Source organism: Artemia sp. Qi Xiang Cuo, chromosome 10 (assembly GCF_049724085.1).
Source record: "Artemia sp. Qi Xiang Cuo chromosome 10, ASM4972408v1, whole genome shotgun sequence".
NCBI classification, from domain to species: Eukaryota; Metazoa; Arthropoda; class Branchiopoda; order Anostraca; family Artemiidae; genus Artemia; species Artemia sp. Qi Xiang Cuo.
In genome coordinates this window covers 51,385,001-51,516,279 of record NC_142803.1, presented here as the reverse complement: position 1 = coordinate 51,516,279, position 131,279 = coordinate 51,385,001, and the positions used below count along the sequence as shown (strand labels likewise).

The following is a 131,279-nucleotide window of genomic DNA, read 5'->3' as shown; positions in this document are numbered from 1 at the left end:
AGAATCCATACGACATTGTGAGAGGCTATTCACTCTCTTTGAAAAGGTATAGAGGTCTCGTAGAATAGCACTGTAAGGAACATAAGCCAAGCAAATAGCAGGGGAAGGAACAAGGTACTTTAGAATAGCATGGGAAGGAACATAGCGCTATAGAAATGAGAAGGAACATAGCGCTATAGAAGTATAAGGTAACATACTACTTACCTCAAAACAAAAGACAGTAAGAACCCCAAAAGTAGAGAGCAAGCTCAAACGTGTATAGACCCGCTGCATAGTAATACCGACATTTTGTATATATATATATGTTTAAGTATAATCTAATATCTCTAAAACTCATGCTTCTCCAATACTCCAATCCTTTAGGAAAAACCAATTACCCGGACAGTCCTCTAACTCACAAAAACAAAATTTAGGTAAAAATTCCAAAAGTTTCCATATTAAAAGGACAGGTTCGCCACCGTTCAGGATAACTCATCTTTTTATCATATATAATTAAAAATTAACGATATATTTTTTAATTATGCCTAATCTTATTATTATTTCCTCGTTTATCAATAAACAATTATTGAGTGTTTCAATGAAATTTTTAAAGTTTATTACCCTTTAACAAACTCACTCTAGTTGATCAAATTACCCCTTAAAGTAAGATTTTGCCCACACTTTGGGAGTCTATCCTGACAAATCGTGTACTTTCACCTAGGATGTCTGCTGAAATTTCGTGATTAACATCCTTAGCACTGTCAGAATGCTAGGCGTGATGTGGCTGTGACTGTGAAGCACTAAAACAAGAGGTACCACTGAAGACAAACTCTAAGCTTTCTGTTAACTTAAATTGCACTAAGCTATCTTGCTGTTCGAGATTAAGTTCGCTCGTGACACGGCCTTCTACAATTCTCTTTGAGCTTCCTGGCCGTAAACATTTTGGAATATCAAATAGAGTGGTCTTTAGCACAATCTTTGGCCTAATTTTCGCTTTGGTACAGTTTTTCAATTCCTCATTATGATGCTTTAGAATGCGAATAGCTCGATAATCAGATTCAAATTCATAGACCTTTCATCTTTCTTTCTTTGAAACAAACTTCACACAGAAGCTTTATTCTAGTTCTGATCCTTTGTACTGCAAATATTTTCATGTACCGATGATCTAAACAAATAAAATATTTATCCGGGCGTCCTTTTAGGGTCAAATACAGAATCACACTAATTCAAATTATTCAAATTCCAATTCCTGTAACTTTCCTCACTCTTGACAAACCGGTTTGCTTTGAATTTATTTTGACGCGTGGCCTACAGGGTTGCCAACTGGACACATTTTATGTCCAAACGACATATTCCTCTGTGCCTGGACATAATGACATAATAGGTAAGAGAATGGACACATCTTAGAAATTTGGAACATGGAGTGGACACAATTTCCAAGTTCATGCCGTAAAAACAAATGACTTTCATAAAAAAAAAATTTCACTCATTACCAAATGAGTGCTGAGACTTATCTTTACTTATTTTTTAAGCTCTGTGTATATTTTCCAAGGTTGCTTGCTCTTCCCTGAAGCAAACTTTCTGAAAATGCCTTCAAAAATCTTTCACCTATAAATGGTATTATTAGCCCTGATTTTTACTCGCCACGGTCAAGATAAAAGACAAGCTGTCGCCATTATCATACAAAATTGCTTCCGGCTTCTGAAGGTCACACAAAGACCTCTAGGAAAAGTTAACAAAGTGAAACCTTTCGATCATTGATGGTCTGAAATCCAAACTAAAGCCAAGTTCTCAAGGACCCTGGGTAAATTCCTTCAGTTTGAAAATTTTCATCACGGGAAAGGAGGTGAGAAAAATTTAAGTAAGTAAAATTTTAATTTTAGGTGATATAGCTCAATTATATAAATATATATATATATATATATATATATATATATATATATATATATATATATATATATATAGTGTGTGTGTGTGTGTGTGTGTGTGTGTGTGTGTGTGTGTGTGTGTGTTTGTGTGTCTATGTGTGTGTGTGTGTGAGTGCCTGTTTGATTTTGCATATGAGTGTGATTGAGTGACTGAGTGTGTGTCTGAGTTTGAGTTAGAGAGAGAGAGAGAGAGAGAGACAGAGAGATAGAGTGAGTTATTGAGAGAGATTGAGAGAGAGAGTGTGTGAGTGTGTGTGTGTCTCTTTGTGTATGTGTGTGGGAGGGTGTGTGTATATATATATGAAAACTGCAACACATCCAGTACATATATATAATATATAAACACAAAAATCATAAAAGTATACCTATATAGCATATATATATAGCTATATATATATATATATATATATATATATATATATATATATATATATATATATATATATATATATATATATATATATATATATATATATATATATATGTGTATGTATGTGTGTATAAGATGTATGATGTGATGTATGTATGTGGATATGTTGTATGTGTGTATGTGTATATATATATATATATGTATATGTAATGTGTGTATATATAGCATATATAGATATGTGTGTATATACAAGATATAGAGAGAGAGAGAGAGAGAGAGAAGGATTTATTGAAAAAAAAAACATATAAACAAAAACTATTGCTACTTCCCCTAAAAAGCAAAGGTTGTCCATGGGGAAGGTAGAGAAAACAAAATACATAAAACAAAAAATACTTGGCCACAGACAACACTAAGACCATCACACTAAACAATAAATAAAAAATAATATCATATATCATACTTCCTCTGGAAACATCATATCAGCAGAAACCCCACAATAAATAAATCAATTAATCAGTCAAAACTCATATTCAGCAAAAAGCAGTTCCTTAATGATTTTTCTAAAAATATTGGGGTCACCAATAGTCTTAATATCACTATTCAAACTATTCCATTTCCGCGTACCTCTATAAAAAACAGAAAAACATGAACGGGAAGATATACCTCTAGGTACACAGAGGTCCGCGCTACCCCTTGTATCATGAGAATGAACAGTAGAACTAATGGACAATCAATCACCAAAACAACGAGACTGAACATCCTGCTACCGTCCAAAAATAAACCACAATATATAGAACTCACGAAGGCCTGCAGCCGGCAAAATTTTCAAAGTTGGGTAAATTTCTCTAACAGACATACGCGGAGATATACCGGCTAAAATTCTTACTGCATGATTTTGTAGAACTCTTATGGGTTTTAAGGTAGAAGAAAAAGTAGAGAGCCAAATACTTGAACAATAAAGTATTTACGGTTGTATTAAAGAAAAATACAGATGGCGAAGGACAGACTTGGGAAAACAATGTTGGAGTTTCTTCATTATACCAAGATTTCTTCCCAGAATTTTCCTAGTTAAAGTAACATGTTCCTTAAAAGATAGAGTTTCATCTATTACAATCCCAAGGTATTTAAAAGACGAAGTCCGTTTTATAACGCCATTGGGCATATCTAATTCCTTGATCCATGGGTAAAAGTTTGATGATCGCGAGAAAATAATAAAGTTGGACTTAGCCATGTTAATCCTTAATTTATTTACCCTCAGCCATGCTGTTATTCTATTAACTGATTCCTTCATGGAAATCTGCAGCAGCTCCGCTGTCTTAGCTGTGCTAATGGCTGTTGTGTCATCAGCAAAAAGTGAAACTGTTTCATTAGTAGGGTTTACCGTTACTTCATTTATTCTATAGCAAAAATTATTTAGACAATTTGGTAAATCCTTAATAAATATCAAGAATAATATAGGACCGAGAACTGATCCTTGCGGAACACCTATTTCATTACGCTTATTTTCGGAAGAAGTATCATTTAGTTGGACATACTGATAACGATTACTTAAAAAACTTCTTAAAAAATTTAATGATTTACCTCTCAAACCATACACCTCACACTTCTTAAGTTGAAGTTCATGATCCACAGTATCTAAAGCTTTCATCAGATCTAAAAATATAGCACCTATTTTGAAACCTTTGTCTAATACATCATTAATAATAGTTGTCAAATAAATCATCGCCTGTTCCGTTGTCCTTTTTCTGCGGAACCCAAACTGTGTCTCTACCAGTAACTTATGATCCTCCAAAAAACTCATCATTCTAATACTAAAACCTTTCTCTAAAACACGGGAAATAATGGGTAAAACAGATATCGGTATATAGTTTCCTGGGTCATTTTGAATACCACCCTTATGAATTGGGGTTATACGGGCAACTTTAAAACAATCTGGGAATTTTCCTTGACGAAAACACTCATTAATTAACCCACATAAAACTTCAGTTGCAACAGGAAAAATACATTTAAGTGTTTTTGGAGTAATATGATCGCTACCAGATGAATTACTACGCAACCAATAAATAATTTTTTTAATTTCATCAACTGTTAGAAGTCTAAGGTGAAGAGACACATCAATGGGGTCCCTCAGTGAGGACTCGGGCGTTGGGTCCCCACTATCAGGCACAACTGACATAGCTAAATTCAGACCAATATTCGAAAAATAACTCTGAAATTCATTGCATATGTCCTTTTCAGAATTCAAAGTCTTTCCCATTACACTAACTAATTCATCAGGTACACTATTTATTTTTAATCCAATCACTTCTTTTATTAGTCCCCAGGTTTCCTTAGGGCATCCTTCGACCTCCTTAAACTTTTTCTCAAAATATTTCTTTTTTTCATTTCTTAAAATTGTATTCAACCTATTTCGATAAATTTTATTTAATTGCTTATTTTCTTGTTTCGGGTTAATTATTTGAGCTCTAAACAATTTATCTCTTACATTTATTTGCTTCAAAATCACAGGACCAATCCAAGGTTTTTTACTTGAGTGCTTTCTATTAAACGGTTTCAATATGACTTCTTGACTTATCAAGCTCTGCAACTTTTCATAAAATAAAACAAACTTTGAATTTGCGTCCTGAACTTCGCCTAGAACATCGTACCAATCCACTTTTTCTATATCATTATTAAGTTTTACAATCGCACTTTTACTGATCACTGGAATCCTTGATTTTTTGCCTTTAACCACCTTCGTGACAGTTTTAAAGCTAGCTGAAACTCCAAAGTGGTCAGATACATCGTTGATAAGGACCCTGGGAAGACTCAAGGGTACATTAGAAAGGATGTTATCCCGAAGCTTAGCTGATTCCCGTAATTCTTGTGGGGATATTTATACAAGGATGAAACCCATTGGATAAACTTCTATTAATAAATTCAGTGCTAGCAGATGACTGATCTATAAGGTCAATATTAAAATCCCCCACAATAAAACATGGCATAGAGTTAATCGGAAGTTTCATTAATTGTATATATATATATATATATATATATATAGGTAAATTTTTCGCAAATCATATTATTGACTTACGAATAAAGTAAATATACCACTCGATGCCTTTTTTTATGTTCTTTCCAAATATAATAATCATTTTTGTCAGAAATGAATTTTACCCCCGCCCCTATAAATACCAATTCAGGGCATATATTTGCACATTAGGGGGGGGGGGGTGTTGGTAAAGCTTAAACTTACCTCCCATTTACATCAGAAATAAAATTTACACCCCCCTAATGTGCAAATATATACCCTGAATCGGTATATATAGGGGTGGGGGTGAAATTCATATCCGACAAAAATGATTTTTCTATTTGGAAAGAGCATAAAAAAAGGCATCGAGTGGTATGTTTACTTTATCGTATGTCAATAATATGAACTGCGAAAAAATTACCGAAGGGTCTCCATGTCTTGTTTCCTTATACAGTATATAGTGGTGGGTACTGTATAATGCATAAGTACCTATATATACATATAGTAGTAAATATATATAGTATACATAAATACTGTATATATTTATTTAGTTTATAATACTATAAAGTAATATATAGTATAAGCCTAACATTGAGGCTATTGAAGAGGAGATATGTTAATAAGACAGTTCCTATTTTTATAATATGCAAAAATTGTAGTTATCAAACTTTGAAATCGATTTCGCTATACTTACCTCCCAGCCCCTCTAATATGCAGACGTATAGATAGACGAATTGTATTATTCCCATATGTTTCCCCGTTTCTTTTTCTCGTCAGCTTTTATTTGATTTACAGTTATACTAGTTGAAAAAAGAGTGATACATGGCAAATTGCATAGAAAATAATTAATTTTTACTATATTTTTGCACATTAAGGGGGGAAAGCATAGTGGAATCACTTTAAAAATTATATATATATATATATATATATATATATATATATATATATATATATATATATATATATATATATATATATATATATATATATATATATATATATATATATATATATATATATATATATATATATATATATATATATATATATATATATATATATATATATAGAGTATTCATTTAGCTCTTGCCAAGACAAGACGTGATGTGAATTGCCTGCTTAGATAAACCGGTTTAAATCGGACTATGAGTGTTGCAAGCGATAATGACAGGTATGTTTATTCGCCTGTTTTGAACTTTATCCAAGTGAATTTCGAAGCGGGAATTGACGACGATATTATTGTGAGTCATGCGGTTGATTTTTTCGGGAATTTGGCCGTTTCAAATGCAAAGATTGAACTTTATTCAGCTACAGTTCCAGATGACTGTTGTCCTAAGCGCGTTGGCAATAAAACAATTACAAACAATATAAGAGATATGATTGATTTAATCCGGAAATGTGATTCTGAGAACATAACTATTCCTATTTATGTGATCCGACTTCCAACCGAAGTTCCTACCATACCGGCTGTAGCATATTCACGCTTAGCTACCAAGATTAATAAAATTGGCCGAACTCTAGAAGTTATTGATTCTAAGCTCACAAATTATGATATGAATTTCCCGGCATTACCTACTGTCCCCGCGAATGATAATCTAGCCACAGTTGTTATCTCGAATGTGCCTAAGGTTTTAAATAACCCAGCAAAACGTAGAGAGGTAATTGACAAGATCTCCGGTCATGAGGCAATTAGCAGCATACGGTCGTCTAACGATAAACTTGTTGTAAGAATTGATAATGTGGCCGTGAATGATTTTTGCAAGGCTGTGCCCTCAGTTTTAGCGAACTCTAAAGCCAAACTTATCGAAAAGAAATATGTTGGTCTATTAAAGGGTATAGGCACTGATTACGATATCTCTTGCCTTACTAAATACCCTGGAGTCTCTGACGTAACAAGGCTTGGAACTTCCCATGCACTCAGAATTTTGTTTGTAGATGTTGCAACTAAGATCAATGCCATTAAAAATGGATTGAAAGTTGATTACGAATTTTTGCGCGTTTTTGAGTATTTTCAGATCCCGCGTTGTTGCCATAGATGCCGTTCTCCTGACCATGTAGTTGCCAATTGCAGAAGCCCAGTCGTGAAATGCTCCTGATGCTCCGATCCCCACGAATCATCAAAGGACTCTCCCTGTCAGTTGTCCCCTAAATGCGCTAACTGTGGTGGAGACCATGTGTCATATAGTTTGCGATGTCCCAAGTTGCGTGCTATTGCTACCAAAGGTATTGCCAAATGATATCTTTGCCTATCTCTATTTGTTCTTTTAATATTAATGGGATCGAAGATAAGGACATTTGTATTGATAATCTTCTTGATACATTTGATGTAGTCCTTTTTCAAGAACATTTATTGCCGGCTGTGAGCGTAAATTTCCTTCGACGTAGCCCCGGCCACATTGTTTTTTCTACAAATACCCGAAGAACTCGTGGTCGTCCCTCCGGTGGGTTGGCTTGCGTGCTGAATCGGAAACTCTCTTCCCTTTCCCCTCAGTGTTACAGATCTGATGATATTTATTTAGCCGTCAGGATTGGTGATCTTGTACTAGTCAATGTTTATTTGCCGCATAATAAGAATAATCTTGTGTCATTCACCCATTTTCTTAAAGCGTGCAAAAAACTGAAAAATTTGGTATCGGGTATTGAGAAACTTGGTTATGATTGGCTACTAATGGGTGACATGAACTGTGATATGACAATGTCCTCCCCCGATCCGATTCACTGCTAGAGTGCCTCCCCCTTGGTTTCCGGATTCTGACAAAAGATCTTCCATTTACTTACATACATGCCAGCGGCTCCCGGTCTAACCTTGACCACTGTGTATGCTCTGCTGGTGTTACAACTTCAACTGTCCATGTTGATGAAGATGAAAGAGATTTTGATCACATACCCATATCTCTGTGTGTGTCAGTCACATCTAAACTAGTAATAAATGCTCCCCAATCCGTAGAAAAAAAGTGGTTTCAACGGCGAAATTGGAATCGTTGTGATTGGCCTTTATATGTGGCCACGCTTGCAAGCCTGCTGAGTACCATTAATGTGCCTTATAACCTCCTCTGATGTGGAGTTAGCTCACCTAGGGCTCGTTTGCAATTGAATACGTATTATCATCAAATCATTTTATGTTTTAAAAAAACTGAACAAGTAGCTGTCCCAATTGAACGTATTCTGTCCAACACGCGAAAGTTTGTTTGGAATTATGACCCTCTTTTTAAAAAAGTTAAAAATCAGGCCAAGCTATGGTTACGTATTTCTATTGCTTGTGGGCGTCCCTCTCGTGGTACTGTTTTTTATATTAAACGTAAAACGAAAACGGCTTATAAAAGACAACTGCGGTCCGTTCGTGAAGCTGGAGTTAATTTTCCAAATAGTTCGAAAGAGTGGAAGTTTGTGACGAATTCTTCTAAGTTTACTGATTATAAGAGTGATAATTTTCCGCAATCAGCTTGGATCCAACATTATTCTAATATTTTTTCCCGTGTTAATTTCGCTGTTCATAGCCGATATTCCCAACTCCTTGCTAAGTGCCTTCCTGGAAAAATGCAACAAAAGCACGTCCTTCCTGTGTCAGCTGATATAATTACTGAATCGATCAGGTGGCTGAAGTCTCAGTCTATTGATATTGATGGTATAAGCGTTTTTCATTTACGGGAAGATTCTCGGGAACTAGTAAAACATTTGCAGCTACTTTTTCAAATGTGTCTTTGTTGTTCTTTAGTGCCTGATAGTTTCCTATGTGGTACTGTTACCTCAATTGTAAAGAGAGGAAAAGATGTAAATAAATGTGATTCTTATAGGCCTATTACTGTCGCCTGCAATATTAGCAAACTTTTTGAATATGTGCTTCTTCCTTATATTATTGATTTTGTGAATTATGATGCTAATCAGTTTGGATTTAGAAAGGGGATTTCTTGTCATTATGCACATCGGGTGCTTGCTCTCCTTTTTAAGGATGCACAAACGAAAGGTAAATCATTACATATATGTGCTTTAGACATATCTAAAGCTTTCGACAGTGTTGTGCACCCTCAGGCTTTTTATTCTTTACATCAGCTTGGTATAAACCCATCGATTATTTCTCTGCTACGTTTTTGGTATTCGAATTCATATGTTAGATTGAAATCGAATGGATGTGTTTTTGGAAATATTCCTGTTAAAAGCGGGGTTAGGCAAGGAGGAGTTCTTTCACCTTATATTTTTAATGCTTGTATTTCGAGTGTGATTAATAAGATTCCTTCCAGTTGTTTTTTTTTTTTTTTAGGAAGTGTGTTATTTAGCATATGCTGATGACCTCCTCCTGATTAGTCGTTCCAAAAGGAGGCTTGAATGGAATGTTAGCATGGTGGGATCTATGCTTAGTGAAATAGGCCTATCATTAAATACTTTGAAATGTGAATATTTACTTTTTAACGCTGTTAATCCCCCTGCTACTCACCTTGCATGCAATACCTTTACGGTACCTAGGGTCCCTGTTATTAAATGGCTTGGTATTTCCATTTGTGAATCCGTAGGAAGTATCCGACGTAAATTTATTTGTGATTCGAAGGATAAGCTTAAAGCTGGTTATGGGAAAATTGTTGCAAACCGTGGACGTTTTAATAAGCATGGTCTTGCTAAACTCTACTGTAGTTTCTTTGACCATGCGATTTTATCCGCTTCTGGGCTGTATCCGCTTTTTACTAAGCATGATCTGAAACAAATGAAGGTTAATTATTTTAGATATTGTAAGTTCCTATTATATTTGCCGCTTGCTGTGCGAAATAGGCGCCTTGTTGGTCGTTATGGTGCAACAGAAATTCTGTCCTCGCTTGAAATGGTGCAAGCGAAGATCAGTCAGGATGCTAGTTTTCGGTTGGGCCCACATCACAGTCTTATCCGTTTTTTTTTTATTAGTGTTTATATTTGTGGTTAGATTGTCGCTGTTCTTTTTCTTTTTTGTGTTTGTATTACTCCACTATTTTACATTTATTGTACAGTGGGTTATAAATAAAATAAATAAATAAATAATAAAATAATATATATATATATATATATATATATATATATATATATATATATATATATATATATATATATATATATATATATATATATATATATATATATATATATATTTGATGAGGGGACAGCCCTTTTCATATACGGAATAATTTCTGTTCGTTTTAAGTTTTAATATCGCTCCTTACTTTCTGTTAAAAAAACGTGTTTTTTTTTATTTAATTTCTGAACATTTTTGAATTAATGCAGCTTTGATGTTGGCTCACCGTACATGAATAATTAGAACGAAATTCGCAAATTAATTTTACTTTTTTTGCTAAATGGCTTTCGCGTACTTTTGATCTGACGTAACTTGCGAATTAACTTACGTAACCCCTAATCAATACCTCGCTCTTTACGCCAAAGTTCAAATTTTCTTCCAGTTCTCTAAGAATGGCCCCTTAATCACAAATGCCGTTAATTAGAATAAATAGCTCTGATCAAAATAAAAAAAAGTTAGTGTAAAGAGCGAGGTAATCATTAGGGGGCGAACCCAATCATGTACGTATTAAGTTCTGTTTGTTTTAAGTTTTGGTGTTACTCCTTACTTTCAGTTGAAAATTGTTTTTTATTTAAATTCTTATTGTTTTTTAAATAATGCTGGGAAATCCGACGCCCCCTTCATAGCAATGTCCCTTCCTCCACGGAAAGCTCCTCCCACGTAAAAACCGACCCCCCCCCCCCCAACTAACAGAAAAAATTTAACCTGAAAACTTCTGTATACTTCCCAATAACCAATATTATATGTAAACATTGGACATAGTTCATAACTTGCAGACCGTCCCCCGGAGACTGTGGGGGTCATTCTCAAAGACATAGTTATTGTATTTTTCGAGCATGCTGAACAAAATGGCTATCTAAAAATTATGATCCGGTGACTTTGGGAAAAATGTGAGCGTGGGAGGGGGCTTAGTTGCCCTCCATTATTTTTGGTCACTGAAAAAGGGCACTAGAACTTTTAATTTCCATTCTGAATAAGCAAATCCACCAGTTTTCTGGTCTGCCATAAGAAAATGTAAGGATGCCAAGGATAAAGAAAAATACAAGGATCTTTGTTATTTTACCCTAACGTTACGTGGCCTGCCACACTCTTCAGCAGCTGCGGAAAGACAGTTTACGCTACTTGGTAACATCAAAACCGAATTATAGAATCGTCTTCTAATGAAAACGACTAGATGTATAATCCATGTCAAGCAACTAATTTGGCGTTCTGGAACGTTGCTGGAATCCCGGATTATACATTTTGAAATGCGCAAGAAATATTCCGATTGGCAAATAGCTAGCAAAGGAAGAAATAAGGCTGACTCTCATGCTGAACAAAATTTTCGAGATAAATTCTCGCTAGAAGACTAATCTTAAGCTCCCACAAATTATTTTTAGTGTTTACTTGTTTTTATGAGTTTTGTGCTTGTATTAAATGGTTTTTTCCGTTTTCAATATATTTAATATTGACTAGCCGCATTTAAAGATGTTTCTAAAGTGCTTTTTGGTCAATATCACGATTGATAAGAAAAATAGCCTCCGGTTTCTGAGATTTCAAGATGGACATAATTAGGACATATTTAAGACGACATATGGACATATTTTGGCTAAAAATGATATAATTTTGGATACTCAGGGGACATATTTATGGACAGAAAAGTTGGCAACCCTGGTGGCCTATATATACATTACGGAATTTTACTTTGGAGTAGCAGTACAACCCCGGCTACTGGACTTTCTGCCTTATTCTTTTTTTTGTTAAATAAAGTCTTAAAATAAGTATAATGTCGCAAAGCAACAAAATTTTTGAATTTAGAATTAGAAATTATTTCTTTCCCTTGCAGTTTGAAGTCTTCAAATCCTCGGTTATATGATTTGTTATAGGGCTTTTGAGAATAAGCAAAAGAGGTCTAGTTCTAAATAAGTTTCCCATACCTTGCATTTATATGGGCTCATGCATTAGCAAAATATGTCAGCTGTTTCCGATATTTTGGAAAGAAACAACAATATTTCCCAACAAGTTGAAAAACAAGTTGAACAAGTTGAAACATTTCCCAACCTGTTGAAAAATGTCAAGTTTGGCAAGGCTCCACCCAACAAGTCACTTTCTATTTGGCAAATTGGTTTCTTTAAACATTTACGCAGATGGAGCAGTCAATTTCGTTGTCTTTGAAAGTCTTTTATGACATAGCAATGAACCGAAAAAATAATAAGTTTTGTTTACTTCGCGCAGATGAAGCAGTAAATTTTGTAGTCCTTCGTCCGACGGAAGTCTTTAATGAAATTAGATTGCACCAACTATGTATAAAGGTTTGTAGGGCTTGGCTCAACAAGTGGTTTTCTAGAGGGGCAATTGATTTCTGTTGACTTTGCGTAGATGAAGCAGTAAATTTTGTTGTTCTTAACCTGACGAAAGTCTTTTGTCACATTGGACCAACAAAATAACAAGTTTTGTAGGGTTCTGCTCTACTAGTCATTTTTTAGGGGGCCAATAGGTTCTGTCAACTTTGCGCATATGAATTAATAAGTATCATCGGGCTTCGCCCGACAAAATCAGTTCCAGAAGCTTCACTTTGCACCGAATGATAGCGACTTTTGTCGGGCTTAGCCCAACAAAAGTTTTTGTCAGGTCCTTTAGGGAGGAGTCCCCCCATCACCCCCTTAATGACGCCCCTGACTTCTACTATAAATAAATCACTGCAGCACTGCAGCCATCAGAGAGCCACACATCTGCTCACATTTCTCCTAGACCACAATTCATTCAAAATTGTATATTTTAACTAAAAATAGCGACGAAGACCACACTGCCTTTCCATCACAAACAACAAAAGTACGAAGAACAAAAGGGAAATCTTTTTGTAAGACAGTGGAGATAATTTGAATGAATATTTCAGCCCTATGTCCAAGGGCCGTCCTCAGCAAGACAAAAATATATAAAATAAAAAAGACTAACAAAAAAATTCTACAAATAAAACCAAAAAAGTGTAAATTCTTTCAAAACAATCCTAGCATCATTACTTCAGCGAAGTTCAACCAGGACTGATAAAAAGTAAGGTAAAACAAGACGATTCAATGAAATGAAAGAAAATATGGAACTATGGGGAAAATGAGCTTAAGGGTTTTTTAGATCACCTTAATACATATGATAGAAATTTACAGTTTACCTTAGAAATTGAAATCGCAAATAAAATCCCATTCCTGGATGTGTTAGTTATTCGTAGCTTTGATAAACTCAATTTTACTATTTATAGAAAACCAACACAAAATAATAGATATTTGCATTTTACATCAAACCACCCCCTCAAGTTAAAAGAGCAGTCGTAATATCCCTCGTCGATCGCGCCCTAAATATTTGTTCTGATTCCCACATCACAGCAGAATTAAACTTTATCAAGGACATACTTTTTGGAAATGGGTATCCTATGATATTTATTAATAATGTAATTAACTGTAGACTGAAAAGACATTCCCGTAAAATTAATGATAGCTTACCAAGTGAGATGTCTGACAAGCCCTTAAATATAATTTACCTCCCCTATATCCCAAAAATCACTACAAATCTTAAAAAAGTTTGCACAAAAAATAATCTGCATGTAGTATTCACAAATAATTTTAGAATCATAAATTTTCTAAATTCTGGTAAAGATAAAACCCCAGTTACTCGCCAAAGAGGGGTCTATCAAATACCATGCGATTGTGGCAAATATTATATAGGTAGAACACACCAGAATTTAGAAAAGCGCATACAACAGCATAAAGATGATATTGTCAAAGCTTTAAATTCTAATATTTCCACTGTTTCATCTGATTCTGCATTAGGCAGCCATATTTTTGAAAATCCTAACCACAATATACTTTTTGATGAATCTGCCCTTATTAGCAATGACCTAGGCATAAAGCAGGTAGTACGAGAATCAATTGAAATCAGACTTAAGATTAATAATAATATTTCCTTAAATAGGGACTTGGGGGAATATACACTAAATGCTCTATACACAAATTTAATTAAAAACGATCTTACAAAATATTTTAAAAAACCGATAGACATTAACACAGAACCGGTTACAAACAGACCTTTGAGGTTAGCTGCCAAAAAGGCTGGATTAGCAATAAGAACATGTTTTTAATTTATTTTCTTTCATTTCATTAAATCGTCTTGTTTTACCTTACTTTTTATCAGTCCTGGTTGAACTTCGCTGAAGTAATGATGCTAGGATTGTTTTGAAAGAATTTCCACTTTTTTGGTTTTATTGGTCGCATGTTGTTGTGAGTCTTTTTTCTTTTATATATTTTTGTCTTGCTGAGGACGGCCCTTGGACATAGGGCCGAAATATTCATTCAAATTATCTCCACTGTCTTACAAAAAGATTTCCCTTTTGTTCTTCGTACTTTTGTTGTTTGTATATTTTAACTCCTCTCACGAAGTTTTAATTTCCTTTAAAGTCCTCCTTATGACTTCTTCCCACGCTGTTGCTGAAAATTTAGCTTTGTTTGGCCCCAAAAGGATGGCTTAATATAAAATCTTAGGCTTATTGTCAAACTCCAGCCGTAAAACGCGTCCTGTCATTCTCAGAATTTCTTTCATGATACCCCTTAAGAGAGGAATCAAACACAATTCATTACTACGGGTCATTTTTTGACTCATAGTCAGTCGAAAAAATACTAATTAACATCCTCAGCCAATTCCTTCCACTTCCCATAACATTAATAGATTAGAATTATCTTCCCATTCTTCCAAATATTATTCAACAGCGAAAAAAACCCTGGGCATTAGCTCTTCCATTTTTACATCTGCATTTAATATGAAGGAAATTAATACTAATCTTGCTAGTAAGGCTATTTACGTGATTGATCTACTCGTTACTCGACATCACCAATTCAATTCCACTTATTATTAGTCAAATTGACATAGTCTTCCAAATATTAATTTTCAAGCTTATTCTTGCATCGTGGAAATAATCCATTTTGCTGTGCAAAATATGAATGCATGATGCATTCATATCGAGGAAACTCGAATCATGTGCACGATCAAAATTCAAAAATGTTTCAATCCCAGCTGTTTTTATTCTCCTACCATAGCCTTTACCAAGCTTCCCAGGACAAGTCATTCAAGACAATCCATATCAACGGGAATAGGACACAACCTTCCTTAATTCTTGATTCATAACCAAACTAGCTACTAGCCCAACTTTCTACCTTACCCGCAATAAAAATATTTCCATACAATCACTTTGTGTACTTATCTTGTAAACCCTAAGTGTATAAGTCCCTTGCTATGCCTTTTCTTTCGGCTGAATAAAATGCATATTCACAACTAATAAGACTGAAGACTGAACGGATCTGATGGTTCAGAAACTTCTCAGCTATTGATCTGAAAGCGGAAATTTGGTCAACCCATCATCGACCTTTAGTAATACGAGATGTTCTTTTCTTAAGACTTAATATAATGCATTTCCTAGTCTACTAGGCATCATCACACTAATTAATTTGTTTCATACAGTAATCAAGAAAAATAATTAACTCACTCATTCTTATAACCTTGATCCTAAAGGAGTTTAAATAAAATTTTCTTAAAATAACTAGTTGCATCCCTTTTTTCAAAAAATTATATTCATACTCTTCCGTAATTCATCTCTAAATTTGCAGCCACCATATTTCAGAACTCATTTACCACAATATTTGCACCTAAGTTCTTATTAGTTTTTGATCATTTTAAAATTGACTTTAATTTTTCCTTGTAAGATTAATTTTCCTTCACTTTCATATTGCCCATTTTTTATTTTTTCTATACCATTTCTCACATTTGTACCACGGTTCAAAACATTTTTAAAGCATTCCACCTATATTTCTTTGAAACATTCTCAATCACTAACTGAATTATTCGCATCTTTAACGGGGAAAAGTCCAGAGTTAATGTTCAATCTCAACATGCCGTTACCTTAACTCAATATTAAACCGCCTGGCTAAAATTTTTAGATCCTGAGCAGTTGAATTCCTGGTCTCCATTCACACCTACTTACCTCATAATTTAATCTTTTCTGTACTTTTCTCACTTTCACCTCATTGTTATATAGCGTATCATTTGAAACTTCTTCTACAAACCCTGTCTCTTTTCTACAAGGCTTACAGAGTTTTAGCTAATATCACTAGTGGTATTTTCACCCCCCCTTCCTTCCTATAGATTAAAAAAATAGTTTTCTTGTATTTTGATGAAAAACACATTTTCTGCATTTTCATAGAAAAAAAAATCTTTAAAAAATATTTAAAAAGCCCCTCTTATATTTGAAAAAATATATTTTGCTTCTGGAAAATGGGTAATATTTCAGCTAAGATAATAAACTGAAAAAAAACAAAAATTTTTCCAGAGATCCTGGTATTTCCCAAAACAGTCTACCATAATTCTAAATGGGTCATATTCGTATTTCAGTGTCATAACCTCAGAGCAAGGACAAGCAAAAAGCAAACATGACAAAATCGGTTAGAAACACATGATAGATGCGTAAGTTACCAGCATGCGAAAACAAACTAAACGAAGGTAGCAGAATATATTGCAAGAAGGGAGTGACTATTTGGATCGTTCATTGTTATTATAATTTTTTGTAATATAGGAGAAAGCAGTTTCTAAGGAATTAGCTTTAAAAAGGAATTGTCTAAATAAAGTTCTATATTAGTAAAATAAACTTTGAACCGTAATTGGTGAAAAGAGTTTGATGAAAGAGGGTGAGAGATGTATTTATTTAACCGTGGGAATTTTGATTGAGGTAAAAGCCAGAATTTCATTTTGGAGCAGAGCTAAAAAGCAAAGTCTAAAGAGCCAAGTTGTTCAGATTGAAAGAAGGCAAGAAGGCATTTGCTCAATGGCTATGAAAGTCAGCACTGACCAAACGCACATAATTTTTTTCCTTTAGGACAGTCAAATTAGCTTCCCAAAGAAGAAAGCTGTGAAGGACTTTATTCTCTCCGACTATTCTTTGGCAACTCGTTTCAAGTATAGAAATAAAAAAGAGTTGAGGCCAGACTTCAGAACAAAAATGGTTAACGCGTCAATTTTGTTTTTTCAAAAGCTTCGAAAAATCGCTACTAAATTGTTCTTATCACTTTTTTCTCGACAGTACATGAAAAATGAAAGAGGTAAGTTCTTGAAGTTACTATGATGAACAGTTTAAACACAGACCAAGACAACAGGGTAACAGCGGAATCAGACCAAAAAATCTTACAAAATCAGCCTCATACAGACAAAAATAGACATGTGTTTCTAAGGGGTTTTCAATCCATTTTTGTCGTTATCCTTGAGTCACTTTAATTTCATAATGGAGTAAGGGAATACAAATCAACAAACGGGGAAAAGATCGCCATAATTTTTTTTTTCTGTGATCCGGCAGTTTTTGGGTCATTTTTTAAAAGGAATAATTCTAATGCTAATGTGCATGGTGTCAACAAAGTCAATAAAGTTTTTCATGAAAATGCAACCAAAAAGTTTGCACAGTCACACAAGCATTTCTTTTTTACTTTGCAGCAATTTTTCAATGAAAGTAACTGAAACAATCTTACTTAGAGCTGAGAAACCATTTTTTTAAACGTTTTTTCCTTTTAATAATAAATGATTTTTTTTGTGTAGCCCTTATTCTTTTACCAAGAAAAATATTTAAAGTAGTTTACACAATTATATATGTAGACACTAATTTATGTGTGGTTTATTTGAAATTTTCCTCAAGTTTTCTGCTATTGGTTGAACATTGCGGAATTTATTTAAAAAGTTAAGTAAAATTCAATTGTTTTTTGATAGCAATAAAGTCAACGAAGTTAACCGAGGAAAACGGTGTATTAACGTTGTGGACAGCTTTATTAACTTTATTGACGCCGTGAGAGTCCCGCATTATAGTTCACGGGTCGTGTATTATAGACAGCGCAATAGCGCTGCTTAAGTAAAGAACGATGTGGGCACAATGTATTTTTTTTTTTTTTTGGTCTTAGACCAGGGCACTTCGTATCGAATGAGTTCGAAAAGGGCTCATTCGATTGGAAATTGGAGTGGCTAGTGCCCTTTTTTATAGCCGAAAGTGATTGAAGGGCAACTAGCCCCCCAACTCCCATCATTACCCCAAACCCCCAAACACATCTAATAAAAATTTTGAGATAGGCATTTTGTTCAGCGTAGTTGATTTCCAGATAGAAAATATGGTTTTGAGGAGGACACTCCCCCACAACCCTCAGGACGAGGATTTTAAGTTGTGCCCTGGGGGAATATAAGAACGATGTTGGCACAATGTGTTATTTATTATTTGTTTCCATTAGAGCAGGGCACTTCGTATCGACGAAGTTGTAGAAACTTAGAAAAGGACTCATTCAATTGGAAATTGGAGTGGCTTTTGCCCTTTATAATAGTCGAAAATGATAGGAAGACAACTAACACCCCTTCCACGCCCACCATTTCCCGAAACACATCCAATTAAAATTTTGAGACAGCTATTTTGTTCAGCGTAGTTGATTTTCAGATAGAAATTATGTTATAGAGGAGGACACTCTCCCAAAGCCTTCAGGGCAAGGGCTGTAAGTTATGCCCTGGGGGCATATAAGGTTGTTATAGAAGGTGTTGTCGTAGAAACTCCAAAAAACGGCTCATTCGATTGGAAATTCGAAGGGCTAGTGCCCTTTTTAATAGTCGGAAGTGATTGGAGGGCAACTTACCCCCCTCTCACGCTCATTCTTTCCCCAAACACATCCAATAAAAATTATGAGATAGTCATTCTATTCAGCGTAGTTTTAAGTTGTGGAAATTAGGTCTTTGAGGATGAAAACCCCCCGCCCCCACCAGCCCTCAGGGCAAGGGCTCTACGTTATGTCCTGGGGGCATATAATGTTTTTATAGAACGAGTTGTCGTAGAAATTTCAAAAGGGCTCATTCGATTGGAAATTGAAATGGCTAGTGCCCTTTTTAGTTGTAGAAAGTGATTGGAAGGCAGCTAACACACCTTCCACGCCCACCATTTCGCCAAACACATCCAATCAAATTTTGAGATATATATTTTTTCCACGCAGTTTAAAGTTCAGGAAATTATACCTTAGAGCAGGACACTCCCCCCACAGTCTTCAGGGCAAGGGTTATAAGTTATGCCCTGGGGCCATATAAGGTTTTTATTGAAATCCTTGTCGTAGAAACTTAAAAAAGGGCTCATTCGATTGGAAAATCAAGGGGCTAGTGCCCTTTTCAATAGTTGAAAGTGATTTGAGGGCAACTAACCCCCTCTCACGCCCACATTTTCCCCAAACACATCCAATCAAAATTTTTAGACAGCCATTTTATTCAATGTAGTTGAGAGATTTGGAAATTAGGTCTTTGAGGATGATAACCCCCCCCCACAGCCCTCGGGGCACGGGTTGTAAGTTATGCCCTGGGGGCATATATGGTTTTTATAGAACGCGTTGTCATAGAAACTTCAAAAAGGGCTCATTTGATTGGAAATTGAAATGGCTAGTGCCCATATTAATAGTCGAAAGTAATTGGAAGGCAACTAACACCCCTTCCACGTTCACCATTTCCCCAAACACATCCAATCAAAATTTTGAGATATATGTTTTTTCCACGCAGTTTAACGTTCAGGAAATTATACCTTTGAGCAGGACTCTCCCACCACAGTCTTCAGGACAAGGGTAATAAGTTATGCCCTGGGGGCATATAAGGTTTTTATTGAAATCCTTGTCGTAGAAACTTAAAAAAGGGCTCAGTCGATTGAAAAATCAAAGGGCTAGTGCCCTTTTTAACAGTTGAAAGTGATTTGAGGGCAAAATAACCCCCCTCTCACGCCCACCTTTTCTCCAAATACATCCAATCAAAATTTTTAGATAGCCATTCTATTAAACATAGTTTTAAGTTCTGGAAATTAGGTCTTTGAGGATGACAACCTCTCCCCCCCACAGCTTTGAGGGCAAGGGTTGTAAGTTATGCCCTGGGGGCATATAAGGTTTTTATTCAAAGCATTGTCGTAGAAACTTCAAAAGGGTTGATTCAATTTGAAATTGAAAGCTCTAGTGCCTTTTTTACTAATTGAAAGTGATTGGAGAACGACTAACGTCCCTCTCACGCCTACCATTTTCAAAAACATATCCAATCAAAATTTTGAGATATCCATTTTGTTCAACGTAGTTGAAAGTTCTGGAAATTAGGTCTTTTAGGATGATAACCCCCTCAGAGCCCTCAGTGCAAGGGGTTGTAAGTTATACCCTGGGGGCATATAAGGTTTATATATAAAGTTGTTGTAGAAATTTAAAAAAGGACTCATTAGATTGGAAATTGAAATTGTCCTTTTTAATAGTCAGAAGTGAGCGGAGAGTAATTAACCCCACTCTCACGCCCACCATTTCCCAAGAACATTCAATCAAAGTTTATAAATAGCCAAGTTGTTCAACGTAGTTGAAAATTCTGGGAAGTATGTATTTAAGGACGACAAACCCCCCAGAGCCCCCAGGGCAAAGGTTGTAAGTTATGGCCTGGTGGCATATAAGGTTTTTATAGATAGAGTAGTCGTAAAAACTTCAAAAGAGGTCATTCAATTGTAAATTGAGAGGGCTAGTGCCCTATTTAATAGTCGAACGTGATTGGAGGGTAACTCACCCCCTCTCACGTCCACCATTCCCCCAAACACACCCAATCAAAATTTTCAGATAGCCATTTTGTTTAACGTAGTAGAAAGTTCTGGAAATTAGCTCTTGGAGGATGACAATCCCCCAGTCCTCAATGCAAGGGTTGTAAGGTATGCCCTGGAGGCTTATAAGGTTTTATTGAAAGCGTTGTTGTAGAAACTTGAAAAGGGCTCATTTGGTTGGAAACTGAAAGGGCAAGTGCCTTTTTTAATAGTTGAAAGTGATTGAAGAGCGACTAACGCCCCTCTCTCGCCCACCATTTCCCCGAACACAAATCCAATCAAATTTTGAGATAGCCATTTGTTTAACGGAGTTGAAAGTTTTGTAAATTAGGTCTTAGAGGATGACAACCACCCTAACAGCCCTTAAGGTAAGGGTTATAATTTATGACCTGGGGGTATATGAGTTGTTTTTAGAAGGCGTTGTCGTATAAGCTCAAAAAGGGCTCATTCGATTGGAAATTGAAAGGCCTAGTGCCCTTTTTAATAATCGAAAGTGATTGGAAGACTTGATATTTTTATAGTAAAGATCGATGCGGGTATACTGTATTTTTTTTATTTTTTTTGTTGATGTTTAGACCAGGGCACTTCGTTTCGAAGGAGTTTTCGTAGGAACTTTGGTAAGGGCTCATTTGTTTGGAAATTCAATGGGCTAGTGCCCTTTTTAATAGTCCAAAGTGATTGGAGGGCAACTAACCCCCTTCTCACGCCCACCTTTTCCCCAAACACATCCAATCAAAATTTTGAGATAGCCATTTTATTCAACGTAGTTTTAAGTTCTCGAAATTAGGTCATTGAGGAAGACAACCCCTCCTCCCAACAGCCCTCAGGGCAAGGGTTGTAACTTATGCCCTGGGGGCGTATATGGTTTTATAGAACGCGTTGTTGTAGAAACTTCAAAAATGGCTCATTTGATTCGAAATTGAAATGGCTAGTGCCCATATTAACACATGCAATAAAATTTTTTAGGTAACCATTTTGTTCAATGTAGTTGAAAGTTTTGCAAATTAGGTCTTTGAGGATGACAACTCCTCCCCCCACAGCCCTCAGGGTAAGGGTTTTAAGTTATGCCCTGGGGGCATATAAGGTTTTTATTGAAAGCGTTGTCGTAGAAACTACAAAAGGGCTCATTCGATTGAACATTGAAAGGGCTAGTGCCTCTATTAAAAGTTGAAAGTGATTGGAGAGTGACTAGCGCCCCTCTCACGCCCACCAATTTCCCAAACACATCCAATCAAAATTTTGAGATATCGATTTTGTACAACGTAGTTGAAAGCCCTGGAAACTGGGTCTTTTAGGATGGTAACCCCCTCAGAACCCTCAGTGCAAGGGTTATAAGTTATGCCCTGGGGGCATATAAGGTTTATATAGAAAGTTGTTGTAGACATTTCAAAAAGAGCACATTTGACTGGGAATTAAATTTGCCCTATTTAATAGTCGAAAGTGAGTGGAGGGTAATTAACCCCCTTCTCACATCCATCATTTCTCGAAGAACATTCAGTCAAAGTTTATAGACAGCCATTTTGTTGAACGTAGTTGAAAGTTCTGGAAATTATGTATTTAAGGATGACAAACCCCCTAGAGCTCCCAGGGCAAAGGTTATAAATTATGCCCTGGGGGCATATAAGGTTTTTGTAGATAGAGTTGTCGTAAAAACTTCAAAAGGGGCTAATTCAATTGGAAATTGAGAGGGCTAGTGCCCTTTTTAATAGTTAAAAGTTATTGGAGGGTAACTAACCCCCCCTCTCACGCCCACCATTTCCACAAACACATCCAATGAAAATTTTCAGATAGCCATTTTGTTCAACGTAAAAGCCAACGTCAACGCCCCTCTCACGCCCACTATTTCCCCAAACATATATCCAATCAAACTTTTGAGATAGCTATTTTGTTTAACGTAGCTTAAATTTCTGGAAATTAGGATGACAACCACCTTAGCATCCCTTAGGATAAGGGTTATAATTTATGCCTTGGGGGCTTATAAGGTGTTTTTAGAAAGCGTTGTCGTAGAAACTCAAAAAGGGCTCATTCGATTGGATATCGAAAGGCCTAGTGCCCGTTTTAGTAGTCTAAAGTGATTGGAAGGCTTGACATTTATATAGTAAAGTTCGATGTGGGTATAATGTATTATTTTTTTTTAGACCAGGGCACTTCGTATCGAAGGAGTTGTCGTAGGAACTTCGAAAAATGCTTATTAAATTGAAAATACAAAGGGCTGATGTCCTTTTTAATAGTCGAGAGTGATTGGAGAGCAACTAATCGCCCTCCCACGCCTATCCTTCCATTTTCCCATTATGTTTAAAAACTAAATGTTGCCTTAAGATTAAGTCAAAATGCACTGTGTTAAGGCTAATTCCCAATAAGGCATCTCAGCATTATCCCAAGAACGACTGAGGGTATTATATTCAAACTTTTAGGACTACTTCTGCTCTTAAAATTTAACAAAATCAAAATAGCGGGTGTGTATCCAAGCTATCAAAGAGAGTAAACATATTTTTTTGCGAATGGTATCAAGTTTCCACTTCAGGTCAACTAGAGGAGATATGAAACTAAATTAAACACTACTATTTGTGTCCAGATTTTAAAAGGGTATTTTTTGTTAAAAATTGCTGAAAATGTTTCTCAATCATACAAATAGCAGGCCAAACCATAAAGTCTTGAAAAAAAACAAAAGATTTAAAGTATTATTTTCTTTTTCCCTGAAAAGACTAGTCAATACAAAACGAACAGAAATTAATTAAAAAAACTTTCCACAAAATAAGTTTTTCAAAGAAAAGTAAGAACTCCATTAAACAAAAAATGAGCAAAAATAAAGTCAAATAGTCTACCAACCGTGTTTCTACCACAAATCGGCATCGATAAATAAATGACCCAAAACGACCAGAAATTACAATAAATAACCGAGTAAAATTCGAAACGAGCAGAAATTAACATAAGTTGGGCTCAAAACCCCTATGCCTTCTTTAGGCCAGAACATAATTTGCACTTTACTGAAAAAAATATAAATGTTCTTACTTTTATAACTTTAATAAATGAAATAACATTAACATTTTGATTACTAAATATCAGTATATGCATATTAAACTGTCAATGAACATTCATTTTTATTTTTTTCTGTAGAGAGAAAATTTTGCCTATTTAAATTTATGTCTTAACAGGTTTATCCAATCACGACTGAAGAATAATTAATTAATTGGTGTTGAATCAACAAAATAAGCATTTTTTTTTAATTTCAAATAGAATTTTTGTTTATCTCTGTGCCTATACCTAGTCCCCGAAGCCGCGCCACGCCGAAATGACGGCGGCGAATGTGTGATTCAGTATCGCCCGGCGCGCCGAATTTTTTTTGGCGGCGCGCCGATTTTTCTGATTAAATATAATAATAAAAATTCCGCTTATTCCACTTCACCAAGCACGTTCAACCTCGATTTTAGTCAGGATTTTTAAATGGTTGGCTAAAAACATACAAGAACAATATGACAAAACAGGAATTTGTTGGGCCGTGCGGAAAGTGTTTATGTTCACCGTCGATCAGACCAAGTAAAATTCTCATTTTTAGCCACTGGACCCAGGGAAACCTATGTTGTGTTTATGTTTAACATCACATTGTCCCTATAAAATCCCGTGTTTAGTCATTTCCTTCTTGTTAATGATTTGCGCTAATGTGTGTATAAATTTCAAAGTTTGAAGTTCAAACATCTCCTGTTCATAAAATACATACGAAAAGGAAGTTAAAAAAAAACAAAACAAATAGCCACATCGAAAAAACACTGTATACAAATCAGATAACCGTGGCTTAACAGCACCAACAATTTTAAATCAGCGGTTACATCACTTCAGTTACAATTGATGTAACAAAAGTGAGTTTGTTCACTCTGCCTGGAGCCATTGATCTTTTTGCAGTTACTATCAGTCCTGTCGTGCTAAAAAGCCGTTTAGCTAGGTCACATGTGGCCGGTACAGCCAGAACTTGACGAGCGTAAACTGCCACTCGCGGGATCTGATGCTAGTATTGGACCTTGGGGTCCCACAGAATGCCGCAAATGGGCTTCTTCTTTGTATCTGTTGAATTAAGTTGTTTTATAAGGGAGAACAAACCTGCACCTTCACCATAGGGCTCCTGCGCCCTACACTACAGGAGGAACTAAACTGCAGCTTTACCATCTTTTCTCATCAACACGAAATAACCCTCCAAAATTCTTTTCTGAAAGAAGTGGTCAAGTTATAACGTTTCATGTCAAAGTTTAAGGCTGCTTCAACTTCAGTGTGCTCTGCTGACTGTGCAAAAAAAATTTAATTCATTCCTATAGATATATTTTTATACTAGCTCTAGATAATCTACCAAGCGGGAAACCACCGCAAATCAGCATCGATAAATAAATGAAACCCAAAAAGAACAGAAATTACAATAAATAACTGAGTCAAACTCAAAATGAGCAGAAATTAACATATGTTGGGCACAGAACCCCTATGCCTTCCCAAGGCCAGAGCATAATTTTCACTTTACCAAAAAAATATAAATGTTTTTACTTTTATAACTTTAATAAATCAAATAATATTAACAGTTTGATTACTAAATATCACTATATGTATATTAAACTGACAATGCATATTCATTTGTATTTTTGTCAGTAAAGTACAAATTATGTTCTGGCCTTGGGAAAACATAGGGATTTTGAGCCCTACTTATGTTATTTTCTGCTCGTTTTGAGTTTCTCGGTTATTTATTGTATTGTTTTAATTTCTCGATGCTGATTTATGGTAGTTTCACGTTTGATAGATTATTTGATTTTAATTTTGCTCATTTTTGGTTTAATGGAGTTCTTTACTTTTCTTTGAAAAAACTTATTTTTTGGAAACAGTTTTTTTAATTAATTTCTGTTCGTTTCATATTGACATAGTCTTTTCAGGGAAAAAGCAAATCATACTTTAAATCTTTTTGTTTTAAAGAATTTATAGTTTGGCCTGCTATTTGTATGCTGGAAAACAATTTTCAGCAAAATTTAACAACATAGACCCTTATAAAAATCTGGACACAAATAGTAATGTTTAATTTAGTTTCATACCTCCTCTAGTTGACCTGAAATAGAAAACTTGATAACATTCGCTAATAATTCTTTTTACTGTCTTTGATAGCTTGGATACACTTACGCTATTTTGATTTGGTCAAATTTTAAGAGCAGAAGTAGCCCTGAAAGTTTGAACATAATACCCTAAGTCATTCTTGGGATACTGCTGAGATGCCTTATTGGGAATTAGCATAAACACAGTGCATTTTGATTTAATATTAATCTAGTTGACCTGAAATAGAAAACTTTATAACATTCGCAAAAAAAAAATTTTTTACTTTCTTTGATAACTTGGATAACCCTACGCTATTTTAATTTAGTCAAATTTTGAGAGTAAAAGAAGCTCTGACTGATTGAACAAAATTTCCTCAGTTATTCTTAGGATGATGCTGATTTGCCTTGTAAAGATTCATCATTCGTGTGGGACCCTCTGAATTAACCTTTAGACAATATTAACTTTTTTATCATAAAGACGGATGGGAGGATCGGCATAGTAGAGGGTTTAGTTTCCCTCCAATCACTTTCGACTATTAAAAAAAGCATGAGCCCTTTCAATTTTCAATTGAATGAGCCCTTTTCGAAGTTCCAATGACAACTCCTTCGATACGAAGTGCCCTGGTCTAAACAACAACAAAGACAAAAAATTATACATTATACCCACATCGATCTCAACTATAAAAATGTCAAGCCTTCCAATCACTTTCGATTAGGAAAAAGGGCACTAGGCTTTTCAATTTCCAAACTAATGATGCCTTTTTGAGTTTCTACGACAACGCTTTCTATAACACCGTATATGTCTCCAGGGCATAAATTACAACCCTTACCCTAAGGGCTGTGAGGGTGGTTGTCATCCTTTAAGACCTAATTTCCAGAACTTTCAACTACATTAAACAAAGTGGCTATCTCAAAATTTTGATTGTATGTGTTTCAGGAAATGGTGGGCGTGGAAGAGGTGTTAGGTGCCTTCCAATAATTTTCGACTATTAAAAAGGGCACAAGCCACTCCAATCTCTAATTGAATGAGCCCTTTTCGAAGTTTCTACGACAGCTTCTTCGATATGAAGTGCCCTGGTCTAAAGGAAAAAATAATAAATAATACATTGCGCCAACATCGTTCTTATATACCTCCAGGGTATAACTACAAAACCCTTGCCCTAAGGGTTGTGGGGGAGTAACCTCCTCAAAAAACATATATTCTCTCTGGAAATCAGTTACTCTGAACAAAATGGCTGTCTTAAAATTTTGATTGGATGTGTTGGGGGAAACGGTGGGCGTGGAAGGGGTGTTAGCTGCTTTCCAATCACTTTCGACTATTAAAAAAGGCACTAGATTATCCAATTTCCAATCAAATGAGCCCTTTTTGAAGTTTCTGCGACAACTCCTTTGATACGAATTGCCGTAGTATGGAAAAAAAATAATAATAATACATTGTGCCAACATTGGTCGTTACTTAGACAGCTCGATTGCGCTGCCTATGACAACATCCTGAATTGCCTAATGCTCTTTTACCTACCTCTTTCATCCGAAAAATCAGAAAGAAAAATGAACAGAATTTTAAAGTGGAAGGTAGAATTTTTGTTTCAAGAAAAATTTCTTCTTCTCCTTCCTATGAACCAATATATATGGCGAGCCCAAGATGACAGTATTTATTTTAAATAAACAGATTAGCCGGGATGACGGTTGAAGCCCGGAGGTCGATATCGATAACCAAAAAAGAGAGAAAAAAACAAAAAAAAAACAGCGGAGTATTAGTGACGCCGCCGCCGATAGAATCAGCGGCGGTGTCAGCGCACTGATGCAAGCTCGGTGGCGTGCCACTTTATTTTTTTCGGCGGGACGCCGTCGACTTTTCGGCGCGGCTTCGGGGTCTACCTATACCTCTCTTTTTTTCTTTTTCTATTTTTACGGTTTTGGGCAATAAGAAACCATAATATGCAACTGGTCGAAATGCTTTTCGTTTTTGCTGCTTGCAACATTACAAGCCGTTAACGAAAACGGATAGAAATGATATTTTAACTCAGTATTTTATATAATAGATTGATTACATATGGCTTTCAGATTATCACAAGCAGCAAGATGTCTAGAATCTGCAATATCAACCAAACGCTTCTCTACAGGGACTGCTAAAAAGGTCGTTCCTCTCTCTAAGACCTAGAAAGTTTATAGTTTAGGTGTAAGACATCTACAATTGTTGTAGCCCAGGACTAAACTATGCTCTTGTTACTATTATGTTGCAGAAAAACCCCAATCATTATGACAAATTAAGGTAAATTTCTAGTGGGCCACATAATTTAGCTAAGATGAAAGCGAAAATGTCATTTCATGCCTTTTTTATGCTCTTTCATAATTCAATAATTGTTTCTGGGGTTAGTTGCATCTTTAGTCCTTAAAGGGGCCCCAAAGGTATTTCATTTTTGTTACCACACAAAGAAGTTACCAACATTAGTTAAGTTATTGAAAAGTGGTTAAAAACAGGCTATCACTAGTTTATTAATAAGTTGTTCAAGAGTAATGTATTCCAAAAATACTTATTTATAAAATTAAAACCTAATTTATTAGGCAACTCAAATATAAACTTTTCCTACTGTTTAAAGTTTTTTTTAATCCTATTAACAAAAATAGCACTGAATTTTGCAATTTGAAACTTAGCTGTAAAAAATTCAGGGTCTATATTCCAATTCAGGGAATATATTTGCACATTAGGGGGTGGGGTGGGTAAATTTCATAGTAAATTTGCAGTTGTCCACATAATTTAGCTAGGATGAAAGTGAAAACATCATTTGATGCTTTTTTATGCTCTTTCATTATTCATATAAAATACCTTTGTAGCCCCTTTAAGGGCTCAAGATGCAATTAGCCCCAGAAGCAATTACTGAATTATGAAAGAGCATAAAAAAATACATCAAATGAAGTCTTCACTTGCATCTTAGCTAAATTTTGTGGCCCACTAGAAATTTACCCAAATTTAACTACATAACATGAATAGAACCATCAGTTAAAAGGCAAATTCATAGAGTACTAAGTTTAAATAGGCTAGCCTAGATAGAAGTCTGGTAGAAAATAAAGGCTAAAATTCTAGTTTAGCTACTTTTTTCTATCTTGGATAGGGGTTAGGTTAGGAAAATAGAACTTTCAGTAATGAATCAAGGGTCAAAAGCATACTCTGGGAAGATATTGGCAAGCTTTTATTTTGAATTCTGATTTCTAAGTCTTAGCAATTTGCTTAAGCAGTGTCACAAGCATGTCTAGCTAGAATCCCATGTCTAGACATGTGTCTAGCCAGAATCCAATGTCTGGGCAACAACCGTTCACAAGTAAAATTTAGCGCTTAGTTAGACATGCTAGACAAAGTGCTTGGCTAGACATTGAGTTCTAGCCTTTAGAATCCAACATCTAGAGTTTTTGATTTCAGCCAATCAGAATGTATTAAGTTCCTTTATTTTTATCATTTTTGTTTACATTTATAAACTGAAATTTAATTTTTTTGTTCTCATTAATTGTTTTTTTTTATTTTAGACAAATGTACAACACCAGATATAATAATGAAGCACACTAAGGCAATTGTTTTGCTTATCTCATCCTTTAGCTAGTGACAGTAAAAATAGGGATTATAATATATGAAAGTTTTGCCCACATAAGCTCTGTTGATTGGCTAGAAATGACAATTTGAAACTAAATTTGTAGTTTTAGCTAAGCACCAAATTTTACATGTGAACGGTCATTGCCTAGACATTGAATTCTGGCTAGACATGGGATTCTAGATAGACATGCTTGTGAATGCTGCTTTAGGCTACTTGACAGGTTGGTAAATATTTTGTAGTTCATATTACTAACTTTTACAAAATGGATTTATAATGAAATAGTATGTTTGAAACAAATGTTAAAACCAATTTTTATATCCAAAAAATATAGAATAAATTATTGTTTTCAAGGGTCCTGAAAGGGCTTAAAATTGAATTTGCATGAAAAGGAATTATTACATGTAAAAAGAGCATAAAAATGATATCTAATGGTATATTTACTTTATTTGTAGGTCAATAATATAAACTGCAAATCTATTGAAATTTTGACAAAACACTATGTTACCTAAATTTTCAGTTATCAGTTCCTTTTTCTCTACTTTTTCTCTCTTTGCACAATTTAATTCCTTTGGCAAAATTCTAGACAAGCTTCTTTTTGCTACCTTTGAAAGTAGTTAGATTAGGAAAATGAAACTTTCAGGGGTGTTTCTACAGATTAGGCTAAAGTATGTCCTGGGAAGGTATTTTGACCTTTAAAAATCATTTCTTTTTATATAAGTAAAAACTAGAAAAATAGATCTTCTGCTTGAATGAAGTACAAGAAAACTATTTCAGCCTCACAACTTTGCTTAATCCAAGTTTATGAGGTTTTTAAGATTTGCAAATACATTTCCTAAATTCAGAAAAAACCCATTGATATAAATAGCAACAAAGACCACACTACCTTTCTATCATAAACAACAACTGGTTGAACTTCCTTGAAGTAATGATGCTAGGGCTGTTTTGAAAATATTTTAGTTTTAAAGATTTTATTTTAATGTGAGTTCTTTTATATTCATTTTTTCTACATTTGTTTTGCCAAGGATGGCCCTTGGATATAGGATCAAAATATTCATTAAAGTTGTGTTCCACTGCTTTATATAAAAATTTTCCTATTGTTCTACTTGTTGTTTACCCATTGATATGGCTTGAAATTTTACTCAAATAATAGGAATTGCATTTTCAGAGAAAAGGAAACTGAAAATTGAGCTATAATGTTATTTTATCAAAATTCCAATAGGTCTGTCTACTTGACAGACCTGTCAAGTAAACAAATTTATAAAACATATAAATCAGAAGATGGTTAACATATCAGCTTATCAATACCTTCCCAGAATATGTTTTTGGCCCTGAATTTATTACTGGATCCTTTTGTCTTTATCAAAGACAATTCCCCAAAAAAATTTTAAAATGAAAATACAAAAAAGTGTATTTGTCAAAATCTGTTGCAACTGTGATAACATTTTTTCCTGTTTGAACTGTGTCTTATACTACTCACTTACCACCAATAACCAATGATGAGTATATACTTTCTTTGTTTAGTTTAACCACTAATGCATTGTCTTCTTTTTGTGTTAATTCTCTTTGTCTGCTGTTCGACTCATTTTTAAACTATGTCTTGTAACTTGTCTGAATTAATGCCCAAAGTTTCCAAATGAATTATTATTGTCGATTATCTATTAACCCAAGATGGGTTCAGGGGGCCTATTGTTTATTTTGATGTCCTTGGTACTTTGAAAATAATGTACTTTTGTTGCTGTTTGCCCTATTTCTGCTAGTTAATTTTTTTTTTAAATAAAAGGGAATCAGGATGTAAGATAGGGATTTTTTTTCATATACTATTATTAAGTTATTTCCAAGGGTTTTCAAACTAGTCTCAGGGTGAAGGAAGGGCATTTCACCTACCCCCTCTTCTATGCTGCTATGAAGCCTACAACCATAAACTATTTGTACAACAAAAGGCTGTGGGATTGGCTCATTCCCAGTGCCATTAGTATTATCTACCACTTGTATTTGCATTGGTATTGCTATAGAAAAAGGAAGAAGAAAGTGATGTGTGTTGAGGGGTTGAAGCTGTTGGCTTGTTAGCCTTGGCTCTCAGAAGCACATCAAAGGAATAGCAATTACTCTTGTACTGCCTTAAGGAAGTATACTTAGAAGATTTGTTTTATTTTTACTTGTTAGTAATCCACTGTAGGTAGCAATTTTCCTTGCAACATTATATTCTACAGATAATGCACAGTCTTACCAATACAAATTTGTACTTAAGTGTTGACATGACCTACAATTTCTTCTTATTTAATTTTATGCTTATGTATATGGTAACAATCAAATTTTTAGGAAATTTTTCAATGCAAATTATCTTCTCTAGCCCCTCTTCACACTTCAGAGCAAACTAAGGTCCAAAAGGACCTATCTAGCTTCAATGTTGATGATCTGCATTGAATGGGTAGCACAATCAAAATTGATTATCAGTGCATCACAGCTCAGTGAACTGTAAGCATAATCAACACAATAAATGGCAAAATTGTAAATAAAAACTGTTTTTGCTGATATTTTGAAAGCCTTTGACAAACTGGACCATTTAGTTGTAATTAATAAAGCTAGAAAACTTGTGCATAAAGCTTAATTGTAATTATCTAAATGTAATTATGTAATTATCTAATGTAAAAATGTAATTATCATAAACAATAATTTATCTATTATCTCAAAGTGAATGTCATTTATTTGATCTATACTAACTTTTGAACCACCCTGCATACAAAATATATGCTATGTCTAATAATGGTTAAAAACCATTTTCAGTTACATAATTTACATATTACATAACTATGTAAGCATTTTCAATTGCATAATTTTGAGCATCAAGTCTTTTATTGCTTGAATGAAGCTAAATATCAAAGGACCAACATAGCTCACTGACTTGTTTATATTATGTGCCAGTCTGCAATTTACATGGTGCAAGGGGCAAAGGATTTGCACTCAACAAGCAGAGGATTTGCCTTTTGTATGCCATTCAAACCCTCTAACCCTCCCTGGATACAGCCTTGTTCATAATATCTACAAATATTATAAGTATTAGTAATATTCATGTGTACAGATACTGACAATATTCATAAATATAAATATTGATAATAATTATAGATATTATAAATTATTATTGATGTTTTATGATTAGATTAGATATTTATTTAAAAAAATCGCTATCACAAGCCCACAAAGGGCCAAATTCGGACTTTGGAGTAGACAATATAAATGGTTATACTAAAAATGCAAAGAACAACAACGAAATAGAGAAAACCATAATGAACAATCATTTAAAAGTAAATAATTAAAACTTGAAAAAGTTAATTAAAAAATTAAAAAGATAAAAATTGGTCAAACTAAACTTGGAGCAAGACATAAATGCATTCAAATTAAAAGGGATACTAAGAAAATGTCAATAGTTCAACTACAGTAAATCAATAAAAGAGTTAAAAACAATAAAAACTGGTCAAGAAAGGGGGAGGGGCAAGAAAAAGAGTGCAAGAACCGGGGCAATACCATCAACTAATAAAGAAAAAAGAGGGGAAAAAAAAAGAAACTATTGAGATATTTTATTCATTTTTTTCTGTAATGAAGGGGATAAAAGTTCTTTCATATCTGGAAGTAATGCAGCGAATGGGGGACAAAGCAGGGATGGGCTCAGAAACAGCTCAAGGTGGCCGTAATCTGGATGGGGAGTGACGTTTGGGGAAAATACTTGCTGTCCGAGGGTTTTGTTATGGTATTTTTTGCAAAATGGAGGCACAACAAAACCCTCCTTTGCTCCAGGGTTTTCAGACTAGCTTTTTTTAGGAGCAGAGAGTGTGGCACCTTGCCTTCTTTGGAAATTATTAGCAAGGCCCTTTTTTGAATTGATTTGATTTTTTCCGATTCTTTGCAAGAGATACCAGGGTGCCAAACTGGACAAGCATATTCTAGATGTGGGCAGACAAAAGATGTATAAATTCTTAAGGAGTGGGCAGGAGGGGACGCTGAATTTATTCAGGAGCTTAAATTTCAGGAGGGATAGGACTAAGAAAACAGGGCGTGGATTTGAGGAAACAAATCGATATTATCATAGACTTAGAGGCGTTTACTGTCATGTACATGTCCAAGGCGTCGTCTCCAATTTGACTGAGGAAGCTCATAGGGTCACGTATTACATTTCTAATGCAAGTCTCAACAACCGCTAGGTCATTAAAAAAATTCCATCAGTCAGGAAATTCCTTTGCGAGGCTGTTGATCATTACTGAAAAAAGGATGGGACCTAGGAGAGTACCTTGGGGTATGCCGTTGTGGACAGGGAGAAGATTTAAATAATGATTTTGGTATTTGACAATTTGCAATGTATTTGTTAAGAAGGAGGCAACTAATTTCACCAGTAAGGGATCAATATTGAACTCGTTGACAAGTTTCTCAATTACAATATTGTGGTTAACAAGATTGAATGCTTTCTGAAGGTTGATGGAAATTACATTTAGCCAGGAATTAGGCTTTTCAAGGGTTTTCCCGATGTGATCAATAAGAGAAACGAGGTAATGGGAAGTAGAGGTGGATTTTAGGTTCCCAAATTGTTTCAAGTCAGTAAGAGGTAGGATTTTTTCCTTTAGCCAATCTGCAAGTAATCCTTCATAAAGTTGCGATAAAATAGGAGTAAGAGTAATAGGCTGGACACCTTGAAAACCAGGCTTTCCGTTTTTCTTTTTCAAAAGGGTTATGAAACCCCTGTTTCCAAATTGTAGGAATTTGCTCAGACTCAGTAATCTTGTTAAACAGGAAAGACAAGGGCTTAGACAAGAAATCACCAAAGACACTAATAAGAGGAAAGGGGATATCCAAAGGACAAATACTTGTCTTTCTTAGTTTTGAATTCTTCTTTCTATCTCAGATGGGGAAACAGTGGGTAAAGAAGGGGAAAGGGCTCCTGATGGTAATTGGTCGGATAGTGGTGGAAGACTCTGGACAATGAAAGCAAGGAATTTATTGAGATTATTGGCAGTAATATCAGGGGACTCGGGTTGATTGAAGTTAAGCTGTTCAAGCCTCCTGCCACACAGCTTTTTAACCTCAGAATACCAGTTTTTTGGTTTATTAGTAAACAATATTTTGACCTTATTCTTGTAGTACAATTGTGCCAATTTCTCTTTTAATTGATTTTCTTAGTTTATTGGCTTCATCTGGTTTATCATTTTTGAAAAGCTTCAATTTGAAAAGCTTAAATTTTTTCCCAGGAAGCAAATTTGATATTTGTCAATTAGCATTTTGTGGAACAAAGCCATTTTCTCATCAATATTTTTTTAACTATAAACATCAGACCAATCTTCAGTATTCAGCCACATACCAAAAGAAAGAAGACCAGAATTTTGAAGAGGGTGATAACTGCCATAAGTATTGAGAAAGAATGATTAAAATTTGAGGAGGGGGATAAAAGAATCAAAAGATGATAACTCCCACCTAAGGGAGGCAGAGCTGAGGGAGAGTTGTAAAAATTATACATATTAGTTAAGATAACATCAAGAGAGGTATTTCCCTGAGTCATTGGTATTTTAAGAATCTGCTTAGCTTTAAGTGAGGAGCAAAAAGAATCCATTTTAAGGTTGTTTGCATCGCCAACTAAAAAAAGACCAGCATTGGGATATTTAGAAATAACAAAATCAGCACTGGTCTGCAATTGCTGGATGAATTTACATTTTGACTCGATATTTTGATTTTGGGAGTAATAGAAAACAGCTAGGCTATTGCAATAATATTAAATGGACAAGGGAGAACTTTTGGTCTAATACTTAGCCAGAGGATTTCATCGTACTCGGATAAACTAGGGACTCAAATAACCTTTGGGTAAAGGTTACTCTTAGTAAAGAACAAAACACTGCCACCTTTTTTTCCAAGTGGGTGGTCTAAAGGATGGAGTTTAATAAACTCTGAATAATTTGTCAGGCGCAGAGACCCTGGGTTGTGGGACTGTACTTCTGTAATAGCTATAATATCGATTAGATTTGATTCTGAAAGCACCTCAAGTTCAGTAAGCTCTTCAAAATTAAGACTTTCGGCATTAGTAACTAACAGTTTGGGAACAACAAACCGATTGGGGAATTTTGACAGGGATACTTGGTGTGTTTGAGAATTTCCTGGGTGGGGTTTCAATTTAATATTATGATGCTGTGGAGAAGTAGGGTAAGAGAAGGATTTACCTTGGGGATTTGGAGGTGGAGGGAAGGGTGAGGATGCAGCCGAAGCATGATGAGGAAGGTGCGACTTGTTTTCAGTTGTCGGGAAGTGCGAACAATTAGGATTTAATACAAGACAATTATTAAATGTAAAAGGTCTCAGACCTGAGTCACCCTGGTAGGGTGGGCACAAGGGATTAAACACATGGGTCGGAGGCAGGAATATATGGGAGGGAAATAAGACGGTGGTATTTTCAGGGGGTTCAACTTGGGAGGGGTTGACTGGAGTGTTAAGAGGGAAGGTATTTTGCTGGGAATATGGAGTTTTTTTCTGGGTGGTAAAGGTGGAAGTTTTTTGAGTGAGCAGGGTGGATTTGGGATAAAAAAGGAAGAGTATGCGCTGGTGAGCCAATTTTACTAATTGAATGAAGGGGGCTCTGCTTTTGGGTTGATTGAGTACTTGTAACTATTTTACTATTAAAAATTTTACTGAGCATAGCTATAGCACGATAATCCCTGTTTTTCAAATGTAATAACATGCACTTATTTTCAAAACAAAGGCCACTTTGAAATTTATGGCAGGGTTTGGAATGGGAAAGGGAGCAATAATTGTCGTTACAGTGACCAGTATTTAAAAAAAACATACAAGGGTGAGCAAAGGTACAATCACTCTTTTTTATACACTTGTTGGCCAAGTGAAAACAGCAGGCAATAGAATTCTTCCCTGATTTGGCTTCGGGAACCGATTTACTAATAATACTCAAGTTGTCACTGACCCCTGGATCTGGAATATTGATTGAGTTCTCATTTAAGTTGCCACTGACCTCTGGAAATAGGTGACGAATTAAATTCATATTTGAGTTGACACTTGCTTCATTAATATTCATGTGTTGGGAGTTGTTGCTTGTGGATTGAATTGCAGTTGGTTTCAAATTGGGCGTTTTTTTATTTGTATTCACAGACTTAAGTGTGTTCTTAATTATATTCACCCTAAGATCAATGAAAGTAGAAATTGCGTTGGTAATGAACTCGAGTTTTTTTTTCAGCACTAAAAGGGAGGGGAGGGAAGGGTCACATAGGGGACTGGAATCACAATTGCCATAAGGAAAATTTTCGGTCTGGCAGGAGGCATCATTAGAAGGCTCACAATTAGATTCAAAATCCGCCTGGGTACTGGCATCTTTAGTTTCTAGCAGAAAATCAGTCTGGCAACTAGCAACACTGGTTAAAACTGGTAGGGGAATAGTCTGACACTCGCTTTGGGCAGCAATGAAAGCTTTACCATCCCTTTGGCAAGTCGGGGCAAGGGGGGACGACCTGATATCATTTAAAATTTCTTTTAAGGAAGAATTTATTTCTGACAATCGGCGTCGTGGGGTATCACTAGTTTCTGAAGAATTTAGTCCTGACATTCGTCGTCATGGGGTATCATTAGCTTTCGAAGAATTAGGAGTGGTATATTCTTGGTTTTTGGTGACGTTTTGTTTCGAGAATTAATCCAAACATAACCAGTTCTTATTCCACTGGGAACGTTCTATCCCCGCACATTGCTCATGAATGGAAGAATTGCAAGTACTACATACCAGGCAATTGATTGTTGCCCTTAATCTGAACTCAGGACACAGTCTCTAGTCCTTTGGTTGTCCTTTAATCACTTGGTTGTATAATATAAAGGGTTAAAAAAATCAATTCACCTGATGACTGGTGACAAAATCCGGAAGTTAGGTCACAGTTAATCAACTTTGTCACTGAATTGGTTAATATAAAGGGTTAAAAAGTTCAATTCACCTGATGGCAAGATCCGGAAGTAAGGTTACAGTTAATCAACTATGTCACTGAATTAACTGAGTTTAATGCAGAAAGGCATAAATCAAATAGGTGTTAACAGGTTGAACTCTGGTTGAAGACTGAAAATGTCTTATAATTGTGGACAACTGAAGCATATGAATATAACAGCACCACTGATGACTTTCTCATAAAAACTAATTATAAACACAAAGAGATAGTTCAGACTTCAGAATCCTTTTAAAATAAAGCTTTGTTTGGTCAAATCCTAAATAAGAGTATTACCAGCAATGTTTACTAGAGTTTCAAGTTGATCCACCATGAACTGATTGCTTGTTTTTTGTCAACTAACACTTAAGTTCATTTAATATATCTAAGTTTATTTTGAGAAATCTTCTTGAAATAGTATACCTGTCTGGTTACCAATCATCATCCAGTAGTCCTTATTAAACTGTTCAAATTCCTTGTTAGAACTAAGCTTAAAAAGTGTTCAGTATAAGCCACATCTCAATTCAAGATGAATAAGGAAGCCTTAGAAGATACACAATGTTTTCCTCTAATTTCTTGCAGACTTTCAGAGAAGAACTCATGTCTAAAGAGAATGCCAGTAATTATTAAAGTCCAAAGCCTAGTGTTTAGGCACATGAGAGGTGAGGCGAATGATGCATATAAGTTGATAAATAGACTATGTAATACATCTTGCCATGTCCAGTATGACAATAAAATAAAACAGAAAGTGTGCTAAGTTTCAACAAGCCACATGCCAGAATAGGGGCCTACAGTAACTTTGTTAGAGCCAGGTGTGTTAATTTAATGAAACTGTCAGAAATTTTCATGATTTATCTTTGAGCTGATTGCTGGAAGTCTTATTCAGATAAGCCAACTATATTCTTTAAAATATCAAAGAAATTATGTGTAAAAAATGATTAGTTACCATAAGGACAATATACTGTAGGCCCATAAGGTCAGGCTTTGGGAATGTAATTTTAAAGAATGTAGTTGGCTTATCTGAATAAGAATTCCAGCAATCAACTCAAAGATAAATCATGAATATCTCTGACAGTTTCATTCACCTAGCTTAACTACTTATCTTTAAAATATTGAAGGTAGTTGGTCCGGGAAGCAAGTGCATACACTAGTTCTGTGTTGTACATTTGTGTTTACAATCACAAGTAAATCTAATCTCTTGGAGCAGACATGCTCCTCATGTATTAAATTATTACTTTGATGGAATTTATCAGCTTCAAATTAATTAGCCAACTTGGAAAAGGCAATAAATTTTGTCTCAAATATATTGTTTATTTTAGATCGAAAAACAACTTGAAAAACTTGTTTTTGGTGGCTCAACTCCTGGCTCAACACATTTTCTTGAAGTTTTGAAAGATCTTAGGCTATTAAGTGAACGACCACCAAAAGGATTTGAGAAGTTTTTCCAACCCAAACCACGAAGGAGCAATGAAGAACATGCTAAGAATGGAAAGGGAGAAGAAGGAGCAAAGCCTTCTAAAAGTGCAGAGCCAAACAAGGCACCGGAATCACAGAAATCATCTTCAGGCAAACCTCCTGAATGGAATTTTAACTTGAACTTTGGTAGTGGGAAAGGGTAAGCTTGTTTATGTTGATTTCTGTATTCTAATAAATTTCAATAGTAGATTAAAAAAAGAAGATTAGCATCAAGATCATATCTAGGGGGCTACCAGCTTCAAACCCCCCCCCCCCCCTCCCAAATTTTTGTCCAACTTGTAAAAACATACCAAAATGCATAGAAAAAATTGATGATGTGCTTCTGAAATTTGTTTACGTACCCCTCCTCCCCCGAACATCCTTCTCGCCGAAAAATTAATAAAAAACCGCGTACTTTTATGTGATCTTTCATTTTGCAGAGGGTAGAGCTATGCCCCAAAATCCCGTGAGTAAGGTCTTGTGTAAGACAAATAAGCACGGTAGTTAAAGTGATATAACTTTGGAAGGATATTATTTACAGCTTAACACCAATTAATTTGTGCTTCCAGCAATCAAGGACGTACGAATAAGAGGGTGGGGGGCTTTTGAAATATTCCTCCCCCAAAATCCTGCAATGTTTACAGTTTCTGTAATATATGCCCTTGGATAGCATTCTGATTCTTCATGAAACTTCAGTAAAAAGTAACCATTAAGATAGTAAAAAAGTTTTTGTCAACAGATCCTTTATTTTTAAGGCTTAGAAAAAGATAAATTTTGAAGCCACTATTTTTCTTAAATTCTCAGAGTTATAACAGTTGAGTGGCCAATTACCAAATTTCGAATCTAAAGTATGGTAGTCAAAAAAGGTAAGCTTGTAGCCAAGACCATATCTAGGGGGGTAGTTTCCTGGTTTGAACCCCCCCCCCTCTCCCTGCCCCGCCCTCTAAATGATTGTGTTTTCTGTGAAGAATCCACAAATAATTGTGGACAATAAGAGTGAAAGTATTTATGCAATCTGTAATCTTTTTGAGTTATGGTAATCCATTTGTTGTTACTATGACTACTAACAACTCATAACAGCACCAAGGCTCCTGAGATCAACACATCCACACACGCTGTCGTCCATCGCAATCTATTCAAAGTTTACTTCCTTCCACCTTCCCAAGAAGTTTCAATTTCCTTTAAATATTTCCTTGCGGCATCCTCCCACCCTATTTGGCGACGATATCCTTCTCGCTTAGCCCTAGATGGTTAGCTGATAAGCACGATCTTTGGCAATCCTTCATCAACTGAGTGTGTCCTAGCCATCTCAACCTTTCTGCCATTATGACCCTATAAAGCTAGAAACCACACTTTTCGTACAGCTTACTGTACGAAATTTCATTTTGTAATTATATCACAAAGAATATTAAATAAGAGGTATGTGAAATATAGAGAAGAACATGAAGAAAATAAATTTTACCCTTTTTGGGTAAGAATGCGAATAAGAAGAATGAATAATAATAGAAATGAAATAAGAAAAAGAAGAATGTGGAGAAAATGGAAAAGAAAAACATGAAGAATATGAAAAATAGAGAACAGTGACTCTATGAAATCTTAGCTGGCTATTATTTTGTTTTGCTCTCTAAAGACGGAAAACGGCCGAATTCCAGACATATTTGAAAATAAGAGTAAACAAAATTATAAAAAAAAACAATGTACAAAACTGTAAAGAATGATCCCAAGGTAAAGGGGTAAAGAGTGAGCCTCTGAATAAAGTGGGGTGCAGTCAAAGGAAAAAAAAATTGGGTTAAAGGGTTAAATTCTATTTTGTTACTTTTTTTGTTCTGGATCCATTGGAAATTATCTCAACTATCTCTTTTCCTCAGTAGCGGCAGCTGAACGATGAAACGGCTAAGTAAAATAAAAAATTATATTGTTTTAATAATTGGGAAAGTACCAAGATAATGCACAATTATTTACTGAATATGGATACAAAATATCAAAACACTATAAGTGTAACGATTATACAATAGAACGAGAAATCACACACTTCTACAATTTCTGAGTTTTAAATTGCCAACGAAATATTGAGCTTTAACAAATAACTAATTAAAGGGTTATCAATTGATTACTTGGTGTTGAGGCTGATAATTGTAAGCTCAAAAATTGCAAAAACGTAACCATACTTTCTTACTGTTATTGGTCCACGGGCAGGACTAATTAGCCCACTAATTAAAGGTTTTTGTTTGACCACCCTGTGTTGAGGCAGATAATTTCAAGCCCAAAACCGTAAAAATGCAGCTTTAGTTTGTTATTGTAGTTCCCTTTGTTCTGTTTATAGTTTAGAAAAGAATTGTTTTTTTTTGCTATTTTAAATGTAATTACACTAATCACAAATGAATCCAGCCTGCGAGTGAGAAGGGTTCTTATTTTAGATTTTCTTATTTACCTTATTTAAATTTTTAATTTTTCCTTTTTCTCTTTATTTTGTTGTCAGCTTCAAAAAATGAATTTTACTGTTCAAAACCTAGCAAAATCATGTCTAAGATCCAACTATTAATTTCAATTCATTGAGAAATATTGGTTACGAAAATAGATGCATGGTCAATTTTCAAAAAACTTTGTTTTTTTCAGTCAATATTCCTGACAATTTTCGCTTTCTGGTTATAAACAAGCCTTGCTTCTAATTGGGCATTTGTGACTGACAATTTCCTTTGTCACTAGCACACGGCTACCCGGCATAATCCAGTTGAGTTTTCTATCTGCTAAAATGCTGGAAATAATGCTTGAATCCCTCTGAAACATTCAGAAGTAAGGAAATTAGAGTAAACCAAATCCACTTGGCTTTGTTTTTCTTTTTACTGTATTTTAAACCTTGCTATAATGTAATCTTGCTATATATATATATATATATATATATATATATATATATATATATATATATATATATATATATATATATATATATATAATATCGATTATCCTTTTCTAGGAAAGCACCAGAAGGACGTGACAAGATTCTTTTCTATTCAGCTGTAGGTGTTGCGGGTGTCTTGCTAGCAATTAGTTATTTTGAACTTGGATATCAAGAAATCACCTGGAAGGACTTTGTGAACACTTACATGGGGAGAGGGATTGTAGAAAAGCTTGAAGTTGTTAATAAGCGGTGGGTGAAAGTCAGGTTACAACCCGGTAGCAATGTTGAAGGAAATGTAAGTTAATAGTTTTGTAAATTGTTGCTGATAGTTCTAACTGACAACACTGATTTCATAATAATTACTGAAACCTTGACCTTCAAAAATCCTAGATACTTTATTTACCAAAAAAGAAAAAGCCATAAACGTTACGCTTAACAGAAAACTTAACAGAACATTTAAACTTACACTTAACAGAAACACTTGCACTTAACGCTTAACAGAAAACTTAACAGAACACTTAAACTTATACTTAACAGAAACGCTTACACTTAACAGAAACAGAAAACTAAACCACCACATAAAGGGCAAAAGTCCTGGGGTTGGCTATATCTTCTATTCATGCTTGAACTTTAAAATGTACAAAAAAACTAAATTGTTATCTCTTCAAATAAAAAAAAAGGTTAATATTATTTGAAAATAAAACATACAAAATAAAAAAGAGACCACCATCAGAAAAAAGAAAAAATATATATTCTTTGAAACAAATTTTTTATTCCTTGAAAGAATATCCCCCCCTCTTTCATCCCCTCGTCACAAACTACCAACTTCCCTAGATACTCTCCAAAAAACCCTCAAGGTTTATTTACCTTTTTGCATAATTTTTTTTTTTAACTTTCTTATAAACAAAATAGATGTATCGGCCGCTCTAGTGCTATCCGGGAAACCACTCAACACTAGAACAGCGCTGTTTCTACTAGCGAGACCCGACTTCGCTGAGTGTATGATTTTATGATCCAGATGGTCAACTTTTCTAGTAACATATCTATGGTCTGAGCCATTTCTAGGGTTGGGGGTGCCCGGGGAAAAATTAATTACAGAGCCCCCCTCCCGACTCAAATATAAGCAAAAAAAGCCTAATCAAAGTGAAAAATTGGATCAAACGGGGCGATTCCCCAGCCACGGAACCCCGAAGCCACGGCATTCGGAGCAACTGCCCCGGTTGCCCCCCCCCCCCCTACGAACGCCTTTTTTCTTTACGGTAAATGGTATTCTGGAAAAATTAACAGAAGTTAGTCGAAAAAAAGATGGGGATTTTGCTGATTGATTTTGCCCTGTTATGGACTGGGTTTATAAACTTTGTTGTTTCAAAAGTTGTAATTTGACAATCCAGTTTTATAAACTTGTTTGCTCAATTGATAGTTTTTAACTTATTTTATAAATTGTGTTTGTCAGTGGGAAATGCGTGAAATTGTATCTACAATATGATCATAAGGAAAATGATACAATTATGAGAGGAAATATGCGGCTTAACCTGGAACCACATTATGGATACTAAAATTGATTAGTTCGTGTCAGCCTTCACTTATCTGCGAAATAGGTCTCTAGAAGAAGGAAAAAAAAAATTTGGGTGTATTATAAATTCGTCAAAAGATCTAAACAAGAAAATTTGGAAAGTTTGAAAAATTTACAGTAAAAAATGTATTTGTGAAAAAAATGATATTTCTTCTAAGTAATCTTTCACAGATTTTTAGATTCTAATAAAAAAAAAACTAAAAAAAAAGAAATGCTTGGAAGTGAGAGATGACCAAGGAAGGTGACATGGGGAGGGGTTCTCTTCATGATCAAATGAATTTATGCAAATGGATGAAATGCAAAACTTGTATTTTTAGTGGGTTTGGAAAGACTTCTTACTCTTTCCAAGCCCATGGAAAGTCTGAAAACTAAAAATAAAAACCTAAAACCTCTAGAACTAAAACTAAAAACTCTCCAGAACTAAAAACCTAAAACCTCTAGAACTAAAAACCCTAAAATATTTTACTAAGAACAACTGCTGCATCTTTTCTGTCTTCTGAGTATTTGAATTAGCTTAAAAAAAAAAAAAAAAAAACATAAAACTCTAATATGCCTATTTACTTACTACGCTTTGCTGATATTTCTTTTTTCAGAAAACTTTGTGGTTCAATATCGGATCTGTGGATTCCTTTGAAAGGAATCTCGAAGCTGCTCATCACGATTTGAATATGGAGCCATCTAATTATATACCAGTTATTTATAAGTCAGAATTAGATGCCTCTCACCTCGGAAACGCAATACCCACCCTACTGACTATCGGTGAGTTGAACTTCATGTTAACTTTTAATTTTTTGTTTTTACCATTTTTCTTTCTTTTTTTTTACATGTTTTGTGTTTGTTTTTTGTCTCTTTTTTTTAAGATCTGCAGTACCAACAAGTAGGCTATCAGTCTTCGTTATTGCGGGAGAGTCCGCAAAGGATTTAAGATCATTGAAAGTGAATTTATCAATGTATCTTGGCTATTTGAATTAGAAGTCTTCTAGAATTCCACTGCTATAAGATTGAGCCAAGACACTGTGTCTATTAGCTTAACAAGTCCGTGAGTGGTCCACGTAGCATGCATGATTCTGAATGGTTAAACTTAGGTACAATATAAGTTTAAGTTTATTAGCCATAGGCCATACACAAATTAACAAGGAAAGAGACACAATAAATACACATATAATATAAACACTATTTACATTCTTTCCATAACTGGAGAGCTTTTCCAAGAAACCGTGACGTGTCCACAATATTTTCTTTCCGTTTGCTCTTCAATATATCAGGTTTTTCGCATATTTCTTCTCAGAACGTTGTGTTTCTTATAAAACAAAATCAGCTGATGGTCTCCTCTGTATTTTTTCAACTACCACATAGGCTGCTCACCTTGATTGGACTCTCCTTTGCCATATAGCTGGGAGCAATTCTTTGCTCCAAATGTCTTCTTCTATCAAGCACAATCTTATCTCCTTATAAATACAAAAACAAGACTAATTAAAGAATATCGGTGCTTGTTTTTTCGCTGAGGCTCCTGAAACTTACCTGACTCCACTCCTAGAATCCAGAATAGGACTATGTGGACAGGTTTGAGTTTTCAAAGAATAACCGAGATCTTTGAACAAAGGCTTTGCTCTGGCGTCAACGACTACCATTTGCAAGTATATCCACTCGTCTCATAGACGCTTTCTCACATCAGTGGCGGATCCAGGGGAGGAGGGGGGGGGTGCCCCCACCTCTAACGTAGTCTAAAGTAGCGTAATTTACTTAATTAAGGCAAGTTTGCGTTAAATAAACTTGCTCCTAAGGCAAGTTTATCGGATCAACCTATCCCCCCCCCCTGAAAGAAATCTTGGATCCGCCCCTGTCTCTCGTTGCGCCTTCATAAAAGTGTCTCAACTGCTGGGTGGAGTTGAATTGAGGGTGATTCAGCCAGATTCAGGGCGTATTTTGATCGGCCTAATGCCGCGAAATATACTATGAAAAAATAAATATAGAAAATATTTTAGTATATCAAAATTAAAACATATAGATGCATTTGAATTTATTTTGGTGCTTGTGTGATATACTCACTACCGCTAAAGTTTTTCATGCATTGATGCACTGTAAACCGGTTTCTTTTTCTAGTTTCTTTCTACTTAGCGTGAGACAAGACCAAGAGAAGTGACAGAATAGATGGGAAATATTTAGTTTGGGCCATATATTTGTATATTAGGGGGGTGGAGGTGGGGGTAGAGTATTTGGACACTGTGAAGTCAGAAAGCAATTCTTGCTTCATAATATGCAGAATAAGTATAGCTAACACATTTTGCATGCAGATCCGCTGCACTTTACCCCTACCTCCGCCTTAATGCGCAAATATATAGCCCAAATTTGTTTCTAAAGTATTATATTTGTATCATACTTAGGTATATTTTTTTAGGATTAACCTAATGTCACTTCTTAAGTGGTAGTGGGTATATCATACAAGTACCTTTTTTTCAATTTATTAAAATATGGGGGGGGGAAGTATTTTTCCCTTTTTTGTAATGTATATGTATAAAAAATATTTTCAAACATAGGGGTTGGTTCAATCTCTTTTTTGATTTGTCTATGTGAAAATACCCCCAAAAAGGTGTCTTTAAAAATCTGGGAAACAACTGCCGACCCCCCCTGAATTAGTAAAATTTTAATGAAATCATTAATTACGATTACTTTGGAGCTGAGGTATTGTAGATATAAGTAATAAAGTTAACTTATTTCTTTCGATAATAATGATAAGCAGACTAAACATTAAGCTCAATAATCGGTAAAGAGGACAAACGTAACAGTAAATAATAATATAAGACAAACAATAAGAAAGTAAAAAATAAAACTGTTATCGAAAGGAATAAAAAAGAAAAAAACAACACATAAACAATAACCAACTCTTTTTTAACACTGTCCAAAAAAAGACCCAAATTATAATTTGGGAAGTAGTTGCCTTTTCTCAATACTAATATTCATATTCAATAACAATATACTATTGTTAGAAGTAAATAATAATATTAATAATAATTAATGAAATTTACTACTATTATTAATAATTATCAGGAATAACAATATATTCAATAAATAATAGTAATATATTCTCAACTAAAAGGAAAGAATAATTTATGATTAACGAGAAAATGAGGATTTTCTCTATTGACAAAGCTTCCTATAGTCTTTTGGCTATGCTATAACTGCTGTGGAATTTGGTGCTAAATTCGATTGAACAAGTGCTGGGTTAGGCTGAATGTTTTCCATGAAGGTTACAGGTCAGGTTGAGTACAGGTCTCAGAGGGTGCAGTTTTACAATTAATCTTCTTCTTTCATTATCTTGGTGGTCTGGAAAGGGGAAGGGAAATTATAATTCTACCTGTGAGTGGGGTCAACGGCGTGATTTGGTAGGGGGCTTAAGTCCCTCCCAAAGGGATTTGTATCAAAATGTGTTTCAAATAAAAAAAAATGCGAGATTTTGCTTAATGGTTTTTTAAACTAGGAGATTACAAGTTTTTTGCTGTAAATAACAGGTTGAATTATTAGTCGCAGTGAACAGTATAATTAAATTCAAACATAGTAAAGTTTGTCTATTTTTAACGATTTTTTAAAGTTTTAAAAGCGTAAAATTTTAAGTCTGTTTTTACTTTGCATTTTAATCTCACAAATCATGGTGCTTCAGATAGGCTCGGGCCTACCGCTCCGCTCGCCTTGTGTATAATAATCAAATACAATTGTGCACCGCTTGTACCTCACCTTGTGTACCGCTCCCCTCATCTCACCTCGTCTCCAATTTGTCAGTTCCCCTTCCCCTGTGGCGTCTTCCTTATTTATTCTGTTAATTTTTTCCTCATTTTTTTGTGTTTGCCTGGACTCAATAGCAGCCAGCATTGCAGCTAAGCCTTAGTGGCAACGTTGTGGTGAATGTAAGGACTCATTTTTCTGGAGTTGCTTGCAAATTCCACCAACATTTATGCAACTGAATAAGTTACAAAAATTCCCATAGCAAAATTTTGCAAAAATATTTTGCGGATGGATTTTCTTGGCAAAAATTAAAGACAGAATTCTCGTATTATTTAGTGCAATGCTAGGTTGGTTTACAATGCCACTAGTTGGACTTAATTCAGATGTATTCTGTAGTAAATATGACTCTAAACATTAGAAAGAGCGAAGTAACGAGACACTAGAAATTTTCTCTAGAAGAGATAAGAAAAAAACAACAAAGTTTTAATTATTAAATTATTTTTTTTTAGTTATAAAATTATTGAAACTTATAATAAATAACAATTTGTCTGTTTAGAAAATTTTCTGAAAGAAGTTAGTAAAGGCTGACATAGGACGCTTGTTAGTATTAGCTGGTGGCGCTGACGGTCCTTTGTTTCCACTATATTGTGCTGGATTGCGTTGAGGACGTGCTGAATTTCCTTGACCGAATTGGGCTGGTCCATTATACTTCCCCGGTTGATTTCCTGGTATCCCTTGTGTGACATCTCTAAATGTGTTTGGCTTCTGTTGGAAATTTTGTCCTTGTGAGAATTGTCCAGGGTTGCCAAAGTTGTTCTGTGGTTCTCTGAATTCATTTAAGGGTCCTGACTGAAAGTCACTTTGAGGTTTTCTGAAATCGTTTTGGGGTCCTCTAAAACCGTTTTGGCCCCCTGGAAAATCTTGGAGGCTATTTTGATTGCTTCCTTCAGGGTGGTGCTGCGGCCCTCTAAAGGAATTTTGTTGTCCATTGAATGATTCAGGTCCATTTTGAGGTCCTTGAAAAGATTCTGGACCATTTTGTGGTCCTCTGAAAGATTCTGGACCATTTTGTGGGCCTCTAAAACCGTTAGGGCCATTTTGTGGCCCTCTAAAAGTTTCAAATCCATTTTGGGGCCCTCCAAATGAGTCATATCCATTCTGTGGCCCTCTAAAAGAGTCTGGCCCACTTTCTGGTCCTCTAAAAGAATCTGGCCCATTTTGGGACCCTCCGAAAGAATCTTGTCCTCCCTGTGGTCCTCTAAAGCTGTTTGGTCTGTTTTGATCACTAAAGAAATTTGGCCCGTTTTGTGGCCCTCGGAATGAATCTTGTCCGTCTAATTGGCCAAAGCCATTTGGTCCGTTTTGAAAATCACCATTTTGTTGGTTTCTAAAATCTTCTGGGTTTCTTGGTGGCCTATTTTTAAAATCTTCTAAAGCAAGTTCATTAACTCCCCCAAATAAGCCTTGTTGATTAAAGTTGTTGCTTCCTCTAACACCGTTAGGCCGTCGAAAGTCATCTCTTGGTGAGTCGAAACTAGGTCTCTGACTAAAAAAGTCTTCATTTTGTGGTCTTCCTGAGAAACTATGGTCCCCATTATCAAAACCGCCTTGACCACGAAAATCTTGATTGGAATCTTTTTCTGGCCCAAAAGCTATACTTTGGCCTACTTTAAACTCTTCAATTTCTGGTTTCGGTGTTTGTCTTTGTGGACGTTGAACTCTGTCGTTATTTTTACAATTACCAAAGAGTTTACAATCTTGAAGTCCAAACGGTCCTTCGTTGTTTGAGTAGAAGTTGAATGGGCCGCCTTCTACCTTATATCCTGCATCTTCCGCTACTCTCTCTTGGGCTTTATGTCCTGTATTCTTTTGTCTACGTGGATGCTCTCGCCTTAGTCGGATTGGACGTTCTTCGACTATTATTGGTTTGGTCTCGTCTACTGAATTTTTCCAGTTAAAGTGCGAGGCAATGGAGTTGGCAACACAGAAACATGCAATCTGAAAAAAAATAAAAAAATAGATAGTATATCTAAATATATTTAAAGGTTTGAGAGTGTGAAAAATATTTAAGGTTCGGAAACGTTCACATGGTTCACAATGTTCGTCAACATTCGTAAGGTTCGAAAATGTTCACGAAAACGTTATATTTGAAGTTTTGAAAACGTTCACTTGCTTATATTTTTGATGGTAACACCCACGAGTATTTGTGGAGCGTTTTTGCGTCCATATTGTCTTGTCCTCCTTATTCGTTCTTATTTACGTTTTTTTTCTCTCCCCCTTAATTAGATAAGTACACTAGCCTAGACTGCATAAGGCTAGGTATTGTAGACAAGATAAGCTGGTTTGAAAAAAAAAAAAAAATCAAAATAAAAGAAAACTCGTTAATATTACATCTTAGCTAGAGCAGAAGACAGAAGGATGATCGGGGTTATTTAAATTTCGGCTGTGATTATTAAAAGGGTGACATACGCCCTTTTTATAACTTTTTAGGAGAGCCAAAAAACGGATAAAAGTTTGTCGCCTGTGGTTGCTCTGAAGAATGAGGCTAATGGGGATAAAGGGAACATATTCTAAACCACGTTTTATGCTCTTTTCAGTGGTTAGAAATTAAATTCAAATATTCTAAGCGAATTCAAAATTATTCCAATTTATGGTGTATGTTTCCTTTTATCTTGACAAAAAGGAGACAGATGTCAGGTCTCCATGTTATAGCTCCATAAGATAATCCTCTTTTGTTAATTGAAATCAACTTGGTGGAAGTGAATAAAAACTTCAGGCCCATGGCTAAATAGAGTAGTCAAGACAATCTCTCTGATAACTGATTCAGAATTGTATAAAAATATTCATTTCACTTGTTGATATATAATCTATCATCCATTCTAGGGCAGAACAAAGGTAGATAGGTATACAGTAAAGAAAATTCAAATAGTCTATCAGTTCTTTGAGCTATTTGAAGGCAATTGGAGACTAAAAAATGATTCAAAGATTTGTGCCTGACCTTGTCCACAGGACTTGCACGCAATTGGGTATCTTAGGTTGTTCACATTGTTACATGAGCTTTGCCTACTGGGAAAGCCCACCTGAATTGCTATGGGGATGACCAAGATTTTGGGTTGACTCATTAGGAGACTGAAGTCGACTGAACTCACAGGCGAACAAAGGACCTAAAGGGCCTAATGGGCTCTTATCTGTCAAAACATTTTTCAAAAGCACAAATGGATGCATGGAAATTAAAATTTTTGAACTTAGGAATTTAAAGTCCCGCTGATGTCATTTGGATCTTTTGTGTCTAAAAATGTAAAATGCTATTTGATGCTCTGAAAACTTTAGATAAATAAAAAAAAATATACTAAGTTTGAAGCTTTTTACAGGAAATCAATCTCTGTGGGCAGCATCGTTCTCAAAGTGACCATAATCACCAATATAACATGACAATACAAAAGCGACAAAAAATCGCATGATTCCAAAGACTAAACCGTTTCAGGTAATAAACATATTATTCCAAAAACTTAAACCACATTTCCAACTTCTGAATATAATTTTATCCCCAAATAATTCACTTTAATGTTTCCAGCGGACGAAAATGTATGCATTAAAGTAAACAGTATATGATACAATAATTCATGTTGTCTCTTGGGCTGTGTGGCGAGAGGAGAATCATCATCACGTCATTAGTGCATTTTAATGAGACGTAACATGCAGTAGTTTGAAAGAATAAGAGGTCTTATTCTTATTCTGCAGTAATGAGCTATTAACATGCACTGGTACCATCTTTCCATAAAAACACATATTAACCCCCCCTTAGAAAAATAGAAAATTTTCTTATCTTTCCTAGAAACTTATCTGCAGGTATCTTGATTGGAGGATGGAAATTTGGTATTGGTATCATGACGTAACTAGTTTTCATTTAGTATATCAGTATATAGCCAAGCTCTTCTAAGTGGATCTACAGGTTTGTTAGAAATGTGGAAAAAAGAAAATCCTTCTGTCGTGTGTAAGTCACGTATTTCTAATGAACCTTCTGAACGACCTGGTGGAGCTTGCTAAGCGTTGATACTACTACTACTAACAACTCATCGCAGCACCAAGCTGCCTGAGGCCAACAAAGATACGCATGGTCCTCCTCCATCCCAATCAATTCAAAGCTTCTCTCTTTACACCCTCCCAGGAAGTTTCCATTTCCGTTAAATCTTTCTTTATGACATCCTCCCACCCCAACCGCGGACTACCTGCTTGCCGTTTAGCCCTACACAGTTGGCCGAAAAGAACAATCTTCGGCAATATGTCATCCGTCATTCGCAAAACGAGCCTATATGGTGAATGAAATCCCCCCGCCCCCCGGGTGATACATGCACGGTCACTGCAAGCTCTGTAATTACTTGGCAAATAGGGAAAAAAATTACTATGAAGGCATTTAAAAGCAGAAGCCAAGAACATTTTTAACAAAGGTGTTCTGGAGACGAAAATTATTCTTCTATCTATTTATCTTTGATTTGCTTCTTGTGTTCTTCTGACGTTCTTGAATTAAAAAAGAAAGAAAAAATCATAATCAAGTTTTTAGTTAATTATTGTTCACGCATGATGTGAAATTATTCTCAATAACGGTAAATAATCGTTAATCAATATGAAACTTAATATCAAGGACGACGAAGGTTTTTATTTTATTTATTTTAAGATAGTTTTCAAGGTTGTGCAATTATTTGTGTTTCTTTTTTTCTTTTAAGAGGAGATTTTGCAAAGGCGTGGGTGTTGTTTACAAAACTCTAGACAACACAAGTAAGCAAAATACTAAATACTACATATACAATTTGAAAATTTTTGGGGGAGGTGAGCCAAAAGGTGTCCTTCGCTTCATATTGTATCTGCCCCTCCTCACCTATGTGTATAAAAATCTTGGGGTACTTGTGTGTTATTGTGACCACACTCAAGAAGTGAAGTTAGCCAATCATAGTGGAATATACGAAAATACTTTAGTAACAAAAATAATGGAAACTACCACAGAGAATTGTGGAATGCAGGCCGCTCAGAACCTATTATCTAAAATACCTAACTTAACCACCTCTGTATATTAAATATTTAATTAAAATATACCTGCATAGCTATTTATATCCCTGAGTCTAAGCTGATTATCTCCGAGTGGACACAGAAAACTGGTTTCATTACAGATCAAGAACAAAGTGTGGTCGCTATAACATGTAAGTGCCAAATCGTGGTCTGAACATACAATTTTTTGCCTTCTACAAACATTTATTGTTTTACAGAGTACGTCGAAACCTTTGTTCTCTTTAAGTCCCGCTAAACTGATGCAGTTAATTGTCTGTTTAATGAAATTTCTGTTTTATAATTCCTAGTTAATAGTTCCGGAAACTGAATGCACATTAGTTTTGCAAAATGAATTCTGTAATTGACACACATTTGAATGTATTAAGGAAATCTAAAAAGTTGAACAGGAAAAATTAGGAAGGTCAACACAAACAACAAAATTGTCATATTTGATCGAATTTCGACGGCAGAATGGCAGACATGTATGTCACAAACTGTTTTCGGTTTTCTTGGCTCTAAATTGATTTCAAGATGAATCATAAAAACCCGCCATGTGTCAATCCTCTCTGTACAGTTCATTCCTGCAAGAATTGATGTTTAATACCAATTCAGTTTGTTTTATTCCCTTTTAATTCCATATGCTTACTTAGTTCTAGTTGATTCTTTTCCTTGACGATTGTTTTTATTTGAATAGGTTTTATATATATTCATTTTTTTCAATATTTCCTAGTTACTTTATATTTTCATATTCATTTTAAGTAAACGACCTTTTTGGATTTTCTTTTGAGTTTGTGTATCATTTGGGATCTATTGCTCTGGTTTTTAAGTAATAAAAGACACAAATTAAACATTTTTCTCTTCTGAGTATTTTTTCGGTGAGAATTGGTATAATTTGAAGACTATTAAACGAACACTTTTATATACTGTATATGGAATGTCAAACGGGAGATGCTACAGATACCGGGACAGATACCCGGTACTAAAACAGTTGTTAGAGTGGAATTGAATGAAACGGGTGATTTAATATGAATGTTAAAATTACAATTTGGAATTTGCCATTTATATAACTCTTATAATTTTGTTCATAAACCATTATAACCGGGTATCTGTCTCTGGTTAGGTTAGGTTAAGTATTTAAATATATGGTATGTTATACCCCCCCCCCCCCTATTGTGCAAATATTTAGCCCAAATTTGTTTATAAACCATTATGTATTCATCCTATTTTGTTTTATTTCATTAGCATTAACCAAACGACTTCTTTAGCAGTATATAGAAGTGTCCGTATAGTGCACCAGTACCAAATTCGCTTTTCCAAAACACATCTGTGAAAAATGTTTCTCCAAAAGATATTGAAAAAAGATATTTTTGAAGGGAGACAAAATCTTTTAGGACTAGCTCCCCTGTAAAAATGTTGTATCTCTTCATAGTGGGAAACTATAAGTAGTACAAGCTATTTTGACACGTCGTTGAAATTTTTGCTCAATGATTCCTTGTTAATTCTAGCTGGAACATTTTCTCTGGGATCATTAAAGGCTCATTAACATATACTATGATACCGTGTACTATTTACTGTATGTACGTATTTACGATCACTGGAATTATTGAATTGGATTGTTTGGGGGTAAAATTATAGTTAAGTATAGTATTTTTGGTACAAAATACGCTTATACGAATATAATCATCATAGAACATACTCCCAGTGGGTCACTATTACACGATATCCTATTACTAGCAAAACACCCGTTCCCCAGCAATCTCCCCAACGACAACCCCCCTTCCCATCAATTCCAAAAACAATATATTTTCATATCTTGGAGTTATAATTTAAGTGGATTTTTAGCATTACATTTTAGGATTAAATCGATAGAATAAGAGGTAGTGATTTCACTTTTATTTATGCTTTAAAAAGTTTCATAGAAGGTCTTGGGTTCAATGCAATTCTCCTTTAGCAATCTTTTTATTTTTAACTTTTTATAAATTGAAATAGCCTCGCAATCAACTTCTGTTTGAATATCCGGTACTTGGGCATTATATGGGCCTTTCTGAAAAGTCAAGTTTGATTAATGCCAATGAAATAAAATAAAAAAAGGATGAATATATAATAGTTTATAAACAAATTTGGGCTATATATTTGCACATTAGGGGGTGGGGGATAAAGCATAGCATATATCAAATACGTAATCAAATATCTCCCTCCCCTAAACCCCAAAAAACAACAGTTTAAATATCGTATACGCAGTGAAAACCACGCTATGTATTGCATTACTCTATAGCAGTCTCTTGAATTAACCCTTCAAAAACGGGTCTTTCGTGACTGGTTTCCTTGTCAAGGCCCATATAGTGCCCAAGTACCGAATATCTTTGTATTTTTAAATAATTTTTATAAATCCAAACAGCCTTACAATTAAACTTCTGTTTGAAGATTCATAAGTTCAAGTCTACATAAGTTCAACTTTTTAGACGTATCCTCCTTTTTGTCTCCTCCTCAACCCAACCTGAAATATTAAACGGGTGTATTTTTGACAGGTTGATCGAACACAAAGTCAATATACACAAAGTCAATACTATAGCCTTCGTTATACACGTGGGCAGGGTCGTATCCAGTTGTTTTTTTTTTTGGGGGGGGAGGAAGGGGGGGGTATAAGTTGTTTGTTTGTTTTTTTTGGGGGGGGAGTGCAAAAAACTATTAAAACGCAAAAAATCGTCTTTATTTCTTTTTTGTTACATCATCTCAATTTGTTTATATTCATTCTTCTGAAGAACATTTGGGGGCTCAAACCCCTAACCTCCTTTCCTGGATACGACTTTGCTCGTGGGTATTAGAAGAGGAGCAAGCTTTTACTTAGGGAGTCGGCATTGACCTCTTCCCCTTGAAATCTCAAAAGCTTTCAGCCAATACAAGAGAAGAAAGCAAATACACAACAGCCTCTTTACTCGATTTGCAGCCATCTTTTTTCCTTAAGGCGATATGGCACCGTAAAGAATCGACCCTTCGTGTTTTATATATTAAAAGAATCTCGGAAAACCAAAAAAAGTGAATCTGCGTCTACATAGAAAGTTAAGATGGAACTGAAAAATTTCTTTAAGGGGATTTGATACCTCAATGGTTCTTCCTATCTTGTTCATGATAAACTTTTTTTGTTGTGTCGCCAAACTATTTAGAATTGATTGGGCAGTCTTGCCGTAACTTATAGAGCTTGGATAAGAGATACGAATAAACGACAAAAAACTAAAATCCGGCACCTACTTTCCTATAAATCTTTGAACAACCATTTAACTTCTTCCGTTTTATGCTGGATATAGAGATATACAGATTTAATGAAACATAGATATATAGATTTATCATTAAAAAGTATTATTTTTTTTATTATTAAACGGAACCGAATTTTCTTTTTAAGTTTAGGAAGGGTTGTCCTTAAAAATATCCTAGCGTACCTGCGTACAATGTTAAGAATCAGCTCAAAGGAATTATCGAGTTGACAGCTTTGAGTGTTGCCTTTGGTGCTATCTTTGATTAAAAACCTTGCCGACAGAGGGTTTTTTTTTTTTTTTTTTTTTTTTTTTTTTTTTTTTTACTATATGTACATTGAATTGACAGCGCTTTGCTTAGCAGTCAGTACGAGAATATATTTTTCCATATTTTAAACTAGTCTCTCGTTACCTTTTCGAACTGTTGACAAACTTACGGGCGGCCATCAACTTTAACCGAAACTGCGTTGGGAGTTCCCTGTGCTGCTGGAAAAATTCGCTACTAGGCCCTTTGTCTTTGAGACGGTCAGCTGACACTGAGACTGGCAAAAGGATTTTTAAGGTATCGAATGGCCTTAAGATGAACGAAAAGGAAGATGAAAATTAAACTCTGTTTCGCTGGGATATACCAATTGCAATCTTTGAGCCTTGAATGGCAAATTGGAAAGCGCCTAAAGGCTACAAGCTGATATCTTTGAAATCTATTCTTAGCTGAAAAATAAATTATAGGAGAGTAAAAGTAAAACAGAGGAAGAGAGAAAGGGAGTAACGCACTCTCTAAATTATGTTTTACTACTTGTGGTTTCCGATTCTGACATTAATCGAATTTTGCTATGGTAGCCAGATTTCATGTCAATTGATGAAAATGGTCGTAGTAGTTGAACATTTGATTCACTGCTGTTCCAGATCAGAGCCAGGGCCTTCCCACTTTGCCACCTGGTCTGCATCTTGGAACCTCATTAGTTTTTGCTGTGGCCAAGCTTGGCGATTTTTGTGCTAAGTATGACGCTCTTTCCTCAAGCGTGATACGAATCACTGGTGTATACGAGTTTTTAAAGTAATGAATTTTTTTTTTATCGGCATAATTGTTTTTAAAATAAATAAAAGTTTTCTATTTTGCACTGGTAAAAATTTACTACTGATACTCTGCTTTAAATAGTTACTCAAACGAGTTTTTTTTGGAGAAATTTTTAAAGACTAAAGATAATTTTCCTACCAATAAACACGGCGGCCAGGATTAACAATGTGGCTTCGCTTGGTTATTTTCGCTCGACGCAACTTATGTATTCTGTCAGAACTTGATTTAAAGGTAATTTGTTAGAAACTCATTTGTTTACTTAAAAGTTTACGTTTATTTACCATATAGAATATTGAATACTGCTACTAACAACTCACCGCAGCATCAAGCTGCCTGAGAACAACACAGCTACGCACGCTCCTTCTCCATTCTAATCAATTCAAAGCCTGCGTCTTTAAACACTCCCAGGAAGTTCCCATTTTTCTTAAATATTTCTTTACAACATCCTCCCTTCCCAACCGCGGATGACCTGCTTTCCGTTTAGCCCAAAACGGTTGACCGAAAAGAACAATCTTCGGCAATCTGTCATTCTTCATCCGAATAATCTAAATAATTTCTATGAACTATTTTTTTTATGGATTTCTAGAAAATACGTTTGAGTTTCAATTAAAAAAAAAAAAAATATTTTTAGAAGACAAGCATATATGTTGAAACTTGATACATTCAGATTAAGTATTAGCAATCGATCTCTACGTCAATATAATGAGTTTAAAAAAAAATCTTGTACCGTTTGCAAAGACTTTAATCCATTTTTTTTTAAAGTCATTTCGGTACTTGTGTATTATATGCCACTCACTTAAGTGCTTCATTTGACTAGAACCTGTTTCTTTGACGCTCAATCCTAATGAAATATCACAAAATATGGGGAAAATATAATACTTTAGAAACAAATTTGGGCTATATATTTCCACATTAGGGGGGGGGGGTTAAAGTATAGCGGGTCTGATGCAAAATGTGTTTGGTACAACTATTCTGCATATTATGAAATAAGAATTGTTTTCTAACTTCAAACTGTCCAAATACAATACCCCTCCCCCCGCTAATGTGAAAACATATAGCCCAAATTATATATTTCCCATCTATTCTGTCATTTATCTTTGTCTTGTCTCACACTAAGCTGAAAGAAACTAATGAAGAAACCGGTTTGCCCTCGAGTTTTAGTGGCGTATATTACACAAATACCGTCGTTTTATACATAACTCATTACCACCATACTTATGTTTCATTTATCGATGTATTGTTTTAATACAATTTTAAATTGGATTGGTCCATTGCTTTGATCGATGAAGCCTCATCCAAAGAATTGAAAAATGACGTCCTAAAAATGCATTTTTTCTTTTCTTAATATGCACCCTTCCCTTTAAGGAAAATCTCGAAATTTTGTGAGGGACCATGGATTAAATAGTCACCTTGTCCTTTATATTCCAAAAAATAGTCGATTAGTTTGCGCTAAGATTTTGAATGGGGCGGGGGCTTTGTAGAGCTTTGTTATACTACTACTAACTACTCACCGCGGCACCAAGTAGCCTGAAACCAACACAGCTACATACGCTCCTTCTCCATCCCAATCTATTCAAAGCCTCTCTTTTTACATCCTCTCAGGAAGTCCCCATTTCCCTTAAATCTTTCTTCATGACATCCTCCCACCCCAAACACGGACGACCTACTTTCCGTTTAACCCTAGACGGTTTGCCGAAAATATCAAACTTCGGCAATCTGTCATCCTTCATCCGACTATGGATTGTTCTGGGTACCCGGCTGACTGACCGTATTCCAAACAGTAGGCTGTACGATAAGTGTGGTTCGTTCCCGCTTCCTAAGGCTGTAATGAGAGAAATGTTGTGATGGCTAGGGCACCTTCTGCAGATCCTTGATATGGGGATATAATATATGTTAATCGAGCTACGCGTACTTACAGTGGTAAAAACTTTCAATTAAGGATTGGGTTGAATTTTCTTTAGAAATTAAATTTATGCGCTATTTTAAAATATATTTTATTTTTAAAAAGTTTGATTAAAAGTCTTACCGTGAATAATATTTTCATGTTTAGTCCAATGTTCTATATCGATCGAAACTTCATTAAGGACTGATATTAATTTTTTTAGAAAGTGAATTTAGCAAAAAACGAAAAGAACCAAAAAATATCAAGGAAAAGTTAATTGACCAATAGCAGGCGACGGTCTTAGCAGAGCTTGAGAAAGTCGGGTTTATAGCTATCATCTCACTAGACTCTCACTGACGGGCAATTAATATGTCGCAAGATTATTTGAAAAAGTCGCAAATTTGTGGTTTTTTCGCTTTGTTTAGATTATGGCCTTCAAACTGATTAATTTTTTCGATACATTTCTTTTTAAATGTGATTGTGGTTTTTGATTTTTCTTCAATTACCATGAGAAGTATATTGTTTCGGCTCAAAATTGCTATTGTTTATAGGCGTAAAAATAGGGCTTTGTAATTTAACTGTATTTAGACGTATGGGATATTATTATTTTATAGCTACAATTTGAAGGCGCGTTTAAATTGATCACAAGTCATGATAATAGGATTCAGGCACGTACTTAGAGGTTTGGGTCTTTTTGGGCTACTCTTCCTGTCTTGATTTTCACCCATACCTGTATGTTGTGTATCACCTGTCTTAGTGGTTTGATAGACGAGCCCTTCGCGTGAAATGTCCTTCTCCCCCTCCCCCCAAAAATATAACGTACTTGCCTGGCTGGAACTCGATTTGTGGCCAGACAAACAACGAATAGCCATCTTCTGCTTCTCCATTACTCAACAAGGGGGTATTTTATAGAATTCAGACGAAGTAAATTAGCTTGACCTGATACAGCCCAAAGAAAAATCAATAGTTTTATCAGGGTAGTTACAAATATAAAGTCACAAATTTCAACAACATCCAACAGCAGGCCGTACCCAGGATTTTTTTCGGGGGGGGGGGGTACTCAAAGATCTTTTTCGGGGAGGCGGTACACAAAAAAACTCAAAAAGCGCATAAAAAATTTGTTTATATCCATTTTTGTTACGTTTTTACGAGTCAGACAAACATTCCGGGGGGGGGGGGGGTTAAACCCTCTAATCCCCCTGGATACGGCATTGTCCAACAGCCCCTACGACAACACCGTCAAGATTGAGTCAATCAACTCATCAATCTTTGACTTCAGCAAGAAATCATATTCTTCAAGAAGAAAATAAATGAAATACATGACGCACTAAAAATATGAAAAAAAGCAAGTTTATAACAAAAAAAACACAACTACATGTAAAACACACTAAATACAAAAAAAAAATAATTAAAATTAATCAGCGAGTAACCACCAAATTAGTAGGTAGAGAAGGACCAGAAGTACCGTAAAAGTGACAAGCAAACCGTTCTAAGGTTCTCAGATGGTTCCATTGTAACTGAACCCCCGTGTAACTGAACCCCAAACAACTGAACCCCCGGATAACCGGACCCCCGTGCACCTGAACCCCGTATAACCGAACCCCCGTGCAACTGAACCCTCGTGCTACTGAACCCCCTTTAACTGAACCCTCGTGCAACTCAACCCCCGTGCAACTCAACCCCATTTAACTAAACCCCGTTGTAACTTAACCCCCATGTAACTGAACCCCCGTATAACCGAATCCTCGTGTAACTGAACCCTCGTGCGACTGGACCCTCATGCCACTGAACCCCCTTTAACTGAACCCCCGTGCAACTCAACCCCATTTAACAAAACCCCCGTGTAACTGAACCCCCATGTAACTGTAACTGTGTATAACCATGTAACTGTGTGTTAACAGAACACAACTGATTAGCGAAAAGTGATGAAAGAGAGGGGTAATACCGAACTCTTAGCCACCATTCTTGGGAGAAATCTTACAGTTTATAAATGACCATGGAATTCCTGTGTTGTTTTAAAGTCACTTTTCTGTGAATAGGCAGCATGACGGCAGAGTGCACCTGGCGATGATAAATCACATCAGTCCAGTTTTGGTCAGGAAAAAAAATACTCAGTGATAATTTATTGCTCCCGCTAGCATTATGCGCTTCTAGGTCCGGGCCTAGGGACCTAGTGGTAAATCCAGGCCTGAGCGTGCACATATTTCCTTTTAGTGAATTTATTTTCCCTTTAAGTACTCTCTGAAAGTTCCAACTTAATGCACAAATCCCTTTTTGAGATATGCCATTTTGAAAATCTGCATGCACATAGTGTCTTTTGATTTAGTTCAAGTTTCACCTCAAATACCTCATTCTGTCAAATTTTCAACTTGATATGCGTAGCCTTAACAGTGCTAGTTTAATAGTAGCAGAGGTCGTAGTAGGAGCAGTAGAAGTTATAATAGTGTTGAATTAGTAGTAGTCGTAGCAGTATTAATAGCTGTAGTAGCAGTTAGATGTCCCAGAAGTTTCATCTTGATATGCTAAGCTGTTCCAAAAAAAATTGCTGATACATCTGTATCAGCAATTTGTATGTTATTGCAAGTTACCAATTGTTAAAATTTAAGGTTTTTTATAGAAGGGATGATCGTAAAAACTTTGAAGGAGGCTCATTCGATTGGAAATTGAAAGTTCAAGTTCAATTTTGAAGAATCAAAGGTAATCACAGGACAAACAGCCTTTCCCTCTTAGCCGGCACACACCCCCCCCCCAAATACAACCGATCAAAATAAAAATAAACATTTTGTTCAAAATAGTCTGAAGATCAAATAACCGTGCCTTTGGGGTTAAAAACCCCACCAGCAGTATCTGGGGCAAGGGCTCTAAGTTAAGCTAGTTGCTCATTGCTAACACACAAGGTTTTTGTAGAACAAATTTGGTATGAACTTTGGGGTGGGGGGGGGGGCTCATTCGATTGGAAATCAAAATTTCCAGTGAACATTTTCAGAGTTAAAAGTGATCGGAGAGCGTCCACCCCACCCTATTTTACCCCCAAATACATCTGATCTAAATTTTGGGACGGCCATTTTATTTAAAACAGTTTAAAGGTTAAATAACTATACCATAGTTAAACAACTATGGTTCAAAACCCTATTGTGTTTTACCAACGTACGATGGTTGAGTTGCACGAGAGTTCAGTAGCACGAGGGTTCAGTTGCCCGGGGGTTCAGTTGCACGGGGGTTCAGTGGCACGGGGATTCAGTTGCACGGGGGTTCGGTTATACGGGGGGTCAGTTACATGGGGTTAAGCTACACGGGGGTTTAGTTAAATGGGGTTGAGTTGCACGAGGGTTCAGTTAAAGTGGGGTCAGTTGTATGAGGGTTCAGTAGCACGAGGGTTCAGTTGCACGGGGTTCAGTTGCACGGGGTTCGGTTATACGGGGGTTCACTTGCATGGTGGTTCGGTTATACGGGGGTTCAGTTACGCGGTGGTTCAGTTACAAGGTGGTTTAGTTACACGGGGGTTCAGTTACACGCACACCCTCTCAGATTTTCTCAAAGCTGACCTGCGCGAGGCAGCAGACTACAGAGATAGTTCAACAATTATTAGCTGCTTGATTGGTGATAATCTGAGGCAACTTAAAGATTCTTCTGTACACTGGTTGTGGCAATCCTTTATATTTTGAATAGGTTTGCTTGAAGAGTTAAGTAAATATACTCGCTCTTGATGAAAGACATATTTGCTTGGGTTGTAAACAAGTTACTTGAGAGTAGACCCCGAAGCCTCTCCGAAAAATCGGCGGTGCGCCGCTGAAAAAAAAACGGTGGCGCGCCGCCGAGCTTGCATCAGCGCACTGAAGCTGCCACTGATTCTATCGGCGGCGGCGTCACTAATACGCCGCCATTTTTTGGGGTTTTTCCTTGCTCTCTTTTTTTCTTATCGATATCGACCTCCAGGCTTCAACCGTCATCCCCGCTAATCTGTTTCTTAAAGATAAATACTGTCATCTTGGCCTCGCCATGTATATCTGTTCGTAGGAAGAAGAAGAAGAAATTTTTCTTGAAACAAAAATTCTACCTTCACCTTTGAAATTCTATTCATTTTTCTTTCTGATTTTTTGGATGAAAAGAGGTAGGTAAAAGAGCATTAGGCAATTCAGGATGTTATCTGGAAAAGAGCTAATATTGAAATATATCTATAGAAATGAAATAAATTTTTTTTCGCACATTGAGCAGAGCACATTGAAGTTGAAGTAGCCTTAAACTTTGACTTGAAACTTCATAACTCGAACACTTTGTTCAGAAAAGGATTTTGGAGGGTTATTCAGTGTTGATAAGAAAAGAGAGTAAAGGTGCAGTTTAGTTCCCCTGCAGTGAAGGGCGCAGGGGCCCTATGGTAAAGGTGCAGATTAGTTCTCTCTGATAAAAACAACTCATTTCAGCAGATACAAAGAAGAAGTCCACCTGTGGCATTCTGTGGGACCCTAAGGTCCAACGCTAGTATCAGATCCCGCGAGTGGCAGTTTACGCTCGTCAAGTTCTGGCTGTACCAGCCACAAGTGCACCAGCTAAACGGCTTTTTAGCACGACAGGACTAATAATGATGGCAAAAAGATCAATGATGGCTTCAAGCAGAGTGAACAAATTCACTTTTGTCCATGACAACAATAAACTTGTTCGGAGTGTCATCTCTGAATTTACCTTCTTGTAACCGCTGATTTCAAATTTTTGGTGTTGTTAAGCCATGGTATTTGACTTGTATACAATGTTTTTTTGCTGTTGTTATTTGTTTTTTTTTACTTCCTTTTCGTATATATTTGATGAACAGGAGATGTTTGAACTTCAAACTTTGAAAGTTATACACACATTAGCCCAAATCATTAGAAGAAAATGACTAAACACGAGATTTTATAGGGACAATGCGATGCTAAACATAAACACAACACAGGTTTCCCTGGGTCTAGTGGCTAAAAATAAGAATTCTTCTTGGTCTGATCGACTGTGAACATAAACAGTTTCCGCATGGCCCTACAAATTCCTTTTTTATCATATTGTTCTCGCATGTATTTAGCCAACCATTTAAAAATCCTTTCTAAAATCAAGTTGAGGTTGAACGTGCTTGGTGAAATAGAATTTTATTATAATTTATAATCAGAAAAATCGGCGCACCGTGGCGCGCCGCCGGTCAGAAATCGGCGGCGTGCCGCAAAAAAAATTCGGCGCGCCGCCGCCGATACTAAATCACACATTCGCCGCCGTCATATCGGCGCGGCCAAGACTCATTTTGAACTAGACGGGGAATTCAGTGGGTTTTTAGCCACTTATTTTCGAAATTTATTAACATGATAAAACGTAATGGAGAGAATTTTAAAACATTTCACTCCTTGTGCGTAAGTGTGAGTTTACTCTGGCATCCAGTTAGTTAAATTAGTCTTCTGTAAGATATTTATCTGTATATAAATATAAAAAATCATTATTCAATGCTGGTTGGTACGTAGGAGATTTTAGCTCAATCTGCATTTATTTTGATAAAAGCAAATTTTAGTTTATATTTTGATGCATTTGATTAATATTTTTATTTATTTTAGGTATTATTTATATATCAATATTTTAGTATGTATTTTGATATTATTTGCATCTAATTTGCCAGCCACATAATGGAAGAAATCTATATTTTCGGAATTTTTCTTCTTGTGCGGGAGTATAAGCGTACTTTAGCACCCAATTAGTCAATTGGAGGAGATCCCACCTTCCTCTTGCTTGAAATGATTTTCAAAATTTCTTCGAATATATGATATCCCCAGTATTATTTGCGTATTTTTTCCTCGTGTTTTTACTTGGGCCCTACAGGAACAAGTTATTCTTTTGTACGTGCCTTTTGGCTTTTGTCATTGTGGAGTATTGATCCTCACCCTTGGGGGATTAAAATCATCAACTTGTGAAGTTGACCCCAAATTAGATAGGTACTGGTGCATTACATATAACACAGCGCTATAGACTGTACAAGGAAATACAAATGGAAACCCGTCAAACGGATATTTACTAGAGATAATGGATCGCAAAGCGTGATTTCTCATCGCGTTTAAAATATTTAAACTGTTGTTTTTTGGGGTTTAGGGGGCGAAATAGGTAGGCTACCTAGGTTAGGTTAGGTTACGTTACGTATTTAATATATGCTATTCTCTACCCCCCACCCTCCCTAATGTGCAAATATATAGCCCAAATTTGTTTCTAAACTATTATATTTTCATCCTATTTTATTTCATTAGCATTAACCAAACTTGACTTCTTTCGTGTGTTATATATAATGCACCAGTACCATTAGACAGTCATTTGTTTGTTGACTGCTTATTTATCATTTTATTTGGAATTGGAATCAGCTGGAACTGAAACAGATCTGTTGCATCCTCGGGTACCCATTGAATTGCCTCATTTCTATTTTTTTTTCAGGTTTTATCATTTTTGTGATGCGTAATATGATGGGAGGCCTCGGAGGTATGGGAGGCATGGGAGGACCAGGCGGACGCACCCGATCAGGTAAAAAAGGTGGGGGTCTTTTTGGTGGCGTCATGCAGTCTACAGCTAAGATGATAAATTCAGCTGAAATTGGTGTTCAATTCAAGGATGTTGCTGGCTGTGAAGAGGCGAAAATTGAGATAATGGAATTTGTTAATTTTCTCAAAAATCCACAACAATATCTGGAGCTTGGAGCGAAAATCCCAAAAGGAGCAATTTTAACAGGTAATTACAATAACACTTTGCCTTACAGATAGATAGAAGTAACTCTTTACTTTTCAGATTATTTTCCTCTATATTAAACACTTTCAGAAAAGCACACATCCTAAGTAATTCGTCCTTCGATTACATACGTCAAGATTTAGTAAACAGAAAAAACAAGAAGGGGTCCTCTGGCTTTGCATCTGATCATATCGACGTTAATAAATTTATCAAACGACCCCACTACCGAACAATTATGCGATATTAGGTATGCGTAATGATCAAATACCCGTTTTAACCACTTTGACCTGCAATACATCAACAACCCGCTTTTGAAAAAGCAAAATACTTTAAACGGAGCAAAATACTTTTCCAGAATAGATCCCAATTCTGGATTTATCTAAGGATGTAGTATAAGATAGATGCATTATACAATATCAATGCATCTATTAAGATAGATGCTAAATCAGAATGCACATCGTTGAGTCGATCAAGAATTGCTTCTTACCTTACCACTTCTAAGATGGGGGATACTGATGTTTGGAAGCGGTACGAATTGAAAAATAAATTAATTATATTTTAATTTAAAATATTGAAGAACAATGATGAAGATTTCGAGATCTCAGAGGGGGAGCGGGTGGGGGTTACTAGTCTTAGTTTTGTTGTGAGAAAGTTTTGTGTTCGTCGTTTTGTTGTGAGGAAAAAGTAATTATTTCACAAAAAAAAATGGAGAGTTAATCCATCGATTTGAGCTGAGACAAAAAGAAGACATCAAGGAAAAAGAGAGAAAGGGATGAAAATAAAAGAAGAGATGAAGGAAAAAGAGAGAAAGGGATGAAAATAAAAGAAGACATCAAGGAAAAAGAGAGAAAGGGATGAAAATAAAAGAAGAGATGAAGGAAAAAGAGAGAAAGGGATGAAAATAAAAGAAGAGATGAAGGAAAAAGAGAGAAAGGGATGAAAATAAAAGAAGACATCAAGGAAAAAGAGAGAAAGGGATGAAAATAAAAGAAGAGATCAAGGAAAAAGAGAAAAAGGGATGAAAACAAAAGAAGACATCAAGGAAAAAGAGAGAAATATAGTGCATTTTACCTTAAAAATATGTATCGATACATAAATATGTATCGATACATATTTAGAAAGATGCCAATTGCAAAGATATTACTTAAATAAGTTCTGAATACTTAAATAAGTTCTGAATAGATATACTAATTTAACAAACAAAATGAATCTGAGAAAGATGCCAATTGCAAAGATATTACTTAAATAAGTTCTGAATACTTAAATAAGTTCTGAATAGATATACTAATTTAACAAACAAAATGAATAAAAATTATAAATGTTTTCATCGTTTGAATAAAACAGAATAATGCTATTATTGATCTAATTCCGAGCTAAAATGGTCTGTTGTAGTTACTAAGGCCGGTTTCAGAAATAAAGACATACGTTCAATGGGAGACGTCAGGAGGTAGAGTTACGGGCGAAACATAAACCAAAGGCGGATAGGAGGCTAGCTGCGTCAAAAATATGAAGTTCATTTTCAGTAGTTTTTTTAAATTTCGTCATAATTTTTGCTTTTTGTGTAATTCGTTTGATTTGTTTTTATTTTGCTTTTATCGGACATCTTGAGCTTAGTTAGCGTAGTGGCAGTCGATGGTGACCCCCTTTAAACTCTTCAGTGGCGAGAGAACCCAAGTTTTTATAGGAGACGACAAATTTAAGGCGAAAGAAGAATACCTTCGCTCATCATCAAATTTGTATGGTTTACAGAAAAAATCCTTGTTTACTGATTCTTAAGCATAGTCTGTTATATCAGGGTTGCCAACTGGCGACGTCAAAAAAGAGTGCAAATCAAGGCCAAAAAAGAGTGATTTTTGCTCAAAAAGAGTGCAAGTAAAAAATTTGCGCATCCCCTCTTCTGAACGCGCTCTGAGGGGAAAAAGAGTGCATTGAACACGAAAAGTGTGCAAGTTGGTACCCCTTTTCCTTCGGTTAAATGCTCTTTTGACGAATATGCCAACTACTGACTTTTAAAGCGAATAAAAACTGACACCAAAAAAGAGTGATTTTCACTCTTCCGTATCACCTTTGAGGTAAAAACAGCGCATTTCACACGAAAAGGGTGCAAGTTGGCAACACTGTATCATATAATAGCGCAGCTGTAGGTAATCTATTACTACTGGTTAACAGTTAGACCGTCTGTTGTTAGCGTGGGCCAGTGCCACGATGCTGGCACAAACGCGCCACTCATCTGGCAATCATTGTGCATTGTATCAGTAATGAAGGCACTATGCATCAACAATAAAGATGGCTAGTGTTCGAAGATGCCGAGCCAAAGCTCTTTGATGAAGGACCTTACAGCATGTATAAACATTTGTGGAAAAGTGGTATAATATTCGCAATAAAATCATGGAATATTTGAAGGTACTTCATACCTTTAGCTTTTTTCAACTTTCTCCTTAAGAAACGGTTTACCTGAATGTAAAGATAGGATAGGAAAATAGTCAATTCAATTTCAATTCAATTTATTCGAATAAAAATGAAACATAACACATAACATCAATAACGATAAAGATCTTAGAAGAGAACTTGTTAAGGACCCCAAAAAAAAAAAAGTAGAAAAAAAAATTAAAGTGACACTGAAAAAAGAAAGAAGAATAAAACGTTGGTAATTAAAGCAAATTGGTTAAGAGTTAAAAGATTAAATTATATTGTCAAGTTTTGTTGTATTGTTGTACCGCGTGCGGAAACTTGTGGCTAGTTCAACGCGGGAGGGTATTTTGTTCCATTGAATAATAGATTTGTAAATGGGAGATTGCTAGGCAGCACTAGAAACACATTTAGGGATTATAAAGGCTCTATTGGATGAACGGAGCCAGTGGGCTTCCGAAATATTAATATTATAATAGGTTAGTAGTTGAGGAGGAATATTATTGTGTAAAGCAGAGTAAGCAAGCGATAAGTTTAGTTTTGTATGATTTGATCTAGTGGAGCTATACCAAAATCTGAGTACAAATCACGGGTTGAATATAGAAGCCGAAAAACTGCTTTAATGGAATGGTTTTGGACAAATTTGAGTTTTTTAGTGAAGGACCGGTTTGTTTTTCCCCAAACTGATCCCCAATAAGAAAAGTAAGGAAAAATAAAGGAATAATAGAGGTAACTAGGATATCAGAAGGAAGAAACTAATTCACACGTTTAATCATAGCTACTTGTCTCAAAATTATTGCTGTGATGTAAGAAATGTGATTAGAGAATGACAAGCTTGAGTCAATAAATACACCAAGAAACTTGGCAACCTCCACTTGTGGGAGGATGTCGGAGGAGTACTTGAGACCAAGAGCAGGTTGAATTACGTCTTTGTTATAGGGGGTTCTAAATAATACTTTTTGACTTTTTTTTGCTAATAATGGTCAGGTTATTCGTAAGGTACCACGCCTGGAATCTGTTCAGAAGGAATTGGGCAGAGGTTATTGCCGATTGTAAATTGGTGCCAGTGATGAAGAAGTTGCTGTCAACAGCAAATAGTACAGGATACACTGATGGACCCAGGTCCATAACAAGATCATTGATATATAGGAGAAATAAAATTGGGCCTAGAACGGAACCTTGCGGGACACCCCTCCGATCAGGCAAGGGCTGAGAAGATACTCCACCTAAGCTCACACTCTGTACCGTTAAAGATAGATAAGAGTCGAACCAAGAGAGGGGAATACCACAAATACCGTAACTATTTAATTTACTTATTAAAATACTATGATCGACCGTGTCAAAGGCCTTAGAGAAATCCAAAAATAAGCCCAATACAGTTTTTTAAGGTCAAGTTGTGAGAGGGTGAACTCTGTGGCGTCAATTAGAGCATGAGAAGTTGAAAATTTTGACCGAAAGCCATATTGGTGTCGCTTGAAGTTTTTTTGGGGTTTAGACATTAACGGTATTTCTAGACTACGGTATTTCTAGACTGCTAGATCGTTTGTCCAGTCAGTGGGAAATTACCATCAAGATGAGGAAAGAAGTTTTCAACCACCTTAAAAAAGAAGCCAATTGCGTGAACATAAAAATAGAAGAAAAAATTAATGCTTCTTCGGCTGAACAGTGGCCGAAAAGTAAAAAAAAACTAATAAAAAGAAGTAGAAATCATAAAAAACTGAGAGAAAAGAAGGTCCAAATCACCCTTTTGTCATCCTCAATTCCCATAGATTCGGTGACCAGTCATTCTTATACCTCTGTTCGGACGGAAAGTTCCGGTTGGCAACGGTGATGAATCGTTAATGACGAAAAAATTCGAAAGCACTTTTACAGGGGGTAGAGGGGCAAAATTTCACTGGCCAAGAATCTTGTGGACCAGATATCCGATCTCGTAGAGGTATAAGAAAAACTCAAGTGCTAATTATGTAAGAGTTTAAGTCAAAATTGTAGTTTTAAAATGTGTAAAATAAAATTTGCGTATCTATATCTTTTAATTTTCGCTAAGGGAGGATTGGAGCAATCCTCGCATTGTAACAGAATAATATTTACAAAAAGAAAAAAATATTTTTTTTATTCATTCATCTTTTTAATTATTGAATTGCATTCATTATGTTACTCACTGTTTTTGCTTATCAAATTGCTTTCCCCTTTTCCGCACTTTATTTATTGTTTTGCCTCTTTTAATTTGTTATATTACCTTTTTTTCAAGTATCGTGTTTTCTTTTCACCTCCTTGAGCTTAAAATTTTTCTTCTTAACAATCTAAGTTTTAATTAAATTTTATATCATTTTATTGTTTCCCCCTTTTCCTCCAATTGTTTATTATGTTGCCTCTTTCAATTTGTTATATTACCTGTTTCATATATTGTATTCCGTTTTCCAACTTTTTTTTCCGTTTTTGCTTTTTTTGCTCTGCTTAAATTTATTTTAAGTTTTCTCTTTAAATAAAGATCTAATTAAATTTTATACCATCATATCTAACTAAATTATACTATGATCATCAGCTGAAAACCTGTCAACCTCCTAAGTTAATTATTAGATTTGCTATTTTCACTTAACATATGGTGTTTTTATCAAGAGAAACAGTTAATTGGTCATCTGTTAATTTGCTAAAAGCCTACATACAGTTTTTTAGTATCTAACGGATAATTGGAGTTTTCTTCTGATTCTTCGTCTTCTTCTAAATCTTCTTCTTTAGTCTCTTCTTGTCTCTTTTTAGTATCTAACGGATAATTGGAGTTTTCTTCTGATTCTTCGTCTTCTTCTAAATCTTCTTCTTTAGTCTCTTCTTGTCTCTTTTTAGTATCTAACGGATAATTGGAGTTTTCTTCTGATTCTTCGTCTTCTTCTAAATCTTCTTCTTTAGTCTCTTCTTGTCACAAAATTTAGCCTCTTTTTTGCCACAAAATTATGCCACGTTTTAGCGGGTCCTCATAGATGCATGGATCCACAGAGGAAAGAGGTAAGGCCGTCAGGCTCATCTCAATTTCTGCCGGAATGTCAAGGTTCTAGAGATTTTCGCTATAGCTCGGTATTTTTCCACATAATGGCCTTTATAACAAGCGTAAGGCCTTTATAACAAGCTTGGCACCGGGTGATATAACATTAGCGGATGCAGTGCTCAGGCGGAGAAATAAGGAATGGCAACTGTCAGTCTCTTCAAAGTAGGCAGCAGAAAAAGTCTCGGCTGCCCTCAAAATTAGCCATAAAATTGACAATCGACTTGTTAATTCCCAGTTCATCGGCATAGTGAAACGTCTCCCCAGCAACGTGACAGAGGACCATCTGAAAAATCTGTCAAAAGACTGTGAAAAAGCAATCAAGTGTGGCAATTCGCAAGCGTTTAAAATGTATTACCCCTCTAAAATTGCTTTGTCCGCTGCCTTAACGATCCCGATTAAAATTGGTTTCGAACTATTCCGTCTAGAAGAATTCCGCTTTTTGCCTCGAAGGTGTTATTGGTGTCATCATGTGGGGCACATAGCGGCGGACTGTAAGGAAGCTGAAACTTGTAGCCGCTGTGGAGAAACTGGCCACATAAGCTCCCCTGAAAACCCTTATGAAAATCCTACTCGGTGCCTGAACTGCAATTAGACTAGGCACACATGTTATCACCATGCCTGTCCTGATAATAGAAATAAGTTGAAAGAAGGATCACGTTCCCAAAATTTGTAGTATTTTGTCTTGGAATATAAATGGGACAGCACTTGATAAAACAGTTCTGCTTGATACTATGAGCATAACAAATGAAGTAATTTGTATACAAGAGCACCTGCTTTCCGAGGACAATACTAACCTGCTAAAGTTCTCAAGTTCACTCCAGTGTTTTATTCGGCCAGCTGAAGGTGTGAAATCCAGAGGTCGGCCATCTGGTGGTTTAGTCACTTTGGTGAGAAAGTCTCTTCAGGCTGAACTTTAGCATCAAGTATACACTTCCTTGATGTTAAAGTTCGCGATACTGTGATAATAAACGTATATCTTCCTACTAATTATAGATCTAGCCTCTCGGACAGCAAGTTCACGGCTGCATGTACTCAGTTAAGCCGTTTCGTGAAGGCTCAAATTCCTGGGAATACAAAAGTTCTATTAATAGGGGACTTCAACTGTGACCTACTTAATACCGAATCTGAAAGGACTCAAATTGTTATAGGCTCCCTTCCTGATCAGTTAAATGTCGTTGATAAGGACAAAGCTTACACATTTATCAGTGTTGCCAACACCGTCTCAAATCTTGACCATGTGTTAACGAACTTCCCGGTGAGTGACGAAGTAAAATTTGCAGCTGATGGTTCATACTCTGACCATTTCCCTTTGTCATTGTCAATAACACTGGACTGTCTAAAGTTGTCGGGTCCGTGCAGATCCCAATGGAGAGTATACAGTGACTGGAAACAAGTGTCAAATAATCTCTTTGCGGCTACTTCTGGGGATATCCTGAATAAAATAAAAGTTCCCTTCCATCTGTTGCAGAAAAATGCAAACTCGTATTGCAGTGAAAGTGAAATACGTCTGCAGATAAACATGTACTGTGCAGAAATATCGCATGTTCTGAGTGTCGCAGAGATTGTAGCAGTTCCTCTGAAGCGTATCCGTAATAGATCACAGGTGAAAGGGTGGTCTAGAAATCCGGAGCTATCGGCGGCTTGTGCGTCGGCGAAGCTGTGGCTGAAAGTTTGGCATGATAGCGGGAAGCCACGAAGTGGAATAGTGAACGAGATTCGAATCCATACTAAACGAAAGTTCAATAAAGCATTAGATGCCCACCGTGCAACCCTCAAAGAAAATTTTGTGCAAAAGCTCAGTAAGAATCCGAACCTTATTTGGTCGCTTCGGTCTAAGCTCGAAGAAGCCATGCCTACGACTAATATTTCTGCTAATCAGTGGAGTGCTTACTTTGAGTCCGAGTTCAAAGCGCCTGATCCAGTTCTGCAGTCTAATTACGAGAATGAGCTGACTTCTATGCTTACCGACACCTTCGACGATTTCTCAGTGTCGCCGGTCACAATTTGCCAGGCCGTTAAAAAGCTGAAAAAGGTATACTCAAAAGGCTGCGATAGTATTTGTGCTCTACATATTTCTTTAGGAGGTTATGTTCTTTACCATCATATTGCCCTCCTAGTTCAGATGATTTTGACACAAGGGATAGTCCCGAGTTGCTTTAGTCTGGGTATTAGATGCCCACCGTGCAACCCTCAAAGAAAATTTTGTGCAAAAGCTCAGTAAGAATCCGAACCTTATTTGGTCGCTTCGGTCTAAGCTCGAAGAAGCCATGCCTACGACTAATATTTCTGCTAATGAGTGGAGTGCTTACTTTGAGTCCGAGTTCAAAGCGCCTGATCCAGTTCTGCAGTCTAATTACGAGAATGAGCTGGCTTCTATGCTTACCGACACCTTCGACGATTTCTTAGTGTCACTGGTCACAATGTGCCAGTCCGTTAAAAATCTGAAAAAGGTATACGCAAAAGGATGTGAAAGTATTTGTGCTCTACATATTTATTTAGGAGATTATGTTCTTTACCCTCACATTGCCCTACTAGTTCAGATGATTTTGACACAAGGGATAGTCCCGAGTTGCTTTAGTCTGGGTATGGTTATACCAATATTAAAGAAGGGGAAGCCAGCCGAACAGCCTTCTTCGTATCGGCCAGTAACGATATCTTCAGTATTTTGTAAACTATTCGAGATTCTTTTGTTTGATGAGATCTATTATAAGTGTGAGATGCTTCAAAACCAGTTGGGTTTTCGAAAATGCCTCGGGTGCACTCATGTACTTTATCTTCTTGCTAGCATATTACTTGGTGCTCATCTCTCGCGAGAAACTTTGATCTTAGGTCAGTATGATGTCAGGAGAGCCTTTGACTCTGAGATTCATGCCCAGATTTTGGTTGAGCTGTGTAATCAAGGTGTGCGTTATTCTATTGTAAGGTCACTACGTGATATGTATAGGAACTTCAAGCTTCGGGTTCATTTGCAAGATGGTGAGCTTAGTGGGGAGATATCCGTACATAAGGGAATTAAGCAAGGGGCTATAACGTCTCCTACTTTGTATAATAACAGTGTTAATGATGCAAAACAGGTTATCTATCCGAGCTATATTTGCAAGCATATTGACCTGTCACTTCTGGGTTTTGCAGATGATCTTTTAAATCTGTCTCGGTTGCTTTCTTCATTAGAAAATAATTTCTCGCGTCTTGAAAAAAGTTATGCTGATATTGGTTTGCAGTTTAATGTAGAAAAGTCTGCTGTTTTGTTTTTTAATTGCCCTGAAGATAATGCTACAGTCAGGCTTGGTGGAGTTACCGTAACACCGTCTAGTCACATTACGTACCTTGGCCTCCCGATTGGTCGTAATCTTCGAGACACCCAGTCTTTGCTTATTGAACACCTTTCTAAAAAAAAGTGCGCATTGCCTATGCGGGTGTTGTCACTAGCCGTCGCAATTCAAGCCATAAATATTTGGCTCGTCTTTATAATGTAGTAGCTTTGCCTCATGTCTTGTACCTGTCACCTTTTTGGAAGTTCCTGAGTGCACGAAACAAGAAAGACATAAGGTCGGTATTTTTCAAGTATGCCCGATATCTTCTTCAAGTGCCGCCTTTTGTTAGAAACCGCCATATTGCTGCGAAATATGGAATTGTTGAGCCTCTGAGTGCCTTGGAGGAGGTAATTCAGAATTACGTGAAAAAACTAGAGCTCCTGGATCACGAGTGGGCCCACCTTCTCAAATAGTTGTGTTATTATGTAGTTCTTTTTGTTTGTATTTGTTTTTCTTGCCAGTTTTTGCTTTTTCTTTCTTTTCTAGTTCGTGCTCTGTCTTTTTCTGTTTATTGTAAGACAGGTTATTAATAAAATTCATTCATTCATTCATAATTCGTCTTTTTGCCAACTTTTATATCGATCATCGTAGTAGTAGACAGTAGTGGTACAGGTACGTACAATTCTTGCCCTTAGAAGGTGGGAGGGACTGACTTTTTTTCTGAGGGAAGGAGGGGGCAGAATTTTCTGTAGCTGGAAACCAGTCAACCTCCAAGTTAAATATTAGATTTGATATTTTCACTTAACACATGGTGTTAGTATCAGGAGAAACCGTTTATCCATCACCTGTTTTGCGCTAAAAACGCATTTAAAAGTTGTTGCTGTTTAACTGATGCTTGGAATTTTCTCCCTATTCTTCGTCTTGACATGTTTCTGATTTTCTTTTTTGCCACAAAGATTATGCTAATTTTTAGCGGATGCTCTCAGATGCATAGATGCAAGGCCGCCAGAGAAGAGAATTAAGGCCGCCAGGCTCATCCCCAAACTCTGCCGAAATGTCAAGGTTCTAGAGATTTTCGCTATAGCTCGCTATTTTTCCACATAATTCGTGTTTTTTCCGAACTCGCGTATCCATCGGTACGGTACTTGACAGTATAGGCCTAGGCACATACAGTTCCTACCCTTACAGAGCAGAGGAACAGATTTTTTTTATGAGGGGGAGGAGAGGGTAGAATTGCCCGCAGCTGAAACCAGTCAACCTCAAGCTAATTGTTATATTTGATATTTACACTCAACACATGGTGTTGGTATTAAGAGATACAGTTAATCCATCATCTGTTAATTTGCTAAAAGGGCATTTACAAGTCGTTAGTATGTAACTGATATTTTGAATTTTCTAAATCTTTCTAAAATCCTTTTTTTGCCACACAAATTATGCCAATTTTTAGCGGGTCATCATGGACCTGTAGATCCAGAGATCCATAGAGAAGAGAGGTAAGGCTGTCTGACCCATCCCAAGCTCTGCCGGAAGGTCTTTTTTTAGGGATTTTCGCTATAGTTCTCTATATTTCCCATGCAATTCCTCTTTTTTAGCAACTTGTTTATCCATCTTCACGTTAATAAACAGGTATAGGTACATACAGTTCCTACCCTTAGAGGGTAGGGGAACAGATTGTTTTCATGAGGGGGAGGAAGGGGTGGAATTATCTGCAGCTGAAAACCAGCCAACTTCTAAGTTAATCATTAGATTTAACATTTTCACTTAACATATGGTGTTATCAAGAGCTTCGTCATCCGTTCATTCGCTAAAAGCTAATCTGCATATTTTATTTTTGAAGTATCATCCAAATACTGCTGTTTTATCAACTGGTTACTACAAGTAATACTTTCACTTAATTAGGTAATTTAATTACGGCTTTAAAATGGCTTATATCCGAACTATAATGGTGTGGGTTTTAAGAAGAATTTAGAGCCTTGATTTTGTCTTCTTTTTGTTCTGCGTAAGGTAGTAGCACTATTTCTTTAAAGATACAGTGTATTTGTAAATAAAACTTTACGCTAAAAATTTCTGGGAGAACTTTTCGGGAGAAATTTTACACGAGGGGGGATTTCTGGTGATTATTTGAAAAAACGTCACAAATTAAATAAAAAAAAATTGAGTGGGAGTAAGGAGCAATAATGAAGCTTAAAATAAACAGAAATTATTCCGTATATGAGGGGGCTGCCCCCTACCCTAGAAAAAATAAATAAAATAGATCATGGTAATTTTAATTCTACTTTTAAATTTAAATTTAAAACTGACAAGAACTAATCTAATAAAACGAAGTTTTTCTGAAAAAACTTTATTTTTTTTAAATTAATTTTTTGAAAGGTAAAGCGTATTTGTAAATAAGACTTTAGGCTAATTTTTAAGGCTAAAAGTGGTATATTGTAATTGAAATAGTGGCGTATCCAGGATTTTTGTCTGTGGGAGAGGGTACAAAAGAGATTTTACAAAATGCATCAATAATTTCTTTATATGTATTTTTGTTAATTTTTTTACGAATCGAAAAAAACGATATTACTTTTTTGGGAGGGGAGGGTTCAAAGCCAAAATTACTCCCTCCCCCTCCCTCGAGATACCGTCTTAAATTGACGATTATAAAAATTAATAAAGAATTTTCAAACATTACCTCAAGAGGTTTTTTTTTATGTACAGTAATAGACTATCTGGATTTGTTTGAAGATCAATGGTTGGAATTTTTGTATAAATCAGGGATTTGTAAACATTTTTTAACATGATATTTTGAAGAGTTGAAAGCCATTTGGGTTGATAAAACTATTGTTAGATGCATATGATTTTGGTTTTTGAGGAAGACTTCAGCACGTATTTTTTTGTGTAATAACTTATGTCTGAGCACATGGACATTTCACCGAAATTTTAATCACATTTCTCTGCCCTGAATTAAGCCTATTTTTTATATTTTTGAGCTTGGACTTTTTTATATGATTTTTGATTTCGAGAAACATTTCCTGCATCATTTTTTAACTTATGTCTGAGCACGGTCACTTAAAGTGAAACATTTTAAGCACATTTTATCTCTGCCCTGAATTAACCTCACTTTTTGTATATTTTGAACTTGGACTTTTTGTATTCGTGGGCACATTATTGAACGTAATTTTACAATTATGAATGGACCGTGTATTCCATTGATTATTTTATCTCTGCTCTGAATTAAACTCATTTAATGGTCTGATTGAACCTCAGATTTCGTTTAGCTCATTAATCACCTCGACCCTTTATTTGTCATTCGTCTTCGTTTAGATTTTAAACCACAAAAAATATAATAGTATTAAATCATATGGTTTTATAGAAAGATTAGAAATTTCCATCTTAGCCGGTTAGGCTACTGGAGTAGAAATCCTTAGAACAAGGGCTCGAGTTCTTGTGTTGCTGGTTATTTGGTTTTGGGGTGTATTATGTGGCCCGGTAAGCTCAGCCATAGTCCACCCACCTCTAAATGGGTACCCGGAGAAATCTGGAAGGAAAAAACGGGAAGCGTCTGAGGGTTTCCCCTTAACCACGTATTACACTCCCGGCCGAAGGCAGTGAATCAGGTGATCGGTACCTGCGCAACGCACACCACTGGTCAGCATGCGGAAAAGATTTTTAAAGTTTATTAAAAACCTCTTTTAGTGGTATCAAGATTCCTTTTGTAAAGTTTCGATTTCTAATGATAAAGATCTCTCTTAACTTACCGTTCATTATCGTGAGTGGTTTGATTATAACTGAAATATTGTTCTTTGGATCAATTATTTTGACCTTCTAGTATTCACTCGTTTTCTCAAGAATTGAAACCACAAAAATTTAATAGTGTGAAATTGCATGATTTTGTAGAACGGAAAAACTCATTTCGTGAAATCTCTGATAAGAAAAATGCAATCAATAAATATGAAGGCTCTCCAAGTTCTTGGAAGAACAGCAGTTTTTGTTTAAATAAAACTAAAATAAATAAGATTACTACTACTACTACTAACAACTCACCGCAGCACCAGCTACGCACGCTCCACCTCCATCCCAATCTTTTCAAAGCCTCCCTCTTTACACCCTCCCACGAAGTTACCATTTCCCATAAATCTTTCTTTATGACTTCCTCCAATCTCAAACGAGGACGATCTGCTTTCCGTTTAGCCCAAGACAGTTGGCTGAAAAGGACAATCTTCGGCAATTTGTCATCGTTCATCCGCAGAACGTGCCCTGGCCATCTCAAACTTTCTGTCATTATAGCCATAGAAAGCAGGATTGAACAACACTTTTCGTATTGCCTACCGTTTGAAATACGGTCAGTCAGTCGGGTACCCAGAACAAGCTGTAGGCAATTTTGGTGTAAAACTTCTATCAAATCTTCATCAGCTTTTCAGAGCGCCCATTCTTCAGAGCCATATTTTACCACTGTCATCACTGTAGCTTCCAATATTCTAATCTTGGTTTGCAGACTTATCTTCCTATTCTTCCAAACTTTTCTTAACTGTGAAAAAAACACCCTATTCTTAATCATAAAATCATTCAATTTTGTTCGTATAGGTTGCCACTGTCATCTTATTAGATAGATGTCAAAGACAGAGATTATATCCCTGTCTTTGCGTTTTCCTAAGATACATACCAAACAGTGAATTTGTACAGATGTCACGAATGGCTGCCACCAAGTCAGATATTCTACAAAAAGTCAAAATTCGGCCAAGTCAGGAAAATGGTCCGAAATTTGGAGAAAAGTCAGATTTTTCTCTTTTTAGGCAAGCCGACTACTTAAAATAGGCCAAGATTCTGTGTTTTTGGTCACAAAAGGCGTGTGAGATTGTTTTTCTCTGTTTTCATCATTTCGCACTGTTTTTTTTTCCAATTTCTGAAGAAATCAAAGAAGAAGTAGTTTTTTTTCACAAACATTACTAAGGATAATTTTTCGTATTATTACTTAAAGTTGGTCTTTTGCCATGTTTTTTTTTGTAACTCGTGTGTTTTTTCATGTATTTTTTGTAAGTAAAGGAAGAAAAATAGAAATTCAAATTATGATCAAATGTAAGTTTCAGTTTAATTGTGATAAATGTAAGTTTCAGTTTATCAAAAACAAATAGTTTTAAATATTCTTTTTAAAAAATCGTAAATTATTTACTAATAAGAAATCAAAATGAAAATAATTAAATGGCTCAATTGATTCCGGTCGTTTGGTACCATACTGGGTACTGCTAAATGGAACTGAGATTCGTCATTTTTTTGTTAAAAATCTTGCAGTTAATATTAATGGGCGTGCAAATATTGAGACTGTCTTTTGATTCTATTAGTCGAAAATAAATCTTTTAAATTGGTGGAAGTAATTAATCATAATTGGAAACTAGGACTGTCTGTCTTGTCTTTTTTATTCTATAATTAGCCATGTCTTGATGCCTACTGCTTTATTGCGCTTCATCATATATTATTATTCAGAGGAGCATTACGACTTGAGGTGGTTTGAACTTATGCTTAATGATTTGATTGGCCAATTTTTAAAAGCAATATCAGTTAGAAAAATGGTATGAGGAATAAATAACGATAGAACTGATAATATTAACAGTGTAATAATGCCTATAGGACACACAGGCACACATACATCCAATTTTGTTATTTAACAAGTATTTTCAAATGAAACTAAGGAGCAACATTAAAACTTAAAAACGAACAGAAATTATTACGTATATAAAGGGGGTTGCCCCCTCCTCAACACCTCGCTCTTCAAATATGAGACTATCTTTTTAAATATTCTTTTTTTTTTAAATCGTAAATTATTTACTAATAAGAATTTAAAATGAAAATAATTAAATGGTTCAATTTATTCTGGTCATTTGGTACCGTACTGGGGTCCTGCTTTATTGAAATATGTACTTGGTTTGTTTTGATTTCGAAAGGCTGTAGGCTACTGCAGTGTTTTTCTAAGTAATTAATATATATTATTAACAACTAACACCTAAGTAGGTAATATTGAACCGTCCTTAATTCAAGTAAAATTTATACGGAATTAGCGGATTTTAGATATTTGAACCAGCTTTAAAATTAGATACTCTAAGTGCCTCTGTTGCTGTCAAAACTCGAATTTTTAGACTTTTAGTTTCTATTGACCAGGGAAAAAGTAATTTTTAAGACCACGCTGACTAAGCATGACCATCAGAGAATATATAGAAAGAAAATCAAATCATCAAAAACAAAACGAAACAGTAAGTGATGTTTACCTTCTCGCTTGGACATTAAAAATGTGACCACCGCAGCTCCCTACCCCCCCCCTTCTCTAGTTCCTAGACGATGTTGTGATGACACTTAACTGTAGTTATGATCCTCAAGAGGTAAATTATTAGTTGATTTTTTGTAACCAAAACAATTTTTAGGGCCGCCTGGAACTGGTAAAACACTCCTAGCAAAAGCTACGGCTGGCGAAGCTAACGTACCATTTATAACTGTTTCCGGCTCAGAATTTTTAGAAATGTTTGTTGGTGTTGGCCCATCTAGGGTAAGTCATTTTATTTAATTGCCTTAATGCAAGCATATTGTATTCATAATTGGCTGAGGTGTGTATACGGTTCTGTCATATTGTTGGCAGGGCATAAGCGACTATAATTGGGAGCGATGGAGGAAATTTGAAAAAGTGAATTTTATGTCACCATTATATATTGAGAAATCCCCCCCCTTGACCTCTTTCTCTGCGTGTAAGTATATTTGTCATGGAAAATGTTAAATATTGAAGAAGCGCAGAAATTTTGTGAAAGTCCATCTGTATGATCTTAGGGTAAAAACTTTGTCTAGTTTCGGAACACGAAAGTAATTTGTAATTTCGCCTATCTATTAACAGTGGCCAGGGGTGGCGACTAATATTAATAAAAATATGCTAATTATTATTACTGGATTTAGTTTTATCTTGTAAACGTGGAGATGGCATGAATTTCTGTTAACAGCACACCATGGAAAATCAAAGCGCATTTTATGTATTTTCTTCTAGTTTGGAGGTTAAATGTTTTAATTATTCCTATTTGCTATGCGGGGGCCAGTGCGGCTATGCAGATTTGCCAGTGTGGCTATGTTGTGTCAGTTAGGGAAGTCCTATAAATATTTTGATTCTTACGATTTGAAAGTCTACACATATTACCTTCCTGGTCGAACAGGCAGCTAGAAATATGAAGGGGGTAACTTTATTTGAAAAGTGGTCTGATAAATGGGATAAAGGGTTGGTGACCGGGGTCATGTCTATTCAATCTTTTCACTCAAATAAACGTTTGTGCAAAACTAATATTGTTAAATCTTTGTTATTCCTATATTTAGCTAAAGTATTCATATTCTTAACTTTAGACTAAGGCTATTCTCCCGCCCCCCACCCCCCAAAAAAACGACCTAAGGATGCGATGTTGTTACTAGAATTTATATTTATAAGCTTTACCCCATAGGTAATGAATATCTATCAGTAAAAAAAAGAAAAGAAAACATCCATGGCTTAGTTTCGAATATATTTGCCATTGTCAAGATAAATCCAACGCCCTGTGTATCGCACACTACGTCTTTTCTAGCTATTTTCACGCGTATAGTAGATTTTCTGGCCCCGTCCCCCCACTCCTGAAATGTCATTATTTGTATGATAATTTCTTAAATGCACTATATTATTCATATGGCATCCGTATCCCCTCCCGTCCCCCCGAAAAAAAAAACGACCGCGTAAGATTTATTTTTTGGTATATGAAAGTTAAGCAGACTAGATTTTATAGTAAGATATACAAATAAGGAAAAAAGTAATTTTGTACTTTTCCTTCCTAAAACGGTATTTATTACATCAAGGAAAGTTTTTTGTAGCGAACAGGGCCACTTATAAATAAAAGGAAAAGAATTTAGCCTAAATTTGGATTTAACAAGTGAATATGAAGTATATCAATTTATTTAGATAATATATTGTCTTTGCCAAGAATAAAGCCTGCGTCTGATATTTGTATAAAATTACAGGAGAGTGAAAATGTAGTTTCGAATAATTTGCCGTTTTTTTTTTTTTTTGTATACTATTTGTTACAATATGATGTATTTTATAATTATATTTTCCTATTATAATAATTCAAAATATTAATAGTAAATAAAAGAAAAAGAAATAAAAGGATTCTAATACTAAAAACGAAAAAAATTCTTAGATCGATCTAAAAATATAGGATTTATTTATTTAACAAATTGTGTTTCAAAATTGACATTATTTATGTACATATGTACAAATATATATATATATATATATATATATATATATATATATATATATATATATATATATATATATATATATATATATATATATATATATATATATATATATATATATATATATATTTATGTTATATACCGTATTATATATATAAAATATAGCATTTATTTATTATTTTATATTTTAGTTGCATACTGGATATCCAAGAAACGGCAAAAAAAACTTATTTGGTATGATAGCTCTACATACTACACATTCACAAAACCATATATTCCTCCCGATGACCTTCCACCCACCAAAACCAATTACTGAAAGGAAAGATGGTTGAAAAAGAAAATCAGTAATAAAACCCGGAGATTTTATTATTTTCATTCTTTATTTTTATTCGAACAATATTTATTGCACTAATTCAACATCTTTATTTCCTACTGCAGCCGATTCACTCGAATCAAGCTTAAGCTATGGAAATCAGTGCTGACACAACAAAAAAAAAGATAATTTCTTAAACCACATTGGCCTGCCATAATATAAGAAAAGGAAACGATCAAAAATGGGGTTTTTTAAGGCTAATGGAGAATACTGAATAAATGAACAAAGCGAATAAAACCTTAAACCACATTCCTAATCATATAATATAACACGTAAACAACCCCTTAGGTCTCAAAGGGTGTCTGCAAGGAATGCAATAATTAAAATCAGAAATCAGATGACATAATTCTTCATCTTATTTAATTGCTGGTTTGTTTTGTTTTTGAGTGAATGAATTGTTTTTTTTTATTTCTCAGTTGTTCGCTAGTATCCGTCAATGGCAGTTCATAATGTTTTCGATTGTTTGCAAATCGCGGATATTGGCGAATGACTCGCTTTTATGGTTGTTAGGTATTTGGTTTTAATTCTTATAATTTTTGTCTTTCATTGAATTTCATTTACCTTTCAATTATTAGTTTTTTTCATTGGTTTTTTGGTTCTTTTCACATTGACTTTCCGTGTTTTTTTTTTTTTTTTTTTTTTTTTTTTTTTTTTTTGGCACTTTCCTTGGATACATTATTTCGTTTCGCGCTGAAGAAGAGATGTGTTTGTCCTCTTGAAATATTCGCTTTGTTTGTTTATTCAGTATTCTCGTTTGGCCTTAAAAAACTCCATTTTTGATTGTTTCCTTTTCTTGAACAAAAAAAAAAAAAAAAAAAAAAAAAAAAAGTGGAAAGAGAACTCTCACGACGAAGAAAAAAGGTAAAGCGATGCGGATATTTCGCCTGTATGGAGTGGATATTTCGCCAGTGGCAGAAAACAACGATTTCATACAGGTGAAATATCCGCGTCGCTTTAGTTTCGTCTTTGTCTTCCACTGGGCGTAGTCCCGTTTGTTTTCTTCGTCGTGAGAGTTCTCTCTCTCTTTGTGCTTTTTGTCATGGCTGGCCAGTTTGGCTTTAAATCTTTCATGACTCAATCAAGTCAACACGATCCAAATGCATTTGTTCGAATACTAAATTCGAATACGAATACTGTAAAAATTAAAACAAGCGAAAACATATTAATAGTAAATAGGAAACAAAGAGAGAAAAAGAATCTAAATTGCGAAAAGACCAAATTTGCTCAGAATAAACCAAAAATATAGCAAAAATAAGTAAAAAAAAAAAGTTAATTGTAAGTAGAAGAAAAAGAGTAAAGGGATCTAGTAGTAAATAAAGACAAAAATTCCTTTAAGAATTATAGCATTTATTTATTTTTAAAAATGGGTTACAAAATTGATATTGTATACGCACACAATACAATACTCTATGTCCAGCTTCATGCTGGATAAAAAAAAGGCAAAAACGTGTTTGGCGTTGAACCTCCATAAAAACGACTCCTTAAAATGACGCGTTGCTCCCGATTCTCATCCACCCACCTAAACCACTGTACATAAATATAATGCAGTATGATCATTCCCTACCTCGACCATTATACAAGGCCGGACCGAGATGCAAGTGCTCCGGAGAACATTTAAACAAGTATAAACATAAGCGACATTGGATTTTTTCACGGATAGACAAGTCAGATTTCTCTTCTTTTTTTTTTTTTTTTTTTTTTTTTTTAATCCTACCTCCTTTCCTCTTGGTGACATAATAATCTTTTTCACTTAACTTCAAACTTTAATTCAATTAACTTCAAACTTTTTCACCTGCACTAATTTAAAAACATCTTTTATTTTTTAATTTGGGTAGCCAAACATAATTGATGAAGACAAAATATACTACAAAAAAAAAATAGAGTCAGATTACTCTTGAACGCAAAACTTGGCTTCACCTTTGTAGCGCTAAATTTTGAAGAATCTTATCTTAAATTAATTTATCACAATACATATATAAAAATCGATAATTAGCAGTGCTATGCTATTATTAGATGTTTTAAGGAATTACAAGTAGGTTTCGAAGTTTCGAGTTGATTTCAAAGGCATTTTGAGAAAGTTTCTCGGAAAAACGCGTCCCAGGGTAAAATACACTGGACCGCCGATGGCAGATTAAATGGGAGGAGCTGTTTGTACGCGCCGAGGTAGTAGCCAAAAATCACTAAGCCGTGATCTTACTGTTATATTATTTATATACAGTGACCTAAACCAACTACTAAAAGGAGAAATGGTAGAAGAAGAAAAATTATAGTCGGTAAATAATAGACGGAAAAAATATATGGTAGAAGAAGGAAAATATTATTCTGCAAATAATGAACAATAAATAATAGACGGAAAAATAGACATTAAAAAAAATAATAGCCGGTAAATAATGGACGTAAAGACTAGACGATAGAATAACAAAAATTATAGTCGATAAATAATAGACGATAGAAAAAATAGCCGGTAAATAATAGTCGTAAAAACCAGACGATAGAATAAGAAAAATGATAGACAGTAAATGATAGACGTTAAAAAAAAATAACATCCAGTAAATAATAGACGTAAAAAATAGACGATAGAAAAATAAAAATAATCAGCAATAAAACCTGGAAATTTGACTGCTTTCAATCTTTATGTTTACTTAAACAATATTTATTACACTAATCCAAACAGTTATATTTCCTATTGCACGCAAAATATTCAACTCAGTCTAAAACCTTTGAAGCTCATGCTGGCACAATCAAGTTAATACAATCCAAATTCATTTGTTCCCAAAACTACTCCAGCAATCAGTATATATTCCCACAACCAGAAGATATCCCACCATAACAAACCAACTTAATAAGAAAAGTAGCAATGTTGGGATCTTTAATGTTATCGTTGTGAAGCAACCTCTTTTACGTGTGCAGTAAATATATTTGTTTAAATACAAACAGAAAAGTAAATATTAAATACAAAGGGTCTATACCCAGTAGGAAGAAGAAGAATAAAAAGTTCAATATTTCGTCTGTATATTAGCGTTGAAAAAAGGAATCCAAAGAGAATAAAAAGAGCCAAAAATGAAACCAGTTGGTGTAATAATTGCTCCAAGTTCAAAGCAAGAAAGTAAGATGTTTGTTACTCCTATCCACAGTTCATATAATTATCCAGTATGATCATTCCCTATCTCACCCAGTATAAAAACCCGGACCGGGGTGCGAGTGCTCCAGAGAACGTAGAAACATAAGCGGCGTCAGATATTTTCACGGGTAGACAAGTCAGACGCGAAACAATCGGAAACAAGTGGAAACCCGCTATTACGAATAATGCACTTTACGCGAAACAATCGGAAACAAGTGGAAACCCGCTATCAATATCTGCACGAAGAAGTGGGAGGAGCTTTTTGTTCGCACCGAGAACGAAGACCAGAAATGATCTGCGATAAGCTTACTGGATAATTATATGAACTGTGCTCCTATCATAGCACAGACTCGACGTGGAAGACGCCTTGTTGTTATAGAGGCAACACTTTAGTTTGGTTATTCATTTCTTCCTAGTTTTTGTACACTCGTTTTGTTCAAGACTTACTTCCTTGGTTTGGTCAGGTAGGCCAGTTCGGCTTTAGATTTTGTTTAAACATTTTTGCCAAAATCTAAAATTTAATTTCAAGTTCCATAAAGCGTTGCCATTAGTCTGTAGGAAAGGAGAGAAAGGAAAAAAACTTCACAAATTTTGGCAATTGGCTGCTAATCACTTTTGCCCATTTAACTGAAGATTTGACATATTTGACTTTCCACCGATCTTTTGTGGTTGGTTTGGGTGCTTCTTCTTTACCGCAACCTCGATGAATATTGTGGGGCTATTTTGGTCGGTCTGGCGCTAGTTGGATTAGCTATTAAAAATTGTAGGTCTGAAATTTATCAATCCACATCTTGTGATGTCGACTTTGAGGGTGCCTGCTGTGCACTTGTTCTTTGAATGTGATTTGGTAGCGTGTTGGCTGAAACTCGTTGACCGTGACCAAGCCAGCAGAGCTGTTTGCTCTTTATTTGGTCCAGGATGGTGCGAAAGCAACGGAAGAGCTATGAAGGTTTTCATTCGATTCTGGGTCTGCGCAGATTATCCCTTCTATGCGGGATTTTGTTTCAAAAATGGAGATTCTTTATCATCATCAGCCTTTATTGTCGAAATTTTCTTTGAGTATAAAGCAATGGGTATAATTAGCGGGTCCAAGAGTCGGGCCTTTAAAGATGTCGACAATGCCTTGCTTCTCCAGATTGGTTGTCGGACCTTGAATCTGGAACTGGTCAAGTCTTTGCCTGATCGATTTGGAACGATCATTGGTAGGAGTTAGGAGAATGCCTACGGAGACAAAGGAATCACCATTTTCACGTGGCTCACTATTGATTGTTATCTATATTTGATGAAGTCCATATCTTAAAGTTGTTTAATCCAAATAAATTTAATACACCTAATACAATACACTGTGATAGGCTTTAATTACATTATAACACATGTTTAATAAGATTTAATGCAGATGAGGAGACACAAAAATAAATCATAGACGCCAGTTGAAAAATAAATCATAGACGCCAGTTCCGCCAGTTGATTGATACATTAAAATTACCATCTTATCTTATTTTTGAATTTTCCCATGTTTGTTTTATCAACTTAATCCTTCTGGCTTCTGAATGTATCCTTTACGGTCCAGTAATAGGTAGGATAACGCAATGTGTTGAGCAGCAGGAGATTGCAAGATTTGAGAACAGATGTCTGTGAATAATACCTGCGATTTGCTGGGCTGATTGAGTACCCAACACCCGGATCAGGCTTCCCATCAAGTTACCTCAAATAACCGACGAATTTTGACTTAGAAGTTGGCGATACTGGGGTCACATGACTCGAATGAGGGAAGGGCGAATCCCCTATGTCTTCTGGTGCCAGACTCCTTCGGGACTCCGGAAGAGTGGTAGGCAACCGATCACTGTTGTTCGTTCTCTTGTAGAAGATGCAAGAATAATATGATCATCCCTCAATTAGCTGTGGTCTCTGGCTCAGGATCGCCCGACATGGACGTCAACCATTACTGCCCTATGCACCACTAGGCGTCATACGGTCTAAGTCTAAGATCGCAAGAAAACTCAGCTCCACCGCTAGTACAAATGCTTTTAATTTCATCACAGCCTAGGTCTATAAACTTTTTTTTTGTTTTCAGGTCAGAGACATGTTCTCGATGGCACGTGACAATGCTCCTTGTATCCTCTTCATTGATGAAATTGATGCAGTTGGGCGAAAACGAGGTGGGAGGAGTTTTGGTGGTCATTCAGAACAAGAGAACACACTGAACCAGTTGCTCGTCGAAATGGATGGTGAGTCATCTTAATGATAGCTCAATTAAAATTTAGATAAGTTGTATCATAATTGTATCTTTTTGCGATCGAACTGTTCTGTTTAATTCGGGAGTGCAACATCTTCTATTAACTAATGATCTGTTATGTGCTATTAGCTGGTGAGTCCGCCGTGCTTATTTTTGTTGCCATAAAATTTTAATTTTATTTCCTTCAAAAATGTATTTTTCTTTTTTTTTTTTTTTTTTTTTTTACCTTAGAGTCTTATCAGAGTCTTATCAAGACTGTTATCAAAGTCTTATCAGTCTAATCAGGCGTGTCGCATAGCCGTGATCCTTTCTTTTGGAATTCTATTTATTTTTTAGTTTTTCATTTAGCCACGATTTTTGCAATTTTGTTTGTTTGTCTTTTCGTTCCTTTTTTGTTGTTGTTTTTAGTTTGGTATTTTTTATGACAATGTTTTAGTATGCCAAAAAAAGAAGAAAAAAATGATCAGGCTTATTGCATAGCCCTGATCTTCCTTTTTACAATGTTCTTTACTCATCAGTTTATCCATTTGCCACTTCTTTTTTTTATAGCAATTATGCTATTTTATACTTTTTGTTTCGTTCATGTTGTTGTTCTTACTCAACTTTTTTTTTCTTTACAATTTATATAACGGGTAAAAATAAGCTATTAATGTTATTATTTGTGAAAAAGAGTTCAGGGTGTAAGAATAGCTTTGAAAACTAATATTAAGAAGAGTAGGTTGCTAAGAATGAGAATGATGAAGGTGAAATGGTGATGCTGGGTAACGAGAAGATCTATCATGTGGACTGCTTACCTAAGTAGTGTTATTAGTAAAGATGTTGGATGCACTGAAGATATTAAAAGTAGAATAGTCAAGGCTCAGGGTGTCTTTTCACAGTTGAAAAAGTTTAAAGAATAGGACGATAAGTCTGCAAACCAAGATTAGAATAGTTAATGCTTCCGTGAGGATAGCGGTCAAGTATGGTTATGAAACGTGGGCGCTCCGAAAGGCGGATGAGGATTTGCTAGATGTTTTCCAGAGGAATTATCTACGGATAGTTTTGGGTCCCCGTCTGACTCACCATATTTTTATCATGAGTCAGACACCATATTTTTATGGATACCATATATTAATAAAAGACCTAGATTTGCGAGCCGACTCTAATCTTTTAGATTCTAAATACTTTCAGTTAATTGCTAGTTAAACTTTTGCTAGTAATGAGGGAGGTTCATGGGTCAGTAGTCCTCCTTATATACAAAGTAATTTCGTTTTTTTAAATGTCCCTTTTTGCTTTCATATAAAAACTTTTTTTCCTTAAATACATAATAAAGCTACATGTCTTCATTTCACATTTAATGCTAAAGGTCAGGCCATCCCTGAGTGGGGTGGAAAGAGGTAGGAAGAAAGTATTTGAATGCATTGGGATGGAGGAGGAACTTGCATAGATGTGTCGGCCTTAGGCGGCTTGGTGCTGCAGTAAGTTTTTACCAGTAGCAGTTTGGTAGTATTTCTGAAAATGAGTACAAGATCTTTTACTCTTTTTTTTTCTTATGCTGTAATTTCATAGTAGAATTCTTTTTTCGAATTTTTTGTGTTAATTTTACATTTTCCGATTTTTTTTCATATTTTTAATTTAATTTTACATTTTAAAATTAAATTTATAATTGACCTTTTTCAAGTTTAATTTAGAGACCAATTCTTGAAATCTTGGGACTTACCCTTTGTACAGAAGATAAGATATGATTTCGAAAGAAATACTAACACAAGTCCAAATGGGCCAATGTGCACTTCATAGTCAAAACTTAAAAACAAGCATTGCAGAAAAGGAAACGAATAAGATAAGATTGGTCGCAACAAATGTTAGATATGCAAGTAACATATTATACATACATATATAACATATTAAACATAGTAACATTTTCTAAATATACAAAAATATCTGTAACAATTTAAACTTACAGAACTTATGATATGAAGGAATTAAACCCCTCCCCATCGCGGAAAATCCCCCTATATTGGGGAATCGAGTTCAATAATCGAAAAACACGATAATTCACTGAAAATACAGATGTTGAATTTGTTCAAAAGCCATGCTTTTCACAATGGAGTCAATCCCAGGCTGAATATAGCTGTCCTATACCCTACATTTACGTAAATTACCTAATTTATTTGTTTTTGATTACATATGCATAGAATTGGAAAAGAATGCACATCAAATTCATTTCAGTATGTAACCCCCCCCCAAGCCCCCCCCCCGATATTCAATAAATAAGTATTATTGAATATTGAACTCAGAGAGTTTACTGAAAAGAAGTGGAAGAATTCATAACTAACTAACCTGTTAATTGAATATTCAGAAAATGTGAATAATTTTACCGGAAAGGGCTGTCTATTATTTGTGTTGAGGGGTCTCTGATTTAATCATCGTGCAAAGTATTAAAAAGAGGGGGGGGGTATTTTTACACCTAAAACCTTCACCTTTGTTATACCCCTCAACACAAATATATATATATATATATATATATATATATATATATATATATATATATATATATATATATATATATATATATATATATATATATATATATATATATATATATATATATATATATATATATATATATATATATATATATATATATATATATATATATATATATATATATATATATATATATATATATATATATATATATATTTATATATGCTTTCTTGTAGGTTTCAATACCGCTTCAAATGTTGTTGTTCTGGCTGCCACAAATCGAATGGACATCCTTGATCCAGCCCTCCTCCGACCGGGTCGATTCGACCGACAAATTTATGTTCCTGCTCCTGATATCAAAGGACGAGCTTCCATATTTAAAGTTCATTTAAAGAATCTTAAAACAATGGTGAATAAACAAGAACTTTCAAGGAAAATGGCCGCTTTGACGCCTGGATTTACTGGTAATATTTGTTGCACTATTTGATTTAAATTGAAGGTCTTGCCGACTTCGGAAATTTACTTACTACTATTGACTGTTCAAAATATCAGGCTCACTGGTTATTGATTACTATTATTATTGATTAATAATATTGATATATTTAAAAAAAAATTTGATAATATTATTTATTGATTTTTCATATTTTCAACTGTTGAAGGTATCAGACTCACTGTTGGTAGACAGTCATCTACCAATGATAATAGTTGATACTATCATTGGTACAAAGTTATATTTTTTCTAGGTGGCTAGGGCTATTTAAAATAAACTTGATGAAAATGCAACGCGGCTCTGCCGATTTATAAAATTCAAAACATGCTTAGTTTCAATATATTAAAGCTTAGATTTCAGCTATAGATACATTTGGTGCTTTTAGATTGTCCTGTTTTTGAACTATTTTATAGTTATTATAAGTTTCTTAGGGCTAGATTTTTGAATATGGAATTTCGAATTATGGGTAGAATATTTCGGAGAAAGTTTGTCTCGAAGACAGAATATTGGATAAAGTAATAATGAAACATCTGTACAAATACGTCTATTGTACCTTTTTTTGCTTTAGAAAAACTGGATCTTTTTATCTTTGGTCGAATGTAGAGCAAAAGTAAAAAAAAAAAAATCGACATTAAAAAAACATGCGACTTGTATTCTTTTTTTCAACTCTATCAGAACGAACACATTCTTTGCCCTTTGGAACCATCATAGATCTATTCACGCAGGAAAACCGGAATTTTATAAGATTTTTCTTTTAGTTGTTACAAAACTATGAAGTCTACAAAGCGTTACCCCTTTTTCGTCAGTGTTGTCGCGTTGAACCGTAAAAACAAATAAGCAAAGTTTAATATCGTCTTTCTTCCGGGCTCTTTTCATAGGTAGCGCTACCTAAGGAAAGTTCGTAAATTTACAGTATGCTGATCCCCTTCTTCTTGCAAATTTTCCTCTTGGAAACTCATTAGTATTTATTAATCGATGGCTATGATGTCGAGAGAGCCGGTAGTTTTGTTTTATAAATGTTTTACAAATGTACTTCTAGTGTCATAAATCACTTCAGGACGCTTATCCAAATGGCCCTGGTATCCCCTTCCCCTTCCATTAAGATCTGCTTATGGCAATAAGTGGCATTGTCATCGTTGCAGCAGTAGCTTCAAATTTAAATAAGGCTGGCTGTTAACTTTTTAGTTTTTAAAATAACATTTTAACTTTTATAGACGTATGTTTGTTTTTTAATTAAGGCGCTAATTTTGAATGATCCTACAACCATAAGGACTTCGACAGAATTCATCCCCCACCGGTTGGTAAAATAAGGCATAAATGGGGCCTCTCGAAGACCACCTCTGCAGGACTTGCTGCCACAGGTCTTTTTACGAAGTTCTCCCTAGTGGGTCAATCTTCTCTAGACATCGTCGAAGCGTCGCTTTCCCTATTGTAGGGGTTTACTAAGCACCAGACGTCATGGGATAGTCTGCCACACCAATACGGACCATGGGACACAATACCGCCATATATTACATACTTTTTTTTTAAACTGTTTTCTGAATTATCGATGGTTGCTTTGTTCTTTCTCGTATGGAGGGGTTCGTAATTCTGTCATACCAAGGAACATTATTCAGCCAGTTTATTTACACTGGTTTTATATAGATAAGTATATTGTATAGACTGTGAAGCACCTTTTTTTCGTTATAAATTTCAACGTTGCTCTTTACCTCCAATAAAAGAAATTGATCTTTTCAATTTTTATTACAGGGGCTGACATTTCCAACGTTTGTAATGAAGCAGCCCTGATAGCAGCCCGAGATCTCCAAACTGAAATCAATTTGAAACACTTCGAACAAGCCATTGAGCGCGTTGTCGCCGGTATGGAAAAGAAAACAAATGTTCTCCAGCCAGACGAAAAGAAAACAGTTGCTTACCACGAAGCAGGTCACGCAGTCGCCGGATGGTACTTAGAGCATGCTGATCCCTTACTAAAAGTAAGACACAAAAGTCAGGACGTTTTAACTGTAAAGAATATGTTAAGGGGCTCCGCTCCCTACTTAAAGTTCAAAATCAGAGTCATTTTATACGTACTATATGTTGTAGTTACGCTTAAATTCCAACTTAATAATCATATCCTCACAATACGTGTTTACAATAAAAAATTACAATAATAATAATAATATTATAAAAAAAGGTAAAAATAAGAAACGAAAAAGAGCTTGCACTTGTTGAAAGGAAACTTGATAAAGCGCAATAAAATTTGAGATGGGTTTTGTTCGAACGAAAGGCAGCTTTAATCCAAATTTCGGTCTAGTGTTTACTTTCTTTGTAGTAAGAAGGTTGTTAGGTGGCTTTGATTTGTGTAGTGGCTAGGAAGAATATAGATGTTGTTGATTATCAAGTCTAGGAAGACTATAGATGGTGCTGATTTTCATTTACAGGCTATTTACTTTATAAAGCAGTATTTGCGCTCTTGTTTGTTTAATTTTAATTATTAAAAAACAAAGGTTTGTAATTGTCAGATAGTCCAAAACTGTGTTTACTCATGTTATATCATTTTCCTGTAACGTTGGTACCCAAATCTTTTTAAAGGTGATAAGTCGGGGATATTTAGGATTCCAAATCACTAAATACATGGAACTACGCGGATTACAGAATAAAGGTTACCACTAAAATACTCAAGATATCAAATATAGAGATCACCCCCACCCCCCTTGACCTATCGGAAGTCTATTTATACATGAAAGTCACGATTTTTGAAATGTTTCGTTTGGTTGTTTCAAAATTATGTGAAGTTTTTAGACCAGTATCACATTTTTGTGTGGTTCTGTAAGTTTCCAACTAATTAGTTGAGACAGTTAGATTTAAGTGTATCTGCCGTTGGCATTTCAATGTGTTTCTGTGTATTCAGAATTCTATTTTACTAAATACGTAGAAGTCAAACAGAATGCGAAACTTCCAGGCAGAAGAGTACCACGTAAACGACACGAGAGTAGAAAAATAAATTCAAATTTTTTTAAAAAATAGATTGTATTAAACCACAAAAAAATAGACGAATTTCTCCATAATAAAGACATAGCATAATATACGCGTAGCTTTATAAGCAAGACAACTTATCCTTGTTGTAACTAATACTGGGTCAAGGTTCAGGTCGCAAAAACCCATTGCATCGTCGCTGAAATAAGTACGTGACCATTTTTGCCCCCCCCCCCCAGGAGCGTGGTAATTTGAAATGGGGCATATCTTTCTCCCTTTGTATATTAGACTTCCTTGGTATTGTCAAGGCGTCCATCATTGTTTTCTCTCATCGCGTGGGCCTCGCCAACTAGCTTCAGACTGGCTTGGGCAAGCAGCACTGGAGGGAAGAGTCACTCACCACTTGCTAGCTATTAACGGCAAGTGGCACTTGATCTTCAAAACCGGTACTAACCGGTTCTTTCTCCTACTTTGAATTGCTCCTCAATGGATCTTTACTCGCGTCATGATCACCTATTCAGAAATCCAGGGGGATTGACCCCGCCCCCCTCCTTCACAATATTTTATAAGCCATTATTGAATTCAATCCATCCAATCTCGGCAGTGTAAATACTGTGGATCTTGGTCAGCCTCTGATAAGGATGGCTATTGGCTGAACGGTGAATGAAATTAGCAGTAGTAGGCTCCCATGTTTGCCGACTACTCTCAGGGGCACTACGAGAAGGCTGTCCCTACTACTGTCTTCATGATTTTAGATTGAACAGATTGGATTTTTATTTTTAAAACTAAATTACATAGGAATGTGTATTTTGCTTATGTAGAAAATGGATGTATAAGGCCCCCCCCCCCAATTTGTTCGGCCAGTCGGTGAAACGAAAAACGGTGTGTAAAATTGGTTTGAGAAGTTTTGTTGTTTTACAGGAATTTTGATCATTGTTTGGTAAAGTTTGCCCCCCCCCCCCTCGACAATATTTAGGTTAATGATATTTCTGTTTATGTATGGAATAAAATCAGTAAATTAATTTTTATAATATCAGTAAATTATATTGTTTAAATGTATGTATAATTCTTGATCTTATTTATGAACTCTACTACTACTATTACTACTTACTTCTTACTTACTACTACTGTTACTGACAACAGCTCACTGCAGCACCAAGCCGCATGGGGCCAACACACTTACGCATGCTCCATCTCCATCCCAGTCTATTTAAAGCCTCCCTCTTCACACCCTCCCAATCAGTTCCAATTCCCTTAAATTTTTTCTTACGACCTTCTTCCACCCCGCTCAGGGACGACCTGCTTTATGTTTAGCCCTAGACTGTTGGCTGAAAAGGATGATCTTTGGCAATATGTCATGCTCCATTGGCTGAACGTGTCCTAGCCATCTCAACCTTTCTCTCATTGTAGCCCTAGATAGCGGGATTGAACTATATGTTTCGTACAGCTTGCTGTTTGAAATACGGTCAGTCAGACGAGTATCCAAATCAATGCTTAGACAATTCGTAGACAATGCGTAGAACACATCCAGCAACTCCTCCCCGTCTTTGGGAGTAGCCACGTTTCAAAACTTTACTTGGCCACTATCATCACTGTAGCTTCCAATTTTCTTATATTCATTCAGAGACTTATGTTCCTATTCTTTCAAACTTTTTCGATTGTAAGAAAATCCCCAATGGCTATTTTACTTTAACATCTACATTTTATTCAAGGTATCAATCATACCTCGGGGCAAAGGCCTGGGCTATGCACAATACCTGCCTAAGGAACAATATCTCTATTCAAAGGAACAGTTATTTGATAGGATGTGTATGACACTTGGCGGCCGAGTTTCAGAAGAATTGTTCTTTGGACGAATAACGACAGGTGCTCAAGATGATTTGAAGAAAGTGACGCAAAGCGCTTATGCTCAGGTATTATTTCTTCTTCTTCTGCGTGTACCTTATCTATTTATATTTTTTCGTAGACTTGGCTAGAGCCAAAATTCTACTTAGTGCGTTCGAGCATTCCATGATTACTTATCCGGCAAGCCCGGTTATTTATACTTAGCGTTTTACGAGACGTAATGACGTCAGAGGTTGGTAGGATTATTACTTGATCTGGTCTGGGTTAGTTGTTCGATAAGTTACAGCTGCTAACCCTGGAAAATGTGAGTGTTGTCATATTCTTCAAAAATTGGAAAAAGTGAAATTAAATTCAGAGAACCAAAAGGGACAATAATTGTGAAATGTGGGACGCAAATGTGGACGCATTTGGGATTTGCAAATGAACTATGTTTACAGTGGTGTTCACGTCATTAATTTTTTATTCGCATAGTTGTCTGTATTGTTTCAGTTGACAAGTTGCCGGATAAGTGTTTGTTCTTATCTTTTACGGATTACATCCGGGGAAGTTAATATAAAGCGGATTAGTCGGATAAGGGATGCTCGAACGTACTTAGTGTCGACCCTCTTTTTTTTGGTCATTTACATTAATTTTTCTGAAAAGAAAAATTTGATAAAAATCTTAACTAAAAACTTCTTGTCAAATGAATTCTTCATTTTTCCATAATTTAGTACATTTTTATTCTCACGATTCGCCTGTTTTATATTTTTAAATTCGATCCCTTCCCTCAGAAATACTTTCTGTGCTTGTTCTTGTCGAGTAAATAAAAAAAGCTATTTAATTAGTTTTAACAAAAGGGCTTTGAATTAAGATATCGCCAAATAAGGTACATTTGTCAAATGTCTGAGGAATATAAATTTAATCACCGTAATAATCTGTCCTACTTATTTATTTCTGCTTAGATTATGGAAATAGGAAGAGGACAATCTTATAAGCATATTTATTTAAAATGAATCGAATAAATGAATAAATAAATGAATTTATTAAAATGATCAATTTTTATTTCTTCTTTAAAACTCCCTTTTCCTATCGCTTTTGTGACGGTAGGTATAATTAAATCTGAATATCTTTAGCATAATATTTTACAAAATTTGCTTAAAGCCTTTCACAAGTGATATTACGTGTAAAATTTTTAGCATCTTTTAGCTAAAAGTTTGCTAAAAACTTATTAACAAAATGATCCTTGTTTGAGAAATAACTCCAATATTTTCATTTGTTGCGCAATCCCATGGCAATTGTTTAAGTTTTCCAAAAACTGTAAATGAACACATTTTTAACCCTGGTCCCGCAGGACAGCGTTTTTTTCTTTGCCAAAAGACCACCTTTGGATCAGCTTTTATTGGTCTATTTTGTGTCAGTGTCAACAAATATGTCATTGCAATTTGCTGCTTTGGCAATGCCTGGTTGTTTACTAGGTACATCGGAATATTTGGCTCGTTTGTCGAAAAATAAATCGTTTTTAAATTTAAAATATAAAAAAAAATTAAATTTATAAAACTGACTTTATGCTGATGAGTAAATGGAGATTTCAGAAAAATACATTTTTGGGAAAAAAATTCCAAGAAGAATGTTTTTTTTTTTGTTTTTTTTGGTATTTCAATTAAGTGCAATGTTTTTGGTTTGACTCTTTATTTTATTTTAAGTGGTGGTATGGCGGGTTATATGTTTTTTTGTTTTTGTTTTTTTGCGTACAATGTGCCTGAGCTGTTTTATGTCAGAAAATGCAGCTGCATGAACCCAGGGTAAGGCTATAGACAAATTAATGTATAAAAGTTGAAAGAGAGTATGGGCCTTTGTTAGGTCTATGAACTTTTTTCCCAGGCCGCCAACTAAGGTTTCTTCTCAGTGTTCTCTGTTATTTCAAGTTACCTACGAGAATCATACTATTTTTACAAAAAATATAAATAAATAATAATAAGTTAAAAAATGTGCCTGTTTAGCTTCCTGCTTGCTAAAATGATTGGCCAATAGTATGGTGTCTATTCAGGTAATAAATACATGGGTAAGGTCAACAGCATTGGTTGTAATGTAAGACAACAGAAGATGTCTCCATCTTCTATGCTGATTGTGGCTTATAATACCTGTATGTAAGGGTGATAGAGTAATACTTTCCCACCCAAGATTGGCATGAAAAAAAATGTTACGGGACAAGTTTCCTGTATTGGTTATAACTAGATTATTGTACGTATAAAATTATAGCAGTCTTTTACCGTGGATGTTCTCCTTCCCCACACCAAATCGGCCTTAGGTAAATAACCATCTATCATTATTTGTATGAACCTGGACATCAAAGTCCCCGAGTAAAAATGGAACCTGGTTCCATTTTTGATTAAAATTAAGTTGCCATCAAGTCATGGCTAATTGGAGAAAAAGCCAAGACAGATAGTCTGAGTGAGAGGCAAAGCTGGCATAAGCCTTCTTCAGGATTGTATAAAAATGATGTCATTTTCACTTGTTGATAGATAGTCTATCATCCATCCATCCTTGGGCAGAACTAAGGTAGATAGTCATAGAACTAAAGGATGAACCTGGAGCCTGGATAGTCATGGAGGTTTTTTTTTCTTCTATTTGTCCCTGCAACTGTTTCTGAACCATCAAAACTGCTTTCTCTGTAGAGTTCATCTGCTTTCGCCTTTAACCAAATTATACGTATACATATTTGGTCTACATAGACATCCTTTCTACACTATTGGATTTGGCTGATACTGATCGCTGCCAAAATTGACAAGACACTATAGTTTGTCTTTTCGTGTTAATGTGAGCGTCGTGCAGACATCGTAGGATTTGTAATTCTTTTCTATTTTTCTTTTACAATGGATATATTTTTCAATATAACTTCCGTCGAGGGGTAACATCAAAATAAGAAAGGGGAACCCACATAGGAATATTTCTACGAAACTGGGGTTGATGCTAAAAGTAAAGCTAAAGGTGGCGATAAAGCTAAGGAGCATAACAACTACACTCTCTCAATTTGGTGCTATAAATTAGAGTTAAGCAAGTAACATGTGGTTATTTTAAGGCTACCAGCATCTCCCTTGATTCAGTGGTGATCGAAATAGTAGAGATCTTCAGGTATTTCTCATCGACCAATATACATGGCCTGGGCTGGATCCAGGGAGGAGGGCTACCCGTTCGACCCCCCCCCTCGAAATTTGTGTCTGTGTACAAAATTAGCAAAAATACATGTAAACAAATTTCTGTTGCACTTTGTTAAAAAAAAGTTATGCACTGCTCCTGGTTTTTACATTTTTAGACCATTTTCTTTGAAGAAATCTAGAGACCTTGAAATCTTGTAGAAAGCTAGGTTTAGCCTATAAAGTAAACGTGGCAGTAATACCTACGGAAATTCTCTCAGAACTTTTTATTTTTGTAAAACATGCAGGATGCTGAGACGTAGTTATGATAGAAGAGGATTCCACGATGGAGTTTTCCTGAACTTATTTTTTTTTTTTATTCTACTTTCATTTTCTTGTATAACATTCATAACATTCATAACATGTATAACATAACCCGGTCGGAGGAGGGCTGGATCAAGGATGTCCATTCGTGTATAACATTTCGTGTGTAACGTTCTGTATAACAGGCTCCTTGGACAGTTTTTAAACCTTTTAAAAAGTCTTCAGGTATAATCCGTTCAGAGTTCAATGAAGCGGTTGTCACTACCTTGTTGACATAAATTCCGATTATTTTTTTTTTACTGCCCCTTGCACAAAAGACAGATGACATTGATTTATTACCTAAGGGACCGTCATTCGCCTTGTGTCTATTCTTAACAAAGGTTCTGCCTCTTCCCCCTCGAAGGGGCCCAAAACATTCCTCAATCATTGTATTGTGTTCAGGTAATTAGTTCAATTACCTGAAGCCAGAATCTTTTCTTTTTTCCAGGGCCCCAAAATCTTAGAGCCCGAGGGTGTGGAACTACACAATCAGAGCCAGAATCATATATTGAGAAAACAATAATCATAGTCATCACCAAAATCAGACTAAACGCCAAGGCCGTATTTAGTATGTGTGTGTGTGTGGGGGGGGGGGGAGTATCGGGTTTGGCCCCCCATTCTCTGGAATTTTTGTTGGACTAGTAAAAACTTAACAAAAATGTATATAAACAAATTTTTGATGCGTTTTTAAAAGTCTTTTTGTAAGCCACCCCCATCCCACCCCCAAAAACGAAAATACACACTTGCTAAATGCCATTGAATTGTACAAGTAAAACAACAAAAACGCTTATTGATTAAGATTACTTTTAGACGATAAAAGGCACAAAAGAATTCCTATGACAGCTTTTCCTGTATTTGGGTGGAACAAGCCTGTTTTAGTTACGGGTACTTGCACTGTCCGGTGGACGCGGAGCGGAGTAGTGAATAATGTCTTTCAGAGGAAGGGATAGACTCCCCCAAACTTACGAAATAGTTTGAAACGTTTATCATGTAGGTTTGGACTTTTAGAGCAAAAATTAGGGGTTCTCGTAAGAGATACTCAAAAGCATTCTGAATTTAGGTCTCTCTGGTTTTGGGTGCGTACAAAATAGTGTCGCCCTAGGTATACTGTAATTACTTGTGCTCAAAACTTTCCTTCATATTTTGGTTTTTATTTTATGGTCTGGTTGTTCATGTTCCCTTCTAATGCATCGAATTCAAAAGAGTTTCCTCTTCCCCTTCGAGATTGCTATTAAAGATCAAAGAAAGTAGTTAATTGCTAACATCCTGTCAGGAAGAATTGCAAACTGAGGTAATTTAGCATCTAGGGCAAAGATTAAGTAGCTATGAATTCTATAAGTGAATGGAGATTTTAAAAAAAATATTGTAATTATGTTGGCGTCGGGCTATTAAAACTTTATTTAGCCTTTTTTGCGGTATTTTTAGTTTTATGTTGTCTTTTATTCTGAGGTTTCTCTAGTTTTGGTAATCCATAAAAATTGCCTGTAATCTATAATGGTTCTTTGACATTACGCCGCGGAGCTTTTCACATTAGCGTAACTTAAGGCTACAGTACTTTATGTAATCATACGGAGCAAATTGTGTCTTAACACAGACAGTGCCAAGTAGACTAGAGCTCTACTTAGATTTCTACTTTACGTAAGTTTGTGCTACGTTATGGAAAGTTAATACAGCAGCAACAAAAATGGTGTTTTGGGATGAGTAATTTTGAGAATAAATTGATAAATATTTCTTTGAAAGCCTTTCATGTCGCCTCTTTTTTCACATAAGGTCAAGCTTGAATCCCCATCAGGACCGTATCCAGGATTTTTGTTCGGGGGGGGGGGTTACCCGATTTTTTCCCGTGGACTTACAAGACCAGTATTTACATACAGTTAAATACTACAAGATAAATTTTTTATTTATTTTTTTGAGACAGAAAAAATAGTTACCGCAAAAGGAAGCCAAATAGTAGAAGCAGTCTATATATTTTTTAGTTTTTTTTTAGCTAAAAGTAAGGGTGAATATCTATAAAACGAAATACAGGCGACGATTTTTCTTCCCTGCAAAAATGTCGATGACCTTGTCAGGGCAGATGTCAACGTCCCTTTGGACTGCAAGGAGGGCTAAGACACTCAAATCGTTCTTCTCCTGTTGAATTTCTCAGCCAGGTTTTGAGCCTTCTGAGCGTTGAAAAACTTCTTTTCGGAGTAGCAGTTCTAACAGGTAACGTCGCAAGAACAGCCAGAAGAAGAAAAACATTTGGAAAAAAGGTGGCGTCGTATGCCTGAAGCGAAGACACAGCACATGTAGGCCTCACGGATACGTGAACATTCTCCCACTTGATGCGCCATAGCTCAATTTCTTGCTTCAAACAGTCTGGCTCGGGAAGAACATCGCCATACAATTCAACCAATGACTCCAGGTTTAATGCCTTCAGATCGACAGAATCAATTTTGGCAGGAGAAAGGACGCTGAGATTTGACAGCAGTTTCTGGTGAAGCACAAATCGTTGTTTCAGCTCGGAAGTGAAGTGGTCCAGGAAAGGAATAAAGAGCGAGGTTCTATAGTGGTTGAGAAGGTCTGGATCGTCTGCATGCATACTCCGGTCACCTCTCGTCCATGGACATGTCATCTCCAGTCCTAAGTCGCTGGCAAAACGCTGAGCTTCGTCGAAAATAGACGTGAAAGCAGTAGCAGCATTTCCTCGCATTGCCTTTGTTTTTGAAAGGACAGTTTCCACGTACCTGCATGCAGCTGCAAAATCACAGTCAACTGACTGAAGAGTCTTGCACAGTGGAAGCGTAAGGCAGAAAAGCTCATTGCCCACATGGAGACACACAACAAATTGCGATTGGTTCATCGTCTCCAGCAACTGCGCCGCTTTTGCAGAAGTTTCTGCATTTCCGTTCTCTTCAAGAGCTTCCAGGGATCGCAGGGTTGGTCGGTACAGCTCAAGAAAACGCACGACTGAATCGTGGCGCTCCACCCACCTAGTTTCGCAGAGTCCGGTTTAAGTATGTTTCCTCGAATCCGGTAGTATTTCGTTGATCTTCTCTTTTAAATTCTGTGTCCTGAGTGGGGAAGTATGGTAAAAACTGCAGACTTGTGACAAGACACCGAAGAAATGCTTAAACTCCAGAATAGAGCATACAGAAAAGATGACCAAGTTGAGACTGTGTGCACCACAAGAGATGTAAAGCGTCTTCAGATGCTTTCCAGGTATAACACCCTGAAAACCCCTAAGATGTCCACTCATCGCTGCCTCACTGCCATATCCCTGACCAACCATCTTGTTCAGATTAAGACCAAGGCTTTCGAGAAATCGCAGGATTGATGAAGCCAAACCTTACCCAGTCAAATCAGAAACTGGGGTAAAACCAAGGTAGTCCTCATGCAAGTTCCCTTCGAAAGTGTAGCGGACGCAAACAGACAGCTGCTCGTTATTTGACACGTCTGCCGTTTCATCAGCAATCACCGAAAAGCATGGACTGGGGTTTGCTCTTTTCACAATAGACTGCTAAAGAAGCTCCCCAGATGCGGTGATAATACCATTCTGGATGATGGGAGAAAGGTATATGGCATTTTCGGCCGCAGAAGGAAGATGGTTCTTCAGAACAGCGTCACCATGTCTCGCCCTCAGCCGCAGTAATGATCGGAAGTTACCATCATTGTTAGAAGGTTCTGGATCCGAGACCGAAATTGGGCCGGAATCTTTGGTACCACGAAGGGCCAGCTGTTGCCGCCCACAAAATATCACCGTCTCAACAATTGGTCACAACTTCTGGCGATTTTCTTGAACCTGCGCTTTCCTCGCCGCGTCTAGTTGGTGCACGATATTGTCCTGCCTTTTCTCCGAGACAGAAATGAAGTTTTCTGTCGATACGATGCAGTTTCTATGAAACTCTGCTTGTTGGTGAGCTGTTAAGCACTCTATCGCATCCTTCCAGTTCCTGAATGGTTTGGTGACTAGATTCCCCAAGTGCTGGCAGCCTTTGCCAGCTGTCTCTGACGAGAACAGAACGCTAAATCTGCAAAAAGCAGCGTCCTCAGACGGAGAGTAGGACATCCAACTGAAACGGGTGAGCCAAGTTAACTGAAACTTCAGCTTCCGTTTTTCAGATACTGGAAAAATGTAGGAGATATCTGGAGTCCAAGGGCTCTTCAGCAAACGTAGTTTAGAATTTGCATCGAGACTGGATGATTTGGTGACAGAACGACCGATGTCATTTGCAAACAACGACAGAGACTGGGTTAGTGCGTGTTGCGTCGTGGTTGGTTCCAGGGTGTGTGATTCAGAAGTTTCAACGATGGCTCCAGTGCCCTTCAGATCCACAGGTGTAGATGAATGCTCTGCAGACGTCCCACAAACGCCACTGTCAGAAACATTTCTGGTCCGCTTGGGCGCGAAAAACGACGTAATGTCACACTTCATCTTCATGTTGAAAATCGCTCTTCTCTTATCCAAGTCCGAAATTGAACTGAACTAACAATCTTGCACTCTCTTATAACATTTACCTAATCCTAATTTACTATGCAAGGTCTGACCTAATTTACCTTCTAATTTACCTAATTTAAATCCTAATTTACCTCGAGCCCCTATTAATCCTAATTTACTATGCAAGGTCTGACCTTGCATAATAAGGCGAACATGGGGTTACCTAATTGCATATTTTTTTCTGGTAAGGTTTTGTCTTTACAGGTATGTTTTAGACTAATTTTCGACTCGGTCAAAAATTTATGGGGGGGGGGGGGTTCAAACCGGGTACCCCCCCCCCCTGGATACGGCCTTGGGCTCATCTACATTTTTAATTTTTGAATATTTTGCTTGTGATGATTATGATGATATTAGACGATGATTGTGAGGGTTCAATAGATTTTTATATTAAACTAACGTGCTATTTAAGTGTGAAAGGTTACCTCATATTACCTTAAATTGCACTTGTTATTGACACGACAAAATACTGTGTCCGCCACACTAGTGATGATCGTGGGGTGTGTCATCTGTGGTGTCCCAAGAAGTGTGCCACGGTTTGTTCACCCATTCTTTATCCACCAACAACTTAATCGCATCCACGCTGGTAGAGCTAACGTTACGTTAAGGTTGTGCTTAGCATAACTTTATTTAACATTTAGCATAAAAATGTGTGAAAAATGCTTAAGCGTAAAAAGCAACGTGACGTAAATAATTTGTAGTAAAATATATTTTTGTTGCTCCTAACTTATATTAACAAAGATTCATATTAACCGACAAAACTACAGAAAGAAATGGTTTTATGAAAAAAGAACTTAAAAAAAAAATTGAGAGATTAAAAAAAAAGAGTTTTAAAAGATTTTTTAAAATGAGATTAGAAAAAAAAAATTAAATTGCAGCATTTTATTAAGAAGAAAAAGCAAATTAAAGACTCGTAGATAAATATCGAAATTTGTTGAAAAATTGTTTATTGAAACATTTTACTTAGAATATATTTTGTGAAAAGCAAAAAACACGAATGGGTTTTCAGTGATGGTAAAGCTGCTGGTGTAGGATTGAATGAAAGTAGGGAATTGCAGCAGTTAGAAAGTTTTGTGTGAAAAGTGGATCTTTTTAAGCTATATTTATTCACTTTTATAGCAACGGTGAAAGATTTTTTCTTTTTAAGCAAATACCCCCTTCATTTTTCATATAGCATGAAAAAAACACGCTAGCATTGGGATGTCAATTATATGTGAATACCTTTTCAATTCACTTAAAATAACTCCAGGAATTAAAAATAAGCACAAAGTAAGGTACAAATGAAGACAAGTACAGGTGAGTTCCAATCATCGTTTTTCAAATCATTCCAGGATTTCAATTCCCTTCTTCCCCCCTCTAAAATTTCCCCTCAAAAATTCCCTTCGGAAAGTTTCTTCGCCCTGAAAAACCCCCGCATAAAGTTCCCTCCCCTATCCCACAAAGAAATTTCGAATGTTTCCCTGTAACCTTTATTACTTCTAAACAACTGTTGGATTCTGTAACTTAATCCCTTTCTCCAGGGGCTGTGGGGAGTTATGTCCCAAAAGGCATATTTATTGGACCTTTATACTATATCAAATGGCTATGTCAAAATTTTGATCGGATGTCTTTGGTAAAAAAAGGGGCTTGGGGGAGAGCTAGTTGCCTTCCAATATTCTTGGTCTCTTAAAAAAGGCACTAAAACTTTTGATTTCTGTTCGAATGAGCACTCTCTCGATCATCTAGGACCATTGGATCGATATGATCACCCCCTGGAAAAATAAACTAAATACCATCTTTCTTCCGGCAAAAAAAACAATAAATATACCGAAGTTCACATTTTATGAAAACCTCTACAGTAGGTTTTTCTGATATGTTAAATCTGGCGGTGTAATTTTCATTTAGATTGCATGAACTTTTGGGGATGTTTTCCCCCCTTATTCGAAAATCAGGCAAATTCTCTCAGGTATGGTTATATATCTAGAATCAGCATAAAAAACCTATTCTTTTGATATATCTATTGTTATCAAAATACTGTTTTTTTAGAGTTTCGGCTACTATTGGGCTGAGTCGCTCCTTCCTTACAGTTCGTTACCACACACTATTTGATCAAGCAACTTTTCTCAGACTCGTAGCTTATGATGGGTTATATTAAACTACTGGATTTTGAATATTTTGATTCGGTATAATCCCGACAGGGTACGAAATTCGGAAATCCTCAGGTCCTTCAAACTCCCACCCCTGTCCGAGCAGCTTGAGTCTCGCTCGCTGCGTTGGTATGGTCATCTGCTCCGTCTGCCTGCCCAAACACCCGCCCCGCTCATTTTCGATTTCGACCCAGCTGCAAACGGCTGGAGGTGTCCTAGGGGAAGACCACGCACCAGATGGGCGGACGTCATCCGTGATCGGCTCGCCTCCAGAAACATCAACCCGGCTGAAGCAACAACCCTCGCCCTGAACCGACCACTCTGGAGAAGACTGACGGCGCTGACGACTGGTTCCCTCTACGCTGGCGACGCTGCCGAGCAAGAGCTTTAACGAACGAACGAACGAAGGTATAAAAGGTCAATTCTTTTGATATATTAATTGGTATCAAAATTCCTTTTTTAGAGTTTCAATTACTATTGGGCCGAGCTGCTCCTTACTTACAGTTATTACCACGAACTGCTTGATAGGGGTGTCCTTGGATAGCGTCTTTTCCTGTGCTAGTTAAAGCACTGTCTTGTTTTTTAGATAATTGGTATTTGTTCTTCTCTTTAGGTTGCACATTTTGGTATGAATGAGAAGGTAGGGTATGTCAGTTTTGACATGCCTCAGCAAGGGGAAATGGTCATGGAAAAACCCTATTCTGAGGCGACATCACAATTAATTGACAATGAAGTCAGGAGTTTGATAGATGGGGCATATAAGCACTGTAAAAATTTGTTGACTAACCGTCAAGAAGAAGTTAAGAAGGTCAGTAATTTTTTCAAGTTTTTTTAATTTTTCCTTTTTTGTGGGACTAATATTTTATTTTTAAGTAATATGCATTATTATTTTTTTCAAGAAATATTTACCATATTCAACATCTTCTCAGCGTTCTGCGGGATGCCCTTCCGTTTTGGGGCACTCCAGTGGTGTTCTGAAATTACGAAAATTCAGCAAAAATAGTTCTTTTTTTCCAGAATCTCTCTGTTTACCTTAAGTTCCTTTCCTTGGAATTTACTCAGTAACTGGTGCACAAATTAAGGAAACCAAGAGGGATTCCCTATGGGTCTTGAAAAAAACTGCTCTTTTCTATATTAAAAGTTAAAAAACCCCTGGATTTTGTAAAAAAGAAATTAAATCTTTATAAAAAATGAAATTGAAAAAAATTCCTTACCCCTCCCCACCCCCTCCATAAATTTTGTGAATTGACGCCCTTGCCGACTAATACCCGAAATTTCACTTAATTGAAAAACCTCATCTTCTCGGCATCTTACACAACGATACACTTTTCAAGTTTGGCACTGTTTTCTTTTTATATCTTTTTAAAATTCAATTCAATATAACACAACCCTTTCTACCTGCTCAAAAAAAAAAGAAGATCAAAACTCAAATATAAATTGAAATATCGTTGTGTGTTAAAAATTGCTAGTACCGCAGACAGGGTAAAATCTGATGACTTCATTAAAAACTAAGAAATTCCAAAGAAAATCGGCTTTTCATATGATTAATCTCCAATGCGGTAGACTTTAAGCTGAAATTTGTCGATAAGTAATAATTTTCAGAATTTTCGGTTTTCAAGAATAATATAAAGTCAAAATCGAGTCTACCAGAATTAGCCCTAGGTTAGCTTCAGAAAATCTTGGCAGGTTAAGTTTATTTTAAGCTGGTCCAATCTCCAATCAAAGTCGATGCTTCATATACACCTCTGACTTTTAAATTACTAAGGCCAGTGAAAATGAATTTTGATTTTTGAATTGGTTAAGTGGAAAGTCACAATTACTGTATATACATCTTCAAATATTAGAAAAAATCGAGATTGAATTTTTAATGAAAAAGACCTCTATAAGCAGCTATGGAATTGTGGTAGTTGCGGGTGACATTTGAAAAAGAAAACTTTTATGTTATTATTTATCATTATTTATTATTATTATTTATTTATTTACATTATTTGCTCTTTTTTCACTTTTATCCTCCTTCTTACGCTTTTATTGACCCTTTTCAATTTACTTTTTTTGACATGACATGGCCTGTATATACATATTTTTAGATTTTTCATTGATTTGTCTATTTTTTTTGACAATTTTGATAAAGTAAAGTTGCATTCTTTTGCCAGTTTTATATGTGCCATTTTTTTTAAATCTTTTTGGATGGTATTATGTTTTTTGTTTTGACTTCGAAGCACAATTTTGGCTTAGCCGGGCTTGTAATAGTAATTTTTTCGAATAAATCTTATCTTAATCAGCCGAAAGATTTGAAACAAATTGCACCAAACAGCTTAAGGACCTGTAGATCTTTGATTCTGCAGTTGTCAGTGGAATTGGACTGATCGTTAATGTTTCAGTTTTTAGGGAGGGAAAGCGTTGTCAAATTTAGGGAGTTAGTTTGTTTATTTATCTTCATGGTTCAACTTGGCAACGCTGACGGAAATGTGGTACTGCCCTGAAAATTTCCTAATTTTGAAACAGCCGAAAGAAAAATCTGAGAAGATCCTAGTTTTCAAGTATAAATAGACGAAAGGTGTGTTCAGAAGGGAGGGGGGGGAGGTTTGTTTATTTTGATGTCGTCGATAAATAGTTCTTTCACATTCGCCGTAGCACCTTTAACAATAGCTTAATTTGTGACTTTAAGCTACTTTGTGTTGTCTTGTGCAATAAATTTCGTCCGTAACTTGGGTAGTGCACTAGCAGATCCAGGGGGACGGGGCTGACATCCCCCCCCCCGCCCAAAAGATTCTTCTGACTCTCATTCCTTGTTTTTTCTCTGTCTTTAATTAAAAATAATTAAAAAATAAAGTTTTATGTGATTAATGAATTGAAAATGATTTTGTTAATGAATAAAAATTTTGCATGAAATTTCGTGGGAGATGGGTGGGAGGGGGGGGGAATCAAGATTTTGCCCCAGGTGAAAGAGAGGCCAGGACTGGTACTTCTTAATTGGAAACTCAATAGCTGCCTGAAAATGGAATTTATAGATGATTACAAAGAAGGAAAAGATCAAAAATTGTATTTTAAAGGCAAAATTAAAATACTGAAGAAACACACAAAGCGAATATTTCGAGAGAACAACCGCCCCTTTTCGTTAGCGTGAACAGAATAATATAATCAAGGAAAATGCAGAAGAAAAAAAGAAAACAACCGTTGAACGTCAACAAAACCAATGAAAAAAGAACAGCCAAAAAATCAAAAGATAAATAAAATTAAATAAAATACAAAAATTATAAGAATTGTTCTCTCGAAATATTTGCTTTGTGTGTTTCTTCAGTATTTTCGTTTGGCCTTTAAAAACCCCATTTTTGATCGTTTTCTTTCTTTCTGTTATGACAGGCCAATGTGGTTTAAGAAATTATCTTTATAGATGAGCAATTGATGAAAAAATAAGTTCGAAAACTTTTCTTAGAAAGCCTTTCACGCTTCGATCCCATTTTCATTTTTTCAGTTTTAGAATAGTTTGCTTATGATGATTGTGACGATTTTAGACAATGATTACGATGGTTTTATGAATGTTTGCGTTAGCCTTGTGTGAAAGGACGTTTAATTTTGGAAGGTTACATTTAACCTAACGTAACTTAAAAACTCGGCAATTTAGGTAACTTAACTTAAAAGAATAATGCAGCTAGAAGACTTGCAACAACGAGCATTACGTACGATTAAAAGAGAATTTCGTACGTAATTTGAAGCCACGTAAAGCATTTGTTGTAAACTATCTACTATTAAACTGAGAAAGTTCTGTTATCACTAATCTACCACTTGACTTGTCGAAATATATGCATTATTGCTTTCTTTGTCCTGTATATCGTCTGGAAAACGCAAGATATAAGGATTTAAAGTGAACATCCTCTTTATTTTATCGGTTTTCATATGTTGATTTTATAAACTAGTTTGGGAGAAAATAAACTGACTTGGCTTTCCTCAGGAAAGGGAAGCCCTGTGATAAGGGGTGAGTGATAAAATATAGGAATGTTTGTCAATAACTGGAATATAGCAGAGGGTAATGAATTTATGCAAATTGTGTATTTCTAACCTGAGTTCAAATGTTATTGTCGATTCTCCTTTGGGGATTTAGAAACCTTTGAGAAAAGCTGTGGGAAAATAGAGAAAAACTAATTTTCGTTTTCAGTGAAGAAGGGGATTTTTATTCCCTAATAGATTTGTTGCCAATTTGAGATGACTCATTAGTCATTTAAATTAGTCATTATAATTAGTATATGATAGTGCATTTGGCTCTCTTGATGGGAGAGAAATCTCCCATTTTAAATAACATTGTCAGGTTGTTGATTTGAATTAGTTTTGGACGAATTTCTCATCGATACTTCGTTCATAATGTCAATTTGGATATGACATTATATATACAATTTGGATTGATTATATATATATATATATATATATATATATATATATATATATATATATATATATATATATATATATATATATATATATATGCATATGTTACTGTGAAGTGTAAAGTAATAGATAATAGAAAGAAAGTAATATAACATATAGAGTATGAAAAATATAGACTACTTTGTAAAGTACGGAGTAAAATAAATAATTCACTAAATTAAACTGTAGAGTTTATCGTAAATCTCACCATAATATTCTTTTTGTGGACTCAAATGGAGTACGAGCATATAAAACTGTCGGATCTCTGGACATCTTTCGTTTTGTGGAAAATGTGTAGGTGGAAGTGTGAAGGAAAGTAAATTTGAGATTGATAGTTTGAAAGAGATGGTATCGTGGTGACCATGTTCGTCAAGTTGACTTCTTTGGCGGAAAATTTGAGAAGTGAAAAGGGATTCTTTAGAAGAGACTCGCTCTGCTGCATATCAGGTGCACTAGCACTCATGCTATGGTTAGTTTGAATTTTTGAGTGAAGTGAGCGGGAAGTTCAGATGGAAATAGGGCAAGCCAATGGAGCTTTCAATCGACTAAAGCCAGTATGGCGATCGGAAAGTATTCTACGAAGTTGAAATTGAGGCTGTGTAATAGCAATGTCCTTTCTGCAATTCTCTACAGCAGCAAATGCTGGAAATTAAATCATCAACAAGAGACACGGATACTTTCCTTAGAAAACAACTGCTTTCAGAGGATTTTGAGCATCGACTGGAGAGATGACGTCACAAACCAAATAGTCCCCTCTATCTCAGGCCAGACCATAATCAACGACATTTTCGTTGTCTGCAATGAAGGTGGTGGTACCAGAAAGACAATAGGATCCCGAGACAGATTTTCGAATGATAACCTCAGGAAAGCCACAGAAGAAGTCGACCAAAGAATACCTGGCGTCGCACCTATCAACGGGTTCTGTCAAACAATCACGCGACGATTTAACCCCAACGGGAAGATGTTTGGGCAGGAAGACTGGTAGCTCCTACGTGACTCTGGTGGCTCAGGATCGTTGAAGGTCTAACAAAGATTGATCACTGGAATGTTCGTTTATGTTTTCTGGGAAGGTAGGAAAATTTATTCTTTAAAACAAGCATTTATTACAGCCAGTCTTCCGTTCACATATGCTCATCTTTCACACTGTGGTTATTAACGCCTTTGGCAAGAAGCACAAATAACGTAATCAATAAAGAAACTATTGTATTCAGTTCCTTTGGCTTTATCCTTTCACAAGTACAATAAACAAGAATAGTGCCTTCGAACATGTCAAGACTACTTAGCCGACAAGCTCGGTTATTTATCCTTAACGTTTCACGAGACGTAAGTGACGTCAAAGCTTAAGAGGATTGCTACTTGAAATAGTCTGGATTAGATGTTGGATAACTTACGCATGATAATCCCAGAATGCATTATATGTAGAGAACAAAAAAGGGACAATAGAGAGGAAAAGTGAGATACCCATAGGTATATTTCGAGGGGTCGCTCTCTCTTAGAAATCATGCACACCAGATTGCGTGTGTCAAGCGCGGGTGAAGCGGGTCATGCATTTTGGGTACTCTGCCAAATGTTTTGGGGACTATGCCAATCATAGCGGAACTATGCCAGACACATGGCCTTCCAATATGTAAACCACATTGTGAGAAGTCAACGTTTGCTTGTAAAATGTAAATAAGCTGTTTTTGCATTGGAGCACACGTGATCAATGCTGCTGTTCGCCTAGTTGTCTATAAGTGTTTCAACTAATACGCGTCCAGATTAGTATCTGTTGTTATTTCTTATATATTACATCCAGGGAAATTAGATCTATCCCGATAAGCCGGTTTAGGGATGTTCAAACGCTCTCAAATAAATGTCAAATTTCATGACTTTTTCAGACAGAAATAAACACTGACATAACTGCAGATATTTATGATATGGATTTGAGGTCAGCAATTATTGACAAAGTTGATGCATAAAAAAAGATTTCAAGTTATTGCTGGCATTTATCGATATTCTGTGTTTTTATTTTATGTCCTATATATGCTGCTCATAAAAAAAGAGGACAATCAAAACGGCTAAACATCGGTAATTCTTTTCTTCTGAATACCTTTTTGTGGTCTACTCATGTGATTTAGTTGTTGATTTTGTGTTTGTGTTAGTCTCTTGCGAGTTTTTTGCTCTACTTTTTTCTGATAGATATTTGCTTTTTGTTGGAGGTCAGCAATACATACAATGCCATGAGGACTCCTGGATAATTGAGCTGAAGTTTGAAATATTTTGGAGAAAGCAATATAATTAAGCGGTATTTTAAAGAAAGTAGCAAATAGTAAGGGTAACTTATAAGAGAAATTAGCGCTAGCGTCTATTAAAAAAAATGACCACCGCCGTCTAGCGTTTGGCGTTTCTTGGAAGTTTTTCAAGCTTTCTAATTGAGTTTATCAGAAACAGAGATCAGACAGTTATTATTGCAGTAATTTTGCCAACTAAACAAATTTTCCTTTTTATTATTGTGAAAGCATGCCAAGAAACGCCAAACCCTAGATTAGTGTGGTTATAAGTTTCCGAACTCTTTTGAAAGCAGTATTTTGGTTGAAAAAACATTTATTATTAGTGATCAGTAGTGCCCAAATTTCTTGTGATTCTGATTTTCCGTAAAATCAAATCTGCTATTAATACAAAATTAAAAAAAAAAGAAGCAAATAAGGCGTTTCCGATATCTTTCTTTTGGCAAAAAATACAAAATTTAACAGTTTTGCAGATAGAAGCTTGAAACCTCTACAGTATTGTTCTCTTATACGCCAAATTTGATGAAATGATTTTCATTATGGTTCCTTGACTTTTTGGGACTGTTTCCTTTTTTTCGAAATTCAAGCAAAAATTCTGAGGCTCGTAGCTTTTGATGAGTAACATTAAGTTTAATAAATTTTATATATTTGGAATCATTTTATAAGTCAATTCTATTGATGTATCTATTGTCATCGAAATTCCGATTTTTAGAGTATCGGTTACTATTGGGCCGAGTCACTCCTTAGCGTGGTTTGTTACCACGAACGGATTGAAAATTTAATTTCTGATTTTTTTATTTCTTGAAGATAGATATTTTATCTTGAGTTTCTTCTGTGAAACTATGCTGAGGGATCATTTTTAAACCCCAGTGTCTCTATTTAATAAGCAAAATGGAAATTTATAAGTATAATAAACAACAGGTAGTAATGCTTTATATAAAGATAGTGAAGAAAACAAACAAAAAAAGAGAGAATATTTCTGCTTCATTCTTGGAAAATTCTATGAAAAATAAAAATGAATAGATAAACCCTCCATGAAAATAAAAACTAGTTTAAACGAGAAAAGTGAAATATGAAAACATTCTAAGGCATTAAAAAAAATTTTTATATGAGTAAAAAAAAAGTAAATCAAAAGTAGCTCGTTGTTTATATACGCCTATATTTTCATTTATTTATAACCGTTAATAGACTTTGTGTACGCCCTATGTTTTATCTATCTACTATTATGATAAATTTTGGAATGTATTCTGTTCACCTTCTCAAAGGAAGTAAGAGAGAATAAGAAGCGGTTTAAGGTCTAAGTATCGCTTCTCTCATGGGTATCGGGTACCCGGAAGCGTAGAAGAAAGTTAAATTAGAAAACGGAGGAACTCCTCGGGGAAATCCCCTTAATCATAACTTTTATAATACCTTAATATGTTCATATTCTAGTCAAATTTCCCCCCTAAAGTTTCAAGGTGAGACCGCTTTACTTGTTAACCCCCAAGTCTTTGATCGTATTAGTCAAGTATGCTTCAACGGATTTAAGACATCTCATTTTGAATTTCCCTAATTACTCTATGGTTTCTAGCTGTAGGTCAGGGAAGTTAAACGCCAAGGGAACGGAACCTTAATTTCCCGGTTTAACTGGTTAAGAAGTTCAAGGGGACCCATGGCTTTTCTAATCTCTTTTGCTGCTGTATTCTTTTGGATTGACCTATGTTTTACTTAATGCTCTAGATTTGATTTGATTTTGAGGGGTATGTCCCCTGCGTAATGTTTGGTATGTTATCTTTCGGTTCTCCTACAGTTTTCATATATCAACGAAAAAACACCATTCCGTAGCTGACATTCAACTTTATCCATCCGCCATATTTATTTATTTTTTTAATTTTGTTTTCTTTGTTTTTTATGATACGTTTTTAAAGTTTTTTTCAGTGACTCTCTAGTCAATTCCTTGACGAGAATGCCAGGGCTCAATTTGGATTCTCTTGTTTTCAAGACTTTTGAGGAAATTATAAAACTAGGTTTTTGATTGAATTCTTAGATTTTAATTAAATAGTGTTTTCAATTTTGGAGGATAGCACGGAAATCCTCTGCTACAATAAATTTATCATTTGTAATAAATCCTCCATAAATCTCCATAAATTCTGCGTAACAAATCCTCTGTAAAAATGAATAAAGCATATTAAATGATTGATATGGTTTATTCAGTAAGCAAGTGGATAAATGTGGGCTTTTTTTAGTATCTATTTTTTTAGAACTAAGTTTATACGTTCACAAGTTTATTGTTTTAAAATAGGAACTTATAACAAAAAAAAGTGCCAAAAAAGCGTTTTTTTTTTTTTTTTTTTTTTTTTTTTTTTTTTTTTTTTTTTTTTTTTTTTTTGAGAAGCCAATTAATAACAAAGTTTATGCCAAAAGTGTATAACTATTACATATTACATTTTCATAAATGGTGTATACATAAACAAAAAAGCTCAATAATATTTCAACCTGATGATTAATATGGAAACCATTGATAAATCTTCTATTTGTATTTTCTTTGTTGTCTATTTTGCGCTCTCAAACAATTTGGCTGCTGAATTGTGAACCTACTAAAATTAATTTTGCGTCGTTTGTATTTAGGAATTTAGTGATGTGTAGCAAGTTAATCCAAACAGCAAAAAAAATGAAACTTTTTCATGAAATTTTTTTATTTTGACTTATTTTCGCTGGGTTTTCGGCTTACTAAGTCGTGCCTATATAGAACTTCAGCAATGTGTAGCAAATTATTTCAATCACCAGAAAAATAATTTTTTTTATGCAAGTTTTTATTTCGGCTTTTTAATTAAATTTTGGCTTGGAATGGTTTGTCCAATTTCAACAGGGTTTTGCTATAAAGCTTATTACTGAGAAATTATATCAGATGTATAAAAAAAAATATATTTAAAAATGAAATTGAAAAGGAAAGGAAAAAGGAAATAAAGGATATTTTGAGACAAAAGTTGTTTTCTTCTTCGTGTTGGTTCCCTGCAAGAATTTGACTTGAAGTGGAAAAATACAATTATAGGCCTAGAATAAATTAAAGTATAAATGAATAAACCTCTTTTATAAGAAAAAGGCAAGAGATAAATTAACTTGAGGGGGAGGGATAAATTATATAATAATTAAATATTCAGGTAGGTTATCATATAATTAAGACTATTTTATTTTTTTTTATTTTTTTAATTAATCTTTATTTCTTTTTAATATCATTTTCTTTCTAGATTGCTGAGCGGTTACTTCTAAAAGAAAATCTAAACAGAGAAGATATGATAGAGCTGCTTGGAGCTAGACCTTTCCCTGAGAAATCTACGTATGAGCAGTTTGTTGAAGGCACCGGTTCCTTTGAAGAGGATACCGAATTACCAGAAGGCTTAAAAGGTATTTGCTTATTTTAGAAAAAATGAGAAAAAACAAATAATTGGAAAAAAAAACAAAGTGAAAAGTACAGATAAACCCATTGAAATAGGGTAAAAATGGGCTATAAGTTGCGCATAGGTACATAGGTTATGTATATGCACGAATGGCTATAATATAATAACAAAAAGAGAAATTAGCATATTTAAACAGCCTAAAAACAGGTTTCGCAGCTTGTACATAGGTATATAGACTATGCATATGTATTATAGATTATACATAGGTATATGCATCAATAGAATATGCTTTGAATGCTAATCTTGTACAGAATATCAAGTTGAAAATTACCAGTTAAAAGTTGTTAACATATGGGAAGTTATATCATTTTTGATAAAGTAAGAAAATATCCACTAAACGAGGTGGCAAGAGGCCACCAATCACTTAAAGAGAGTGATGGCCTCAAAGGATCCCATGGACATCGCTTTGGTCAATTCTCTACTAGAGGGTGCCATGACAACGCGAGAAAACGAAAAAGATGAAAAAGAACGAGAAGTAAAGGACAAAGAAAAGAAGAAATTGGACCTGAGAAGCCAGTTCAATCTCTCAAGGAAGTCGAAAAGATGAATGAGTTGGATAAATGAGTTCAAAAGATGAATGATGAATGGAGTGAGTTCAAAAGAAAAGATTGAGTTCAAAATTGAAAAGATGAATGATTTCAAAAGATGAATGAGCAAACTTCTGTCTTATGGATTGTTTTTATTTGTGTCTCGTCTTGAAGTTCTTTCTCTCTTTTTGTTTTAATTAAACATAAGTGAAAGTTTGAACAAAAAGAAAAGACAACTGACCCATCTTCAAGGTCCGATTCTTATACACATGATGATTCTTAGGGTGACTTGGCCACCGTTTCTGATTCGCGAGCAAAGAAATGTTTTGACCATGAATGGCAATCAATATCCCTTCCCATGTTGGTCCCTTTTGTCACCCCCAAATGTCAAGCTCCTTCTCTAATGAGCTGGAATCATCTTCAGTCCTGTTGAATTTTTCTTCTTTAAACTGACATACACATACGTATCGACTTGTCTTCAAAAGTCTTGTGAGTAGGAAAGGGTTAAAGGCATGTAAACACCTTCAGAGGTCTTTGTTTAGAGTCTTAACAAAGACCTCTGAAGATGCTGTACTAAGAAATCTGAATGTGACTAAACTTTAGACTATAGATCCGTTTCTGAAAAGTTCATTGACCTAGGAGAACTGGATTACGATTTCTTGCAAAAGCCGTACAACCTTGGTATCATCGTACAAGAATTAATTGCGAGTACTTTTGGAATCAGATTTAGCAAAACTGCTAGAAACATAAACACAACTCCCTAATATATTCCTTTCAGAGACCAATCTGACAGAGCCTATTTTTATTATTTTTTCTAATTTTAGTTTCAAATTGCTTAGTTGACCACTTTCTTTTCACAGTGAAAAGTCTGTTTTCTGAAAATGAGAATTAGTTCGAAAATCTGACAAAACATCTTTTTAGTGTAAAGCAATACCATTTTATTAACCGATTCGACCAAATCTGACTTCCTCCTTCCTGAGATTGGACTCCCTCCTCAAGAAAAGAATAAAACGAAAAAACAATGTCCTGGAAATATACTTTTTCCCAATTTTTACACCCCCCTCCTCCCGTAGAATGTGTTTATGTTATAGAGTATGTCGATTTGTAAAGATTGAGTATATTTCACTATTTTAATCAATTTAATTATACTGAACTAAAACCATAATCTCAGACCATGGCTGTATCCAGGGGAGGGAGGATGGCACCGGGTTTGCCCCTCCCCCCTCTCTCTCTTGGCATTTTCGTTCGACTCGTAAAAAAAAAAAAAAAAAAAAAAAAAAAAAAAAAAAAAAAAATCAAATTCAGGTTGCATATAAACACATTTTTGATGCGTTTTTTTTTGTAATCCCCCAACCCCTTCTCCCCACCCTCCCCCCCACACACACACACAAAAAAATAACATCCTCTGAACAAAATCCTGGGTACGCCCATGTCTCAGATTACTTAGCTATTTAACTAGTTTAGTGATGGTTAAGAGCTAATTCATATTATTAGCTTTTACAAAACAAAATTCAGCAAAATATCAACTTCGTCATTAGTGCTTTCATTATCTATTATTCCTGCTTTAAATTTAGGAATTAATGATTAATGTTTTTATTAATGTTATTTTATTAATTTTATTTATTAATTTTTATTCATTTTTAGCCACCCATCTAGGGCCAAACGAAAAGTTGGTCGTCTCCTAAAAGGGTAGGAGGATGTCATAAGGGTAGGGGATGTCCTAAAAGGGTAGGGGAAAATATAAGGGAAATGGGAACTTCTTGGAAGGGTGTAAAGAGGGAGGCTATGAATAGATTGGGATGGAGGAGGAGCTTGCGTAGCTGTGTTGGCCTCAGGCGGCTTGCCGCTGCAGTGTGTTGTTAGTAGTAGTAGTATTAACCCTATTATAGTTTATTTTAATGTGTCTTAGATTTATATTGATAATTTGTTTATATTTTTAGATTGGAACAAAAAGAAAGAAGAGAAGCCCAAGGAGGGAGAAGAGAAGGAAGTGGCGACAGCAGGAAGATAACTATGTAATTTATTAGTATCGTTGACTATCCATTGATTCGATTTTTGTGTATAGTATCTCGTTAAAAAAAAAAAAAAATATAAACTATTTTAATTTTTTTTTTCAAGATATTTAATCTCTTTGTGGAAGATAGCTCGATTTTTTGGTAGAACTAAACCAATGAGACTGGCTTAGTCAAAACTATATATTTGAACAGAGGGTTGTTATTGAGAATTCATAAACATAAGTTCTCTACGTGGCCTTGGGTAAATGTTCAATAAAAAGATGATGAGTTTGGTATGTACGTAGGAATTTATTCTGGGGGAGGGGCTAAAAAAATAATAAAAGTAAAAAAGAAATTTACATTAATAAAAATTGTTGTAATACGAATTATAAAAAGTAAAAACAAATTAATATATAATAATCAAAATTATTTAATATTATAAAAACAATAATAACCAAAAATAATGCAATTGTTTAATTTTCAATAAAACAAATAATTAAATGAAAAATTATTGACCACAATAATAGATAATGAAGGTAAACCTTAATAATAATAAAAAATTGTTGAAGATTGGAATAAGAATTGTTCCGAATGACGGAAAAATTTAGAATTACGAAATTCTAAAATTTTTTTCAACGCCCCGGGGCCCTATGAACGCGTCCCTGACTGAAAATCATGAGAATCTGCTGCCTCTCTCCTGCCTTTTTGTGTACTCTAAAACCTTCTGATCCCTTCTTTGTGAGGATTTTGGCCGGTTACGGCCAACTACCACTTCCCTTTTTTTGTGTAGATATCTGGTTCTTATGTTTGTCTTTTCTATTTAATAGCTAGTCAGTTCGTAGCTTTCCATTCATGAGCTTTGGCGAGTTAGAATACGCAACGCTGAAAAGGCACAATTCTCATGATAGTCGAGGCGTAACTCAGGTGATGCTGTGCAAAAGAAAACACCCGGAGGTGCCATGATTATTGGGGTTGTGAGTTTGAATAGGTTAAGTTTATACTCTCAATAATGATGTTGCTCATTTTTCCTTAGAACTTGTTTCCTCTCGGTATGACTTTACCATACCCTTCCTAGTGGAATTGTAGGGAACCTCAGTTAAAAAGTCCTTATTGAAGTCTAGAGCCCTACGACCAACATGAAAGCGAACCTTTTTGCAAAATTTTCTTTTAATGGTTTTAATTTATTATTCTATATTTTCATTGAGAATCTACAGAGGCGTATCCAGGATTTTTTTTGGAGGGGTTTTACGAAAAAAAACCTTTTTTTGTGGGGGGGGCCGCTATGCAAATACAAACTCAAAAAATGCATACAAAATTTGTTCATGTCCATTTTTGTTACGTTTTCACAAGTCAGACAAACATTTCGTACGGGGGGGGGGGGTTCTAACTCCCCCCCCCCTGGATACGGCCTTGAGAATCTATCATTATTGCCTGTTGTATGATGAATATATATCTCCTTGTGTTATGCACTTTGTTTTTTCTTTTTGATGTGGTACCTATTCAGGCAATATTTCCATGTTCAAGCTAAACCATTCCTTTTATTGGTCAGGCAGGTGCGTTGCTTTATAATTCTTAAAAGAAAGTGCCCAACAGCTTTTGAACGAACATAGTATGTGAAACCCATAAAAGTGGAAAACACAAATTCCGTCCCTCAGAAAGTAATAATCAATGCCATCTAAAATTACTTAACGAAATCATAAAATTAAAATTTATATAAACCTGAATAGATATACCGGTTGTATTACTTTTTCTTTCTCTTTTAATGTTTGCTTTACAAGTAAATTTAGAGTTTTTTTTCATTACTTAGCTAGGTAGAAGGTGAACATCTGGATATGTCTAAGTTCTTTGCAAATAGCCTGTATTAATTACTTCCACCGCAAATTTTATTTTGAGCCCTACATCGGACAAAGTGATACTTTGTTCCTTATTATCAGAAAACCCTCACCAGACATTCTTAAAAACAGCCTTAAAACAATCATAGATATTTACTTACCTCATTTCTTAAAGTGTTTCGCTTCGAATTCTGCCTCCCACCCTCCCTGACGGATTAATATACGGTTCACTGTGCACACGAGCCTTTTTTTTTAGCGAAACTTTTCTTCTCTGTTATTGATGAACGCTAATCAATCCACAGGTTGAAAAGAATGCGTTCTTCTAAAAAATAGTATAGATAAGTGCTACCTGGAGTTTTGTGTTGAGTGATTTTAAATGGTTTTAATATTTCTCTTTTCCTCCTTGTATACAAGGAGCGCCCCCCCCCCCCAGAATTTTTGACCTGTTAACCGCGACAAACGATTTTGCGTATAGAGCAAGGGATAAAGAAGGGCCTGCCGCCCTTATATATGGAATAATTTATTTTCGTTTAAGTTTAATGTTACCCCTTACTTTTAGTTGAAAAAAACTTGGTTTTCTTTGTCTAATTTTAACCGTTTTTCAGATCATGATAGACAATTCCCCTACCCATACACAATTTCCCTTGGAAAATTCCCCCCGAATAACTTCCTCTCCAGAGACAATTCTTTCCGTGGGAAATACCCCCCGAAAAAAGTTATTCCCTGAAAAACTTGTTATGTAATTCCAAATAACAAATACTATACTTAATCACTGGGCAAATAGCACAGCTTACAGCCCTTTCCATAGGGGTAGTGGGGTTCATGCCATCCCCAGATGCCCTCCAACTTTTGATTTCCGATCAAATGATCCCTCTTGCGATCTTCTAAAATCACTGGTTTCATAAAATCGCCCCTAAAGAAAAAAAAAACGTAATAAATGAATACGCAAAAAAATGCAAAATTCCACATTTTTGTACATAAGGGCTTGAAAACTGTAGAGTAAGGTCCTCTAACATGCTGAATCTGACGGTGTGATCTTCATTAAAATCGCTTCTCATTTTGGGGGTGTTTCCTTCCAAAAGGGGGTATTTCCCCCCTCTTTTTTGAAAATCAGGCTAGTTTTCTAAGGCTTGTAGTTTTTGATGAGTCATAGTAAGCTTATTGAACTTTATATATTTAGAATCAGAACAAAAGCAATTTCTTTTGATGTATCAATTGTTATAAAAATTATGTTCTTTAAATTTTTGATTACTATAGAGCCGAGTCACTCTTTACTTGCAGTTCGTTCTCACGAACTGTTTGATAGTAGAAAATAATATGGAGAATAGCAAAACGGAGGATATAGCTTCTAATTGTGTTATACATGAATTAAGATAGGGATGTCCAAAATTTTTGCACAAGGTTCCTAAGGAGTAAAATCCTTAAGACTGTTATTCCACCAATCGAGACCTCGATCTCCAAAATGTCCGTTTTTTGTGTGGAATGGGCAAATCGACAATAGTTTCTTGCTCACCAAGAAATCTGTTTTGAAGGCATTCTGCAGTCTCAAGTAAAACAAAATTGCTGATTCAATTCCTTATAATAGGAGTTTCTAACCCTTTTTTAGATACAAACTTATCTGGATCTTATAAAATAAGATTCAACTCTTTTATCTGGAAAGTACTAAAAGGTAAAAGATATTTGTCCTGCGACCCGAAAATATTGATATTCTTCAAGCTAAAAGTGAAAGTGTGGAGGAGTCCTAATTGGTTTTATAGCTACTCATGGACGAAGCTCAATGCCATGAGCATCTATTTCTTTCTAGTGTGTCATCAAGAGACCACTTCTTCCTTTTCCTCCAAACCAACAGACATAGTATAATGCAATAGTATAGTATTAGTAGTGGGGTAATCCAGGATTTGATATTCTAAACCTTGATCTAAGCAGACGAAATTAAAATAAAAGCGTTTAGAACAATCTTGGTTCCCAAAAATCCTACAAATATGCCATAAGATTTTAATTTATTTTTATTTATAAGAAGCGAAGCCCATCTGTGAGGTGAAAGGGGAGTGGGGGATAACAAGTGGGTTCATATAGTGACATATGTCACTTTAATATTTTTCTTTAATCTGATTGGATGTAATTTTATAAGATTCTTAAAAAGTTCTGCTATTAGATTATGATTTTCACTTATTTAGTTGCCTCACTTGCCTTGTTTTTTTTCCTAAAGAAGAAGAAAAAAAAAGCACATTCGTGACGTTACTTCTCAGCAAAAATAGGAAATATGACTTTTGTAGGTTGACTTTAAACATGTGCTCTGGAATTTTCTGAACTGTTGAATTTGACGGAAAAATCATAGGCAGCGCGCTAGCGCTGCCTAAGTAAAGAACAATGTGGGCACAATGTGTTTTTTTTTTTCTTCAGCCGGGCACTTCGTATTGAAGGAGTTGTCGTAGAAACTTTGAAAAGGGCTCATTCGATTGGTAATTGGAGTGGCTAGTGCCCTTTTTAATAGTCGAAAGTGATTGGAGGGCAGCTAGCCCCAACTCCCCCCCCCCTTCCCACGCCATCATTCCCCCAAACCCATCCAATCAAAATTTTGAGATAGCCAATTTGTTCAGCGTAGTTGATTTTCATATGGAAAATATGTTTTGAGGAGGAAACTCCCCCACAACCCTCAGGGCAAGGGTTTTAAGTTATGCCCTGGGGGCATATAAGGTTTTTATAGAAGGCGTTGTCGTAGAAACTTCAAAACAGGCTCATTCGATTGAAAATTTGAAGGGCTTTTCTCCAAACACATCCAATCAATATATATAAAAAAATGTGTTTTTTTCTCCATACCCTGGTACTTCGTATCGAAGCAGTTGTCGTAGAAACTTCGAAAAGGGCTTATTCGATTGGAAATTGGAGTTGCTGGTGCCCTTTTTAATAGTCAAAAGTGATTGGAGGGCAACTAGCCCCCCCCCCCCCCCCACGCCCCTCCTTCCCCCCAACCCATCCAATCACAATTTTGGGATAGCCATTTTGTTCAGCGTAGTTGATTTCCAGATAGAAAATATCTTTTTGAGGAGGACACTCCCCCCACAACCCTCAGGGCGAGGGTTTTAAGTTATGCCCTGGAGGCAAATAAGGTTTTTTTATAGAAGGCGTTGTCGTAGAAACTTAAAAAAAGACTCATTTGATTGGAAATTTGAAGGGCTAGTGCCCTTTATAATAGTCGAAAGTGATTGGGGGGCAACTAGCCCCCCCCCGCCCATTATTTCCCCAAACACAACCAATCAAAATTTTGAGATGACCATTTTGTTCAGCGTAGTTGATTTCCAAATAGAAAATATATTTTTGAGGAGGACACTCCCCCACAACCCTCAGGGCAAGGATTATAAGTTATGACCTGGGGGCGTATAAGGTTTTTATTGAAACCTTTGTCGTAGAAACTTAAAAAAGGGCTCATTCGATTTGAAATTCAAAGGGATAGTACCCTTTTTAATAGTTGAAAGTGATTTGAGGGCAACTAACCCCCCCCCCCCCTCGCGCCCACCATTTCCCCAAACACATCCAATCAAAAATTTAAGATAGCCCTTTTTTTCAACGTAGTTGAAAGTTTTGGAAATTAGCTCTTTGAGGATGACACCCCCTCCCCCACAGCCCTCAAGGCAAGGGTTGTAAGTTATGCCCTAGGGGCATATAAGGTTTTTATTGAAAGTGTTGTCGTAGAAACTTCAAAAGGGCTCATTCAATTGGAAATTGAAAGGGCTAGTGCCTTTTTTAATAGTTGGAAGTGATTGATTAGTGACTAACGCCCCTCTCACGCACACCATTTTCCAAAACACATCCAATCAAAATTTTGAGATATCCGTTTTCCTCAACGTAGTTGAACGTTCTGGAAATTAGATCTTTTAGGATGATAACCCCCTCAGAGCCCTCAGTGCAAGGGTTGTAAGTTATGCCCTGGGGGCATGTAAGGTTTATATAGAAAGTTGTAGTATGAATCATAGGCAGCGCGATCGTGCTGCCTAAGTAAAGAACGGGGACATTCGAGAACGAGACAAGAAGCGGGGACTAAGTAAAGAGGAGGACACTCCTCCACAACTCTCAGGGCAAGGGTTTTAAGTTATGTCCTGAGGGCATATAAGAACGATGTTGGCACAATGTATTATTTATTAATTTTTTCCTTTAGAGCAGGGCACTTCGCATCGAAGAAGTTGTCGTAGAAACTTCGAAAAGCGCTCATTTAATTGGAAATTGGAGTGGCTTGTGCCCTTTTTAATGGTCGAAAGCGATTGGAAGGCGACTAACATCCCTCTCACGCCCAACATTTCCCCAAACACATCCAATCAAAATTTTGAGATAGCCATGTTGTTTAACGTAGTTGAAAGTTCTGGAAATTCCGTCTTAGAGGATGACAACCACCCTAACAGACCTTAGGGTAAGGGTTGTAATTTATGCCCTGGGGGCATATAAGGTGTTTATAGAAAGCGTTGTCGTTTCCAAAAGGACTCATTCGATTCCTAGTTCCCTTTTTAATAGTCAAAAATGATTGGAAGGCTTGATATTTTCATAGTAAAGATTAATGTGGGTATAATGTATTATTTTTTTGTTGTTGTTGTTTACACCAGCGCACTTTGTATCGAAGGAGTTGTCATGAGATCTTCAAAAAGGGCTCATTCGATTGAAAATAGAAAGGACTAATGCCCATTTTAATAGTCAAAAGTGATTTGAGGGCATCTAATCTCCCTTCCACTCCCACCCTCCCACGCCAACCCTCCCATTTCTACTCCTAATATTTAACCAAATCACAATTGCGTAGGTGTATCCAAGCTATCAAAAAAAGTAAACAGATGTTTTTGCGAATGGTATCGAGTTTTCCATTTCAGGTCAACTAGAGGAGGTATGAAACTAAATTAAACAGTACTATTTGTGTCCAGATTTTTAAAAGGGTGTATGTTGTTAAAAATTACTGAAAAATTTTCTCCGGCATTCAAATAACAGGCAAAACTAAAAAGTCTTAAAAAACGAAAAGATTTAAAGTATCATCTTCTTTTTCCCTGGAAACACCATGTCACTATGAAACGAACAGAAATTAATTTAAAAAAAACTTTTTCCACATGATAAGTTTTTCAAAGAAAAGTAAAGAACTCTATTAAACAAAAAAAAGAGCAAAAATAAAATCAAATAATCTACCAATCGTAAAACTACCACAAATCAGGATCGATAAATAAATGAAACCCAAAACGAACAGAAATTACAATAAATAACCGATTAAAACTCAAAACGAGCAGAAATTAACATAAGTTGGGCTCAATATCCCTATGCCTTCAAAATGCCAAAAAAAAATTTTCACTTTACTGAAAAAATGAAAAATAAAGTTCATTGTCATTTCAATATAAATATACTGACATTTAGTAATAAAAATTTTAATGTTGTTTTATTTATTGAAGTTATAAAAGTAAAAACATTTATATTTTTTCAGTAAAGTGCAAATTTTGTTCTGGCCTTGGGAAGGCATAGGGGTTTTGCGCCCAACTACTGTTAATTTCTGCTCGTTTTGATCTTGACTCAGTTAATTAATGTAATTTCTGTTTGTTTTGGGTTTCATTTATTTATCGATACTGATTTGTGGTAGTTTCACGCTTGGTAGATTATTTTTTTTTTTTTTGCTCATTTTAGGTTTAATGGCGTTCTTTACTTTTCTTTGAAAAACTTATTTTTTGTAAAAAAATTTTTAAATTAGGTTTTATCAAGACCACTCCTCTTTTGGCTTTATTTTCCCCCTTCTCCCAAAATTCCTGGGCCTGATAATTTCTATGAGTAACAATAGGCTATACTGAATGAATTTTATATATTTGAAATCACCATGAAAATCTGTTTTTTTTTTGTTTTTTTTTATGTGTATATTGCTATTTATTTGTTTCTGCGAACTGCTTGAAAACGCAGGTACAGCTTCCATTGTGCCTGCGCGTTATGATAGACTTGAGTCCTATAAAAATGTAAAATCGAACACCTACCATGGCCAAACAAAGAAGGAAAAATCGAGAGAAAAAAACCAACAAATAATGGGTCTCTGCCCAGTAGAAAGAAAAGAAAAGACGACCATCCTGACAAATATTTCGTCTGTATACAGACGTATTTTACAGACTATATTATTTATGTGTATTTTAAGTATTTATACGTAAAATACGTATACTTATTATACGTATTTTACAGGTTAATACGTATAAATACGTGTTAATACGTCTGCCACATGACACTAAAGCACGGATTGTGTTTGACTTCGACCCCATCATGCACTGAGGGAAACGTCCCAGAGGACGCCCCCCCCCCCATTAGGTGGACAGACAAAGCCAATGAACTCTCTGCTTAAGCCCACATCCCAGTAGAAGATGTCGCGAGCCTGGCAAGCAATAGGTCAACCTGGAGACGCATGGTATCATTGTTCTTTACATCGTCCTGGCAAGAACCTTAAGTCAAGTAGATCAAGTTAAATCACTCTGATAAAGATAGCATTAGAACTAATTTGTATAATTACCTCACTCCAAACTTTTCCTTTTGATTTCACAAATATTTTTTTTTTCATAGCAATAGGGTTTATTTTGTCTATACTGTCAACAAAATTTCGGAGAAAGCTCCTCAGCTAATTCAAATGAGACACAGACTTCCGAGCCAAAACTTGCATAAGCTATAATAGAATAAGATTTGCGCATTTGATGCTGAATCCTCTCAGAAAAAGCATGAATGGACAACGAGAGATGAAAAAAAAATGTTCGCTTGATTCTATAATGCTTGTATTACTACTACTATTAATAACTCACCACAGCACAAAGCCACCCGAGGCTTGCACAGCTACGCAAGCTCCTCCTTCTTTTATCCTCTCTTCTCTCTACTTTTTGCTTCTCCTCCATTCCAATCTATACAAAGTGTCCCTCTTTACTCCCTCCCAGGAAGATCCCATTTGCTTTAAATCTTTCCTTATGTCATCTTCCCACCCCCAGCAGAGGATGATCTGATTTCCGTTTATCCCTAGACGGTTGGCCGAAAACGACAATCTTTGGCAATCTGTCATCTTTCATCCGCAGAACGTGACCTAGTCATCTCAAGTGTTTTCTCATTATAGCCCTAGAAAGCGGGATTGAACCACACTTTTCGTACAGCTTACTGTTCGAAATACGGTCAGTCAGTCGGGTACCCAAAACAATCCGTTGGAAATTTCTCTAGAGAACATGTATCAAATCTTCCTCCGTTTTTTGGAGCGCCCATGCTTCATGGCCAGATCTGACAACTGTCATTACGGTAGCTTCCAATGTTCTAATCTTGGTTCGCAGACTTATATTCCTATCCTTCCATTTTTTTCAACTGTAAAATGAAAAACACCCTAGGCTTTGGCTATTCTACTTTTAACATCTTCACTGCATCCACCGTCTTTACTAATAATATTACAAAGGCAGGTAATGCTGTCCACCTGATTAATCTTTTCGTTACCCAACGTTACCTTTTCATCTTCACTTATTCCTAGCCTTAGCGACTAACTCTTCTTAACATTAATTATAAAACCTATTCTAGTACCTTGAAGTCACAAAACCTCTAAAGCTTCATTCATTTCGCTCACGCTTTCATCTAGGATGCTTAAATCATCACCGTAATTTAAGTCCAGGAAAGTTGTACTTCCCCATTTGATTCCGTGTTCTTCCATTGCAATTCCTGTGCTTCTTAAGACAAAGTCAATCAAAATGATCCATATAAATACATATAGAACACAACCCTGCTTAACTCCCGATCTAGTACGAAATCAGCTACTAACCTCATTTCCTACCTTAAGCGCAGCAGTGTTATACTCGTATATAGCACTAATAACTTTAATGTATTTGTCTGGTATGCCATACATGAATAGGACCTTCGCCAAAGCTTGCTCGTAATCTATGGAACTTAGGACTAAAGGTGTTCGGTGACTCAGGCACTTCTCACTTGTAAACCTAAGAGTGAAAGATTGGTCGACACACTATCTACCCTTCCTAAAACCGCACTGTTCTTCTCTTAAAACATTGTCTACGGTATCTCTCAGTCTAAAAAGTATCATATTACTAAGTAATTTACTACCTACATAGACCAGACTAATGCCTCGATAATTACCACACTCACTTTTATGACTTTTCTTATAAAGTGGCTTAACTAAGGTCTTCCTAAAATCTTTAGGTACTTCTGCTTTTTCAAGAATCATATTCATAATCTTCAGTAACTTGTTTCTAACCTCAGAGCCACCATATTTAAGAAACTCATTTACCACCCTAACAGCACATGGGGCCTTATTAATTTTTAATCCTTTTAGTACTCTCGCTAATTCTTCGTCACAAAATAAATCTTCCTTCACATCCAAGGTATTACAAACTTTTTCATTCTCCTCTACCCTGCATTTTTCTCCACAACCCTGCTTAACTCCTGATTTAATACAAAACCAGCTGCTAACCTCATTTCCTATCTTAACCGCAGCAGTGTTATTCTCATACATAGCACTAATCACTTAAATGTATTTGTCTGGTATACCATACAAGGATAAACCTTTACTAAAGCTCTTCTATCAACAGAATCGAACGCTTGCTCATAATCTATAAAACTGATGACCAAAGGTGTTTGACAACTCAGGCACTTCTCAATTATTAACCTAAAAGTGAAAATTTGGTCGACGCATCCTCTAACTGTTCTAAAACCACATTGTTCTTCTCTTAAAACTTTGTTTACAGCATCTCTCAGTATAAAAAGTATAATCATACTCAGTAATTTGCTACCTACAGAAACCACGCTTATGTCTCTATAATTACCTTCCTCGCTCTTATATCCTTTCTTATTCAGGGGTTTAATTAGCGTTTTCCTAAAATCGCTAAGTACTTCTCCTTTTTCAAAAAATCGTATTCATAATCTTCAATAACTCATTTCTAACCTCATAACCACTATTTTGAAGAAATTCCTTTACCACACTATCAGCACCCGGTGCCTTATTAATTTTTAATCCTTTTAGTACTCTAACTCATTCTTCCTCACAAAATAAACCTTCCTCCACATCCAAGGTGTCACAAAAATTTTTCATTTTCCTCTATTTCTTTCCTGTAACTCTATCCCGGTTTAGCAAATTCTCAAAATATTCTGCCCACCTCTCTTTGACTCTTTCCCTTATCGCTAATTGTGGTCCTGTTCCTATCTTTAACTGGGACAAGCTGCCTCATTCATTATAAGCCCTATTCCCTGTCTATATATCTCTTCCTTCCTGTCTGAGTAAATAAATTCTATATTACCTAATTTCATGTTTCCCATCCCTGAGATATGAGTTTCTTAAGCTTTTAGTCCAGTTATAATCCCCAGAAAAGTAAAATAAAACAAGTTCAGAATATTGACCATAAATATCAGTTTCATAAAACATGTCATATAACGTATTTTGTATAACTGCGACAGAACTCGATGATGTACAACTTCCAATCTTAGATACCCATACATTAAAACTCAATTTTACGACTAACATAGGTACTGTCAGCACCACATATTGTATTTAGCTTGGTATATTTTATTATTATTTGTATTGTTACTATTTTATTTTATGATTTTATTATTTTTGTCATTATATTATTTTGGTTTTTGTCAACCTGAGAGTTTAAGTCTATTCGATATCTTATAAACTATTCTGCGAGTCTCAGCGTCGGCTGATCTTTTCAAAGACAATTACCCATTAGTGAACTTCTTCAGCCCCAAAGGAACTCCCAAAAGTGGCAGGTGACAGATCAAATGATATTTTTTACGAATATTGTTTAAAATGTATAGGGAAAATTCAATATGTCAACAGTTCGTAAAGCTAAGGAGAGGTCAGTTTAAAATAAAGAAAGTTCCTGATCTTTTATTAATTGATAAGCAACTCCCTGTCTATTTAATGTACCTTCAGCATAAATATTACATCCCCTCTTTCGGCAAGGTCGTCAATTGAAGCGGTTAGAACCACAGGGCGCTCCCAAAGCTGTCAAATGACTTATACAATACTTCCTTTGAGCTGATTTTCAACGTTTTCCTAGCAGGTATGCTAGTAAATTTTGAAGTTTAAAAAGAAAGTTCTACTCTTTTTTATGGAAAAAACAAAACTAACACTTTCTAACGATGGAAGTTTCATTAAGTCTGAATATCTTTATCTCCGGAGCAAGACAGGAGAAGTTGAATGGTTTTTCTAAGAATCCCGGGAAAATAAGTGTCAGCTCTCAATTTTCTGTCATTTATTCGGATCTCTTGTGCAAACTCTGCAACTTATGGCAAGACCGCCCAATCAGTTTTAGATAGATTGGCCACACAAACCAAAAAACTTTAACATAGATCAAATATGACGCTTCTTTAAGATTTCATCGCCTTAACAAGTCAAAATTCGTTCAAAAGTGGACGATATACCTGATATGAAAAAAGAAATCGTCACACTTGCACAACTTACAAAATAATTTAACAAGAATGCAAGGAGCAAAATATTAAACAGTGCACAAAGGTTAAAATGATGATTTAGGAAAATCATGTTGTTCCATTTATCCATCAAAACATTTATTTTAATCGGCTGTGACAGTTTTGATTAATTTCGTTATTTAGAATTTGTCAATATATTTCTAGCTTAAGGAATTTATTTTCTTCCTTGAAACATTTGTTGATCGCAAGACTTAATAGGCTTCGCCATAGATAATACATTTTGGGTTAAATGCTTAGTTTTACTTAAACCTCTATAGGGTCTTTAATGGCGTGCAAAGGTGTTGGACTCAACGCGCGTGTATCGGTTATTACCAATAGTATTTTTAGCTATTGAATTTACCTATATATTTGGTAATTGTGCGTTAAGGGCCAGACACACGTAACTTTTTTTGGCACCGATTTCAGCAGCTCAGTGGGAAACGATTGCGGTACTAAAACAAAGCTCCTTGCGTGAGATTTTTACAACTGAATATTATGGACACCAGTCATCTGCAGTTTATCAATAGCTTGATCTCAACTTATAAGTATTAGATCTCAAACATTATTATTTAGTTATTTCATTTATAACCCACATACAATGGAAAAAATAGTGGAGTAATTAAGAAAAGAAAGAAAGAAAAATTCACTACAAAAATGACAAATAAATAACTAAGCAGAAACATCAAACAACACTAAACAATCGGATGAGGCGATG

At 35.5% G+C, this 131,279-nt stretch overlaps 2 protein-coding genes across 2 annotated transcripts; one reads left to right on the top strand and one right to left on the bottom strand.

Annotated features, from left to right (window-relative positions):
• Positions 1–27,993: 27,993 nt before the first annotated feature.
• On the top strand, positions 27,994–118,413 carry Afg3l2 (AFG3 like matrix AAA peptidase subunit 2). Its single transcript, XM_089095494.1, has 13 exons — positions 27,994–28,143; positions 38,856–39,151; positions 41,966–42,185; positions 44,057–44,222; positions 64,867–65,157; positions 80,250–80,371; positions 87,655–87,808; positions 90,519–90,746; positions 92,522–92,748; positions 95,443–95,643; positions 106,265–106,459; positions 115,568–115,724; positions 118,245–118,413. Exons 1-13 carry the CDS (start codon positions 28,060–28,062, stop codon positions 118,313–118,315), a joined length of 2,412 nt encoding a protein of 803 aa, XP_088951620.1. The 5' UTR covers positions 27,994–28,059; the 3' UTR covers positions 118,316–118,413.
• On the bottom strand, positions 47,649–58,640 carry LOC148947862 (uncharacterized). The gene is made up of 2 exons (XM_089095123.1): positions 58,582–58,640; positions 47,649–49,181 (listed from the first exon to the last, which is right to left on the bottom strand). The coding sequence occupies exons 1-2, from the start codon at positions 58,597–58,599 to the stop codon at positions 47,736–47,738; spliced, it is 1,464 nt and encodes a 487-aa protein (XP_088951249.1). The 5' UTR covers positions 58,600–58,640; the 3' UTR covers positions 47,649–47,735.
• Positions 118,414–131,279: the final 12,866 nt, after the last annotated feature.

Excerpts from the sequence above, each read along its gene's own strand:
- Afg3l2 (XM_089095494.1), top strand. The coding sequence starts at position 28,060 with ATGGCTTTCAGATTATCACAAGCAGCAAGATGTCTAGAATCTGCAATA. Across the intron at positions 42,186-44,056 it reads GTAGCAATGTTGAAGGAAAT|AAAACTTTGTGGTTCAATAT; the intron begins GTAAGTTAATAG and ends TTCTTTTTTCAG. Across the intron at positions 115,725-118,244 it reads ATTACCAGAAGGCTTAAAAG|ATTGGAACAAAAAGAAAGAA; the intron begins GTATTTGCTTAT and ends TTATATTTTTAG.